Source organism: Eptesicus fuscus, chromosome 9, assembly GCF_027574615.1.
Source record: "Eptesicus fuscus isolate TK198812 chromosome 9, DD_ASM_mEF_20220401, whole genome shotgun sequence".
Classification (NCBI taxonomy): domain Eukaryota; kingdom Metazoa; phylum Chordata; class Mammalia; order Chiroptera; family Vespertilionidae; genus Eptesicus; species Eptesicus fuscus.
Window position 1 is genome coordinate 9,550,953 of NC_072481.1, and position 101,093 is coordinate 9,652,045.

The window sequence follows — 101,093 nt, forward strand, 5'->3', positions numbered from 1 at the left end:
CAACAGGTGAGGAGACCGAGGCACAGAGAAATGAAGGAACTTGCCCGGGCCACAGAGCAGTGAAGTGGGGGAGACAGGTTTGAGCTTAGACAGAGCCTCCACAGCCTGGCTTCTTAACCAGCCACTCCAGTGGTTCTTAGCCCACCTGCGTATTAGAATCACCTGGAAGGTTTATAAAACGAGCAGCGTGAGGACCCCACTATCAGAGACTCTGTCTGGATACAGCATCAGTGACCTCCCCCACATGTACTCCTAAGCATCCCTGCCCCTCCCCCTCCCTAGTAACCCTCTTCTCCATCTAGAATCAGCAACCATGAGAACTCCATGGTCACATGTGGGTGCAAGGGACTCTGGGAAATGCGGTCCTTGTCTGGGCAGCCGCCTCCCAGAGTGGAGTGCACGTTATAGACAAAGGAAGTCTTTGCTGGCCGCCAGCCACTCCAAACCCAGAGGAAAGAGAGAGAAGGCCAGAAAAAAGGTCTCTTTCACGGAGGAGGCATCCCAGGTCCCAGCCTTCAGTTTTCGGCTCAACTTTCATTTCTATTCATTTCATGTTGTCCCCCCTTCAGGGAACTAGAGTCCTAGCTGCGGCCACACAGGCTGGCCCAAGCCCTGCAGGTCCCTCTCTGCCTGCTCCTCGCCCCACTCCCAGGCCCACTCCGGCTGCGGTTCTGGGTCAGCAGGGTTGCCTGGAGAGAGATGAGTGCGCCTGCAGGGGGAGCAGGCAAGGCCCCCCTGAAGGGCCTGGGGGCGGAGGAAGGTGTGTGTGTGGGGGGGGGGGTGTCTGGCTTTCCTGCTGCCCGTTTGTGGCGAGGGAGCAGCTGAGGTGTCCACGTGGGAGTAGGTTGAGGGGGGACCATCACCTGCCAGCCTGGACCCGCCTGGGGCTCAGGAGTGAGAGTCTGCAGGTGGGAAAGGAACCAGGAGCCGACCCCGAAGCATGCGCTCATTTCATGCATTAGACGTTTACTGAGCATGTCCTATGTGCCCAGGCGCCAGCGTGTGCTGGGCTCTGAAGCCCCGGTTTTCTGACGGCCATCCAAGGAGTCTGTTGCACACTTTTTCCTGATAATAAGCATTTTTTTAATCCTTACCCAGGGATATTTTTTCCATTGATCTTTAGAGAGAGAGTGGAAGAGAGGGAGGGAGAGGAAGAGGGAGAGAGAGAGAGAGAGAGGGAGGGAGAGAAAAAGAAAGGGAGAGAGAAGCATCGATGTGAGAGAGAAGCATTGAACCTGCGACCAAGGTATGTGCCCTGGACTGGAAATCAAACCCGAGACCCTTCGGTCCGAGGGCCAATGCTCGAACCACTGAGCCAAACCAGCCAGGGCTAATGATAAACCTTTCTGAAAGTTAAAGTTTCTGATACACTTTTTATGAGAACTCTGCCTACAGCAAAGCCTTGATTGGCCAGCAGGTCTGAGCACTTTCCGCCCTCTGGGAGGAGGGCTGTTCGTCCAGAATGATGTGCCAGTGGCCGCCACTCCCTTACGACCTGAAGCTCAAACGAGCAGTGGGCAGATTTCCACCAGGCCCAGGGGAGGCGAGGGGCGGGGCTCCCATTCCCCGCAGTGAGTCACCCCCGTTCTGGGCCCCGGACCTTGATCTCCCGGTCCCCGGCATTTTCTTGTGATGGTGGCGAGGATAAGGCTGGTTGCTCCCAGGAGGCAGGGACAGGAGTCACCCTTGGAATTCCTAGAAAGGAACGCACACCCGGACACCCAGGCTGGGCACTGTCACTGCGGCACTCGGTAGAGGGTCTGCCGTGACCAGCTGAAAAGAAGCCACCGCTGAGCCTCTCTCTGCAGCAACTCTGTCTCTGAAGAGCCGAAGGCCAACCGGAAAGCGAGTTCCGCAGTTTCTTCTTTGAACCGTTCTTGGGTCTTTAAAGGAGGCTCAGCATCCTGAGAACCTGCATCTCAGAGCTAATTATATTAATCTGGAACAGAAATTACAGCTGCCCCAGGCGGTTCCCAGGGCTCCGGCAAGCAGGGACCTGAGCGGGGCGGGGCTGGGCATCCCTCCGAAATGCGTTTTTATGTGAGTAACACCACCCAAGAAGGTACTGGACAGCTCAGTGATTATAGTTCTGTTTTTATGATTTTTATTTTTTTATCCACTGGACACACTCCTCAAGGGATTTGAGGCCACTTATAAAAAGTCAGCCGGCTGATGATTAAAAATTATAGCAACGTAAAGACACCGAAGCAGGGAAAATCTAGGAAAGATGGGCCGGGGGAAAGGACAGACACCTCTGACCCTGAGGATCAATGTGGTTAAGATCAGAATTAGGGTCTGAGCTTCCCAGCAGCCCCTGCAGAGAAGGGAACCAGAATGAGCCATGGCATCCTCCTTGTCAGAGGGAGGGCAGCCTGCCAGCCGGTTCCTACCACACGTGAGCCTGTGCGGAAGGACACGGAGCGGTCAGCGCCCTCAACGACCTGCAGCAGCGAATTCGATGAGCGGTTTCCCGGGCCCGGCCCTGTGTGCTCATCTGTACAATGTTGACGATGCGCACCTTCCTGGCCTGTTGAGAACTACACCAGTGCCTGGCAGACAGTGAGCCCCGACTAATGTTCATTTCTTCACTTTCTCTCCTTCCCCGTCCGCACAGCACTGGTGCCTCAGTCACTGTCTCCGAGACAGCTCCGGAATACGCACGCCTGTCGGCACACGTACTCCGGCCCTGGGTCCCGCTCAGGGAGAGATGCTGGCGCTCCAGCCGGGATGAGCAGCCGTGGACCCTGACTTGAGGAGGCTCACAGAGGAGCAGAGAAGTGGGACTGGCAAGCAGACAAGGCAACATGGCCTGGTGAGTACAATTATAAAGGAATGATAGTAACTTCAATAGCTTCCATTTTTTAACGACTTAAGCTGAGCTAGGTACTGTTCTCGTCAAGAACAGCGTGGGAAAGGAAACCCACCGACATAGCAAGGAGTCCATGCATACAAAATCCTAAGCAAAGCTCTTAGCAAACTGAATTCCAAAAGGATACCATGTCAGATTATACCATGTCAGATCAAACTAAATAGATTTCCCAGGAATGCAAGTTGCACCCTAGAAAACCAGTTCAATAGATTAATAGGTAAAAAAAACCCAAAACACAACAATTTACATAATCAACTCAATAAATCAGAAAAAAACAGTTGATAAATTTTCTATTTATAACCTTAAAATAAAGCTTAAGCTAAGAATAGAAAGGCACTTCTTTATTCTGACGAAGAACATCTACAATAGTGCCTCTCGGAGGCTGGTTTTCTGACCAGCAGCTTCCGCATTGCCTGGGAACTTGTCTGAAATGAAACGCCTCAGGTCTCACCAGGACCTACTGAATCAGAAACTCGGGGCCAGGAGCAGTCGGGGGCAGCAGCTTTCTGGTTGTTGTTGTTTTTTAAAATATATTTTTATTGATATCAGAGAGGAATGGAGAGGGAGAGAGAGACAGAAACATCAATGATGAGAGAGAATCATCGATCGGCTGCCTTCTGCATGTCTCACACTAGGGAACTGAGCCCATAACCTGGGCATGTGCCCTGACTGGGAATTGAACCCTGACTTCCTGGTTCATAGGTCAACACTCAACCACTGAGCCACGCCGGCTGGGCACTTCCTGCTTTTTAATAAGCCCGCCAGGTGACCCTGGTGCTGCTGGACTTGGAGACCCACTGATCTACAAGAAACTGGCATCACACTTCCTACGTAATGATGGAATGGTGAAACTACCCTCCTAGGATCAGAACAAGACCGGGTGCCCACTGCCGTCACTTCTGTTGAACAGCAAGTTCGTTGAACAGAAAGCTCATGCAGTGCAGGGAGGCAAGAAAAGGAAGTAAAAGTTTTTAAAAAATAAATTTTATATAATATATATATATATTTATATTTTTAGAGAGAGTGAGAAGGGTAGAAACATCGATGTGAGAGAGAAACATCAATCAGGTGCCCGACCCTGGGGATCAAACCTGCAACCTGGGTATGTGCCCTGACCGGGAATCAAACCCACCACCTTTTGGTGCACGGGAGGATGTTCCAACCAACTGAGCCACGGCCATGGTAGAAAGAAAAGTTTTAAGGATTGGAAAGGAATGATGCTATATGTAGAAAATCCAAAAGAATATCTAATCTATAAAAATTAATAAGGTGGTTTAGCACGGCAACTGCTGTAAAACCAATATACAAAAATCAATTGCATTCCTATATTTATGGAGTATAGTATGCAACTGTCCTGGAAACATTCGAGAAGATCTAATGGAGAGAGAGAGACCATGTTCCTAGATGGAAAGTTCAATATTGAGATGTCAGTTCTCCTATGAATTAATGCAAACCCAATTAGAATGGCTGTAACGTGTGTGTGTGTGTGTGTGTGTGTGTGTGTGTGTGTGTAGAACTAGTAAGTGGATTTTAAAATTTATATAGAAGTGTTAAGAGCCAAAAGTCACTGAGTCCCTCTTCAAGACGAAACGTGAGCTGCGTTGCTCTACCAGGTATTAAGACTTATTATAAAGCTGTAGCAGCAAAGACAATGGAGAACTTAAGCAGAGAGAGACGAATAGACCAATTTCATAGACCGGAGGGACCGACATTTTTTTAATGAATAGAAGGAGTTGTTTATAAACCCTATATACTGGTCTGTCACTGCTATACTGGTCTGTCACTGTTATACTGGTCTGTCACTGCTATACTGGTCTGTCACTGTTATACTGGTCTGTCACTGTTATACTGGTCTGTCACTGCTATACTGGGCTGTCACTGTTATACTGGTCTGTCACTGCTATACTGATCTGTCACCGCTATACTGGTCTGTCACTGCTATACTGGTCTGTCACCGCTATACTGGTCTGTCACTGTTATACTGGTCTGTCACTGCTATACTGGGCTGTCACTGTTATACTGGTCTGTCACTGCTATACTGGTCTGTCACTGTTATACTGGTCTGTCACCGCTATACTGGTCTGTCACTGTTATACTGGTCTGTCACTGCTATACTGGTCTGTCACTGCTATACTGGGCTGTCACTGTTATACTGGTCTGTCACTGCTATACTGGTCTGTCACCGCTATACTGGTCTGTCACTGTTATACTGGTCTGTCACCGCTATACTGGTCTGTCACTGTTATACTGGTCTGTCACTGCTATACTGGTCTGTCACTGCTATACTGGTCTGTCACTGTTATACTGGTCTGTCACTGCTATACTGGTCTGTCACTGCTATACTGGGCTGTCACTGTTATACTGGTCTGTCACAGTTATACTGGGCTGTCACTGCTATACTGGTCTGTCACCGTTATACTGGTCTGTCACCGTTATACTGGGCTGTCACTGATATACTGGTCTGTCACTGCTATACTGGTCTATCACTGTTATACTGGTCTGTCACTGCTATACTGGTCTGTCACTGTTATACTGGTCTGTCACTGCTATACTGGTCTGTCACTGTTATACTGGGCTGTCACCGTTTACACATAGTATATGTTTTATTTTCTCCCAGTGGCTTATCTTTTTTTCTTTCTGAATCTGTCTTTTAACAAAGAGAAGTCTTTAATTTTTTTGTTTTGTTAATCCTCACTCGAGGATATTTTTCCATTGGCTTTTAGAGAGTGGAAGGGAGGGGAGAGACAGACAGAGAGAAACTTCAATGTGAGAGAGACACATGGATTGGTCGCCTCCCGCCCAGCCCCAGGTCGGGGATCGACCCTGCAACTGAAGTACGTGCCCTTGACCAGAACCGAACATATGACCCTCCAGTCCGCAGGCTGGCGTTCTGTCCACTGAGCCAAACCTGCTAGGGCAGACGTTGTTAATTTCTATATAGCTCAGTTTATCATTCTTTTTCTTTATCATTTGGTTTTTTGTGGGCCAGTACCCAGGATACATAAACAACCCCCACTGTGCAAGAGGCGATCCTGGCCTCCAGCGGGCGAAGAGCAGAGGCTGTGCTGACCTCGGGAGGGCTGCTGGGGCGGCCACCGGGGCCAGCTCTCCGGAGCCCGGGAGCTCAGGGAAGAGCAGGGGGCCCACACGGTGACCAGACCGCGATGCCACGCCAAGCTGCCTCTCTCCGGAAGAGTCCCTGAGTGCCTGGGGGCGGAGGGCAGCTGTGGCAATAAAGCCTTGCTACCTCCTGGTGGAGGTGGAGGTGTGGGCGTGGAGGCAGAGGAAGGAAGGGTCGCTGGGGTAGAGGTCTTAACCCAGTCTCCCAGGCGGCTCCATGGTCAGTGAACTCATCAAACTACATGCAAATGTTTCATGTGCCTTTTTCAGGGGGAATGTGGCCTCGGCTGCCTTCTGCTCCTTGAAGGCTGGGGACGCCCCTCCCGTCCTATGACAGATGCTGCCAGTGTCCCCCATTGCCTCCCTCCTCAGTTCCGGGGACCCTGTCCTGGCACCAGCACCTGCACTTTGCCCAAGGTTTCTCTCCCTCCGGAGCCTGCGACCAAAGTGCTAGGGAACATGTCCCCAGGAGCAGCCCTCAGCAATGACAGTGGCGGGGGGGTGTAAATGCCCAGCTCCCCTGCTCCTGGGCTCGGCTCGCTCTGGGGTGCAGCCCACCCCACTCTCCAGGGCTCCCCAGTGGGTTCCGCTCATCACCACGCTGGTTACGGTGGTTCCCAGCTCACTCTCACACCCTCCCTGGCTTCCCGCCTTCCCTGCCCCCCAAATAAACTATGTCCACTCAGACTCTTGTCTCCGAGTCTCCCCAAACTAAAACCCCAGGAGACGGAGAATGCATGTGGAGAGTGAGGAGAGACTTGTTTTGATTCTGCACCACCTGCCCGGGACCTTAGGCCAGTGGCAGCTCCCTCCCGAGCCTCAGTTTCCCCATCCACAGGGAACGGAACACCAAGGGCACCTCTATTGCTCCCTTTAAGTGCTCAAAAGGGCGACGCCATAGGCGTTAAGAGCACCTCCTGTGAGCTGCGTGTTCTGTGACAGCTAATTTTATGTGTCCGCGTGGCCAGGCCGTGGCACTCAGATATGTGGTCAAACAGCAGCCTGAAGGTGGCGGGGAAGGTGCTTCTTAGACGAGGCTCACATTTAACTCGGTGGACCGCACAGTGTGGGTGGGCCTCGTCCAACCAGTTGAGGGGCTAAGAGCAACGACTGGACGTCCTCCAAGGCAGAGGGGATTCTTGCAGCAGGCGGCCTTCAGACTTAGGGCTGCAACATCCACGCTTCCGGGGTCTTCAGCCTGCCTGCCCCCACCCCCGCCTCCACATCATGTGAGCCAATTCCTTGAAACCTCTCTCCCAGGATCTAGACATTGGAACACATAGGGATATATTCTTAGAGAGAGAGTGGACTCCTGTGGCTTCTGTTTCTTTGATCTTCGTGTCGTGTTCCTTGAAGACGATGACACGTCTGTCTTCTGTGTCCCTAATACCTGGCACCATGCCTGGCACAGAGGGGCGCTCAGCAGATGTCCGTCGAGTGAATCTGAATCAGAAGCCTGGAGAGTCTGGGGTCTTTTATTCTCCACTCCCCATTCGGCTGGTAAAGCCTTGTGGTTAAGGCTTTGCAATCAGCTCGATCCAGATCTTCTTTCACTACCAGCTGTGTGGTCTTATTCTAGTCATTCAACCTCTCTGAGCCTCCCTTTCCTGGCCTACAGAATGAGATTAACCCTCCCTTCCCCGTGGGGTTGATAAGAGGGTCCGGTGAGATGGTGCGTGCCAGCAGCTGAGCCCGGAACCCTGCCCAGAGCTCAGGGTCCTGTAGTCACTGTTATTGGCTGGGAACACAGACAACAGAACCCTAATATTCCTTGCACAAAGGCCCTGAAGGAATCACTAAGTTGGGAGACCAACCTTGAAGTCAGAACATCCCAGCAAAATCAAGATCTGGTTCCTTGTGACCTGGGGAGAGAGTCTGGCACCCAGCAAGGGCTCAGCCAGCTGCTCGGAGGGCTGGTGCAGAAACACAATGTTGTGGCCATTTGGCGCCCGATCAATGAAAACTAGGAGGAGAGCACTACAACGTGAGGATGTGTGACAGCCCCACGCCTCGTCACCCTGCATCCTCGTCATCTGAGGGCTCTGGGCCTTATGGGGCCAAGAGGCACGTTCATGCAAACCCACAGGGCCCGGGAGCGGCGGCCGAAGACGCCGGGCCACCGCCCGTGAGGAGGGGCACAGCAAGGCCCGCAGCGCCGGGAGGGGCCGGCACGCTCTGCCAAGACCTCTGTAAGTCCATCCAGCAAACTAATCCGGGAAGAGTCCTCCCCCCAGCCTGGCGGGCAGAGTGCGGGCGTCAGGGTTATTTTAAACCAGGCCTAGGTTCAAGTCTGCGTGGCAATGTTGTTTTAACAGAGCTCCAGTTCCAACTTCAAGTTGCTGTCGGAGAGAGGTAACCACAGTCAACCAGAAAAAGCAAAGTCCCGAATTTGCCTGCCAGGCCCCACACCCCGGCTCTGGCCCTTTCCCTCCCTAACATCCCTCCTGACCAAAATGGCCCTAAGGTAACATCAGCAGCAGAATGGCCAACATCGGGACCATGAATTCATCTCATTAGGAACTAAATAAACACAAAATACCGCGATCAAAGTGGTAGAAACGAAAACTCGTTGCTGGGAAGGCCAGGGTGACGTGAGCAGGAAACCTCTGGGAAGCAGTTTCAAATATTAGAAATTCTACCTTGAGGAAAATAATCAAGGAAGTAATTCTGTTCAGGCAAATGTTTATTTGGGATAAGAGAGAGGGAGAGGGAAAAGGAGAAGGAGAGGGAGAGGGAGAGGGAGAGAAAAGAGACTGACTTATGCTTACTTAAAATGTGAAAACATGTGGGAACGGGCCAGTCTGGACAATCTCAACACACTCCCAACTTTCTACTTGATGTTATGGAGAGGCTGGGAGGGTCTTGATGTTATGGAGAGGCCGGGAGGGTCTTTGTATTGGAGGGTGATGGTTTTAAGTTATACCTCTGAAAAAATGAGAAGTCGAGCAGGGTAAGAGCCGTTTTTCCATAAAGCCAACAGACTATATAATTCCCTTGTTACATTCACTGTTTATTACCTGTCTCTTTCTCCTACAGTGGTCAGCAAACTGTGGCTCATGAGCCACATGTGGTTCGTGAGCCGCGGTTTGCCGCTCTGTTGACTAATGAGTTTGCCGACCACTGGGATAGGGGCTTAATCACAAGGAACAACAACAGCCTGTAATTATTAGAATCGAGAATCTAGGTCAGTGGTCGGCAAACTCATTAGTCAACAGAGCCGCAGTTTGCCGACCACTGGCCTAGAAAAAGGAACTCCATGAAGGCAGGATGTTGGTCTGTTTGGGTCACTTTGTGCCCACCGTGCTTAGAACAGTGCCTGGCACACAGTAGGCCTGCGATAGATTTGTGCTGAATTAACAAACATGCTTTGGCTTATTCTCTTTGTGGTATTCACAGCCAGTTTAACCTTCAGCTTGCTGAAGAGAAAAAGGGAAGGAAGGAAAAAGAAAACTACCCCCAAGGAACCTCAGCCTGGGGGCAGAGCCCAGGCTTCCTGCTGACTTGCTGTGTGACTGTGGGCGCGTCACACACCCTCTCTGTGCCTCGTTTCCCGTCCACAGAATGTGGACTGGACTTGGTGTGCTCTGAGGGCCCCTAACTCTGACAATTGGCGGTTCCCTCCTCCAGCCTCCATTAGAAGCTCAAACTAGTCCTAATCATATGACCAGCTACAAAAAGGTGGTTTATTAAAACCTACTGTGTGCAAGCAGTTCTGTGGATGATTCGGGGTCCCAGGTCTGGCCGTGGCATCTGCTGGCACAGAAAATGGAATTTGAGCCTGGAGAAGGCGGTTTTGGATCCTGGATCCCACGTTATGGGCTGTGGGGTCTAGGGAGTATCATTTAGCTTCTCTGAGCCTCAGAGGCCTCGTCTATAACGTGGGCATCATGATGGGACCCACCTCGTGGGGATGCTGCATGAAGCAGGATTGGAACTCAGGCCTGCCTAACCCCACAGCCTCCGGATCCCCAGGTGTGATGCCTCCTTTGGGTGCTCCTGCTGGGACTGCCCATCCACCCCCTCTCCCACCACTGGCCCAGGTGCAAGCTCAGCTCTGTGGCCGAGTGAGTGTCCCATTGGCAGATGTGACCCACCTGCAATGTCTAGTCTGACAGCCAGAGGCCCCGGCAAAAGGCAGGCATCCTGCAATGTGCAGGGAACGCTGGCTTCCCGCTCTGCCACACGCTAGCCTCTATTTTCCCTTCTGTAAAATGGGTAGGGAGTCACAATCAGCTCCTATACACCTTGTACTGCAGTAAGAAGTAGATGTTATAGCCCTAGCCAGTTTGGCGCCTTGGATAGAGTGTCACCCTGCGGACTGAAGGATCCCGGGTTCGATTTTGGTCAAGGGCACGTACCTTGGTTGCAGGCTCGATCCCCGGCCACCAATCAATGTGTCTCTCTCACATCGATGTTTCTCTCTCTCTCTGTCTCTCCCCCTCCCTTCCACTCTCTCTAAAAATCAATGGGAAAAATATCCTCAGGTGAGGATTAACAACAACAACAAAAAGTAGACGTTATCCTATATAATAAAGAGCTAATATGCTAATTAGACCAAACAGCCGAACGACCTTCCAGACATCCTTCCTGACAAAGCCAGTGCTGGAGGCAAGCCAGCTCGGGTCCCGGGTTCCTTCAGGCGGCACGAGGAAAGCTAGCCAGGTCCTGGGTGCCTGTGGGTGGCCGGAAGGAAGCAGCCCAGGTCCCAGGTGCCTTCAGGTGGCCCGAGGAAAGCCAGCCGGGTCCTGGGTGCCTCCTGGCGGCCAGAGGAGGGAAGCAGCCTGGGTCCCAGGTGCTGGAGGGAATCCGGCTCCGGCAGCTGGGAGAAGGAAGGCCTACTCTTGCACGAATTTTCGTGCATTGGGCCTCTAGTAAAATCAGAAAAGCTCATGCCACTTGGGCAGGCAGCTCATACGTCTCATACTCTGGAGCAGGGTGTTTGGTTCAAACGCTGACTCCGCCGCTGGCCGCTTATCCTGTCTTGAGCTGCTTCTTCTGTAAAGTGGGAATAAGAGCGCACTGACGCTGAGAGCTGCCGCCAGAATGAGATGAGGGAATAACAGCACCTACCGCACAGCTGTCTCCGGGAGCTGCTCCACGTCAAGTGCAGGGCAAGGCACCCAGCACACGGACAGCACCCATGTGGGTGACCCAGCCGGGGGAGACCTGCCCACGCCAGGCTGGTCTGTGCACGTGTAGCCCGGGCTGTGACCTGTTGCCTAAAATCTTGAAACCTCCCCCTGTCCTAGCCTTAGCCGCTCTGAGAGCCCAGGTGGGCGTAGTTAGGCAAGATTGGCTGCACCCAGGTGTTCAGGGCTCCAGGCCTGTGACCCCACCTCCAGGCGTCCTGAGCCCTCTGCCCTTCCTGGGAAACTGATGGAGCCGGCCTGCCACTGACTCTGGCATCAACACCCAAGGGGTCAAGGGGCAGATCCAGGGCAGAGGAGGGGCTGAGAGTGCCAGCCTCGGACCTGAGTGGGGAGGGGCTAACCCACCGAGCACAAACCGCAGGTGCTGACTCATGGCCTCCGCTGGGCAGTACAAAGGAACCAGCCAGGGGCTTCCTGCAGCAGCAAGGACCAGCTGGCCGGACGATGGCCCAGGGGACAGTGATCCACGTGGCCCCGGAGCAGCCCACCTATGCCGTGTGTGTGCTGGGCACCGAGGCTCAGCTGGATGTCTGCGGGTGAGCAGGGGACATCCTGGGGGCGGGGAGCCGGTCCAGTGCTGCTGGATGAACAGGTTCTGCTGACACAGGCTGTGCGGTTGGCTCGGGCTCCAGCCTCTGTAGCTGTTGCCGGGGCAGAAGCTGGAAAGGGAAGACTTGAGTGGCTCTGGGAGGTGCCCAGACTCAGGGCAGTGGGGTCTTGGCCACGTACAAGTGGGAGTTCCCTGGGGGCCTCACCACACATCAAGTATGATCACTGAGGCAATAGAAGCTCAGAGAGGGTTTGTGATTTGCCTAAGATCACACAGCAAGTGTGCCCCGGAAGCAAGGCTAGACCCTGGACTTCATGACCCAGACCTGGTTCATGGTTGCAGCCAAGCCTCTCTCCGTGGGTGCCTGACAGCATGGGTGTGATGAGACAGGCTCGGCCGTGGGAGAGGCTGAGGTGAGAAACCTGGCCCTGCTGTTGGCTAGCTGGGTGGGTTTGGGCCTCTGAGCCTCAGTTTCCTTGTCTGTGAAATGGGAGTAATACCCACTTTATAGGGCGGTTAAAGATATTAAATGTGAAAAACCATGAAAATGTTAAGTTCTTAGCACAGTGTGGGGCATATCCCTGTAGTTGCTCATTCCTTCACCCATTCATTCAACAAACACCAATTGAGTACCTCCTATGTGCTAAGCCCTGGGTCAAGATCTAGTTAAACCAACTGGTCCAGGAACACTCTGGGAGGGTGTGCGTCGCATGGTCGGCGTCGTCGTTGTTGTTAGTAATAATACTGGCAGCCCTGGTTTCCTCCATCCCAGGCTGGGCATCAGTGGTCCTAGAATGGCCCCTGCAGGAATTTCTGGGGAATTTCTTTGGAAGTGTCACTGGCCTGGACGTGGGCAGCGGGAGAACAGCGGTAACTGCTAAGGTGGCTTCCCAGGAGGGGAGGCGGGAGACCGAGACAGGGAGGGAGGGGGGAGGAAAGGAAGAGAGCCTCATCTGAGGGCTCCTCCTTCAGGGAGACAGGGAGCCTGCCCCTCGGCTCCCTGACGGTCTCCCAGACGGTCTCCCAGACTCACGGCTGACATTCACATCACACTTCCCACACAAAGCTCGTTCCATAGCCTATGAGGTAGGCAGTGCTGTTATTCCCACTTTACAGAAGGAGAAACTGAGGCTCTGAGAGCCACACAGCTAGTCGGTGAGGATTCAAACGCAGGCAGCCTGGGTCCCGGACCTTCCTCTCTCCACTTCGGTCCCTGGACCAGCCTTCCCATCACTTCTAACCTGCCCTGCACAGCAGGCCCCAGCCAGCGCCTTCGTCCCATCTGCACAGCCACCACCCGCACTGCGGCTGAATTCTCTTCTTAAAACACAGCTGGGTCGGCACCCCTCCTCAGCAGCACGCACCCTTGACCCCCTCCCCGCACAGCGCATGCCTCCATACCCTTGCTCAAGCCATGCCCTCTGCCACTGGGCTCAGACCCCCGGGGGTAGAAAGAGGTGGGGACAGACCACACGGGTGTGGGTGCCTATGCCAGAGCTGCTGTCAACTCTGCTAGTGGTTTTCATTGGCTGTTGGGAAAGTGCTTCCCCTGGAACAGGAAGTACATGGATGATAGGTAAACAAAATTCCTGGAAACCTGTGGAGGCGCTTTCTGTGATGTGTGTGGCTGGGGTCAGGGCTGATTCATGACCCCAGGGACTGGGTGCCAGCCCTTCCATCGGGATTTCTAATCCTCACAGAAGCCTGCAAGGTCAACGCTATCATCGTGCCCATTTTAGAGATGAGTAATCTGAGGCTTCAACAGGTAAAAAACATCTACCCAGGGTTACGCAAACTAAAGGTGGCATAGCCAGGAGATTTGAACCCAGTCCTGTCTGATCCTAAACCCACCTGCCTCTCCAGCACACATGCCTCTGAGCGCTGCGGGGTTGGCCTTGCTGGACACAGCTTCCACGGGGCTTGGGAAAGGCCCAGAATGGGTGCGGGTCCAGGAGGCCCAACCACGGTGGGTGTTCTGAAGCTGCCAGCGATGAGCTTCTCCTCTTCCTCAATAGGAGACCACGCAGTGTGACAGTGAGGAGCATGAGCAAACCTGTTAGTGTCTCAGAGCCTCTGTTTACCCATCTGTAAAATGGGAGAATCAACACCCACCTTGCTGGGTTGTGGCGAGAGTCAAATTATAAAATGCAGGCCAGGTGTCCAGCAGAGAGGTCCCCCTTTGCTAAAAGAGTGCGTGAGCCCCCACATGTGTGAGTGTCGCTGTGTAAGGAAATGCTGGGTGCAGGAGCTGGAGAAATGATGTCACTCGTGTGGGCTCAGTTCTCAGTGCCGCCTCTCCTGAGGCTCCTGGACGTTACAGGAAGTCAGCTCCGAGTTGTCTTGTATTAACACGCGTGGGTGCCCCCTACACAGAGACACAGTGGAACCCCCATGCTTGAGACTCCCCTGTTGTTTGGTTGCCTGCCACCTTCCCGGAAGCCAGCCGCCCCATCCCCTGAGAGGACAGGGATTGACGAAGGGAGACTGAGAGGACCTCTGGGCGGAAGTGCGGAGAGGGAGGGTGTTCGGTTTCCTATTGCTGCTGTGAGAAGTTACCACAGATCTAGTTGCTCAAAATGCTGTCTCTCAATAAAACGGGAAACACACACACACACACACACACACACACACACACACACACACACACATATACATACACACACACACACACACAAAAACACACACACACACACACACACACAAAAAACACACACACACACACAAAAAACACAACAACAAAATGTATTATCTTACAGTTTGGGAGACCAGAAGTTGAAAAATGGGTCTCACAGGGCTAAAATTCACGGCGCTAGAGTCAGCGTGTTGGCAGGACTGTCTGCCTTTGTGGAGAGAATCCACTCCTTGCCTTCTGCAGCTTCTGGAAGTCACCTGCATTCCTCGGCTCATGGCCCCTTCCAACAATTACATCACCCTGGCCTCTGCTTCCATCACCCATTTTCTCTCACTCTACCCCGCCCACCCCCTCTTCTAAAGACGCTTGTGGTTACACTGGTCCCACCCAAATAATCCAGCATAATCTCCCCATCTCAAGATCCTTAACCACATTTGCAAGTCCTCTTTTCCGTGAGAGGTAACATCTGCATAGGTTTTGGGGATTGATATGTAGTCATCTTCGGGGCTCTGTGATTCTCCCTGCAGAGAGAAAATCTCATTTGGGGGAAGAAATCCCTCCTGATTTGGAGTGATGGGGAAAGGATTCGATGGTGCAGGTCCCACTGAGATGGGTCTTTGGGCTGGGTTGGATTAGTGACTCCTTAGATTGTGATGAAAGAACACGCTCCCTATACTATATGTTACCTGTCCTTTAATATTTGTTAAAATTTGTTTTAAAAAAATATACTTTATTGATTTTTTTACAGAGAGGAAGGGAAAGGAACAGAGAGTCAGAAACATTAATGAGGGAGAAACATAGATCAGCTGTCTCCCTCTCGCCCCCGACCGGGGACGTGCCCGCAACCAAGGCACACGCCCTTGACCGGAATCGAACCTGGGACCCCTCAGTCTGCAGGCTGATGCTCTATCCACTGAGCCAAACAGTCCAGGGCTGTTAACATTTGTTTTATGGTGAATTATGTGGTTATATATTTTTTCAGTGATCCATGTGTGCTTTGCTTGGGGAAAAAAATCTATATTCACTAGTTGTGGGTACAGAATTCGATATATGTCTCCTAAATCAAGATTGTTACTTGTGTTCCTTTTTTGTCTGCTTAATCTATTGTTATTTGAGAAAGAGGAGTTGAAATCTTCAACTATGATCGTGAATTTGTCCACTTCTCCCTGTATGTCTATCAAGTTTTACTTTGTATATCTATTGAGCTATGTTATTAGGTACATACAAGTTTAGAATATCTTCTAGGTGAGTTGAACCTCATTCTTTGGTTGAGATCTTCTCTATTGCTAACAGTGCATTGTTCGTCTGGTATTAATATGCCCACCCCAGCTCTCTTTCGGTTAGTATTGGATTAATGTACTTCATCTTTTCTGGGTCCTTATATTTTAGGGGTATCTCTTACAAATAGTATATAGCTATTGTTTCTTTATCTAACCCCAAACTCTCTTTTAACCATTAACATTAATTCATTTACATTTATTTTGAATATTTATATGTATGGATATGTTTTTTAATATTTTTATTAATTTTCAGAGAGAGGAAGGGAGAGGGAGAGATAGAAGCATCAATGCTGAGAGAGAATCATTGATCAGCTGCTTCCTGCATGCCCACTGATAGGGACTGAGCCTATATGTGCCCTGACCAGGAATCGAATCATGACCTCCTGGTTCATGGGTCAACACTCAACCACTGAGCTACACCAGCCAGGATGGACAGGTTTTTACCATTATTTTTATTTGTCTGTGTTTTTTTTCTATGTTATCTTTTGCTCTTTTATTGCCTTTTTTAGTGGAATTTTCCTGTTCTTTCTTACTATTGTATTTTCTGCATGTGTAGAATTTTATGAACTCCATTCCTACTATTTAAATTTAATCATAAAATTTTAACTATAAAATCTAGAATTATACACTGTTAATTCCACAATTTTGATATTTTTAAAAAATGTTTTTATTGACTTTAGAGAGAGAAAGACCTCCCACACAAACCCCGACCAGGGATCAAACGCACAACCTGGGTATGTGCCCTGACCAGGAATTGAACTAGTGACCTCCTTTCGGTGCATGAGACGATGATCAACCAACTGAACCGCACCAGCCAGGGCTACCATTTTGATATTTGAAGACCTTTTTTAAACAGACAAAATGTATATTTACCATTTTATTTGCTCACCGTTCTCTCTTGCCTGTCAGACCATGCTTCTGGCCTCCGATAGCCTCTTCTTGAAGTATGTCTTTAGAAATTGGTTTGGTGGAAGTGCGCTGGTTTTACAGTGTCAGCGCTTCTTCACCTGAAGATGTCTTTGTTAAAATATAACTTGGTCATGAACACAGTTCTAAGCTAATAGTTATTTCTTTGATATGTACTTTGAAGATATTATTCAATGGTCTGCTGGGCTTCGTTGTTGCTATGGGGAAGCTTGCTCTCCGTCTGACTGTTATTCCTTCATAGGCGATCTGGCTTCTCTTTCTGGATTCCTTTAAGATCTTCTCTTTGTCTTTGGTGTTCTTCAGTGTAACTACTGAGTTGTGTGTGTGTGTGTGTGTGTGTGTGTGTGTGTGCAGAGAAGGGAGTCCTTGGAGATTTTCCTGACTTCTCATGATCGCAGCAATGTTTTAAAAAATGGTATTTTAGCCAGATCCAGTTGTTTTTCAAAAAGGAAGGCCCTTCAGAGTACTGGCCTGCCATAATTCTAGAAGCAGAAGTCTGTCTGTTTCTTTGTTTGGGCACAACCCTGTGTGTGTTTGTGGAGAGCAAGCCTCCGGAATGCACGTTGCTCTATGCACACATCCGTGTGTGTGTCTTTGCACATCTCCTTGCAATTTTCCTAGTTCCGGGGTAAGCCCTCTGGACCAGGGGACTTGTTTTGTTTCTCACGACCTCCTGACAACCTCCCGTGGTCAGGGTCAGGCTGGCTGCTCTCTGGTGTGGACACTTTGGGAAAAGGAAGACAGCTGCGGAGAGCTGTGGTGGGCCAGACTCACCGTGCCTCTCTGTCCTCCCTGTCTCTGCCTCTCAGCTCTGCCCCCACGGGCTGCACCTTCTTCGGCATCAACGCCTCCCCCGGGGTGGTGGTGGATGTTGCCCACAGCCCTCCAGCCAAGAAGAACCCCACAGGTTCCTCCAAGTGGCCCCTGGACCCCGGGCTGGAGGTGAGCCTGAGGATGAGGGCTGCCAGCAGCAGCATGGGTGATGAGAAGGTGAGTGCGGCAGCTGTGGGGTGGGCTGTGTGGGAGGAGGCCAGCAGGTCAGCTACCCACCGTCTGCCCTGCATCGACCCAGAGCCCAGCCCGGGAGGGCTTCCATCTCTGAAAAAGCTCATGATGGCTCAGGCCAGCCACGGCGTCCTCACAGACAATATAGGGACGCCAGGGGGTTATTGATAGGCCAGGGTTTTGATGAAATTCACTTATTCAGCAAACGTTTCATAATCACCTCCTATATGCCAAGCACTGCCAGGCCCTGGAGATACAGAAATAAACAAGACATGGGGGGCTGCAGCCTTCACGGAGCTTACAACCTATGGGTGAGGGTATCAGATACTATATAGGGGAGCAATTACAGGTGGTGGTGAGCGCTATGAAGCCCGCAGCCAGGCAGCAGAAAACTCTGGTCCACGCCAGCGTATTTAGTTTCTTGTGGCTGCTGTACCACACACTGTTGGCTTAGAACAACAGAACTATATTCTCTCGCCAAGCCGGAGGACAGACATGGGAAATCCAGGTGTGGGCCAGGCCACGCTCCCTCTGGAGGACCTCAGGGAGAATCGTTGCTCTGCCTCTTCCGGTGGCTGGTGGCTGTTGGCATTCCTAGTCTAGGGCCTCATCACTCCAATCTCAGCCTCTGTGCCATACTCCTCCTCAGTCTGTCAAACCCGCCTATTTCTCTCTCATCACTGCATTTAAGGCCTCCCCCAGTCATCCAGGATGATCTCATCCCAAGGTCCTTAATTACGTCTGCAAAGATCTTTTCTCCAAATAAACTCACACTTAACCGGTTCCAGGGATTAGGATGTGGACCTATCTTTTGGGGCGCCACCATTTACCACTGCACCCTCATTGGCTGCAGATGGGCTCAACAAGACCCTCTGGGGTTCCCACGGAGGGCTGGGCCAAGAGCCATTTGTTCTCCCAGCAGGACAGGCCTGGCAGGCTCCCCACTGGGGCAGAGAGTTGCTCTGCTGTAGGAGCACAGAGCTTGGGTATCAAAGCAAGTTGGGGAGGGTGCAATCAGGGAAAACTTCCTGGAGGAAGTGGCAAGCTGCAGAAAGCCAGTATTAAAGGGTTTCCATCAGGGACATCACTTTGTGAAGGCAACAGGAAGCCAAGGAAAACATGTCATCCAGGGAGTAGCAAGGCTGCATTTGTGTGCCTGATCAGGCACACAGCAAGGGGCAGCTCGTGTTTGTTGAATGGCTAAGGGAAGTCATGAGTGGTTTCCTGCTGTCCTATAGGTTCGGATTTCATACTACGGACCCCAGACCAACCCAGTCCACGCCCTGCTCTACCTCACCGGGGTGGGTAAGTGACCAGGCCCCCTCCCGCTCCCACACAGCCTTTCTCCAGGAGCTTACTCAGACGGAGCAGAGAAAAGGCGCAGCTTCCAGCCAGCCACGTAGCTGGTGGTTCATAAAGTTCCCTCCTCAGTCCGGGAGCCACAGAATGTACAACTGGGGAGAGAGGGCGTGGCAGGGAGCTTCAACTTCTTAATATTTCGTTTCTCGACTTAGGAGATGGTGCACAGATTTTCAATATATGAGTCTCTTATTTTTTTGACACTTTAACTGCTTATTTTTTTTTAATGTAGATGATGACATTGTCTTATGCAGTAATGTACACCAGTGTTCCCGAAATTCCATTATTGGCATCCCATTATTTTTGCCATATCAGTGATCTACCTAGACTCCTATTTATTTAATATTCTTCTTTAAATAAAGTATATTTCTAAATCTTGAACAGCAACATAATGACATTATTATTATTTAAATGTGCATTAAATGTATGGACTGTATCTGAAACCTTCAGGTTTCATTTCATTAATCAATGTCATTCATTATTACACATTTATTTCATGGATAGACATTTTAATAATAATGAGGATAATGATAATAATAAAGCACCAATGCTATAAACTAGGCACTGTGTTAAGACTTTACATTTAAAACTTACAACAATCCAATGAAATTGTTACTATTGTTACTATTATCCTATTTTACCCTCTACCCTTACCTGCCCTCTCCTCTCACTTGGTGCATTTCAGAAATCTCCTTGAGCGCGGACATCACCCGCACCGGCAAAGTGAAGCCCACCAAAGCCAGGAAGAGCCAGGTACCTCAACCTTGACTGACAGGCAAAATGCTCCCTGCAAAGCCACTGGATTCTCCTCTGGCGCCCCCTGGTGGTGATGGGATGGCTGGCGGTCTGCCTCACATAATCCCGTGTTCGCTGGAAGACACAATTTAGGAAGAACCAGAAAAAGAAGGGCATGTAAAACACCATTATCACTTTGGTTTACATATTTTCCACCTCTTCTACAAAACTAGGCTTTTCACCGGCCGTGACTTCAGAGAATGCGTTGCCCTACAAACTGGAAACCAGAGTCACTCAATTAATGCGCCTGCAGAGAGGAAACTCTGCAGGCGGGTCTCAACTCTGGCACAAAAGGCCCCCGCCCCAGGCTGTAATGCCTGGTCAGGGAGAGTCCCATGATGCTGCCCACGTGGGGTGAATGACAGAGAAAGGAAGAAACGGCAGGGGCAGGGGTGGGAAGGAGCCGGGTGGGGCAAGGAATGTATGTTACAGAAAGAGAGGGGTGGTGCCTGTAGGTGAGGGGAGTCTTAAGTGGGGTGCATGGATAGACCCCAGGGACCGCCCTGATGCTGTGTTCACATCAAGAGGAAATGACCCGTCAAAGGCTTAAGATCCCTTTGTTGGTTCCGTCCAAAGTGGGGGAAGAATCCCACCTCCGAGGGTGGAATCCATCTTCCGTCCCACCCCACACGCAGTCATTCCCGGAGGGCGAACGCTCTCCCACCAACAAAAGACATCATGGCTACCAGCCCCTGCCCCGAGGGGCTGCCTAATGCGCTTTAATCTTCCTCAGACGGCCACTGGCTGCCCAGAATAGTGCCCATACTTGGGTGAGTGAGTCATTAAAAGTTGGCATAAGAGTAACTATTTAGATTAGAATCTTGGCACAGATACTTAGCTCAGTTTGGTATGCCAGTCCAACCGCTTTCAAAGGCTGTGAAAACCAGTTGTACTGTCCTAAAGTGGCTGGATCGCATTTTTTGGTGAACTTGGTCCTGACTTTCGGGGCAAAAATCCACCCTTGGGGACCAAAGAATGACCGAATGTGGGAGCAAGAGATGTGAACTGTGCGAGGCCCTGGGATGCTGGGAACGGGTGGCCCTGCTCCCCCGGGAGGTGCAGGGACACACACAGGCTCTAAGTGCGCCCCGTCTCTGCTGGGTGTCCACAGAGGACCTGGACCTGGGGCCCCCGCGGGCAAGGCGCCATCCTGCTGGTGAACTGTGACCGAGACGACCCCCAAGCCTCCGCCGTGGACTGCGCCGACGACAAGGTGCTTGACAGAGCAGGTAAGACCCCCCAAGAGCCATGGGAACAGAGCTTCGTCACTGCATGAAGCCCGTCGTCCCGAGCCTTGTACCCGCCCTCAGAAACCGGGGCTATTGGAGGCGTGTCCTTGTTGGGGTGTCCGCGGTATTAGGAGAAGGAATGGACAAGGGTCCTGAGAGGGCAAGTGACCTGCCCAAGGCCACACAGCAGCCAGAGAAGAACTAGGAGCAACACTGCACTGAGCCCCAACGCCTCCTCCAGGCCCCAGTTTCCATGCCCCCCACATGCTACCCAACCCAAAGTTCTGCTTTCGGGTCAAAACTGGGGCCCGAAACAATTCAAAAGGAAAGCCTGGCTACTTCCCCAAACCCAGGTCCGAGCAGCCCCGGGGCCCTGCGCGTGCGGGTCCCGGCTCTGACAACTCAGAATTGTTCATTCGTTCGCTCCTTTTACACAGGCTGAGAAGTATATGCTGTCTTCCTCCCCACTTTACAGATGGGGAAACCGAGGCCTGGGGAAGTTAAGCAATTTCCTCAAGGTCACACAGCTAGTAAGTCGCAGGCTCAGGATTTGAACCTGGGCATCCCGACACCAGGCCTGGTTTAGGGGCACAAGGATGGTGAGGGGGCCGGATCTCCGCCGGCACACCTCTGAGGTGTGGCAGGCGGAAGGCACACTGCCCACCTTCCCTGGAGAAGGGGCTGAGGGGGTGAGGCTGGCCAGTGAGGGGAGCGGCTGTGGCCTTCCCGGGGAATTAGTAGGATAGCATGGCAACAGATGCATGCAGGTGGCCTGGCCTGATGCCGGGGGACAGCCTGTGCCCGGTGCCTGGCACACAGGCAGCCGGTAGTGGGCACTCCCCGGCCCTGGGCACTGTTATAGCCCATTATGCAGATGACCTCACCCTTCCCTCTGGTGGGCACTACTCCAAGCCCTGTTTACCGATGAGGAAACAGGTGCCGAGGGCTGAAATAACTTCCCCTAAGCCCCCCCAGACCCAGGGTTCAAACCCCGCCCACCCAGTGCCCTTGGCCCGTGCCTATTGTCCAGCCCAGCTCTCCCCACGCCTTTGTCGGCCATGATTCCGGGTGGTTCACAGACTTCGTTTCCCGCTCAGGCCCAGGGGACAACCCTTTCCACGTATTCATCCCAGTAGCCAGCCCCTGCCCCAGGCTAGTCATTGTTCTAGGTGCTTCCAGGTTTTCTCGGTTCTGGAGGCCGGGTTCAGAGCCTGAGCAAGATACTGATACATAAGGTGGCGGCTTTGCTGGGCTGAAGCTCATCCTAGCGGGAGAAGCCCATCAGCCTGAGTAGCGTTCATTCCACAATGGAAAGCAGCATTTGACCCCTGGAAAGGGCATAGAGGAAAGGAAGCCAGGTGGCATGGGAAAGGGCCGTCCGCTGGTGGGAGGGCAGGGCTCCGGGGCCTGCGTCTCAGGCCACACCTTCTCGCCCCAGACATGCAGGACATGTCCCTGGTGACGCTGAGCACGCGGACGCCCCGCGACTTCTTCTCCCAGCACCAGCTGGTGCTCCACGTGGCCAAGTCCGAGATGGACAAAGTCCGGGTGTTCCAAGCCAGCCGTGAGTTGGCCCGGCCGTCACTTCCACGCTCCCTTCCTGCCCCCGCCGCGGGCACAGCCCCTCCCACCCGCTTTGGCAAACATTCCTGAGCACCTACTACGGGCCAGGGTCCAGGACCCGAGGGCAGGGTCAGGAGCAAGACAGACAGCGGCTCTGCCCACCCCTCCTAGAAGGGGCACGGACAGAATGCAGACAGACTGACAGGTGATGTCTGAGCTGGGAGCTCTGAGAAGGAAAGAACCCTCCCAAGGACTGTTGCCATCTGTCACCATTCTCTCTCTCTCTCTCTCTCTCTCTCTCTCTCTCTCTCTCTCTCTCTCTCTCTCTCTCTCTCTCTCACACACACACACACACACACACACACACACACGACTCTTGTTTAAGATTCTTGCATCCACACGGACTGCATGTGTTAGATCTCCAACATCTGACAGTAACTTCTCAGCAGCTCACGAGCACCTGCTGCTATGTGAGCGCCAGGCGCGGTTCTAGGCACAGGGCAGAGAGCAAAGACCACAGCGAAGTCCCTGCCCTGGTGCCGCTTCCATCTCAGAGGGCTGGGAGAGATGAGGAGGAAAATAATTAAGTAAATGGTGCCTCAGATGGCGTTAAATGCGATAGGGAAGAATGGAACAGGGAAAGGGACGCGGGCGAGAATGGAGTCAGGGAGTTGGGGGAGAGGAAGGTCAGGGAAGGTGTCCTCCCCCTCCCATTGGGTGTCACTTGAGCAGAAGGAGGTATGGGAACAGCCGCATACACACCCTGGGGAAGGACAGCCCGGGCAGAGGGAACTGTGAGTGCAAAGGTCCTGAGGCAGGACAGTGCCCGGGGGCTGAGGGATGCCGGGGCGTCGCAGTGTGCAAGGGGTAGGTGGTAGGTGAGGGTGGAGGAGAAAGGACAGAGGGGCAGCCGGATCAGGTAGGCATGGGGTGACGTTGGCTTCTTGCCTGCGGGAGCTGAGCGGTGCTGAGAGCTTTGTGCAGGAGATGACTTGATTTTACTCACATTCTAGACCAACGTGACTTGACTGACATTGGTTTGGCGACAAACCAACTCCTTGCCTCTGCCGAGGCATCACCTCCTTCGGGTAGCCTTCCCTGGTCCTCTGGGCGTCCCTCCATCACCTCCTTCAGGTAGCCTTCCCTGGTCCTCTGGGTGTCCCTGCCATCTGTGATGCTGACTGTCTTTGCTTCTCCCTACTCACCCAGCGACTGTGCCCTCCCTGGGGACCAGGACAGGGACCATCTCCTTGGTCTCCCCAGGTGTCAGCGTAGAGCAGGTGCTCAGGAATGAATGAATGAATGAATGAATGAATGAACAAATGAACAATGAATGAACCACAATGTATATGTTGGAAGTGGCTCAGGCACTCCCGTCACTCCATTCTTGGACCCCAGGCTGGGGTGGGGGTTATGTCCCAGTTGGGGCTTTGGTCCCTTTCTCTTAAGGGGAGGCTTCGGCCAGATTTAGCTGTGAGGGCCCTCAGGGCGACATAGACCTAAACCTCCCCTGTTCTCTCCTAAGGGGGCAAACAGCCCTCGGGGTACCGGGTGATCCTGGGGCCCCAGCAGCCCTCACACACCCTGGAGCTCCCGGGCGGCCAGCACAGCACAGACTTCTACGTGGAGGGCCTCACTTTCCCAGACGCCAGCTTCCCCGGCCTCATCTTCCTCACCATCTCCCTGCTGGACACGGCCAACCCGGTAGGCCAGCGTGGAGGCAGAGAGGGGCCTGGGCTCAGGCAGTGGCCCAGCAGGGCAGGGGGTCGGTGGGGACCCTGGCTTCTGTGACAACCCCTCCCCATCCCTCTCCCTGCAGGAGCTCCCCAAGGCCCTGGTGTTCCAAGATAGTGTGGCCTTCCGTGTGGCCCCCTGGATCATGACCCCCAACACTCAGCCCCCGAAGGAGGTGTATGTGTGCAGGTAAGGGGCTCTGGGGTGCTGGGGGCGGGGCATAGATGCACCAGGGGGAGCCAGGGACCAGGAGCCCGGGGTTCTGGCTACAGGCCCCCCATGCGCTGGCTGTGTGAATGGGGGGAAGCGTAACCCCCACTGCACTGGCTGAGGGTCGGGGCCTGTCTGGACCCGCTCAGAGGCAGGCAGTTCCTGCAGCTGTCTGTGCGGAGGCTGCCCTGCCCACAGGCAGGCTGAGGGCTGCCTTTAGCTCCCGGGGCCTGGGGAGTCCGCTGGACCTGCAGGATGAGGCCCTCAGCCGTGAGTTGCTCAGATGTGGCCCTTGGACCTTCTGCCCCAGAACCTGCTGGGACTCAATTAAAATGCTCCTTCCAGCCAACCTCGGAACGGTTGGGTCTTGTACCCGGGGGTGGGCCGCCGGCATTTAGCAAGCTGCTCCGGGAAGCCTCGCTGTCCAGTCCGCAGCCTAGGGGCCCCTTTTGAGTATGCTGGGGTGTCGGGGCCCCTCCCTTCTCCTCTTCTGATTGCTTCAAGGGAGGACGGGGTGAGAGTGTAACCTGGTAATCAGGACACAGGCTGGAAGTCAGGGAGGCCTGGGTTCAAATCCCAGCGCCGTCCCTAGACAGCATGACCTTGAGCATTGACCTCCCCGCTCGGTGGAAGAGGATACACATTCGTTTCTTTCACGGACTGTCACAGGGGTTTAATGCGATGATATTTGCTAAGAGCAGAGAGACGGGACAAGCCAGGTGTCTCTTCAGGCTGCAGCATCTCCTGAGCACCCACTGTGCGCCTCCCCAATTCCGGCCAGGCCTGAGCTCTTGCTCCAGCCGAGGGGCCCTGCAGGGGTGCAGCTTGCCCCCTCAGATCTGGGTTCGGAACACTAAGGCCTTTCGTCTCTGCTCTTTCTAGGACATTTGATAACGAGGACTTTGTGAAGTCATTGACCGCTCTGGCCAAGAAAGCCAGGTGCAAGCTGACTGTGTGCCCCTTGGAGGAGAGCATGGAGGACCAGTGGATGCAGGTTCGTGGCCCTGTGGGGTGAGCAGAATGGGGGGCATAGGATGAGTGACCCTTAGGTCAAGGGTCACTGGGGGACCCAGGCTCCAGGGGGCTCAGCCTAGAGCCTTGCTGGCCACCCTTCCTCAGATGGGCAGGGAGCTGGAGCCTCTGAGGGTCCTGGCATAGGGGACGCGGGCAACTGATTTGCCTGACCTTGACTGGGCTGCTGCATGCCCATCAAAGTCACCAGGATGAAGGCCACCTTCTAGTGTAAACACTCTCAGACAACCTCCGGACATGCTTCAAAGATTCTGGGCTCAGCCACCAGACCGGGCCACCCCTGCTCCAGCACCTTCCATGGCTCCCATCCTCCCCTCCTCAGCCTGCCTCCAGGGCCCTCCCACTCTGGCTGCCCCCTGCCCCCGGTGCCAGTCTGCCACCACACAGGCGACACGGCGGCACCATTCTATTTCCATTGCCCATCACGCCCTGAGCTCCCTGAGGGCAGAGACCGCGTCTCTTTCACCTCAGCACCCCAGCTGAGGGCTGTTGGGCAGTGCCCGTGGGCTGTTGGTGGGCTGAACCGAACTTCTTTTCTGTGCCCTTGCTTTGCCCCGAGGCTCTGCCGGTCCAAGCCTATAACCTGTCCCCTCCCTCCCCCCACACACACACCTCTGCCTATGCTGTTCCTTCTCTCCAACCACCCTCCCCATTCTCATCCCCTACGTCCACATCATGCCTGCCCACTCCCAGCCTGAGAGCTCCCCCTCCACAAATGTGCCCAATCCCCCGTGGGAATTCATTCCTCTTTCCACTACCCCCCAACCTCCCAACACCCTCTCTTCCCCTCGCGTCATTCCCTCTGTGTTAAATCAGGGTGAACCACGTGGAACGGCTGATAGGCCTCCATTCTTGACCTACAGGAATGGCAGTTTCATATGGGTCAGCTTATGTGACTTCTGCCCAATATCGCATCTGTCTGCTAGAACACAGGCAGGATTTGCACCGATTCACTTCTGGTCCTTCCCCTAACCTCTCCCCCTTTGGGAGAAGGCCATTCCTACGCCTGCCCTCCAGGCTCGGCTCAGCAATGCTCCCCCGTGACCTGTCCCACCCTCGCAGCCCTTCCTCCGTGTTCCCACAGACCCCTCCCTTCCTTCCCATCACCTCCTAACCGGGGGTGGTAAGTCCCCAGCCCCCTGGATCTCACCTCCAGGACAGTGCCTGAGGCTCGCTCAGGATGGGTCCCCAGGACCCAGCGGGGCACCCCCAAGGAGTGGCGTGAAGGACACTCAGAATTTCACAACGCGTTTGTGCAAACCCAGGACGATAAGCTCTGCTTTCTCAGAGCCCCTCCCCTGGGGTCCAGCATCCTGCAGGAACTTGTCCTTGGCCGCCACGGGGAGAAAGTGTGGAGGGTTCTCCCCGCCCCTCCCCGCGCCGCGTGCTAATTCCCAGGCAGCGTCTGACCAGCCTCCCTCCCGCTCGCTGTGCCCAGGATGAAATTGAGATCGGCTACATCCAAGCCCCGCACAAAGTGATGCCTGTCGTCTTCGACTCTCCGAGGAACAGAGGCCTGAAGGAGTTCCCGGTCAAGTGCCTGCTGGTAGGTGCAGGTGGGGCACCGGCGGCTGAGACCCCTGCCTTGTCGCCTCCTTCTTCATTGCCTGTTTCCCCACACCCCTTCTCCGGCTGAGCGTCCAGCTCCCCCAGGTGCGATTCCTGCCCAAGCAGCGATCATGCAGGTGCACCGTGTCATCTATATATATAAAAGCCTAAGCGACCGTCTGACCATTCGACCATCCGACCGGTAGCTATGATGCGCAATGACCACCAGGGGGCAGACACTCAATGTAGGCGCTGCCGAGCAACAGCAACTTTGCAAAGTGCCCTCTCGTACTGTGGGACCCCTTGGGGGATGTCGGACTGCCGGTTTCGGCCTGATCCCCACAGGCCAAGGGACTCCACCTGCCGGAGGGACCCTGCTCACTCCACAGACGCCCTTTAAGCCCTGGTGCCGCCCACAGATGCCTCCTGTGGCAGGTCGGGGAGGGACCACAGGAGGTTGGCTCCAGGGTGTGTCCGGCTCATCTTGCCCAGTCCCACCCAGCCAGCCACCTTCTAATTAAATTTACTTTCAATGTGCACGAATCCGTGCACCGGGTCTCTAGTTTTGTTATAACCGCAGTGGGATCTGGCTCTTTCTTTCCCAAAGCCCTTTCCAGCCATGAGCTCACCTCGTCCTCAGGATAATCCTGCTGAGGACGAAGTTCAGGCGTGTGCATCCTTGTTCCACAGAAGATGCTCTTGCTGCAAGGTGGGGTGGGGCCGGCCAGGGCCTTCCCCAGAAGCCAGCTGGAGGCTCTGTCTTGTGGTTGGGGTCTGGCCTGCGAGGGGCTCCCCTGGGATAGGGGGCAGGTTCAAGATCAGAGTGGTCATTTCCCAGGTGTGACTTTATCAGCCAAAGACTTTACATGTGTTTGTGGGGTCGGGTGGGGGTGACATATTGTTAAATCCTATGCTTGGCCAGCCTGGCAGGACTGTGCAAACTCAGCTTAGAGTGAGAACAGTTACACTTGCTGCGCATGCACTGACTCATTTCATTCGTCTGACACATTTCACGCCGATGCTATCCTAGGCCCATTCTATAGATGAAGAAACTGAGACTCAGAGAGGTAAAGCAGCTTTCCAAAGGTCACACAGAAAGAGAAGGGAGAAGTTGGAATTCACACCAGGCCCGGCTGCCTCCGTGAGCACTCTTAACCACCCGCCTCTGTGCTTTCCCGGGAGGATCCCAGGCCTGCACTCCGCCCCCACAGCCCCTTGACTCCAGAGGCCCGGGGAAAATGGAGGCAGAGTGTGGGGTGCAAGGGTTGCTATGATGAATGGCTTTCCAAGGAGCACTCTGCACCCCAAGGGAAGGGGAGGTGGCCCTGCCCACACAGGAGGCTTTGAAAGGAAAGCTAACTTTAACTCAGTCCCTATCCACGTCTCGCTTGCTCTCCTGCGCCGAGCGGTGCGGTGCAGAGATGTCAAGTTCACGGTGCCTCACTGCTCCGGAACCAGGTTGACCCTGCGTGAGGCCCAGCCAGCTGCCGCTGAGACCCGGGCCCTGCTCCTGGTTTCAGTCCTGCTCTGGTCAGTGGCCCCCTCTCCCACTTTGATATCCCAAGTGTGACAAAGGTCAGAGTCTGTGACTTCACAAGCCAGACCTCCAGAGTCCTGCCAGCCAGACAGACCCCTCAGCACAGGCGATGGCCTCTTAGCTAAGCTCGTCTGCGAGATTCCAACTCAGATCACTCAGGAACAGACTTGGAATGGCATTGAAACGCATCGACAGGCCGCTCACTGAGGGTCACTTTCCCTGTCGCTCGCCTGGCCTCCTTCCTGTTCTTCAAATTGGCTCAACTTGTTCTCACCTCGAGTGGCCTTTGCATATGCCGTTCCCTCTGCCTGCAGTGCTCTTCCCGGGTTGTGTGTCTGGCTGCTTCCGAACCTCTGGGTCTCTGCTTCAGTGCCTCCTCTGGGAAGCCGTCCTGACTGCTGTGAGGGAGAGGGCAACGGTGACCTTGGGCTTTGACCTCTGTGAGAGGCAGGCACCATCCCCCGAGATGGGGAGAACAGTGGGAGGAACAGGGGACCTGAAGCAGCCACACACCACTCTGAGCTTAGCATCTCCTCTGCAGAGTGAAGAGAAAAGGGACATGTTGTGGATATCATGCCCTAGTTCCATGGTCGGCAAACCGCGGCTCACGAGCCACATGCGGCTCTTTGGCCCCTTGAGTGCGGCTCTTCCACAAAATACCATGGCCTGGGCGAGTCTATTTTGAAGAAGTGGCATTAGAAGAAGTTTAAGTTTAAAAAATTGGGCTCTCAAAAGACATTTCAATCGTTGTACTGTTGATATTTGGCTCCGTTGACTAATGAGTTTGCCGACTGTTGTGGAGCAAAGGCGAGCAAACAACCACTGGAGCCCAGACCAAATTTAAATTTAGGGAGCCTTTATTAGCCGGCTGGCCGACCGGGCGACTAACCGGGTGACTGCTCTGCCATTCTCCGTGCAGGGAGCCTGGAGAGCAGCAGCGACCCTTTGTGTAGGACCGCCTTTAAGCCCATTAACCACATCCGGTTTTTGCAGAACAAGTAACCCAAGACAAAACAGTTTTCCCAAGCAACGTCAGAGTCATGCCATTGACGACCATGTTATTCACAGGGTCATCCTGTTCTTCAGAAAGCTGACAGTGTTCTGTGAAAGAAGGCCTACGTGCTGGGAAGGTGCCATGAGACCCTATCTCAAGGCCTGGCCTGGTGTCAGCACTGACAACTCTATCTGGGGCATCGTCCACGGCCTCTCTGGAGTGCTCAAAAATTCCCACTCTCCAACACTGACCACTGTCCTAGTTAATAAACTGGGCTTCCCAGGCAGCTGGCAGGCACTCGGGACCCAACTAATGCCCGTGCCTTTGCTTGCCCACCCGACCCAGGGAGCCTTCGACGTTCCACGGTGATAATGGTCCCTGCGATGGACCAGCCGCTGACGGTTACCGAAGTCCTCCCGGTGACCAAGCCAATCTGGAAACTCAGACCCCCCCCCCCTCCACCCAGGGGCTACGTGCTCTGACTCTTGGCATGTGCTTCTCCCCGCTCAGGGTCCAGATTTTGGCTACGTGACTCGAGGCCCCCAAACAGGGGGCGTTACCGATCTCGACTCCTTTGGGAACCTGGAGGTGAGCCCCCCAGTCACCGTTGGGAAGAAGAAATACCCGCTGGGCAGGATTCTCATTGGGGACAGCAGTTACCCCAGGTAAGGAGGGAAGGGCAGCCACGGGGGGCCAGGACGCAGGGATGCCGTGCGAAAGAAGAGGCCAGACGGAAAGCCTTTCCTACTTGCTCCCAACCCCAACGGGCTCCACAAACGTCCGGGCGTATGAAAGGAATCACAGTACAGGGCCAGGATGGGGCTTAGGATCCCAACAGACCCAAGGTCACCTCCCTGCACCGCCCCGTACACTCTGTAGGCCAGTGACTACTCACTGCGCACCTACTGGGTGCCCGGCGCTACGCGAGGAGGCAGGAAGGAATGCAGCCATGAGCGTGACAGACAAGTCCCTGCCACTAAGGTAGTGGGGGAGACGCAGAAAAGTAAACAAATAAAAAGATTTCAAATAGCGAAGGGAATAAAAAAGAGAGGGCAGAGGAGGTGGGACTTGTTAGTCGGGCGGCCAGGGAGGGTTCCTCTGGGGAGGAGGCTATTGAACGGAGTCCTGATCACAAGAAGGACGTGACTGTGCAAAGATCTGGGGAAGAGGGTCTCTGGCAGACGAAAGAGCATGTGCAAAGGCCCTGAGGCAGGGAAGTGCTTAGCGTCGTTAAGAAAGCCAGCGTGGCTGACACAGATTGAGCAAGAGGAAGAGCAAAGGGCTAGATCACAAAGGACCTTGGAGGCCAGAGCAAGGAGAAAGCGGGAACTTAGAAAGACACAGACACATCTCCAAGACCACACAGCTAACAAGAGATCACCAACTCGGGGGGGGGGGGGGGCATGGGGGCGATGGGGGGGATGGGAGAGACTGGGAGGATCAGCCCCAAACCTCATGTTTATTCATACCAGCATCTAGGCTGGGTCAACAGGCAGTGCTTTCTGAGGCTAAGCTCTGGTCCTATTTACCTTACTGACTCCCTGCCTCAGTTTCCCCAATTAAACTGGCATGAAAATTCTTCAATTCCTCAAACGTTAGAGGATATAATAAAAGCAGCCCAGGCTCCTGAATCCCTTTCCTGATTCCTTGGCCAAGCCCCCAGGCCCGCGGAGACCTCCCTGCTGACCCCTCCCCGCCCCCCTAATGCTCCTTTCATCCCGTGTGGGCAGCGCCAAGAGCCAGGAGATGCACCAGGCCCTGCAGGACTTCCTCGCTGCTCAGCAGGTGCAGGCCCCCGTGAAACTCTACTCCGACTGGCTGTACGTGGGCCACGTGGACGAGTTCCTGAGCTTCGTTCCCGCGCACAAGGTGCAGTCTGGTGGCTGCCAGAGGCCACATGCTCCTCCCTGAGCCCCAAGCACAGCTCTGCACTCTGCCTCCCCCCTCGCCCCCCACAGGAGGGGGCATGGAGGAGGCGGCCAGCTGGGTCCAAGCCACACTCCCTGAACCCTCCGCAGAGCCCTCCTCCTTGGGAGCCCCCTGGGCAAGGCTGACCTCTGACCCCAGTGTTTCTGCCTCCAGGGCTTCCGGCTGCTCCTGGCCAGCCCCAGGTCCTGCTACAGACTGTTCCAGGAGCAGCTGAAGGAGGGCCATGGGGAGGCTCTGCTGTTCGAGGGGGTCAAGAGTAAGTGGGCCATGCCTTGTTCTTCCACGTGGGCACCTTCCTCTGCCTTCACAGCGCCCTCCTATTGCCAGGTGGAATCATTCAGGCACTGGCCAGCTTCTGAGCACCTGCTGCGTGCCAAGCACTGTGCTAAGCGCTGGGGCTGCTGTGTGAGCAGGGCCTCGGGGTTCACAGTCCAGGGGAAGTGAGGCAAGAAAACAACTACAAAGAAAGGGAAGAAAGAAAGAAAGAAAGAAAGAAAGAGAGAGAGAGAGAGAGAGAGAGAGAGAGAGAGAGAGAGAGAGGAAAGGAAGGAAGGAAGGAAGGAAGGAAGGAAGGAAGGAAGGAAGGAAGGAAGGAAGGAAAAAGGAAGGAAGGAAGGAAAGAAGGAAGGAAGGAAGGAAGGAAGAGGGAGGGAGGAAGGAAGAAAGGAAGGAAGAAAGGAAGAGGGAGGGAGGGAGGGAGGGAGGGAGGAAGGAAGGAAGGAAGGAAGGAAGGAAAAAAGGAAGGAAGGAAGGAAGGAAGGAAGGAAACAAGTACAGCAAAGGGCCTTTGGGGGGTGTCTGGAAGGAGCTCCAGGCTTCCTGAAGGAGGCAAAGACCAAGCAAAAGCATGAGGGCTGCGCAGGAGTTGGCCAGGCGTTTGGGCGGTGGGATGAGAGGAAGAGAGATGTTCCAGACAGAGGGAACAGTGAGTGCAAAGGCTCAGAGGCAGGAGGACGCAACGTGTGTTGGAAGAGCTGAAAAACTAGTCTGGCCAGAGCACGGAATGAATTCTTTTTTTTTTTTTCGTAAAATCCACAGACACAGGCCAGGGTCAGAGGTTGAGAAGTCTCGTGGCTGAGAGTTTTCACCTAATATCTGTAGTGTGCCATGTGGCTTTGGGCAATGGCCTGACCTCTGTTTGCCCCTCGGTGAACAAGATCCCTTTGGAGAGAAGAGCCTTTGAAGGAGTGAGAGCAGCACTTTTCATGGGAACTTACCCCGATGAAGCATGTTCTTACAGGCATGTGCCTCCCGGAGGCTCACCACGAGCCTGTGTTAGGAATTGTTGCTGCTCCATTGCATGGGTGGGAAAACTGAGTCCCCACTGCTTACTAGGAAGAGGGCAGTGGGCCTCTGATTCATCTGCATTTTTTCCCTTTTTCTTCATGACAGAAAAGAAGCAGCAGAAAATAAAGGACATTCTGTCAAACAAGAAATTGAGAGAACATAACTCGTATGTGGAGGTACCAGCCTGGGTGCCGGGAGATGCTGCAGACCAGGCAGAGCTGACACCCCCCCCCCCCAACCCCCTTCCCTGAGATCAGAGCTGACACCCCCACCCCAGCCCCCTTCCCTGAGACCAGAGCTGACACCCCCACCCCAGCCCCCTTCCCTGAGATCAGAGCTGACACCCCCACCCCAGCCCCCTTCCCTGAGATCAGAGCTGACACCCCCACCCCAGTCCCCTTCCCACAAGGCAGACCTCCTGGGCTGCGTGCTGGCTCAGGGGCGACGGGCCCTGGGATGTGGGCTGTAGGAAGATGGAGAGCTCGGCAGGCACACACACAAGGGGATGCACGGAAGAGAGAAAGTCAGGGAGACAGGTGCTCTGCTCAGAAACAGGGGGACACGGGCAGGAGCGAGGCCAGGCGCTGCAGTGACAGTGACTGGAAAACAGGGACAGTGGGGGAAAGAGGGAAGAAAAGGAGGCGTCAGTGACCCTGCCCCTGTCCCCCCGGCCATGCCCACCACCCTCCCCTCCCCCCTCTCCCCCAGAGCTGCATCGACTGGAACCGGGAGGTGCTGAAGCGGGAGCTGGGCCTGCGGGAGCGGGACATCGTGGACATCCCGCAGCTCTTCAAGCTCCGCATAGACTTCACGGGGACCCCCAAGGCCGAGGCCCTTTTCCCAAACATGGTGAGGAAGTGGCCTTCGGGCAGCCCGCCTTTGCCAGTGGCCTTGAGTGAGACAGGCAGCTGGGCTCTGAATGCGTCCCACGGGGCTCGCTGTCTCCTCATGCCGGGGGTTTTCATGGCCCATCGGCTTCCAGCACCCCGTGGGCATCTGCGCGGCACCCTGGGTGTCAGAGACGATCGTCACCCCCACTGACAGAGGAGGCACAGGGAGGGGGGTCTCCGGCACAAGAACACACAGCTGGAGAGAGGTGGGACTCAGCCAGGGTCCACTGCAGAGCCCACGCTCTAACCATTAGGCTGCACTGCCGATGGGGGTGAAGGGGGGATGGGGTAGGAGTGGGCTGGGGGACACACGCAGCAAACAAAATGCTCCCCGGTTGAGTTAAGCGAAATAAAGGCGGGGCGCCGGGAAGGCCTCTCTGAGGAGGTGGCATTGGCAGTGCCGGGCCGGCACTCACCTGTCTGACGGGTGGACTTGAGGGGTCCCACCTTTTTGTGAGAACTTTTAACTGTGACCCAAGCCCCATCTTACGTGGCTGGCTGTGTTTTTACCACTCCTCTGCCCTGTTACTCTGTCTCTTCGAAGTAACTTCACCCACTTCTATTGGGGCCCCTCAACCACCCCCTCCTGCGGGAACTGGAGTTACAGTTGAGAAAGAAGCACAGTGGTCTTCAAACTGGGTTCCCCAGGACTCTAGGGTTCCTCGGCCGTGCCTCAAATCCAGTGATTAAGATTTCTTCTGTTTCATGCACTGAAGTTCTGCAAAAGGTTTTGTTTAGAATCCAGGCAGGAGGGGGCACCTCCTCTCACCCCCGGAAGAGAATCCCTTGGCCCCAAGCATTGGTTTCTCTCCCTTGGGCCCAGCCAGGTTTCCCAGCTCCGGAGAGAAGGCTGATGCCGCCTGCGGGGGATGAGGGTCTCAGATGCTGTGTGCGGGCTGACTCTGGGCCCCTGCAGGGACGCTCCCACAGCCCGAGTGGGAGGTGGGCGCGGGCGGGGACAGGCAGAGAAATTGAGAGTGTGGGCACTCGGTGTGGGCTGTGTCTGAGCGCTGACAATGAGATGCCTCTTCAGCGATTCCTGAGCCCTGGAGACTGACTCTGCACCTACTGTGTGCCAGCACACGTGTCCTTATCTAACTGTCATAGCAATGGAGACAGTGTAGGGCTCATTTTGCTGATGAGGCTCAGAGTGGGGAAGAGACTTGCCTGAGGTCACACAGCTACTGAGTAGTAGAGCTGAGATCCAAACCCACATTGGCCTGGAGCCAAAATCCCAGTCTTTCCATCTCACTAGGCCACCTCCCAGTTTAATGGAGGAAACAGCCATTTGCATAAGTGATAATAGACAGAACGTGCTACAAAAGAGGTCGTCACATCCATCCTTTCAACAGATACTTATTAAGGGCCTACTGTGTGCCAGGCACTGTGCTTGGAGCTATGGGAACGTCCATGAGGAGTTTGGGGATCTGCAGGCGCCTTCCCACAGGGGGTGGCATTTGAGCTGAGCTCAGTTGAGAAACAGAGCTGGCCAGAAGGTGGGTGGGGAAGAAGCCTGGGTCCCAGAGTTTGACACGCTTGGGTGGAAGCCCTAGACTAGCCGGTGGTCTTAGGTAGCCCACTATACCGTGTGGGCCTCGGTTTCCTCATCTGTGAAGTGGGGCTGTTATTTCTGAAGGTCAGAAGGAGGGGGCGCTGGGATAGTGACGCAGGCTGCACGCCCCCGCGCCTGACCCGGGACCTCCCCGCTCTGCAGGTGAACATGCTGGTGCTGGGCAAGCACCTGGGCATCCCCAAGCCCTTCGGGCCCGTCGTCAACGGCCGCTGCTGCCTGGAGGAGAAGGTGCGGTCCCTGCTGGAGCCGCTGGGCCTCCACTGCACCTTCATCGACGACTTCACCCCGTACCACCTTCAGCACGGGGAGGTGCACTGCGGGACCAACGTGCGCCGGCAGCCCTTCGCCTTCAAGTGGTGGCACATGGTGCCCTGAGCCTGGCCCCCTGGCGTCCTCTCCCTTGGGGAGCTCCTGGCCAGAGGCTCTGGTCCCCTGCAGTGTGGCCTAGCAAGAGTTCTTGGGGACACGTTGGCTCCCCAGGGGTGGCCCCCTCCGGGCAGTGGCTTGCTTCTGTCCCCTGTGTCCCCTCTGAAGACCCCAAGATGGTCCTGGCATTGCAAACTCAGTTCTGCTGTGCGAAGCTGCAATAAAGGTTTATGATAATCACTTCGTACATGAAGTCAAGCGACCCTTCATTCACTCTCACCCGTTGTCGCGGTTGAACCGAACATGGCAAACTTGAGGGCCAGTGCGCCTGCCTGCTGCTGTGCTTTGGGGTGAAAAGGCAGCCGAGGGGTGATGCAAGAGCCCAGAGGGGACCTACGGGGTTGGCTGTGTGTCAGTGTGCCCAGCGGTTAGCGAATCCGCCTTGTCCTCCCTCGATCGTTTCAGTCCGCCGGCTTGAAAGCCCCGTGAAGCAGGGGTTCTTGCTGCTGCTTCGCCACGGACCACCTAGCGGGGGGTGGTGCATAGTAGGAGCCGTGGGTTATTGTGGAATGGATTCATTAGTCGCTTTTCTGCGTCCTTTTTGCATATTTTCTTCTATGGCCCTGACATGGGGACATAGATTCCGCAATAATAAAAATAATAAAAGCGTAGCATGCTAATTAGACCAGACGTCCTTCCAGACGATCTTCCGGATGAAGCTGGGGCTGCAAGGGAAGCCCAGTTCCCAGGTGCCTGCCGGCGGCCAGAGTGAAGAAAGACCTTCTCTTGCACAAATTTCATGCATCAGGACTCTATTAGGAAATAAAACATGATAACCTGAGATCTTTAATATTGAGGCCAGGTATTGGCTCATAGAGCTGGGTGGTCAGACACCCAGAGGTACCGCTGTCCCGTGGCTCGTGGAGAACACGGGTAGATAAGATGGGCGGGCGGAGCCTCTGCCCTCGCGCTAGGGAGAAAGGGACCATACACCTGGGGAAACGTGCCTCCTGCCTCGTGCCTCCTGCCTCGTGCCTCCTGCCTCGTGCCTCGTGCCTCGTGCCTCCTGCCTCGTGCCTCCTGCCTCCTGCCTCCTGCCTCCTGCCTCCTGCCTCGTGCCTCCTGCCTCCTGCCTCCTGCCTCCTGCCTCGTGCCTCCTGCCTCCTGCCTCCTGCCTCCTGCCTCCTGCCTCCTGCCTCGTGCCTCCTGCCTCGTGCCTCGTGCCTCGTGCCTCGTGCCTCGTGCCTCGTGCCTCGTGCCTCCTGCCTCCTGCCTCCTGCCTCCTGCCTCGTGCCTCGTGCCTCGTGCCTCGTGCCTCCTGCCTCCTGCCTCCTGCCTCGTGCCTCGTGCCTCGTGCCTCGTGCCTCGTGCCTCGTGCCTCGTGCCTCGTGCCTCGTGCCTCATGCCTCGTGCCTCGCTGGAGAGAGGCAGCTGCTCACCGCCCACAGTGCTGGGCACAATGCGTCAGCGTTTCTTAACGAAGCAAAAAAAAAGTGCCTGTAAAGAGGATGTTGGTGTGAGGCCATCCCCAAACCTGACTGATAGGGCTGCCAGGAGCCGACGGCCTCCCGAGGCCGCAAAGAACAGAGAGAGGAGCTGGTGGCCAAAGCAGCCCTCGCACCCAGATCAATGCAGTGAGCACCCCAGCCATTCATGGGAGGGGGCGGGCATCTGTCAAGGAGCCAGGGAAGCCGGGTGGAGAAAGCACCAGGTGTAAGTCCTTCCACCCCACAGAGCACGGGCCATCCTGTGCCGGTGCCTCAGCACGCACTTGCCTGCTGCCCTCGCCCTCCCCCAGGGGCCACAGTTAGCTTCCTGCAGCTGCGGTAACAAATGACCACAAACTGGGTGGCTGAGAACAACAGAGATTCATTCTCTCGTGGTTCTGGAGGCCAGAGGTCCGAATTCTGCCTCACCGGTCTGAAATGGAGGCGTCAGCAGGGCCGGTCCCCTCCGAGGGCTCCAGGGGAGTAGGTTCCTCGGCTCTTCCTCCCTCTGGTGGCTGCCAGCTGGCCTTGGCTGGTGGCCGCATCCCTCCAATCTCTGCCTGTGTGGTCACGGCGCGTTCTCCTCTGAGGGCGTCCAGTCTCCTCTGAGGGGGTTCCTCTCTCCTAAGGAGACTTGCGATGGCATTCAGGGCCCACCCAGGTGATTCAGGATAAGGTCCCCATCGCAAAGACTCGGTCACACCTGCAGGTTCAGTCACACCTGCAAAGGCTCTTGCCAGATGAGACCCGCAGGTTCCAGGGATTGGGACCTGGTAGCTTTGGGGCCTAGTATTCAATCTGCTGCAGGTCAGGAACCAGCCCCGGCCAGCTGGGCAGGCAGAAAGGACAGAGGGAAGCCAGTGCCCCCTTTCCACAGCCCCACGCCTATTCCTCCACTAAACCCTAATGGGAAAGACTTCCCTTCGTAAACCCAAGTTGGGAGGTTTACTTTTGCGTGGGTCTGGACTTTTGAACGGAGATTGTTTGGCGACTGTCTTATCCCTGATTCTGAGAGGAAGACTGACTCGCAGGAGGTTTGGGGTGGGGAGGGGGCTCTCAGGAGCCACACCTGGGAATACTATACAGCCATTAAAAAGGAGGAGGATTTTTACACACTGATATGAAGACCTGCTGTGTGAACTGGACTGTGAAGCGAACAAAGCCAGGTAAGGAATACTGTGTAGCATAGCCTGCCATTTATGTAAGATAAGAAGGGAGGATATACACACATGTTTGCAGTTAGGGACCCAAACTCGGCCCCTTGAGCTAAGGCAGGAGGACGAGGGAAGATACAGAGACAGGAGAAAACCCCCAACCTCCACATAACCCAGGGGCAGACCCGGGGGGCGGGGGGGGGGGAGCCAGGCATCAGCCTCCCTGCCCAGACCCACCCCCAGCAGCCTGGCAGAAGGGTGCCCCTTCCCTCTGCCCCCTTCCTCTGAGATGGGGGAGGGACTGGCTCTCAAGGGTCACACACACATTTATCTGGGAAGACAGAGAAGAAACGGATGCCACAGGCTCTGCCCCCGAGGAAGGGAACTGAGCGGGTGAGAGACCGGAGGAGGGAGACTTGGTAGCGGCCCCTTTTGAACTTGGAACCAGGTGAACATGGAACTTTTCAAGAGTCGCCACAGCCCTCATGCACGCGTGAATGAACACGGTTTGAAGTGAGCTGGTGCGCCCGGGGCTGGAGCAGGAGTGCCCGCTGCTCTGCTCAGTGGGCTCAGCGGAGATGAGGCGCAGCTGGTGAACGCGGTTCCACACGGGCTCCTCTGTTCATCCTCCCAACACTTGCCCGGCCCTGCAGGGCCCTGGCGACCCCGAGGGGACAAGGAGCGCCCCCTCATGGCCTGGGGTGGGACATGGCCCCCCGGGCCACACCCCAGACCTGCCAGGTCCCGGATCGGCGACGACTTGAACCAGCCTCCCTGGGCATTTTTTGCAACCACTAGAGCAGGGGTCCTCAAACTTTTTAAACAGGGGGCCAGTTCACTGTCCCTCAGACCGTTGGAGGGCCGGACTATAGTTTTTAAAAAAACTATGAACAAATTCCTATGCACACTGCACATATCTTATTTTGAAGTAAAAAAACAAAACGGCAAAAACACCCGCACGTGGCCCGCAGGCCGTAGTTTGAGGACGCCTGCACTAGAGCGTCCAGAACCACTGACCCAGCGCTTTGCAGGCCTCACCTCGTCGATTTCCAGGAAACACACCCCTAGAGCTGAGGCCCCAGAGCCTGGCGCGGCTACCACTCGCGGCCACCCCGACCAGCGCCCCAGCACCCCTGCAGATACTTGCTCCCGACAGCTTCCCGCTGAGTCGGTCCCCCAGCGCTGGGGCCAGGTTGGCCAGTCCCACCCGGAGTCCCTCCTGCTCCCAGCTGAAGGCCGGAGACCTGAGCAGCCGGCCCCACGCGGGCCTCGTGTCTGCAGGCACAAGCTGCCCAATAAGTTGTGATGCGTGGCTCTGGCCCCACCTGCTCCTCTGCAGCCTCAATGGAGAACAGCAGTCCCACCTGGGCAGCTGCTGACGCCTCCTTAACAGGGGCGGCCTGGAGAGGCCCCAGCCTATAAGAGGGGAGGGCAGCGGCGCGCCTGGGGTCAGCTGCGGTTGTTGTGTTGGTGAGGGCGCTGAGCGTACAGGGCCGTGCCATGTCCTCCCGGAGCATCGTCCACCTGTCCCTGGACAAGCCTGCCCGTGCGGTTTGTGTGGTGGGCGAGGAGATCACCTTGGATCTCACTGGGTGAGGAGCTGGGGCTCTGCCAGGCTGCTGGGGGTGGGTCTGGGCAGGGAGGCTGGTGCCTGGCTCCCCCCTGGGTCTGCCCCTGGGTTATGTGGAGGTTGGGGTTTTCTCCTGCCTCTGTATCTTCCCTCGTCCTCCTGCCTTAGCTCATAGGGTCGAGTTTGGGTCCCTAAGGGCTAAGCCCAGATGCCGCAGGGTGCTGACCCAGATCCTATATCTGCCCCTTGTGGGCTGTGGCGCCTTAGAAGCGGGTGCCCCTTCCCTCTGTCCCTTTCCTCTGAGATGGGGGAGGGGCTGGCTCTCAAGCTCCCTTGTAAACTGGAACCTCACGGGGGAAGAGGCCAGGTCTTCCCCGGGGTCATAGTCCGACCCTCCGAGTCCCAGGCCACGTCTTCTCTGCTACAGGGGTCCCTTGTGGCTCCTTCCTCCCTGGGAGTTGGGGTTTATAAAGAAGACGTCGCTTTGGTCATTTCCAGGGCATTGGTGAGAGGGTGGGGTCTGAGCAGGAGCTTGTGGGAGAGAGGACTCGGGGGTCCTTAGAGGAAGGCTGAAGTTGTTCTAGGACCCCCACCCACCCGCTGCCGAGCGTAAATTAGGGTGCCTCAGCCCTCTAAGGGGAGAGGGGCTGGGGTCCAGGCTGAGAAGGTGGGGCTGTTGGGCCCTAAAGTCTGTCTCTTGGGCAAACCAGGTGTGCCCCGCCCAAGTGCACGTTCTTCACCATCAACGGCTCCCCGAGGGTCTTGGTGAACATCCCCAAAATCGTCCCGTTGACAACCGACAAGGAGGGGGCCACCATCCAGTTGCTTCCGTGTGAATTTATGGACGTGCTGGTGAAGATGACGGCCCCGAGCCCTGACATCGGGGAGGACAAGGTAGGCCGGGGAGCGAGGCAGGGGTCGGGGGAGGGGGCAGCTAATACCACCGGGGTCTCCCTGCTGACAGCTGGCGTTTCCCGAGTCTGTGGAAAGTTGGGTGCCAAGTGTTTTGCATGCCTGATCTCCTTTAAGTCTCACAACAAACCTGTGAGCTGGGCACCCCACGACCCCATCGTACAGATAAAGAGGCCGAGGCACTGAGAGGACGTGCCCTGCCTAAGCCGGAAACCAGCAGAACCGGGATTCAAGCTCAGACGTGCCTGCTTCCGTGCGTGCTTCTGACCACGACGCTGGGCCGGCTTCCAAACCGGCGGCTTTGAAAAACCTGCCTTAAAAGGTGTCGGCAGCAGAGCGCCAATGCGCTTTTGGCTGAGGCTGGTCCTCTGGAGGCGGAGGTTCTAATGAAAACTAAGTGCGAATGCAATGCCCTGTGTTAGGCATCGTTGCCCCATTTTACAGTCGAGGAAACTGAGGCACAGAGTGGCCTATCTGAATTTAAATGGCATAACTAGAGCAGGCGGCAGGGGGTGGGGTGGGGGGGCCTGATCCTGGATTCGAGCCAAGTCTGTGCCCTCTCTCCTGGGCAAGTGTCTCTCTCACGGAGCACCTGTGGCAGGTGGGTTGGGGTCCACCTGGTAGGACAGGCCGTGAGGTTCATCTGGGTGAGGCTCTGGTGGTGGTTTCTGGAGGGAGCAGGTCCCTCTGCAGAGTCATTAGAAGCGCCAGGGACGCTAACACTCAACACCTGAGCCACAGCCCCACCAATTAAGCCAACCTCGGGGTAGCTCACCGCTCTCCAGGTGACGCCACTGAGATGCTGAGGGTGAGAGTCACGTGAGGCACGATCAAGGCTCGGGCTGCCTACCAGCAGAGCTGCTGGAGTGGCCGGTGGGTGGTTCATACCCATGTGACACTGTGCCCTGGGCAGGCGATTCCCTGGGGGCAGGTGGTACACGTAGACAGCATTCGAGTCTCCCAGGTGAGAGCAGAGGCTGTGATGTGTCCCCGCTGAGCCCAGGTGACCTGGGAAGCATTCTCTGCCCAGGGCTCGGCCTCCAGCCTGGTCAGGAATGGCGTCTGGAGTGAGATGCTTGACCGTGGCGGACACGAGCTTCTGCTAAGGAGGTCACAGGCATGTAGGTGTGGCCTGAGCTAATGTCTGGTTCTCAGGTTCGTGATGAAGGCCTTGTGGTCAAGGCCAGTGGCTGAAAGGTAGGCAGAGCCGGCTTGGGACGCAGGAAAGACTTGAGTTCCAACTCCAGTCTCCGTCCCAGGTATCCCATGTCCTTTTGAGTGAGTGGCTTAACCTACAGGAGGCCCCACTGCCCGCCTCATGGGGTGACAGGTGAACCCCCGGAGGGAGGTATAGTGAGGAGGAGGATGTCGTTTAAAGCGTGACCTCCAGAGCCAGTGGCCTGGATCTTCAGTCCTGTGTGACCCCTTCCTGGGTGAATGTCAAGGGCAAGTCCCTTGGTCCCTCTGCCCTGGGCGTGGAGCCCACCTGGAGGGGTGGTGAGGAGGCCTGGGCGTGGGAGTCCTGGGAGTGGTCACAGCATGTTGAACCGGTTGCTCTTCACCTACTGAGTTCCAACATAGTAGGCCTGTCCCGGCTCACAGCCAGACGTCAGATGTGAGACCGAGGTCAAGGGGCTGGGCTGGGGGGCGTGGCCCAGGCCCTGCTCCTGCCTTCAATCTCCCGTGGGTTCCGGATGCTGTCTCCACAGGTTTCGGTGGCGTACTATCTGCCCGACGAGAAGGTCCCCGTGGCCACCGCTGAGCTCTTCCTCACTGGCCTCGGTGAGTGGGGTTCCCACCCCTGGAGAGGAGGGGTGGGCGTGGCGGAAGCCAGGGAAGGGGCTGTCGCGGGAACGAGAGGCCTTCCACGGGCCCTCGAAGGGTTCGCACGACATGCGCACGTGCACTCCCTCCTCAGAGCTCAGCCACTTCTCTCCGCCTCCCTCACTGTGACCTACGTCTCAGGACGGACGCGGTCTGTCCAGGTGTTCCCGTGACTGGTGCCAACATGCACCGCCTCTGGGACAATGGATGAAGTGTCTGGTTCAAAGTTAACTGGATCACACCAGACCCTTTCCCCGCTGCTCATACCTAAGAACATTCCTTCCTAATTCTTCCTGGTGTAGGCTGCCACTACCTCTCCCCTCTTCTGGATCGGTCCAGCACAAGCTATAATGGCTATTCTCTTAAAGATAAGCTGTACCACTTATTCTCTTAAATCTGATTCTGTAGGGTGTCCCCCCCCCCAAAAAAAAATATATATGTATATACTTTGAGTAATTATAAAGGCAATGTTTATTAAAAATACATTTCATTTTCAAAATTGAGCTATCAGCTAGTAAAGTGTATATATATTTGGGGGGACACCCTCTATATATCTTCAAATTCACTCCCCACCTCTCTGCTCCTTTGGAGCCATCTCTGCATCCTCAACTTCTCCCTCCCGAACCTGTTCAATGTAGAACCCCCCCTTTTTTCTCTCTCTCCTTTCTCTCCTCCCCCTCTCTCCTTTCTCTCCTTTCTCTCCTTTCTCTCCTTTCTCTCCTTTCTCTCCTTTCTCTCCTTTCTCTCCTTTCTCTCCTTTCTCTCCTTTCTCTCCTTTCTCTCCTTTCTCTCCTTTCTCTCCTTTCTCTCCTTTCTCTCCTTTCTCTCCTTTCTCTCCTTTCTCTCCTTTCTCTCCTTTCTCTCCTTTCTCTCCTTTCTCTCCTTTCTCTCCTTTCTCTCCTTTCTCTCCTTTCTCTCCTTTCTCTCCTTTCTCTCCTTTCTCTCCTTTCTCTCCTTTCTCTCCTTCTCCCCCTCTCCCCCTCTCCCCCTATAGAGGATCCTAACAACTTCTCCACTGAGGCCAGTGGCAGACTCGATCTTCCTCTCCCTTGCCCTCCGTCAATGTTGAATACAACCTGTTATCTCTGGATGTTCCCTTTGAAACACTCCAGGGACCCTGCCCTCAGTTTCCCCACTACTAGCTGGCTGGTCCTTCTCCGATGCTTTGCTGGATCCCTCCTGGAGCCCTGCAGTACCTTGGGGCTTGGGCAGCTCATCACGTGGCTCTACAGTCAGATGACTCCCCAAACTCCAGTCGGGCGTCTCCCATAAACTTGGCTTGGCTATCTGCTGACCCAACACAACGTCTTGAGTGTCTAACCAACACCGTAAATGTGATCGATCCCAAACTGGACAGATCTCTCTACCCCAAGCACCTATTTTTAATTCCCTTCCTCATCACTGTAGATGGTAGTCGATCCTTCGAGCCAATCTGACCAAGCACCTTGGTGCCACCCTCATTCTCCTTGTGGCCTGTGTTGATCTGCAAATCTTGGGCTAAACCTTAAGTTTAGCTGGAATCCACTCTTGCCTGTGTCCCTGCGCAGGCCCCCAGTGGGGTTCCCTGCTCCGTCCCTGCCCTTCGACATGTCCAGTTTTAGCTCAGCCCCCCAAGCAGCTCACCTGTGGCAGGATATCAGCTACTGTCTCCCGGGATCCGAGCCTCCCACTGCTTCCACGGCCTTGGATGAAAGCCAATGTCTCCCTCCCCCTCCTCCCCACCCCCGGCCCATTACCGTTACCCACAGAACCCACAGGACCTCTAACCTGTGCCCTATTTCTCTTCCTCTTGCTCACTCTGCCCTGGGCACGTGGGTGTCTTTGACCCTTGAACTTGCCACCGTGCACTTCCTGTTTGATTTGCTTTTCCTCCCGATGTTAACACGGATCGCTTTCTGGCCTCCTTCGGGTCTCTGGTCGCATTTCCGCTTGGAAGATTCCTCTGATCGTTGAAAACGGACAACCCGCTCCATTGCCTTCCTCCTCCCCATGGCGCTTTTGCCATCGGACATGTATGTGCTTTGCTATGTCTCCTCCCCCTGCCGCTTGTGTGTGCGCACGCCTTTACACTTGGAGGAGGAGAAAGGGCCCGTCTTGCATGCAGCTGTTCCCCTGGGACTAGAAAGGTCCCTGCTCCGTGGCCGGCATCGGGGCCTAAGCATCTGCCGGGTGCAAGGTGCACAGTGGCCGCCGAGGCCCGTTTCCGCGGCGCTGACATCCCGGTTGAGAAACAGCATGTCGGATGCCAAAAGCTGCGACTGGAAAAGCCGTACGGTGGTCACTTGTGTGGTGGGGAGGGGAGAAAGGGACACGTAGATGGTAGGAAGGGTGACGCCTGGGCGGAGCCTGGTCCGTCGGCTCTAAAGGGGCTTGTGGTGGCCGGCTATTGAGCCATTCCTATGTCTTAGAGCTCCAGAACCTTCCAGAAGGCTGGGGAGGCGAGCCTTCCGGGTAGGGGTCCCCTGGGGAGCGGCCACCAGGCGCGCAGTGGCATCGTGACCGCAGTGGACTTGTTTTGAGCTCCCAAGAGGCTGGGGGAGACACGGAGACAGGGCCTCTCCAGGCTTCTTCACACGAAGCCGGCTGTCTGGGAGGAACTTCCTCTGCTAAGCCGAGCGCGCCTGAAAGGCTGGAGGCCCTGCTGCCGGCCTTGGGCAGCCCCGGGGGATTAGCCACGGCCTCGAGGCTCCGCCCAGCGGTCCAGGGGCTGACCCATCCCTCCTGTTGCAGAGGTCTCCCTGGACGTGGACATCTACCGCAGAGGGCAAGTGGAGATGCCGAGTGACAAATGGGCTAAGGTGAGGCAGCGGGTGGCAGGGGGCGGGGCGGGGGGGGGGGTGCAGACCGGGGCCCCGGAGGCAGATCCTGCAACAGCCTTCCCATGTGGCCTTCCTCACGTCCGTGAAAGTGCTGCAGCATAGATCGGAGCTGATGACGTCCGTTTCTAGCTTTTCCAAAAAGGAGAACGCCTGGCAAACCTGGGTTGACATCCACGCCGGGTGGTGGGGTCGCTGCCCCCGTCAGATGGGCCGCGTCTCCTCCACTGGTTCTCGGTCCCCACTTCCCCGGGCCCTCGGCAGAAAGCTGGTGGCCCTTCCCCAGACAGCGTTCCCTCCTGCTCCACGTACCTCAGGCTGGAAGACACTAGAGCTGGCAGATGCTGACCTAGAGGTCCCAGCCCCCTGAAGAAAACCTTGGCTCTGTCCCCGCTGGGGAGGAAGGAGGTTTATTAGTACCCGGCATCTTCCTGAACCCCACGTTCCTGTCGTCTTTGCAGAAAAACTGGATCTGGGGCCCCAGTGGTTGGGGAGCCATCCTGCTCGTGAACTGCACCCCGGATGGCAAGGTCCAGGACGTAGACAAGACCAAGGTGTTTTTGTCCGAGGGTAAGGAAGGACTGGCCCTGGCTGGGACGCCGCCACCTTCCCTCCTGGGGCTCCGCCTTGCCCCGGCTTCACAGCCCCGCCCCTCGGCACACCAGACTCCAGGCCCATGTCCCCGATCGGGCCAGTCAAGTCTCTGACCAATCGCTTGGAGCTTGTAAGTAGGAAGGGCGAGGCCCCACGGCCCCACAGGGAGAGCAGGGGATCGGGTGTCCTACAACAGTTACTTCCTGGCTATGCACTTGAGCATGTTGACGTCCCTGGCCTTGTTTTGCCATCTGTAAAATGGGCATGACACCATTGCCTTGCAAGGTGGACGAGAAGACTAAAGGAAGGCACCAAGGGACATGTGAGACTCTTCTAAAAACCCTCTGAGTCCGGGGCAGGAGCGCTGACGGTCTCGGGCAAAAGCAGTCTTGGTCTGGTCCTGAGGTGGGGTTGGGACCTGGGTTCCAGGTCTTCGCTGTAGAACGGATGGTCCTGGTTCACACCAAGGCTGGAGGGAACCCCTCGCTGAACTGGCCACGCCGGGCCTTGTTCTAGGTGCTTGTGGACTGCCCTGTGGGGTCAATGCCACCCTCCCTCAAAGTGGGCCCACAGATCGCAAGCTTCCTATGACCTCTCAGGGAGCGAAACGTAATGCAGGCCTGGGCAGCCTGGGCCAGCACAGGGGTCAGAGGTCCCCGGCGCTCCAATACACAAGCCCCCGTCCCCGGAGTGCTGGCCTCCAGACGCCCCGAACCTTGGCCTTGTCTCTTGCCCAGAAATAAAGACTCTGTCCCAGATGGAGCTGAGCGTTCAGGGGCCCAGCTGCGTGTTAAAGAACTACCGGCTGGTTCTCTACACCTCCGAGGAAGAGGCCAAGAAGGGCAGAGTCTACCGGCCCCAAGGTGAGCGCTCTGCACCAGCTCTGCCTCCTCTCTCACCTCCAGGTGAGCTGTGGCTACAACTCCTCCGCCCACCCCCCTGCTGTCCCCGCCATGGGGCCAGACCTGTATGCCTAGGATTGTCTGGCTGCCACAGCCACCGAGCTCTGTCTACACCAGTAGGTGAGGCCTTGCACCCTCAGGGCCTCCTTCCCCAGTGTGGGTGCCTGTCCTGCAGGATTTTCGCATCTGGAGGGGGCGACCTGCACAATAGCTGGAACGATAGTGATTGCCTATGCAGATAGGGAATGGCTTCTCCCCGTTTCTCCCGCCAGAAGAACGGGCTCCATTGCTGACATTTCTGAACCAGGACCCCACTAGACTAGGTTTCCAGAATGCAGAGGCCAGGAAGCCGGGTGCAGCGATGCTAGCATGTCCATCTCGGGCACCACGTCACACATTGCCACCTTCAGCCCTTATCAACCTGGCAGGCAGGTGGCCTGCCCCTGTCCTAGAAAGCGGAGCCATGTTTAGCTTCAGCCAGGCCTTTGTTGAACTTGTGGTTTATAATGGACCAGCCTGCCCCAGCTGGTTTGGCTCAGTGGATAGAGCGTCAGCCTGCGGACTGAAAGGTCCTGGGTTCGATTCCGGTCAAGGGCACATGCCCAGGTTGCAGGTTTGATCCCCAGTAGGGGGGCGTGCAGGAGGCAGCTGATCAGTGATTTCTCTCTCATCATTGATGTTTCAATCTCTCCCTCTCTCCTTTCCTCTCTGAAATCAATTTAAAAATATATATTTTTAAAAATAAAAATATAACGGACCAGCTTGTGTCCAGCGTGGGAGCAGGGCCAGCTTGTGAGGCGAGGGCCGGAAGGGCCTTCCAGGTAAGATGACCCTGTCGTGCCTGGGTCGTAAGGCTTCTCGCCACTTCTTCTCCCTCCTTATCCAGATAATGGGTATGATAATCATAGCACCTGTCTCTCTTGGGGGTGAGGAGGCCAATGATCCAGCGAGCCTTCCCCACAGTTCCTGGCACATAGTAAGTCCACAATGAAAGCTTAGCTTTGTTTTAAAACCAGCAATTAAAACCAGCAACGAGGTCAGAGAGACGGTCAAGTGCAGACCAACTGAGAGGGCTGGTAAGGGGCTTGTAGCAGGTGAACTTGGGACCCCTCGCCCCCCAACTACATAGCGAAGCATCTTGGGGTGGAGCAGCTCTGGGAGCCCAGGGCCCTGGAGTGGTTGAAGGTGCTGGGTCTGCGGCCAGAACTCTAGAGGTGGCCAGCCATGATCCAGTCTGTGGAGCTGGGAACCCACCGTGCACCAGTCACACTGGAACCCCTGCAGTGAATCGAAAGGGCTGTGCCTCTGGGCTGGCGAGCTGTGGGGGTCCTGGTGGGAGGCTCTCCTTGTACAGTCTGACCCCTCAAGGCCAGCGGAGAAGCCTCTGGAAGACTAGAAGCAGGAGGCCCCAGGGGCATGCGCAGCTGGCCCAGCTTCTGCACGGCCAGCGGCAGCAGCAGGGAGCTATGAGGGAGGAGCCGGGAGCCTGGGCCAGCAGGTGAGGTGACAGCTGGTCGGTCCATCCTCTCCCTCCTAGCCGACAACTCGGGCGCCTTCGACTTGGTGCTGGGGCCTGGCTGGCACACCTACAACTTCGCCCCCCTGGAGGGCCCCCTGAAGGAGACCTTCTACGTGGAAGCCACGGAGTTCCCGTCTGCCAACTTCTCCGGCCTGATTTCCTACTCGGTCTGCCTGGTGGAAAAGTCTGAAAACGCGGTCAGTCCCCGAGGAGGCCACCCCCTTTGCAGCAGGGACTGTGTGGGGAGGGGCAGTCTCCGCTGGGAGGAGAGGGGAGAAGGCGTGGTGGGTGGAGCTGGCCTCTTTGGAGGAGAGAGCGCAGGTGAGCGCCTGCAGGTGGCTGCACTGAGCAGCTGGAGGCCGGGGGAGGGAGGTGTGGATCCCGGTCACCAATGGGACCGTGTCTTCCATTGCAGCCAATTCCAGAGACCCTGGCGTACAAGGACACGGTCGTGTTCAGGGTGGCTCCTTGCATCTTCATCCCGAGCACCCAGATGCCTCTAGAGATCTACCTGTGCAGGTGAGAGCCCCTCGGGCTGCCTGTGCCAGGCCGCTTCCTCCCCAGCGCCCCCTTTCATCGTCTGCGGGCGGTTGCCTAGAGGACTAGACTTCTCCCCGGGAAAGGGAAGTCCTTCCCCTTGAGCTGCCTGGTCCCCGAGATGGTCCTCAATGCGGGTCTGAGCACTGACAGCGCGTGGGACGGAGCCTCCCAGGTGTTAGGGAAGGCTGACAAGGAAACGGTGTGACTTCAGGGAGCACTAAGTGCCCTACCGCAAGGTAAGAGGAAGGAATGGCAAGGACGAGGGTGTGTTCTGGGGACAGCGAGGAGGCCTGCAGGGCCGGAAGAAGGCAGGCGACAGGAGGACGGAGGACAGACGGAGGAGGAGGACAGGGTCAAGGCCAGCAGGGCCGCGCGGCCCCTGTGCATCAGGGCATGGCCTTGGGGCTGGAACAGACCCCAAGTACAATGGTTTCCAGTCCGCCAGTGCTGCGGGCCTTTCCAGGTTCACACCTGGAGAAGCACTCATGGTGACTGGGCTGGTTTCGGGGGCTCCCGTTGTGGGGAAGCAGGAATACAGAACCAGGTCTCCCAGGGTTGGAGGTTTGCCAGGCAAATCAGCCGAGGCGGGCGGTGGGCAAGGGTATAATTGTGGCACGTCCTAGACTCAGAGCGGGGAGGAAGGAAGGTGAAGGGACAGAGGGATGGGAATGAGAGCAGTCCAGGGCCAGAGGTCCCCAGGAGGTCAAGCCTCTGGCCCAGCGACTGGACGGGGCGAGCCGGGAAGATGGCGTGGATGGGACTGGACATTAGATCAAGGTCTCGGGCTAGAAGGCTGAGGTAGGGTCGTAATGAGACCTGTCAAGTCAAGGACCCAAAGAGGCCACGAAGGCATGGCGGCAGCAACACGCGGCAAGGAGGCCCACTGCCTCCGCCAGGCCCGCGGGGCGTAAAGGGAAAATAGCTCTTCGAGGGGGCTGCTGGGGAGCAGGGTCCTCGGAGGAGCGGCAGGTTTCAGAAGGAGAACAGAAAAGACAGGAGCTCAGGAGTGTTGCTGATAACACATGCACAGACTCCAGCTCTCCCACCTTTGTCGTTTGTACCTGAAGACACATTGTTCAGCCCTGGCCAGTGAGCTCAGTGGTTAGAGTGTCATGGGTTCTATTCCTGGCCCCAGATGTAGAACCAGGTCACCAACCAATCAGTGTGCCTCTCTCACATCAATGTTTCTGTCTCTCTCTCTGTCTCTCTCTCTCTCTCTCTCCCTCCTTCCTTCCCTCCCTACCTCTCTCCCTTTCACTTTTCTCTAAAAAAGCAATGGAAAAAAAATCCTCACGTGAGGATTAACCAAAGAAAACAAAAAAGACATGTTGTTCACTCACAGGAGGCATCTGCTGAAACCCTGGTCTTCTGGGAGCCCCATAGTGGTGGTATTCAGGCACGGCTTGATCCAGCTTAGCCACAGATGGCTGTGACACTGGGGCTACCCGTCCTTACCCAGCACACATCCTCAAGGCCGCCCTAGACCTCGTCAGGCTGATAAGCTCCCTGCAGCCTTGTAGACCCTGATGTTATTTATGGAACAACAACACAGAATGGGAATGCTAGTTTTATATGTAGAACCAGGCTAGAATCCCAGTGTTGATACTTCCCGATAGTGATAGTGTGACCTTGCTGGCATTCAACTCGTGAGGATCTGTTTATAAAATGGGTAATCTTCTCAATCTCAAACGTCATGGTTTACCTCCAACAAGGAACCAACGTACATTGTGGACCGGAGGACTGTGCGAAGATCCTAGGATTTCAGGCCCACCCCCTGCTCCCCGTACAAACATGACAACCTCATTGGCCATCTCGAGGGGACACTTCACTTCTTGACTTCTCAGGAAATGCAGCCCCCTGGGGCGAAGGAGTCAGCCCTCTGGGTAGACTCGGGCAGGAGGGCCTGGGGCGGCTCCCCAGCTGCCTGGGACAGGGCGGAAGGTACCGTGGATGTGTCTGCAGGATAAGGACAGAGCCTAGGCCACCAGAGCGGGAACAGATGCTAACAGTTCTGGACCAGACCCCGCCATGAGCTGGGCCCTGTGATGCTGGGCAAGACGTGCTCTGAGCTACCAGCCTGTGTCCCTAAGGTTGGGGGACACTCTGCATATCTCTCGGGCAGGGACATAATCTCTCCTGACCGCAAGGAGGTGCCCCTTCCCTGGGACAGCAAGGCGATGCCCCCGGGGTAGCCCCAAGGCCTTCCCAGCGCCTGCTTCTCTCCCCCCGCAGAGAGCTGCAGGTGCATGGCTTTGTGAGCACGGTGACCGAGCTCAGCGAGAGGAGTAACAGCCAGGTGGCGTCTGTCTACGAGGACCCCAACCGCCTGGGCAGGTGGCTCCAGGTAACGCCCCACCTGAGGAGACCTGTCGGTGGGGGAAGGGCCGGGGAGATTGGACTGGAGCTCACACAACGGGCATCTCAGGCTTCCGGTCAACCTTCCCAGCGAAGCTCAGCCTAACTGGAGGCGCCTTTGTTCTTAGGGCTTCAGTGGAGGGAGGCTCAGGTGACGTGACTTGCCCACGTCGTAGCCCGAAAGCACGGAGCTTAGAGTCTGCCTTCCTCCTCTTTCAGAGTGCACGTGGTCAGGACCACGGAACACCCTCGGCAGCTGAAGGGTCCAGTGCCCTCAGCTACAGGTCGGCAGAGCTGGCTCATTGCTCCGGGGTCCAGCCGATCTGAGAGCAGGGCGTGCCCTGCTGCTCCATCCTCCACAAATAGCTGAGGGATTGTCGCGTGCTGGGCACCGTTCTAAGTGTGAGAGAGAAACTAGAAGGGCCCACCCTGCCCCGGCTCTAGCAAAGACACTGAACTCAAGTGCGGTAAATGCAAGAAATGAGGTATCATGAGTTACTAGACCAAACTAGGTGGTCAGGAAAACCTTCAAACTCGGGAAACCCGGAGCTGGCCATGCAGATTGGGTTGGGGGGAAGGTTAGAAGCAAGAGCCCTCTGAGCAGAGGACAGCTGCCTGCAGGTCGTAATGTGGGCCGCGCTATGAAAAGGGGCTGGGCGGGCCAGGTCAGAGTGCAGAGGTCACAGGCAGGTAAGTGCTGGGTCGTACGTCAGGGACCTCTTCAGCCGAGGGTAGGAAGAGAAACGAATCCAGAGCAAGGTGGGATGACATTGGAGGGCACGCATCAGGATGTGAATGTTCTGGTCAAGTGTGAAAAGAGCCCTCCAGCTGAGAAAGAGAGCAGGTCTTGGGGAGGGGCCAGAATGGAAGAGAAGCTTCGGGGAGAGGTCACGGTGGCTTCCCCATATGGCCTCGGGGATGCGTCCACGCTGAATGGATTTTAGAAATAAAGCCGAGGCTTGTTCCTAGATTGGGTGCAGACGGTGAGACTAGGTGACTCCCATCTTAAACTTGATGGATGCAAGAATGGGTCAGGAAAAACCCCAAGCAGGGGCTCTTGCTGAGCTGAGTTTTTTTCCCCCAATATATTTTTATTGATTTCAGAGAGGAAGAGATAGAAACATCAATGAGAGAGAATCATTGATCAGCTGCCTCTTCACACTGGGGATCGAGCTGGCATGTGCCTTGACCAGAATCAAACCCAGGACCTCCTGGTTCAGAGGGCAAGGCTCAACCACTGAGCCATCCAGCCGGGCCTGAGCTGAGTTTTGAGGGCTGAGCAGGAGTTGGCAGGAAGAAGGGGTTCTTAATTGCCCCCCGCCCCCCGAGATGGCCCGGTACAGGGAGCACTGTGCCAGGCGAGCCGGTCTCAGGCCGGAAAGCAGCTGATGGGCGAGAAGCTATCACACTTGTTTTCCTGTCCCTCCAGGACGAGATGGCCTTCTGCTACACCCAGGCGCCCCACAAGACGATCTCCTTGGTCTTGGACACCCCCCGGGTCTCCAACCTCGAAGATTTCCCCATGAAATACTCACTGGTGTGGGGCTCGGTTTGGCTGATCTAAACTTGGTCCAACCTCTCGGGCCTGCTGCCTGCCCAGAAACGATGGGGTGCCAGGGGAGAGGGCCCAGGTGGCCTCTGGGGGCAGGGGGTGTGGGGGTCTACCCGGGAGACTGGATTAGGGGTAAGACTGCGGCTTAAAGCCCACCCCTGCTAACACCCCTGCCCCGGCTGGGTCTCCTTCCAGAGCCCAGGGATTGGCTACGTGACCCAGCTCACCGAGGACGGTAAGGTGATCACTATGGATTCCATTGGGAACCTGATGGTGTCCCCACCCGTCAAGGCCAAAGGGAGAGATTATCCTCTAGGCAGGATCCTCATTGGCGGCAGCTTTTACCCCAGGTGAGGGAAGAGGTCAGGTGGTGGCTAGAAGCCTTCAAACTAGAGGAAGGGACCCTGGTTGCTCACCTGGCTCTGACCCCCACGTGACTCGGGTCACCTGCCCAGGCCCGTTCCTTCTCCTCTCTCGTGAGGATTTTGAGTCTGCCAATCACATCGGAGACTAAAAGGAGGAAAAGCAGACAAAGGACTCATTCTTTGAGTGGGGGTCCCGGGTTCAAATTGCAGCCTGCTGAGCTCGGCTGGCCTACTGACCCCACAGGATGCCCCGCCACAAGATGGGCCTCCAGGTGGCCGTCCTCCAAGCTAGACTTCCGGGTGGCCACTCCTCTAAAGCCAGGAAACACTGCGTCCCAGGGTCTAGTCTTTATTCTAGACCAGGGATCCTCAAACTATGGCCCGCGGGCCACATGCCACCCGCCGAGGACATTTATCCGGCCCGCCGGGTGTTTTTGCCGCCCGGTAGGAAGAGAAACGAATGGGTCCTCCCTCCACCTTCTCTCAGCTTAGCAGCCGACTCATCCCGGGCCCGTAGTGCGCATGTGTGGAATGTGCACCGCACTCTCCGACTCCCCTCCAACGGTCTGAGGGACAGTGAACTGGCCCCCTGTTTAAAAAGTTTGAGGACCCCTAGACTCTCTTGGCTCCGTCCCGAGTTGGGCCAGAGTGAGGGATTCTTAATCACCACCCCTTCCCCTACGGGCCAGTCGCTCCGGCCCCAGGGTGAGAACAGCCGTTCGCCTGAAGGTAGCCTGGCGCTCGGCGGCGAGCATTGGCGGCCCACGCGGGCCATGGGGGCTCAGAGGCTGTGCCTTCCTCCTCCTCTTAGCAAGGAGCGCCGGGACATGAGACAGCACCTCCGGGACTTCCTCTACGCCCAGCAAGTCCAGGCCCCGGTGGAGCTCTACACAGACTGGCTGATGGTCGGCCACGCGGACGAGTTCATGTGCTTCATCCCCACACAGGTCAAGGGTGAGAGCGACAAGGTCTGTGCTGGGGACTGCACGGGGCGGGGGGGGGAGGGTCTTTTGGAGACCCATGGAAACTTTTGGAGGGGACGCTAGCATCTGACCCTCGTTCTGTCTCTCTGTCTCTCAGGGCTTCCGGCTGCTCCTGGCCAGCCCCCACTCCTGCTACCAGCTCTTCCAGGAGAAACAGAAGGAGGGCTACGGAGACATGGCCCTGTTTGAGGAAGTGCGGGAGGACCAGCTCCTCTCTAACGGTGAGGCGACCCCCGGCCATGGCGTGGAGGCTGGCCCTTCTCCCCCAGACGTCCGTCCTTTCGGCTCAGTCACTTTACTTTGTCTTTCCTGGCAGAGAAGTCCCCAGGAAGCTTGAAAGCATCGCGTGGGCTGTGTTGGAGCATCCTACTCCAGGGCAGGGCTATTCTGGCGGGTGGTACAGGGACGGCACAGCCAGATCCGGAAGTTCTGGGATGGCTGAGGCTGCTAGGATGCATGTGGAGGGGACTCGGTCAGCAGGCGGCTGGCTCAGGGTGGGATGGGGGTGGGAGGAGATGGATCAGATGCTGACTGTGTAGTCTCTGGAACTATTCGGGGAATGTTAGGTTAAGTACCTGGGCACTGGGACTTCAGGGGTCTCCTGGCCAACCCTAAGGAAGACGTAAGCAGCCCAGCAGGGATGGTGTGGCTGGGCCGCGGCAGGCCTGTTCTAAACCTGTGAGGGTCCGGGGTGGGGTGCTGGGAGTTCTCTAGACCAGCGGTTGCCATCCGGTGGTCCGACCACTGGTGGCCCACGCAGTCCGAAAGGTTGGCGACCGCTGCTCTAGACCAGTGGTCGGCAAACTCATTAGTCAACAGAGCCAAATATCAACAGTACAACGATGGAAATTTATTTTGAGAGCCAAATCTTTAAACTTAAACTATATAGGTAGGTACATTGTTATTAACTTAATTAGGGTACTCCTAAGCTGGCCTTGGCTAAAAACTCAAGGGGCCAAAGAGCCGCATGTGGCTCGCGAGCCGCAGTTTGCCGACCACTGCTCGAGACCCTTGCGGTGCCACGTAAGGTCTGAGGGCCCCCTGGGTGCTTGTTAGAAATTCAGAATTTCGGCCCCGCTCTCCACCTCCTCAACTTTGGGGAGGGGCCCAAGAATCTCGCCATCCTAGAAGGTGACACTTGCAGAGCATGAGCCACATATCACCCACCCCATGCTCAACTCTGGTACCCCAACTGAAGTTCCTGAAGATGAGGCAACAGACTAACTTGGTCAAGGGTCAAGGTCCCAGGTAGAAGGTAGCCCGGTTGTACAGGTCACAGAAGGCACGGAGGTGCCCAGGCACGAGGTGTGTGGGGCTGAAGTCACCTGCTGACCTGTTTTAGGCTGCCTCCCCATCCTACCACGGACAGAGTGGCTGGTGGCAGTAAAAGTCCTGCCTGGGTTTTCATGGACCCAGGTGTGACCTTTGACCCAGGTGGGTCCCTGGAGACTAGCCAGGCCACCCACACTAGTCACTGGCCCAGGAATGCACCTTCTCGGCCATGCCCAGGGCTGGAGTCTCCCCAGCCCTGCACAGCGTTGCCTGCTCCCTGGCCTACAGGCCCGCCCGCCTTCTCCTTCCTCCAGGGAGGGAGGTCACTACCATCAATCAACTTCTGGATGATGACACCCTGAGGAAGCAGAACGACTACGTGGAGGTAGGAGCCGGGAGCCAAGGATGTGAGGGAGGGACCTCCTCCAGAAAGTGGGGGAGGCACTGGCGAATCTAGACAGGCTCCTAACTGAGCAACTACTATAGCCCAAGCATCATGCAAGACACGTTTCTGTAATCCTCGAAATCGCCCTGCGAAGTCAAACCCATCTTGTTTGTGACAGGCTCAGTGTAAGGTCATGGGCCTAGGCCGATGAGCTGGGTACTGGGTTTGAACCCACGGGACTGCCAAGTTCATGCTTCACCCACTGTTACTCCGTGTCTGACCAAAAAACGGTGCTGTAGCTCAGCACTTCCCTAAGAGGCTGAGTACCAGAGGCTTAGGGACGGACCAGGACCTTCTCAATGCTCAGGCCCCTCGGCTCGCTGTTCAGAATCACCCAGCACCTCAGATCTCTGAAAATGAGGACCGTGGGCTGTGAGAAGCATGGGGCAGGGGGGTGTCCCCAGGAGAGATTACCTAGCTTCTGGAAGAAGGGCAGAGTTGCCCGGGGTCACATGGTCAGCACAAAACTGCTTTGCCCACTGGGACTGTATGGCTCCTGGCAAAGGCGTGTTCAGAGCCACAGTGCACTGGTGACCTTTGCCAAAAAGGAAGGGAAGGCCTCCTGGCACAGCAGGGTGGGTACCGGCCGGGTATGAGGTCAGAACAGCCCTTGACAGTGTCCTGGGTATGGTGGTCACGAGCCCTGTGTCAGACCAGGGAGATGCTCAGGTGTTGGGCAGGGAGCGCCCCTGGTGGGGACCACTGCTCCCGTCCTTCCTAAGGCCCCTCAGCTTCCTGCCCTTGCCCAGGTCCCCTGCCCTGGCCAGGCCTGAGGGCCAAAGGGGACCGTGCCACAGAATCAGGACGACTCACTGCCGCGGGGCTGACTGGCGAGATCCTGGCCTCCAAGATCGGGCCTTGATGCCCCCACACGGCAGGCAGGCAGCGAGTGATGGAAAGGTGGGAGCCACTCCAGGCCACTCCCTCCACTCGGTGAGCTCACTCCCCACCCGGCCCGCCCGCCCGCAGAAGTGCATTAACCTGAACCGAGCCGTCCTGAAGCGGGAGCTGGGCCTGCTGGAGAGGGACATCATTGACATCCCGCAGCTCTTCTGCTTGGAGCAGCTGAGCAACGTGCCCTCCACGGAGCAGACCGAGAAACGCTACGCCAGGCCCTACTTCCCCAACCTGGTGAGGCCCGGGGTGGGCTGCCTGCCCCCTGGGTGGGGGTGGGGGTGGGGGCTGTTCAGCCAACTGCCTGGTCCCCTGACATACATGGTGCTGAGAGAAGGTGGAGGGAGGACCCACCCCCCTCCGTCCCCCATGGGAGCAGTGAGTGGGGCCCAGGCTGGCTGGGTGACTTGCTAAACAGTGAGTGACCATGGGCTTGGCTCTGGGCTCAACCCCAGCCTTAGGGTAGTCACTATGCAGCCACCTTCCCAGGATGCTGTGCTATCACCAGACTCGAAGGGGCCAGGCAGCTGCTGGCTGAGACGTGGTTGGGGGTGCGGGCAAGCTCCCGGGACAGGGTCTTCCTGCCAACATAGCCTGTGACTCCCAGGAGCACTGCTCCTATGTAGACTGGGAGTTGAAGTTGGGGTTAGCGTGTACATGAGTCCCCTGCGGGGCCAAGCCTAGGCCACCTCTGGCCTATACCGGGCCTTTCTCACACAACAGCCACCCACCACGTGGGCGCTTGGCATGCTTCCTGAGATGTCTGGGCTCATTAATTCTTTCAGCACGTGCAGGCCTCTCTCTGGGGCTCAGGGACACACAGGGACCTGTTAATGTGACAAGATCCATGTGGCCCCCTGGGCATGACACAGGAGCCATCATAGGCCTTGGGAGTAGGTGCGGGCCGGGGGAGTTGCTCTAAGGCAGTGGTCGGCAAACTGCGGCTCGCGAGCCACATGCGGCTCTTTGGCCCCTTGAGTTTTTAGCCAAGGCCAGCTTAGGAGTACCCTAATTAAGTTAATAATAATGTACCTACCTATATAGTTTAAGTTTAAAAAATTTGGCTCTCAAAAGAAATGTCAATCATTGTACTTGCCTTGCCTCGCAAGGGTCTAGAGCAGGTCGGGGTGATTTGGACAAATATATTGATATTTGGCTCTGTTGACTAATGAGTTTGCCGACCACGGCTCTAAGGGGAAGATGCTAGAGCTGAGATGCAACAAATGGACATTCCAGTAGAGGGAGGCAAGATTGTGATGTGGACAGGACTGAAGGCCAGATTAGGGACGGGACCCAGGGATGTTGGCAAAGCCAGACTTTGGCCAAGCAGGGTTTTGGTTTTGCTACTTAGAATCATACAGGGGTGGGGCCATTGGAGGCTCAGGCAGAAGTGAGCTGGACCTGCCAAGATTGACTGGCGATGTCTGCATGCACGCAGGCCTGGAGAAGGGCCGGGTATGTGCTTGCTATTGCTGGTCTCGTCAGCCCACGGCAGCCGGGTGTTCCCTTGCATTGAACCCAGTGGCACCTTCTTCCATGGCGCCAGCCCGCCCAGGCCTTGCCCATCCTCTCTCTGACAGCTGCAGCTGATTGTGATGGGCAAGAACCTGGGGATCCCCAAGCCTTTTGGGCCCCAGATCAAGGGCATCTGCTGCCTGGAAGAGAGGATCTGCCAGTTGCTGGAGCCCCTGGGCTTCAAATGCACCTTCATCAAAGACTTTGCCTGCTACATGACTGAGGTCGGAGACTTCTGCGCCTGCGCCAACATCCGCCGCGTGCCCTTTGCCTACAAGTGGTGGAAGATAGTGCCTTAGACCCAGCCTAGCGCTGCCAGCCCTGCCTGTCCCTCTATGCTGGGGGTGGGGCTGGAGATGAGGAGCCCCCTTATCCTGCTCCCCCCCACCCCTCAGAATCCAGAGGGGTGGCCAAGGCTGCCTCAGCTGCTCCCCTTTGGGTAGAGATGGAAACTGTCTTCAGCTGAGGAGTTACTAGCTACGCATTAAAGCTCTGGTTCTGAATGCATCCTGGCCATGGCTGCCTTGTTCTGGGGAAGGGTTAACAGCTCAGGATGGAGCTGAGCAGCTGGGACACCTGGCGTCAGGCTGCCCCACTTGCCTGGGCAAGCACGTGGCTGTGTGGACCCCAAGTCTGTAGTGGGAAGTGGTAGGAATCAGATGGTTTGAATTCTCGAGTGAAAGCATGAGACCAGCCAGGTTTGGGAGTTTCAGCTTGATGGGCCAGTCCAGGCTGGGGGAGGGAGAGCTGGGGAGGCCCAGCCCAGGAGGGCGGTACCTGCCTCAGGAGCAGCAGCTTCGCCACCAAGTGGCTCTGGTCTCCTTGGGGTAGCCTGAGGGACAAGGTACAGCAAGGGCCACCCTGGTCAACTCCCACTGCGCCCGTGTCCAGGAGAGGAAGCGTCTGTTCCCGTCTGCCGCCTGTGTTAATGGCACAGATGCTATTAAAGCAAATGGTTCTGAGAACTTACATCCATGGCTGTTCCCACCCTGCTCCTACCCTGGCTGATGGGAAGCTGCAAGCAGTCTAGGCACTTGGAATGGGGGCAGCACCTCCTGGAAAGGACGAGTCTGATCACAGAACAGCCAGGATCGTAGGCTCCGTGCACTCTGAGACTGACGGTGGTGGTTGCAGGGGTCTGGTGGATGGTGCGGGGTGGCTCAGCCGCGTAGGCCTGGAGGAGCAGCCTGGCAGAATAGGAACCACGTGGGGCCTCTGCACACACACCTGGCCTCCTGGTGCCCCCTGGTGGGCAGCTTGCCACACTGCAAGCAAGGGGCCAATGCTGGGCGAAGGGGCACAGTTGTGACCAGGCTCCCTTTTGAAGCGTTGGTGGAAGGGTGAGAAGTGACTAGGCATTTCGGGCACACAAAACACCAATGTTCTGGTACTTTCCGCGCCTGTCATCCTCACAGCCCCAACGCAGTAGACACAAAAACTCCACTTCTGAGTCTGGGCAAGTGAGGTGCTGAGCCTCCCCAAGGGACAGAGCTGGGAGTGCCACCCCCCTCCAACCCCCCTGTGGTCTAAGCCCAGAAGCTGGAAGGGCCCGCTGCCCTGGGCTTGCCCCCTTCCCGGGAGCCTCGGCTTGGGCAGCTGACGGGAGGTGCGTGTGCAGGGAAAACAGAGGTGATCTCGCTCTTACCTTTGTTCTACTGAAAAGTAAGCGCAAAAGCCAAAACAGAGTAAACAATGATGCCGTTTATTTAAAATGTTTACTCCAAGAAATATATATAAAAAAAATAAGACAATTACAGCACTGAACCAGGCACCTTCGACCAAATCACCCTCCTCAGGCTCCCCACACGCTAAGCCTCTTCTTCCGAGTTCTCCCTCCTGGGCTGGAAGACATGGCAACGCCCCAGGGCCAGCGCCAAGCCGCGTCCCTTCCTCCTGGAGCGCAGGGCCGCCCTCCTCCTGCTCTACAGGGGTCCCCCATCGGGAAGTTCATCTTAAACTCGGCCAAAAGGAGTGATTGTGGGAGAGCAGAGGGCAGCCTTCACTCGGAAGGTAGTCCCTTCCCTGCTCAGTCCCTGCAAGGGCTCCAGAATGGGCCGGCGGCGGCCTCGGCTCAGTCCGCGGGACGGTGGAAGCCCTGCGTGGCCAAGGGCGGCTCCCGCAGCTCAGACCCAGGCTCCGCTCCCGCACTCGGTGCCTACAGGGCCCGAGGGGAGCTGTGCGGGTCTGAGGAACACGGGCACCGAACCCGCTCCAAGAGAGACTTGTCAGGGAAACGGGTTCCACACGAGGAAGCTTGAGTTAGAGATGGTGGTTTCGGGGTGATTTGGACAAATCGGGTTAGTTTAGCAGAAGCTTCTCCCCGGGACTGGCTGAACCCAGGACAGGGGAGATGAGCAGGAAGTGAGACGGAGTCTGGGCCCCAGGCCGGCTCCTCCCGCCGGGCCAGACGGACACAGGCCCCGGGAGGGCAGGCGCCACGGCGAGGAGCGGAGGACGAGCAGGGGAAAAGCAACAACCGGGTCATTTTTGGCATTTTAACATCAAGACAATGACAAGTGGTAACAACAGCAAAACAAAATTAAAGACCATATTGAACTTTCCCATCCACCCGAGTCTCACGCCGAAGTTCTACCCCATCTCCCCCAGAAGCACCACTGAACTAAAAAGTCTATTTAAAGCACCCAAACCAGTCCAGACCCTCTCGGAGCCAAGAGCCCCAGGCAGCGCCGTCGCCTCTCTTGGGTCCCAGTGAGGGGAGGGTTCCGGGAAAGGCACCTCGTAGCTCACGCAGAGCAGCCACCGCGGACGAGCTGGGCACAGGGCGCCTGGCGGGAGGCAGCTGGCGGTCTTAGCGTCTGCGCTGACACGCGGGGACGGGACTTCTGCACAATCCCATCTATTTGGTTCCACAGCCAAGCCGACGTGACTAGGGCTGGGTTAGCAGAACTGGAACCCGAGTCTCAGGCACAGCCCGGGCTGTGGCAGCTGAATCCAGCGGCGGGGCAGGGGCGGGGTGTGATAAAAACAAGCACAAAGGCGCTAAAGGCTGGTACACAGGGCGGGTCCTTTGCAAGGACTCCGAATGCACTTTTCTCAGCTGGCAGATCAATCTCTAATGGCGAGCGCTGCGAGGCGGCCCTGGCCCCTCAGAGGAACCTTAAAGCTGGTTCTTGAACCAGATACAATGTCCCCACGGCGGACCCCCCCGGAGCCGCATGGTTCCATGGTCACCTGATTTGTCACTTGGACTTCATGTACAGATAAAGTAGATATAAATGGCTAAACACATACCCCAGAGCCCCCACCAGGGGGGAAACGGCAGGTTCTATTAATGTTGCAGCCAAGAGGCGGGGCTTACAAGCAGCCGCGGGGAGGACACGAACCCAGGCGGCCGGAGCCGCTCTGGAAGCGGGAAGGAAGTGACCCGATGCTTCCTAAGCACGCGGGTCTGGTTTCGGATGGAGATGGACCACCAGGGACCCTCTTTGCCAACAATGCTGCCCGTGAGGGACATTGTTTTCTGAGCAAATGGCGATCCTCCCCCAGGTGGCACCCACTCCGATCACAATGCTAATTACAATGGAAAGGAGAGAGTTTTGAGAAGTATATTTGAGGGGGTGGGGGAGAGAAAAACTTAAAAAAAAAACCTGGTTGCTCAAAGTTTCTGCCTCTTGTAGGAATGGTAAGTCAACTATGAGCAAATATTTTAATCAAACGTGGAGAAAAAAAAAACACTTTGGAAAGCATACAGAAAAGGTAGTTGATGTTGAATCACTTCTAAACGGAACCTCAGGGAGACTAACAAAAATGCACCTCCGGTCAACTTCTCGTTTGAATTCCTCGTCCGACTTCCGTTCCAGTGCACGTGGGAGTGACAGCTGCCACGAGGGGGCGCGGGCCCCGGGGCGGTCAGAGGGTGCGCGGGTTATACTCTGGCAGCTTCCTGATCTTCTCTTTCTCTGTCTCGCTCTCGTCTCTCGCTATCACCAGGGAGTGCGAGTAGCCCATGGCAACCTGGGGGGACAAATCAGTGTTGGGTGTGCCGGGGCACTTTGGCACACAGGTGTGTCACTGAGTCTGGAGCAGACAGACACACGGACAACAGGACACTAGCCAGCTGGAAGGGTAAAGGTGGGATAACGGATCAATGAAGGAAAGTGGAGTTAGCGATGCAAGGTGCCTAGAAGTGCTTTAAAACCCTTTACTCAAGGTCACTAGTCTCAGTGCGGCCTGTCACCAACACCGTGCCAACCAGGCTGCCCGAGGAGACGAGAGGGAGACCCCCTGAGCAGGAACTGGCGGGGACACTCGGATCACGCTCCCAGTTCTGCCCGCCTCTCTGGACCACAGCCCTGTGTGAGGTGCACCCACCATCTGTGTCTCGGCAAACAGAGAGAAGGGGCCTCACCCCACCACCAGCCCCATGCCAAGGGGGTGCAGTCTTGGGGACAGCCACAGGCGGCTATGAGAGATGGACTCCCCCAGGAGCAAATCCACTTGGTGGTCGGTGGAGGGGAGTGTCCCTCAGGAGAACAGCCCTGGGGCCTGGCTGCCGTGCCTGTGTCTGCGGATGGCTGTCACCATCAGAGGACGCTGCACAAGCGCACGCAGAGATCACCAAGGGGAATAGGGAGATGTGAGCTTGCACATCCCTCTGCTACCAGCACCTCCTGCTCCCACAGGCGACGGGGCGCGCTCACCTGCTCCGTGAAAATGCCGTCCAGCGTCTTCACCTCCTGCGCGGCGGTGGAAGACTTGGGCTTGTGGTCCCCGTAGCCCTGGCGAGGAAGCAGAGGAGACGCTCACAGAACCGTGTCACTATGGCAAGGCCCGAAACGGGAACGAAGGCAGCCACCAACCGGGGCCAGAGCGGGCGGGCTCTCTGTGACCGAACCCCGCTGCTCCGACGGGGCCAGGCCGAGGCAGCAGAATGTACCCGCAAACGCTGCCGCCAACACGGACTGGTTCTTGAAGATGGACCCTAAACGGTCACCTCTGGAGATGTGTGTGGCAACAGGTGCCTTTCGGGGCGCCTCACTGGTGAGACATACCAGCATGAGCCCCGGGAGAAACGGCACTGCAGCCCTTCGGGGCTACCAGGTCACAGGGACCGCCGGCCACCGACCTGCCCACCCTGCGGGCTGAGACCAAATCGCCGGTATTATTAGGAATGACACCACGGTCCCTACCGGGGACCAAAGGGACTGGTCAAGGACTACTGGGGTGGGGGTGGGGGATCTACTGGGGATCGAGCCTGCAACCCGGGCCTGTGCCCTGACCAGAATGGAACCGTGACCTCCTGGTTCATAGGTCGATGCTCATCCACTGAGCCACAGTGGCTGGGCTCCCCTCTAGTTTTAAATTGACATTCAGAGTCTATTTCTGAGGCCCCCTCTCTAAGAACAGGACATCAAAACTAGGCCAGGTCTTAGTTCAAGGCTCCACATGGGGCCCCTCAGAAGCCGCCCACTGAACGTGGGTGCACAGCGCCCGGCAGGAGGCACGTAGCTCAGTAGTCCTGGAAGTGGCGCAGCCTTCTTCCCTGACCCCATCAGCTCCATCACCCCCATCACCCCATCAGCTCCATCACCCATCAGCTCCATCACCCATCACCCCCGCCTGCGACAGGAGACTGCAGGTAAGAGAGGCAGACAGCGTTCCCGGCAGGAAATACAAGAGCCACGCTGAGGATCAAACCACAAGCAGAACAGGCGACCGTGAGGACAAGCCACAGCCAAGCTGTTCTTCTTGACGAGGAAATGAGAAGTTAGGGACTCACGGGGCATCAGAAGCTGGGGAAGGCCAAGAATGTGGGAGAAAGTGAGAGCCATCGGTTCTAATCACTCAAGCAACTGAGATAAAAAGGGGAGCACACCACAGTTGGAGAGAGGAGTCCAAGGGCAGGCGGCCTGTGGAGGATCCCCTCGGCCTCCTCAGGGCCCCACCCCAGCGCCACACTCTGAGGCCCCGGAGTCGGCCCTGGCAGGCTGTCCTCACAAACTCCCAGTGCCCACAGGGACCGATGACCCCTGCAAAGAGCTTCCCGGGAGCCCCCAGGACCCTTGGAAGGCAAACATCTGAACTCCCCAAACCCAAAGGTCCCTCCGTCCTGGGGTCCTGCCCCCCAATCTCTTCCAAGCAGGACCAGGTCTAACAGCTCCACTTCCCAAGGACCCCTGGGCTCAAAACTTAGGTTTTCACCAATTCATCAAAACAAATCAAAAGAGCCCTAGCCGGTGTCGCTCAGTGGATAGAGCACCGGCCTGCAGACTAAAGGATACCAGGTTCAATTCCGGTCAAGGGCACATGCCTGGGTTGCAGGCTTGATCCTCAATGGGGGTGTTCAGGAGGCAGCCAGTTAATGATTCTCTCTCATCATTGATGTTTCTCTCTCTCTCTCCCTCTACCTTCCTCTCTGAAATCAATAAAAATAAGTTTAAAAAAAAAAAAGGGGAGCACAGACTTCCAGCTCTTCAGAAAAAAGGAGAGAACAATGTCCCGATGACCTACGAGGCTGCCCGATGGCGCACTGCTCTGTGAACCCGCGGGGCTGCGTGTCGAGTTAAAAGGACTCCGAGCGTCTAGGGGAGAGGAGAGTGGATGCTCGCTCACCCCGCTTTAAAGGACGCTGTTTGATCCTCCAGACAGACCCCTCCAGAGAGAAGGGCAGCCATCGCCTTTGCTGTCACCCTCGGACCACACCAAGGTGCACAAAACACGGGAAACGAGGGCTGGTGCTTCCCCGCCCCCGTGACGGCCCAGCCGACGTGGACAGAAAGGGCTTTCCCGAGCACGGCTGACCCTCGAACAGCTCGGGAGCGGGGGACTAGGGACTAATGCACCCCGAAGTTGAAAACCCATGTGTAACTACAGTCGGCCCGCTGCACACACGGATTCCCAGCTGTGGGGGTGACCCTGGGACACAGGTTTGCGCTGTGCGTGTCACCTGACCTGCAGTCGACTGAAAACATCTGTGTTGTCCAGGGTCAGCTGTACCCGATGGCACAGAACCGTCTTTGAAGACAGATGTACTCAAAGACCAGACTGTTACAGCCTTGATGCAGCAAGGAAAAGACATTTCTCCGTTCCACGTGTTTTAGGCATCAGTGTCAGCGAGCCGGACTGGGCTCCACCTCCCGCCGGAGGGGCCAGCTTACCAGTTCCCCGAAGGTCGGTGACGGGCCCCAGCTGATGGTGCTCTCGTCCGCAGCCACGATGATGCTGCTCTTCCTGCAACAGGCAGAGGCGGTCACCTCCGCGGCCGGCAGCCGAGCTGTGCCCGACCCAGCCACGGCGGTGCGTCCTGCTCAAGACGGGTGCCACCTACTCGCTTTAAAATCAGTGTGTCCCCCTGAAACTCCACCATGCACTCACGTCCTAGGAACTCGGCACAGGGAGGGCGAGCCGGTGGGCGCGGGCCGCCGCTGCCCACGAGAAGCAAGGGGAAACCCCCTGCAGAGCCGCACACAGGGCCCGACCTCCCGCCTCACCACCGCCCCGGGGTCTGGGCTCTCAGGGGCGGGCGTGGGTAGTCACTAAGTGAACACACTGGGGAAAGGAAGTGGGAGCTCTTTCCCAACGGCTGGACCTATAGTCACCTGGGCGGAGCCAAAGGTTCCAACAGATGACACCCTCCCCCGCCGGCTGCTGATTATCAGACTCCCCACCAGGACTGCTGGACAGCTCAACGGGCTCCTCCAAATAAGGTGAAAATCACGGGCCTAAATTTTTCTAGCCAGTGTATCAGAGCAATGGAAACCCCACCGTTTCCAACTAAATATAACTTTGAATCTGCAATATTGGTGAGCAGCGCACACCAAGCCTCCAAATGACAGCGAATCGAGTCCCCCTTCTCGGACCTGCCACCCTGGACAAGCACAGCCCCTCCCCTCCATCGATCCCTGACGGACAGCAGACCCTCCAGGGAAGAGGCATCTCTGGGGTGCAACACCCCCAGGAGAGGGACAGTCCTGCTCACCCCCAGACACGGCCACGTACCCACAAGCCAGGCTCCGGATTCTCCAGCCACAGAGGTCCTGCACGGTCTTCGGGTACATGGTGGATTCCCGCGAAGTGTTGGTGGCCCCCCAGAAAAACAGGCCACCTGGAGAGGCAAAGACGACCCTCTGAGAATTCTTACGTCATTAACACCAAGGACAGGGGCACAGGGCGCGCGCCACGAGGACAGAGGAGTTGTATCAGGAAGAACACCAGGATGAAGCCGGTGAGATCGAGACGCCCGGCCCGAACAGGCCCAGACTCTGCTCCCTCGGAGCTCTGCCAGGGAGGGAAGCCCACGGACGCCTGGCCCCTCCCTCCCCAGGCCCGGACGGGCGACACTCACCCACTTCGCTGACGGCGAAGGAGCAGGTGTAGCCGGCGTAGATCTGGGACGCCCCGCGCCCGGGGAAGTCGAACAGCTTCACCAGGCGGGGCACCATCTCGTCCTTCTGCTCCGCGTGGCCCAGCCGGCCGTAGCCGCCGAAGCCCCAGGAGAAGACGCGCTTCTGGGAGTCGAGGACCAGCTGCGGAGAGAGAGCGCGGGGTGGGGACAGGCCTGCCGACGGGGTGACTGTGCAATGACTGACGGCAAAGGAAGCGCACCCCGGAAGAGACTCCGACCCTCCCCCGCCTCCCGGGGGGGGGGGGCAGGTGGCAGGAGCAGCAGTGCCAGGGCTATGCTGGCTGCTCGGCCAGGGACGCTGTTTTCCGTTCTTCATTATTGTTGTTTGGTTGGCTTTTTAAAAATGTATTTTTATTGATTTCATAGAGGAAGGAAGAGGGAGAGAGAAATACCAATGACGTAAGAGAATCATTGATCCTGCAACACCCCCTACTAGGGATGGAGCCCACAAACGGGGCATGCGCCCAGACTAGGAAATCGAACCGTGACCTCCTGGTTCCTAGGCTGACGTTCAGCCACTGAACCAAGCTGGCTGGGCAGTTCTTCCCCTTCCCTGCTGAGATGAGGGTTCATCTCCAGAGCAGGCTGACGCATCCACTTCCTGACAATACGAACTGGACCCCAGAGGGAACCGAGGGGGCCCGACTCCCCACCTGGGCGCACAGGTGACCCACGTCTTTTCTTCCCAGTATCTCTGATGTTTAAAGTTTGGATCATGTGAAGTACGACCTAGTAGAACAATCTGACGAAAGAGGCCTAAACAAGATCTGGCTTTACATCCCGACTAGACTGCTTTTAGACCTCAAGCGACTGCAGTCTCCTAATCCAACTCCCGGAGCACCCGGCAGGGAAGACTCCAGGTGAGGAGCTGAGCCCAAGGCCACCCCGCCAGTCAGCCGCCACCAGGAGACCAGCTGAGTCTCTGGACTCCCAGCCCCTCGCTCTTTCTTTTCTTTTTTTAAAAAAATACATTTTTATTGATTTCAGAGAGGAAGGGGGAGAGCGAGAGAGAGACAGAGCGAGAAACATCAGTGATGAGAGAGAATCATTGACTGGCTGCCTCCTGCACGCCCCCTAGTGGGGATCGAGCCCACAACCAGGCATGTGCCCTTAGCTGGAATCAAACCAGGAACCCTCAGTCCGCAGGCCAACGCTCTATCCACTGAGCCAACCCAGCTAGGGCCACCCCTCGCTCTTTCAACAGAGAAAAAAACGATGTGCAACTTACAGGCATTCACAGCAAAACGGCTGCAAGGAGGCAACTAAGACGAGGAGGTATTTACGAAGTGGACTGCCATTTATCTACAGTGACCTTAAGGCAGTGGTCGGCAAACTCATTCGTCAACAGAGCCAAATATCAACAGTACAACGATTGAAATTTCTTTTGAGAGCCAAATTTTTTAAACTTAAACTTCTAACGCCACTTCTTCAAAATAGACTCGCCCAGGCCGTGGTCTTTTGTGGAAGAGCCACACTCAAGGGGCCAAAGAGCCGCATGTGGCTCGCGAGCCGCAGTTTGCCGACCACTGTGTTAGACAGAAGCAAAGCAGGAAAACACTGTATGATCCCAACCCCAAATGGCTGCTCAGCCTCGTCTACGGAAGCAGGAAGGAAGCTGCAGAGCAGGTGCCAGACACTGGGCACGTGCACCCGCTTCACAGAGGGGACGCTCAGGACTCACCGTGTGGTTGGCGCCACACGCCACATCTCGTACAACCACGTTGGGGACTGGCAGGATCTGCCCGTCTTTCGTCTTCTCAATGAAGATGGCCACTCGCCGGGGCACCAGCTCGCAGTCGTACTCTATCCGCTGCGCACGGGCGATGAACTTCCCGTCCGAGTTGTGTCCTGCAGCGAGCAGAGCCAGCGGTCAGTGGCAGCCGTGGCACAGGGCTCGGTCCCCACAGCAGGGGGCTGAGCACCTGCCCCCACCTGGCCGGCTGGGGGCTAGCAGGACACCTTTGCCAACTAAGGCAGCCATCTCCAATCTGAGGCACAGCTGGTGAGTGGCATGAAATCAATTTTGTGGGTTGAAATCAGTTAATCAATTACTTTTTTAAATGAATAAACACCAATCAGGACATTATTCTTTGTATTTGCATTTCTACAGATTCGGTTGCAAATGCAGAATGTACTTCATACTGTGGGCTGCAAGTGACGAAGTTGGAAGGTACAGGTCCAAAGGAATGGGCTGTACCCCACTTGGGGGCCTCAAGGAACCCCTGGACAAGGCCAAGGATGGACAGAAAAGTTCAACACACAGCCCCAGACTTGCATTTTTATGCATTATTATAACCTAAATGTATCACTATGGTTGGGGAAAATAGTAAGCTGGCACGTTCTCGCCTTTGCCTTGCCTGACCCAGTAAATGTGTTCTGAGAAGTGTGTGTGCTGGTGATCCGCCTCTCCAAGGTCACACCTATGTCCCAATTCCAGAAGAGATCTCTCTGGATTTAGACAATGAGACTGAAAACAGGTTTGCAAGCTGGCAAGTAAATAACTGACTCTATAGCTATAAATCGAGTCAATTTCTCAATCCCTTTAAATGAGTATAAACTGCGCAGGTGAGATTCTGTATGACGTGCTGGCACGCAGTCAGTGAGTGTTAGCCACTTGTATCACCAGCATCACTCGCTTCTCCTTGAAGGAAAATCCCACCGCCGACAGGCCGCTTGTCTGCAGATACGGGGCAGCCATGGGCAGCAGGGGAGCCACACACGTTCCCGGAAGTAGACAGAAACGCACTTCTGGTGTTTTGCTCGGGACTGGGGACAGCCGGAGGGCCTGTGGCTATGGAAACGGATCCTCCAGCCGTCTCCGGCAACTCCCCGGCAACCAGCCCTGAAAGTGCATAAGGGGCTGTTCTTTCTTATTCCTTTCTGACTGGAGTTATATTTAGTTTCACAAAGTCACTGTTCCCTGAAGTCTAAGGCCAGCGCGATGCTCCTCCTTCTATTTATATAGCCTCCCATCTGCCTGCTTTTCATGACGTGGAGCCCAGCAACCCAGATCCGGGGGCGAGGATCTGAAGTGGCATGCAGCAAGGCGCCAGCAGAGGGCGCCCACGCCTCACCTCCCACTCGGAAGGGGCTGGGGTGGTGGGAAGGCGCCAGGAAGGGAAAAACACTTTGGTGTCAGATGGGAAAAGAAAATGGAGACCTGGTAAAATCACGCGCAGAGACATTTGCCGCTTATTGAGAACTGCTGAGAGCTGCTTTCCGAGTTTTTCTTTTCCACTCAATGAACTTTAAGTAGGTATGTTTTTGGAGAGTACATTCTGTTTGGGGATGAGAACGGGAAGGGATGCAGCCGCTTCTGCTGTGGCTTTTTTTAGCATGTGGTTCCCAGGTATGCACTGGAAATGATCGCCCAGGCCAGGGTTTCCAGAACAACCTTAACCTTGGTAAGGCCTGCGTTTCCAATAAAAGCAAATCTCTAAAAATATGAAACTGATCAGAGGTCCTTTGATCCCCCTTTCCACTGTGAAACCCTTCTGTATATAAATGAACTCCCAAATCAGAAAAAAGAATCTTTTGTCAGACCAGAGCCCTGGCTTTTTCTTTAAGGCAAGTCACTAACACTCAGCACCCCTGTGAGTCACGCAAGCCCCACCCACTAAACATGAGACCCACTTAGTGGACCAAAGCTATTATCTGCGATCAATTACGCACATTTCTAGCACGTGTGCAGCCCCGCAGACTTCAGCTCTAAAGACACAGTAAGATTACAGAGCTTTCAAAAAAATAACACTTCCATACCCAGCTGACCGTATTCAGGGCACCCAAAGGAATAGAGGTTTCCCTTGCAATCCATTATCATGCTGAATTCGGCCCCACAGGCCATTTTGGTAATTGGCTGGCCATTGTACATTATCTGAAAAGAAAAGACAGCAGACTTTCAGACATTTTTTTTTTTTAAGATTGATTAAAAAGTCTCTATCTCTGGTTGGTGCTGAAACAGTTACAAGAGATTTATTTTAAAAATATATATATATTTTATTGATTTTTTTACAGAGAAGAAGGGAGAGGGAGAGTTAGAAACATCGATGAGAGAGAAACATCAATCAGCTGCCTCTTGCACACCCCCCACCGGGGATGTGCCCGCAACCAAGGCACATACCCTTGACCGGAATCAAACCTGGGACCCTTGAGTCCGCAGGCCGATGCTCCATCCACTGAGCCAAACCGGTCAGGGCCAGTTACAAGAGATTTAATGGGCTCAACAATTCTGAAGGCAAAAGCTTAGAATATATATGTATACGTAAAGAAACACTCTCATGACCCCCACCTTCCACCAGAGTCAGGTTCAAAGACAGGTCAGTTGTGTCCCAGGTCTTTAACCCTCAAAACACCCAGCACTGTGGCTCCCACATCCTGGCGCCCAGTGACCGGGGAATTCCGCTGACCAGCGGGCACGGGGGCACAAGCAAGCGGGAACTCACTAACACTGAACCCTCAACTCTCCCAGGGACACTCTGAACAGGACAGCCCCAACTTCTCAAAGAAAGCTTTTGGAAGTGTTATTGCCAACCAGTAAAATGAACTATCTGACGCTCTGCTCTCCTCTCCAGAGATACCTGACCAATGGTCTTAACTGAAGGTGTGAACAAGAAAAGAAACACTGGTTCAAAATTAGAAGTTAGAAGACAGTGAAGGCCCTGAGTAACTGAACATGGGGTTTGGGAACAAATTAAGGAAGCACTTAGGAAACCTGCTATTTCCTGCGCCCTGCTGGGCCTGGGAGAGCCCGAGGAGGAGCGGAGGCAGGCACAGCGCCGAGGGGTCAGCGATGGAGTCGGGATGGGGTGGGAATCGGGGCCCTGCCCGCCCCCCCTGTTTCTCTAGAAACCCTCACACCTGCTGCAGGGCACGTGGCTGACAAAATGGGGTCCCTTCAAAAATCCTTCAAACCACAGGCTAAGACCAAGAGACCCAAGTCCATCCTTAAACACACTCATCAGACACCCATTAGCATCCCGCTGCCTTGTATTAAGTTCCGTTTTTAGGTATAAATCCCACACCTCCACTAACTCCTATTTGTGTTCTAAGCATCTGGTCGGAGACTACTGGCAGATAAACGCATCACACACGTAAGATTTCTTCCTTTCTTTGGGATAGAACGAGCTTAAAACGAGGCCTCTAACAAACTACTTCATTCCCAAAGAAAATGCTTTCAGGGCATTCTTAACTGTGGACATACATCACACCCGTTTTAAAGACGACAGCGTGTGATTCCACTCAGAGCGCCCAGACTCTGTCCCAGGGATCAAGAGAAACCCACGCTCTAGACCAGTGGTCGGCAAACTCATTAGTCAACAGAGCCAAATATCAACAGTACAACGATTGAAATTTCTTTTGAGAGCCAGATTTTTTAAACTTAAACTTCTTCTAACGCCACTTCTTCAAAATAGACTCGCCCAGGCCGTGGTCTTTTGTGGAAGAGCCATACTCAAGGGGCCAAAGAGCTGCATGTGGCTCGAGAGCCGCAGTTTGCCGACCACGGCTCTAGACAGTGAGCACAGGAGGGCGAGGGGGCGCGCACCTGTGCGGGGCTCGGGACCCACCCTGGACAGTGAGCTCAGGAGGGCGAGGGGGCGCGCACCTGTGCGGGGCTTGGGACCCACCCTGGACAGTGAGCTCAGGGGGGCTCGGGGGCGTGTACCTGTGCGGGGCTCGGGACCCACCCTGGACAGTCAGCTCAGGAGGGCGAGGGGGCGCGTACCTGTGCGGGGCTCGGGACCGCGTCCGTCTGGTTGCCCAGGCCCAGCTGCCCCATCTTGTTCTCTCCAAAGGCGAACACGGAGCCCGTCTCTGGAAGGAAAGGACACCACAGGAGGGAAATCAGCTGCGGGTTCGGAACTGGGTTTGGAATCAAAGGCTCCCAGACGACAAAAGCAGCGCCTTGCCGGAAAGAACGCAGTTGATGGTCTTATTCCAAAAGGTGGTGGCGCGGACGCTCAGAGCAAAGCCATGTATTTCACAGCCTGCCTCCTGGCGACCGCCCGGCCTGTGGGTGAGGCTCTCCACGCCTTCCCCTCAGGAAGCGCCCACCAGGCTCTCTGGGGCGTCTTTCTGATGGTGACCAAGGTCGCCATGGCAACGCTACCCCAGCGCCCAGAGGACCCCTTGGCCTCTTGCCACAGCACCAAGGAACCAGCCCCGCTTACCGGTCAAGGCCAGGGTGTGGTTCCGCCCGCAGGCCGCCGACACGATGGCTTCGTGGCTGAGACCCTCGATGAGCCTGGGGGCTTCCACCCTCTTGGTGTCGCCGTGTCCCAGCTGCCCCTTCTCGTTTCGGCCTGCAGATGGAGAGCAGGATGGAGAGGCAGGAGAGGGCAGCGGGCAGCTTCCGGGGCAATCTGGCTCCCAGACGTGCCCCCCCTCCAGTGCGACAGCCAAGGGGGTGAAAGGAAGCGCCGGCTTCCCAGTCCAGGGCCGGCTTCCGAGGCCTGGCCGGCGGCACTGGGTCCCCAGGGACGGCTCCGCGGCAGCCACGAGGGCCTCCGTCAATGTCTCTGACCCTCTTTCTGGGGCGGCAGCAGGCCCGCCCTGAGCACCTCCCTGGGGCCTGATGTCATGCCCAGCGAAGGAGCTCAAGGAACCTCGCTTCTCACGGTCCCCACCAGGTCCCCGCCAGACAATTCCCTCACCCCGTGCCACACGGCGACCATTCCGACACCTGCCGCAGTTTAATGACCTCGGTGCTCTGGGCAGCTACCGCGGCCCATCTGGTTTCTGCCCGTCACCTCTCTTCCTTTATCTGCCCTATAAACGAGGCTCCCGAACAGTGCCAGCCCACCCCCCACGGCCCACCCTGCACAGGACGCCCAGCCGCGGGAACCCCAGCGATGAACCCGCTCTGAGCACAGCCCTGCCTCCGGAGCTGCGCTGGCTGTGGGGTCAGGCGGAGGGAGGTCAGCAGGCGACCCTGGTGCCTCGTCCCTGCAATGCCCAGGCCGCTGGCAAAGCCCTTCAGCTCCAAAGCAGACGTGGCGAGTTGTGTGGGCCCCGAGGAGTCTGGACACCCCTAAACCTCCCCGTTTTCAACAGAGGCTACAATCGCTGCAAAACAAAACCACCCAACAGGCCAACAGCAGGTCCCTGGAGGAGAAAAACCACACTCGATACTCAACAATTTGGGAGATCTGGGGAGGTTTTACAGGGCCAAAAGGTCAGGGCATTTCGGGGAAGGTGGTTCACACCCCTCGGAGCAATGAACTTGACCTTTGGGTCGTGGGAAGTGAGAGCAGGGCCACAAGACAAGCACCCACCCTGGAGAGGGCTTGAGGAGGAGTTACCGAGAAAACCATTGTCTGGACATGAACCTGATTTCAGCTACAGCGTGCAGCGCAGGGGATGAGGGCAGGAGGAGACACCAGCTTCCAATGGGGCCACCCAAGTTCACTGTGAAAGGCACTTTAACACTGAACAAGTGCTGGTGGGGTTTGCTCGTGACATGGGACATGTCTCCGCCCCAGGGCCAGGTCAGACGGACAGTCTACAGAGTCATCCCCTCCCCACGGGGCTGGCGGAGGGGACGTTTTTAGAAGCACCACAGAAGTGAGATCCAGTGGAGATCGGGAATGAGATGTACAGTGGGCCTGACAGACTGCTGTGCTCGGGGCTGGAACACGAGGGGGCGGGACACACCTCTGTGCCAGCCGTGAGAAAGCGAAAATCAAGGCAATGTCAGCATGGCGTCAAGAGACTGAGAGGATAAATTTGGGCCAGACACACTTGTTAGCTTTTTTCCACTGAATGACAAAATTAGCAGAGTGCAGGGAGAACAGATGTTAATATATTTGAACTTTGGTTCAGCAGCTCATGAAATTGCAAAAAATGGTTCAAACAGACCCAAATAAAGATGCAGTCACATGGACTAAAAGCTGGCCGAAGGGCCGCAAGCAAAGGGCAGGGAGCCGTGGCAGTACACGGGCAGAGGCAGAGTCCCAGCCACCAGAGGGGCGGGCGGGGGGGGGGGGGGGGGGGGCAAGCTGAGCCTCGGCAACACCTGGATCATGGCCTAGAGGGGAGATGGCCGCAATGCATGCAGCCCCCTGCAGGGGACGCTGAAATGGGGCAGAGCCCCGAGAAGTGGGAAACGCACCCCCCCTCGTCCCCCCAAACACCCAGGCAAGGGAACCCAGCAGCAGGGGAGGCCAATCAACTTGGAAAAGGGAGTCTCTGGGGAAGCACAGTAAGACACAGACGCAATACGCAATGAGCTGCCCCACCTGCAGGCCCGTGTGACCCCGGGAAGAGGAACAGGCTGCAGAGGACGCAGGGCTGATGTCACCATGTGGCCGCTAGAAAAGCCGGTGGCATTTAAAGTGTGAGAACAGAGGTCTTACGTCACCGCTGCAAAGCGAGAGGGGGGACCGTGTGCTGGGGGGGGGGGGGGGGACCGCAGGCCCGAAATAGAAATTCAGTTCTAGGCACCTTGGTGTCACAAAGTCCCAGAGTCAATGAGAATGTTCAGGAAAAGGTTGCCTAAAAAGGAGGATTCGAAGAATTAGGGGGCTGTGTAAAGATTAAAAAAAAAGAAACGCAGAGAAGTGGAGGGAGGTGATGCATCACAGGGTGCAGACAAGACTGGTCGGGAACCAGGAAGGGGAAACGGGGCTGAAGCCAGCGGAGCTGTGCCTCAGAGGCGGCCCGCGGGGGACCGGCTGCATGAGTCACCCAGCACTCAGCCCGGCGTACTTACCCCAGCTCCACAGCTTCCCTTCTGTGGTGATGAGGAGGCTGTGGGCAGCGCACGACCCCGAAACCACCGTCCGCACCCGGACCCCCGACAGGCACCCATATCTGTGGGGCCCCCACAAATTCTGACCCAGATTGCGGTAGGCAGCTGCAAAGAGAAGAATGCAAACCTGACGCCTGCAGTGACGAGCCGGTGAAGAGCACCCCCCAAAAGGTCACTGGCCACCCGGGGTCCACTCTCTCATGGTACAGCTGCAGGGTCCTGGGGTGCCGCCTGAGACCTCAGCACCTCCAGCACACACACACACACCCGCCCCCCGAGCTGGTGCGGGCCTAGTCGGTGGCCACGTGGACCCTGACGTTCCACCTCCATGTGTGGCCGTGACCCATGGAAACTACTACTTCACCAAGTAGCCAAAAGCTGGGTGCTCACTCCCTGCTCCCCCGTGGGGGTTGGGGGGGATTGGTAACCCAGGAAAGCTGGCAGTGGACCTGGGGTCTCCCTTGCCCCCCTCACTGCCAGAGGGCTCTTCCCTTCCCCATCAGCTGTCTGCAGACAGGAGGCGCTTTCTGGATCGACTCTGGGCCTCCCCGGCTCCACCTGCCCTCCCTGCAAGTCTATTGGGCCCTTTGCAGGGGCCCTAGCTGACACCTCTGCCCACACCAACCAACTTCCCCCCCATTCGTTTGCTCCTTTCCCAGGGGTCCCCTTGTGTTGGCCAGGTCATGACCCCTGGCGTTTGCTCATGTATTCACTTCCCCAGAGAACCCCTTGCTGCCCCCTGCTTGTTCTTCAAACCTCAGGTCAAGCACCCCCTCCTGGGAAGCCCTCCCCGCCACCCCCTTCAACCCGTCACTCCCTGGACACCAGCGCCCGGGGCGTCCTGTCACAGCACTTGCCCTACTGAACCCGGGCACCTCCCGCTCGGCACTGGCCACCGGGCCTCACCAGCGCCAGGCACACGGTGAGCACCCAGCAACGCTAGCGGGCGTGTGGGAGGAAGAAGAAATAGCTGCCTCCTCCAGAGTCCCGCCCTCGCCCTGTTAGCGGATGGGGCACTATTGTTTGCTGAATAGTTTCAATTTGGGACTCTCGAGGCCAGAAACGTGACCGCGTCTCTAGGCCTCTGGTAACTGTGACGAAATGCCAGCCCCTGCCAAATCCACTGTCAGGCTGATCCAGACATGGGGACTGACTGAGAGGCTCATTTCTCCACCCAATTCCTGGCTCCCGGGAATAGTGTCAGGGAGATGGTTCAGCGTCAGGCCCCATCCTGCAGGCGCCCCACCAGCAGAGGGCGCCGCCCGTGTCCTCTCGTTTGGTGACAAGGGGCCAGTCAGGCAATGGAGGGCAGTCTGGATCCAGGCCAAGTCACAATGTCACACAGTGACAGCCCTGAGCTTCACCTGAAGTCACCCCTCGACTACTAAAAGGTGGAAAACAAACAGCAACTTCCCGGGAAAGGGCTAACCCCCGACGACGGCCTTCACAGGTTACAGTAAAATGCTTCAACCATTTGTGCGCCATAAGCCTACAGAGCAAGCGGCGGACCTCTTAAAATTAAATTCAAAATACTGTGGCAGCTGACTGGTTAAGAGAAACCCAAGGTCGCCAGGCTAGTGTGGCTCGGTGATTGAGCGTCGACCTATGACCCAGGAGGTCAAGGTTTGATTCTCAGGGCGTGCAGGAGGCAGCCAATCAATGATTCTCATCATTGATGTTTTTCTCTCTCTCTCTCCCTTTCCCTTCCTCTCTGAAGTCAATAAAAATATAAACTAAACTAAACAAAGAACCCAAGGCCTATTTATCAAGAAGGCAAAACCAATGGTAGCACGGTACCAAACCAAGCTAGGGTGACGTGTGTCATCTCTGTGAAGAACATGGCAGCGGGGCCCCTGGAGGTGAAGTGCCACAGGGCCTGGCTGGGCAGAGGAACCCTGGCCGCCGTGGCCCACGCCACCCTGGAATGGCCGGCAGCAGTGCTGGCCCTTTGGCCAGGCTGGCGGGCAGGAGCGCCCGGGCCCGGTCCTCAGCAGAGCGGGAGCATGAATCACTCGTTTCACAAGATCCTCGGCTCTGTGTGTCCAAGGGCTCTCCGGTCCGTGCTGGGGGAAGGCCGCTTCAAGGACGGCCGGACACGGGGAACAGTGGGGTGAGGGGGATCCCCTCCCCTTTCTGTCTGCTGGCAAGGTCGGGGAGGGCCGAGAGAGATTCAAAAATACTTTTAAATGTTTTTAAAATAGTATAAAACTTCATTCAAAGGGAGAAAAACCAAGAAAGCAAAACTGAGAATGAGAGAAGACAAAACGGCTCTTCAATGAGCCCAACGAGGGCCAAATTCCTTCACCTAGCGTGGGGGCGGTTCCTAACCCGCAAGGCGGCTTCCCTGCCTCCGGAGCCCCCCCACACCCGCAGGAGACAACCAGGCTCTGCCACCCACGTCCCACCGCAACTTACTTCCCCTCCGTGGGCCCGCGTGTTATCACCGCGAGTGGGCCGCCACGTGAAGAGCAGCTTTGAGAAAAGAGGCCACCCAGGCCCGAGGCTGGCAGACTTAGGTCGTCACACACCAGGAGGGATTGTCTGGTGACACCAACAGCGGGCGTGGGGGGAAGGGGGGGGGGGGGAGACGGGACGGGACAGGGGACGGACACGGGCCCTAAATGTGGGCACTTCCCACAGCAGGAGAAAATGGCTGGGACCCACTTCTAATTCAGCTGGACCCCGAGCAAGCCCGGAGATCCCTGTGTTTTCATGAAATGAGACAATTTCCAGGTCTGAGGCACCAGGGAGTGTCAGGGTGCAAATATTTGCTCAGTGGGTCTTTGGGAACTCTCCAAATGACACCAAGAAGCCATAAACTGTGGCACGGTGCCAGCCTCCCTTTGCCACGACGGGCCAGTACTCTCCCGAGGAAAGACACCGATTTTCTAAAAGCATCTGGGGGCTGAAGTTCCTTCTCGGACGTGTCTGTCTCCCTACTCCGGACTGGTACTCACACAACATTTGGCAGCTTGCAAAGCGACGTGGACTCTTCTGAAATATCTAAGTTTGACATGTGACAGATGTCTAAGACATCTTGACATCCCACAGGGCCACAGCTTTTACATTTTATTCAAAATAAGTGACATGAGAAGGAAGATGGGGGAAAAGTGTCCATGTTTATTTGAGGCTGCCATTTACATTTTTCTGTTGAACCTTAAAGGGAATTGGTTTTTTAAAAGGAGAATTGTGAGGTGAGAGACACGCACATGACTAGGGTTCAAATCCAGCTCCATCCCTAGAATGTCTGTGTGGCCTCAGGAAAGTTACTTGGCCTCTCTGAGCAATCTTGTAAATGAAGAGAATACCTACCTGGCGGATGGTCACCAAACTCCATCGAACACCTAGCACATAGGAAGCACGTGAGAAAGAGTAGCTTCGTATATTGTTAGAACTGTTTCTCATACCTTGCTGCTTAGGCACTTCTTTTCGACCAATCAAGTCCCAGTTGGTTGCCCCAAAAATCAAAAGCTGCCCTTTGCACTTAGACCCTTCAATTTTCTGCAGAGACACAGAGGAAAAAAGAATTAGCTTGCAATGCTGCTTCCAGCTTTCTTAGTCCGCCCAACAGCAGCAGGAAACAAAACTAATACAGTATCAACACTTTCGCCCGGCGATCGAGGCCCGAGGTGGCGCCACCTTGTCGGCCCACTTCAGTGCGCTAATCCCAACGCTGCCCCAGTTGTGCATGGGCCCATTTTTATCCTCTGATTTCTCTTTAAAATGTTTTTTGCAAAACAAATGACATCCCTCCCTTCCACTCTGCAAGAGGCCCGTGTCACCAAGGGAATCTGAACCAGCTGTCCTTGGGGCAAAGTCTACATTTTCTCACAAGGATGACATTCCGCACATGGACTTCAGCCTTGGGAGCCCGCGTCATCTCTGCGCGGTAATGTGGCCAGTGATCCCCATCCTTCCTCCGCGCTGCCCGCTGTGCCAGGAGCATCTCCTGGGCAAGGCGATGTGCTCAGCTTCTCCACCTGGTGGGGCTGGCGGGTCCCGCCCCGGTGCCCTAGCGGGGCTCATCCTCACTGCTGGCCCATTAGCCGGGATCAGTGGAGTGGAACAAGGGACCACGCAGGGCCGGGCCGTAGGCCGGAAGGCTGTGAGCCAGTCCTCACCCTCAAAGCACAGTCATTAGAAGGAGGTGCCACCTTTGAAGCCACTGCCCAATTCTGGGTGGCACTCAATATATTTCCAGCACTTTGCTGTACTTCTGAAGGCCCAAATACACTTTTTAAAATAGACTGCCGTCAAAGATTCACTTCTGAACTACCCACTGGGTCCCGCCAGGCAAAGGAAGCAGTGACCTTGCATCCCATCCCCCACCCCCTCCCCGGGACAGAAGGATCAGTTTCCTTGTGTCTATAGAATTGTTCTTGGGAGCTTCAAGAAGAAAGGGCCAATCCGCTCTGGACCCGGTCATTCTAACCTCTATGCCGTGACTGCCCCGGTGGGACGTTTTGGCAACATGGTGCGTCATTTGTAAAGACGAACGTGTCTTCGCCATCAGTGACCGTCTCTTAGGACCTCCGTGTGACCCCACAGCGCAGGTCCCGGCACACGCGCCCGCTTGGCCATGTTTCCCTGGCTGGAAGCTGGTCCACCTACAGGACAGCCCTGGCAGCGAGCATGCGAAGGGGGAACAGACAGCCAGGGATGGAGACCAACTTGGCTGCACTTAAATAATTTAGAGAACGGCCTTAATCGGAGGGCAGTCCATCCCTGCAGAACCCAGACTCAAATTACTTGAACGGGAGCCTAGTTTCCCCTGGTTATCTCTCCCCTTCTTTGTTGAACTGGCGGGCCCGGCTGGAACATTCTACAGGTCTACGCAGATGAATGGCAGCCAGTGGGGTCTGTCAGGTTCCCCGTGGAAGGAGCAGCCCTGGGCCTCGGCCATGTCAGACTTGCTCTCCAGTATTCCTCAGGTCGGCGTGGAGGGCGGCAGACACCGGAAGGAACTAAGGCACCATGGGATGAGCTGCCAGGCCAGAGAACGGGCTGGTGGGAAAGGGGCTGTGGAATGAGGGCAGCTCAGGCCTGGCAGGTCCCCTCCGCCCCCCTTCCTCCCTCCCCCGGCAGGAGCAGGGTCTCCTCTGTGACCCGGAGATGCCAGCATCTGCATCAGAGGTCAAGAGACTGCAGACACTGGTCCCATCAAGCCAGCTAAGCATTTACACAAAAATCCACCCTTTCTGACACAAGGTGGTGCTTCTAAAACTCCTTGGTGCAGAGCCTGCGTTGTGTGGGCTCTTTTCTTATTCGGGTTTTTGTCTCGGGCCTTAATTCCTCACACAACAGATGGAGGGAGTTGTCTCCTTCAGAGCTATTACCTATACAATTGTTTGCTGTAGACTATTACCTTTATTTCCCTATAATTTAATTCTCCCCTCCATCTTCTTTGAAATAAAAAACTAAAATAAGGAGAATTCCTATCACCCCTTAAATCACAGCCCATGTCCCCACTTTGTCAGAGAGCTGCAGGACCCAGCTGGGAGACCCCGAATGCCTGGGGGCTCCGTCCAGAGACCCTCCAGGGGTAGCTGTCAGGGCTGGGGGACCCTCCCAGGTAGAAGCCACCTTCACTGAAGGGCAAGAGATTCTGCGACACTGCATGTGCCTAAAGGTGAGAGGAGACTCTCAACTGGATGAATGAATCTCACTCCACCTTGCTGCCTCCTGACAACCGGGTCACGTGAGCTGGGCAGAGATAAACGACCCCGGCGGGAAAATGCACTGAGCTTCTTCAATCAACAAAATGGGGTTTCTGGTCCAAAGCAAGTTTTGAATTATTGCCCAAGTGCAAGGAGCATGTTTATGAGAGCGAGAGTCAACCTTTAACATATATCCATTTAGAAGGCTGCTGCTCTCTCTCGGTGGAGGGAAGACCGTACAGAGAAATGCCAGCAACAACCGATTCCCTAAAGGGCTTTCCGCTCGGACTTTAAGCTCGGCTTCCAGTTGTATTTATTTGGCCCTTTCAGAGGGGAGATGTCTCAGGGTCCACAAAACCTCAGCATCCCAACACTGTGAAGACCAGGTTTTCTAGGCTGAGCCCAGCCTGCTTGCTTTGTCTACAGGATCATGAAGTTCGTAGGGAATCCAGGCTGCATCAACCCCAGACCATCACAACAAGCTCACATCTGACACAGCGACATAGAAACCCAAGGACCTTGGAGAGACCATTTCCTGAGGCTGAAATAAGGACATTTTATAAAAATGCACATCCTTCACGTAAGGCAGCTCCCCTCAACCACACAAGTATCTGGGGTTCCTCTTTCACAAGCCCAAAGTCTGCAGCTTTGCGTTAACTGACGGCAACACAATTTCAGACCAACTCCTGGCGGCTGCTCTCACACAAACCTCCTTCGAGCGGCCCTGAACGGTGGCGAGGCTGGCAGAATTCTCAGTAAAAGCCTCTTTCTGAGACGAGCTGGGGACTTGTGGGCCTGGGACTGCTTAACAGGCAAAGACCTCGCGTTTTTTCCTTTGCTGCCCAGGAACCTGGGATGCTGGGCAGGAGGTCCACGCAGGATTGGGCAGTGCCGACCCAGACCTGTGGGAGGGCAATGGGGCAGCATGGGCCTCCTGGATGCTAATAAAAACTTTAAAAACTTGGGGTATGCACTTTCCAGGAGGCATAAAAAAGCATTTGTTGACCCTCAGTCTCCTGAGCCTAGGACGGTGTGCTGACCAGTGCAGAGGAAACTGCTTAAGAGACGCTTTGCTTTCTAAGAAGACAGGAGAAGGGATGTACACGTGGACATGGGCATAAGGATGTCTCTCAGGATCCCAAAAGATATAAGTGTTAAACCACCTTCAACAGCAAGGGACAGCCGTCTCCCAGGCAGACTCTTCCGTGCCACTGCCACCAGACAGGCAGCTGGTGGGAGCCTGGAGGCCTTCCCACTCTCTCCCCCTGGCTAGCTCCTGGGCTGAGTCCCTGCGCTGGGTAAGAATCTCACCTCCTCACAACAAAACTCACTGCTCTCATAGGGTGACTGTCAACTCACAGGAGAGAGACTAGAGCAGAGGCAGAGCCCACCTGCTCTCTCTTAAGCTCTCCTACCATCCAGAGACTGAGGGCGAATGTCTGGGGCCTCACACAGAGGATGCGACTGGTCAGAGGAAAACAGCCGTGTTCAGTTTCTTAAGGCTGTGGCCATTTCCCAGGCACGGTCCCACCCCAGATAAGCCATTTTAGGGACCAGACGGCGAGGGCAGTTACCAAGCATCTTCACAGGAACGATGTGCAGGGGTGTGAGGATGATGTCAGAAAACACCTGGGCCCGTGCGGAAACCCAGCTGCATGTGATTCTGGGCTGGGCCCTGACACTCTGTGCCCCAGTTTTCTCCTCTATAAAGCGGATTATTTTTAACCATTTCAGCATTGCCAGCGCTCCTTGGGAGGAAAGCACTCTGGTGCCGTTAACCCTTACACACCCTTAGGGGGAGAGCATGGGCCCTCTCCAGAGGTCAAATTCAAGGACCTACGTGCAAGTTCTTCCTCTCTCAGCATTGCCTGAGAATCTGGGGAGCTCTGACCCTCTCCTAAACATTCATCTCGCACGAAACTTGTAGGTTCCCAGGATCGCAGAACCCAGGCTAAGAGCTCTGGCCCTGCAGGGTTTTGCAGGCACCTCAGCTGAGATGGTCACGGTGATACGATGTTAAGGCCACTCTAAGGAGCAAAGTCAAGCCCACTCAGAGCACGGAGATGCCTCTTGCAGAGTGGAGGGGCGGAGCGCTACAGAGCTCTCACCTAGCACCCGCGCCTCTGGACCCCAAGCGATGAACAAAGCCCCAATACCTCTCAGCGGGGGCTTCCCACCTCCAGGGGGAGGACTCTCCGGAGCATGCGCCCTCGCACCCGCCCCAGCGCCGGCCGCCCCCGTCTCCCCGGCGGCGCGAGAGCCAGTGCAGGGCCGTAAGGGGCATGCGCGGCGGCCACCAGGCCCCGCCCCCCCGGAGAGCCGGAGCCGAGGCGGCGGGAACCTCAAAGCCGAGGCGCAAACCGCCGCTCCCCGCGGCGCGCAGGAGACCCCTTCCCCGCGGCGCCCGGGCTGACCGGCGGCCGCAGGAGGCCGGGGGCAGCCGGGGGCACAGGGCGTCGGGCCCCGCGCGCGCATCCCCTACTCCGGTCCGAGACAACTTGCAAAAGTCTCCCTTCCCGGGGCGGGAGGGGGAGGGGAGGAGGAGGCGGTCGGCTCGAGCGGCGCCGGGGGCGGGGCCATGACCCCCTCGCGCGGGCGGGCGCGGGCTGCAGACGCCCCTCCCCCGCCGGGGGGCCCGGGGCGCGCGCCCCCAGGACCAACCGCCGCGCGGACGGGCAGCGCGGGGTTGGAGAGGCCACCGACCGCGCCCGCCTCTGGCCCGCACCCACCCCGCGCCCTTTTGTTGTGCGGCGGCGGCGGCGGCGACGATGATGATTCAGCCCGTGGCCTGCGCCGGCCCCGCCGCCCCGGCCGGAACGCGCGTGGCGCGCTGCGGGCCTCACCCCCCCCCCGCCCTCCGACCCCGCACTCACGACGCGCTCCTTGGTGTGCTCGGGCTCGGTGATGACCACCGCCGCGCCGCCCGCCTTGGTGGCCGCCGGCCGCGCCGCGCGCTTGCCCCCGCCAGGTGCCCCGTCGAGCTCCAGGCCATCCTCGTCGCCGCTGCTGCCGCCGCCGCTGCTGCTGCTGCAGCGCTCGGGCCGCTCGCGCTTCCTGCCGGCCGGGCCGCCGCGCTTCCTGGGCCCGGCGCGGGCCGTGCCGTTGCCCGAGCTGGGCTCCTCCCAGGCCGCCGCCGCCTTCTTCCTGGGCATGGTCGCGCTGGAGAGACACGGGCAGCGGCGCACAATGGACGGGTTATAAACTGCGCGGGGGGAGGGGAACGCCGCGGAGCCACCGGCCTCCACTTCCTCCCCTGCCCTCCCCAAAGTGGCGGCCGCGGGGTGGGCGGAGAGGGGGTGAGCCGGGAGGAAATCGCGCCCCTCCCGGGCCCGGCGCGCCTCCTCCGGGGAATCCCACACGGGAGCCAGGGTCCCCGACTGCCATCCGGCGAGAGAAAGAAAAAGAAAAAAAAATGGAGACCCCGACCCATCCTCAAGTTAGGCTTGTCTACATCGCAGCACAATTGCAGCCTGGTTCCCAAAAAAGTAAAGGGAGAGGAGCAGAAGCCTCCGGCCCCTACGTTCCAATTAGAGGCGGCGTCAGGGCACTTGGAAGAGCCTTCCCGGCACCTCCGGTGGGGAAAGGGCTCCCCCCGCCCCGGCCACCCCACCTGCTGCTTTTGTCTCCGTGCCCCCCGCCCCAAGCCCGCGCAATTAAAGGCACTTCTCGCCGCCGCCGCCCCCGCCCGAGTCCCCCATTCCGCCCCAGCCTGGGGGTTCCGACCTCAGGCTCTAATTTTCCGAATCCCTCTGGGTGGTCTGCCCCCGACGAGGGAAGGGGGGCGACTAAAGGAGGCCCCCAGCCCCAAACACCTGCTCGCACAGACACGAAAAATAAAAACTTTAATGGTGCCCAACTCTCCCGGTCCTTCCCCGAAGGTGTGACTGAGCCGATGCCTCCGATCCCGGCTACAAAGTGCCCTGCTCCGCGGCTACTTTCCCTGGGCGTCCCTGCGCTTTGGCCCTGTCTGCCTTTTTTTTTTTTTTTTTATTGATTTTGAACAATGGGATCTCTGTCTGTCTCGGATTAAACCACGTGGATCCGCCTTCCTTCCCCTTTTTATTCATTCAGTCCCCCACCCCCCCTTCTTCAGTTTTTTTTTTTTTTTTTTACCTTTTCTCCTCTAAAAAAAAAACAAAAACAAAAAACTTTCCCAGATCCCGCAAACTGATCTTTGTTGATTTTGATTTTCAGCCCCTACCTGGTTGGAGTGATGAGAACCCGGAGAGAAAAAGGAAGAGGAGCAACTAAGAGACGAACCCGAGGGCTTTCCCCCCGCCCCCCTCCTCCTCCCCCACCCCCGCCCAGACGAGGGCTCCAGCCCACTCACCAGATAGACTTAAAATGTAAATACAGGCTTCCAGAACAAACGCTACACACAAAACAGAAACACTTGTGCGGCCCGGGGTGGCCAGCGAGCGCACGGCGGGGCGGGCGGCGCGGGGGCCCGGCGCGCGCGCGCCCCCTGCCGGCCGGCGGACCCCGCGGCGGCCCGGCCCGCGCCCGCACTCGCGGGACAGCTGGGCCCACCCGAACCTGCGCGGGGCGCCGCACCGCCGGACTTCCCTCCCCGGCCCCGCGCGTCTCACAGGCCGCGCAGCACGCCCAGGGCCGGCTACGCAGAGCGTCCTGAGCGCCAGAGGTTCCGGCGGGGCTTTAGGAGAATGTTCGTCTCTTTCTCCCCGGCATGTCTAGACAGGTCACCTGAGGACACTCGCTGGAAAATACTTTGCTCACGCCTCCGCCAGCGAGGGACGTGCCCTAATTGAGTGATTGGAATGAAGCACGAATGCAATTTGAATAATTTCCCCCTGTACAGAAAGAAGCTGTATTTTTTTCCCCCCTGCCTATGGATGTGTCCCCAGGATGCGGTAGGATGCTGTTACATGGTAGGGTTACATAAAGGTTTGCTAATTAATTAGTAGTTAACTTGGAGGCCAAGGATGCACTGAAAGCTGGTTTTGATGGAAATTTTTCATCTTTTGACAAATATTTAGTGAGCACCTGGTACATGCAAGACGCACAGTACTGGGTGCTGGGGATACAAGATTTCTGCCCTGCAGGAATGCAAGGTCTAACAGAAACACTTATGTCAATATACGGTGTGGTAAGGGTTGGGTTCAGGACAGGCTACCCCAAAATGTGGCACCTTGGCATATTAAATATATATTTTTAAAAAATACATTTTATTGATTTTTACAGAGAGGAAGGGAGAGGGATAGAGAGTTAGAAACATCCATCAGCTGCCTCCTGCACACCTCCCACTGGGGATGTGCCTGCAACCAAGGTACATGCCCTTGACTGGAATTGAACCTGGGACCCTTCAGTCCGCAGACCGGCGCTCTATCCACTGAGCCAAACCAGTTAGGGCTTGAATATATTTTTTAAAGTATATTTGTATTGATTTCAGAGAGGAAGGGAGAGAGAGAAACATCAGTGATGAGAGAGAATCATTGATTGGCTGCCTCCTGCACACCTCCTACTGGGGATCAAGCCCTCAACCCCGGCATGTGCCCTGACAGGGAATCCAATTGTGACCTCCTGGTTCATAGGTCCACGCTCAACCACTGAGCCACACGGGCTGGCATATTGAATATTTTAAGCTGAAGGCGTTTTGAGAAAATGGCGAGAGCAGGAAGGTCACTCTGACCCTCGCCCCCACCCTCCAATCTTCTCTGAAATAAGCCATAAGTCCTCAGGGGAGAGGTGCCCTGTGGGTACCGGAGGAAAGGAGCATCCTTATTGGTGATCTAGGAAAGGAGCATCCTTATCTGTGATCTAGGGCCATCTGGAAGAATCCAGTCAACAGGCCTGGATAAGTTTCTCTCATCTAGACACTTGCCTCCTACTCCTCAACCTACCGTAGTCCCGCGGCTGTCCACTCTTCAGCAGAACAACACAGAAGCTGTTCTTTGGGTCCCCATTTCCTTATATTTCACACAGCACTTACATTAAAATAGACGTGTGTCCTTTTCTCCTCTTTCTCTGTCTTTGCCAGTGTCATTTCCAGTCCCAGCTGGAGACTCTGGGAGGGTTAAGGACAGCTTTTTCCTCCCCCACACAAGCGCTGCAAAGTGACACCTTCGTTGGACCATCACAGCAAGGGAATTCATTCACCCTATGCTGGGTCAGGGACGGCATCCCGGTGGGAAGTTCAGCTGACTTTCAGGATGGATAGGACTCACCAGCCCTGGCCGCCTGGCTCCGTTGATGGAAGCGTCGTCCTGTACACCAAAAAGTTGCGGTTTGATCCCCACTTCGGGCCCTTACTGGAGGCAACTGATTGATGTTTCTTTCTCTCTCTCCCTCTCCCTCTCCCTTCTTCTCTCTCCTTAAAAACAACAACAACACACACACACACGCACACACACACACACACACACACACACACACACACACAACCCACCAGCTGAACAGGGATGGGAAGATTATTCCAGGGCGGCTGGAGGGAGCAGTACACACAGACACAGAGTCTAGGGATCTTGGGAGACATGCCCCTTGGCAGGGAAAGCGTCCTTTGGGGCTGAGTGAGATGAGCCACGAGGCTAGACCTGAAGAAGCAGGCCAGGGCTAACTCATGGAGAGCCTAGTGAGCCACATTAAGGATTGATTTTTTTTTTTTTTTTTTTTGCCAGAGGATCCTGGTGCCTCCTGGGAGGGGTCTGTGTTATGATCTCAGGATCAATCACATGGTCTCCTACCAAAGATTTTTACCTGCTTCCTTTTTTCCTTGGCTATTCTGTACGAGGAAGTTCCTTCTTCAGGCAACATCCTGAGGATGCATCGAGTTCTAGGATGTTAGCAGTTCATTCATTGCTTAATCATCATAGCAAGAAGCAAGACTGAGAGGCAAAATAATGTCTAAAGAAAGACAGACAAACCTCGAGGTGCAAATCTAAGGGACTGTACTTGATGAGAGTCGAAAGTCTGTGTCCGGGGCGCCAAGAGCACTTACGTAAAAGAACTCTGGACATGAGATGTTCAGAAAGGTCGAGACAGGGAGTCGAAGCACCCTTTGAAAGCCTCTTCTTAATAGCAGTAAAAGAGATTTCGGAGATTAAACCTCGATGCTTTGATATAAAACACAAATAGAACCGACCGGAGAGGAATTTCGCCTAAATATGCCATCAAGGCCCCTTCAGGAAATGGCACGCCGCTGCTTGTCAGCCGCAGTAGTTGGTTGAGTGTTTATTCTCCGAACACCCTGTGTGGCCAATTAGGTTCAGTACTGACAGTACCTTTAAGCTTTTAGCCAGCGAGTCTTTCATTCTTCCTTTCTTTTTTTTTTTTCTCCTTTCCCATTAGGAACCTCTTCGCCAGAGCAAAAGACACACGCGTCAGAGACGCTGATGCAATGAGACGCCAATATCGGATTGCATCATCTGATCCTGGGCGTGGCGCTCCGAAAACTGGTTTTTCTGGAGGTTGTGCGGCAGTAGGAGAGCGCTTTGGGGCTAACACCCGAGAACTGGCCCTACTCGTCGGATGCCTACCCCAGGCCTCGGTTCCACAGCACCGTTCTCGGGACAGCCCAGCGGCCTGCCCGGCTGAGACGGGTGCCGCAGACACTCATCAGTTAGGCCTGTCACGCGGCCGCTTACGTAACAAATGTTACCTGGGGAGGCGCACCTCCCAGGCAAGCTGGAAGTCACACTTCCTCCTCCCAAATGTGCTCTGGGAGCAACTCCTTAATCGAGCAACCTCTGGGGCACAGACCCGTTTGGTGCAAAACCGGACGAGGAGGAGGGAAGGAAGGAGGGGAGACTTCTCGGGCACCTCCGAGGTGGCTGGCTCGGTATCATAAGCAGGTCCCATGCCGAACTGTGGAAATGTGGGTTCCAGCTGCCAGCCGGCCATCACGGGACCCCGCAGCAGGCTACTTGGCTTTTTCTGGTGTTCAAAGTCATGCATCTAGGTAGATTAGGCTGCGTTTAAGGTCCCTCCCAGGAATGGAATGCTATTCAACTTGGTCAAAGGAAGCTCCACCTCCTGCTGGAAGATGAATTTTCTGGTCCAGTGTCTGTAAAAGAGTGATCACTTCTCCTGGGAATGATGCTACTGACCAAAGGGAAATGGGTCCTCATGGTCTGTGTTGGTACAACTGGGTAGGATGAGGCAACTTCGATCTTCACCGTCCAGCGTGGCTCTGGACACCCCGGAAATGTGGCCAGTGCCACTCGAGATGTTCACTGGGAGTGTACTGACACCGAATTTCAAAATCTCAGCACAGTAAAAAAGGACGGGAATGATCTCACGCATAACTTATTATCTGGATCACATGTCAAAATAATATTTGACTTATGAGTGAATGTAGTATTAAAATGAATGTCAGCTGTTTCTTTTTACTCTGTTCAGTGTGGCTACCACAAAATTTGAAAGGACATATTTCAAATTTTGTGGTTATTTCTATCAGACAGCACTACTTTTTTTTTAAAAAAAAATGTTTTTATTGATTTTAGAGAGAGAAAGGGAGAGGGAGAGAGAGATAGAAACATCAATGGTGAGAGAATTATCGATCGGCCGCCCCCTACCAGGGATCAAGCCCTCAACCCTGGCGTGTGCCCTGACCGGAAATTGAACCATGATCTCCCGGTTCATGGGCAGATGCTCAACCACTGAGCCATACCACCTGGGCCGGACAGCACTACTTTTGAAGGCATAGCTGGAAAACCAGTCATTTGCCCTCAACCCAATACTTTCTGTCTCTGTTCTCTAGTTTCCCCATCTGTTAAAGGGCAAAATAGAGTTTGGGCTAAATTTCTCTTGGGGTTACTTCTGGATTGACTATTCCTTCAATGAAGAACTGAAGCCCAGAGAAGCCCTGAGACCACTCAAGGCCACACAGCTGCCTGGTAGGAAAGCCAGGAAGGATAGTACCGGCCGGTTCAGGAAACTCTCGTTGTGGTCCAAGCAACATCATTTGGGTGGTTGTTAGAAACAGAATCTCAGGCTGGCCCAGATGGACTAACCCCGAAGCTGCATTTTTATCAAGATCGCCAAGTGTGAGAAGTGCCACTCTGAAGCCATGCCCCTTTTCTCAAGGAAAGTGTCATTGTCTGCGCCCTGGGGAAGCTCTTCATAGCCTGGTTCCAGGGTGAGGAGGCATAGGATGCCAGACACCAGGACTCACGTGCTGGCTAACGAAGAGTAAGATTTAGGAACGTTCTTGTTTGATTGTCTTTACCTGCCTGCTAATAATATTAATTACAATAGCTGTACTCGATCTTTGGGCTTGTTCTTATATAGCCCAACTATTAACAATTGCTAAGCTAAAGGTATAGAAGATAACTTTTGTATTAATAATAATAATACTCTTTTAAAAATATATATGTATTTTATTGATTTCAGAGAGAGGAAGGGAGAGGGAGATAGAAACATCAATGATGAGAGAGAATCATTGATTGGCTACCTCCTGCACGCCCCACACTGGGGATTGAGCTCGCAACCGAGGCATGTACCCTTTACCAGAATTGAACCCAGGACCTTTTAGTCCGCAGGCCGACACTCAGTCCACTGAGCCAAACCGGGTAGGGCAATAATAATAATACTCTTTATGGTTTCTCCTTTGAAATTTAGAAGGAATATTATTACAGAAGAAAAAGGGATGAGTGTGTTTTTGAGAGAAGTTAAAAGGAAGTAGTTTATCCTAATAAGTTGGTTATTTCTGAGTGTGTAAAAAAAGACAACCTAAGAAGGACAAAGGACATTGTAGAAGGTTGGTGGAAAAGGAATCTTGGGAAATAAATAGAAAAAAGGATTTAAGAAAGTTCAACAAATATTTCCTGAGCCTCTACTCTGCCCAGTGCCTGCAGCCAATGCACCGCTTCCCTTCCTGGGAGCTTGAGGGGCTTGTACTTGTTTGCAGCCCCGGCCACCTGCACCCTAAGAAACTAGCAGCCCTGTCACAGCCCCGCCCCGCCCCCTCCCCTCCTTTCCCCTCCCAGCCCTGCTGGTCCCTTTATTCCTACTTGAACACTAGAGAGTCCAGGAGAAACTTGACATGGAAACAGGCACGCCTTGGGAGTGGAATCTAATTTTTCAGACCCAGAAAATCAGCATCGAAATCGATTTCATCAACGTCGGCGTGTTAGTGTGTAACCACCAGTCCCTCCAATTCTGCACGGGTGTTTGCATTCGTGTTGTGTCCCTGGCCTATGACAGAACCACGGTTTGTAGAATTGGCCTCTAATCGATCGCTCTCCGGTCATTTTTTAAAGACGATCCCTCCTCCGAGCTTGCACAGAAAAGCCATATACTGCTGCGATTCCATTTTTCTCTGGCCGTCGGCAGTGTGGCTCTATGGGTTTGAGACTAGAGAAGGAGACAGAAGGACAAACGAGTTGTAGGCCTTACAGCTGTCCGCCCAGCATTGATTATGTAACAGAGCCCGGAGGCCAGGTGATGGTTCTGCGCAGGGTTAAGAATCAGAGCTCGAATGGACGAGAGGAAAAGGCTGTGGGCTCGGCTGTCGAAGTGGGTCATTTGTCTGGAAGGTTAATGACAGGACAAGAAGGAGGGTGGGCTGTTTAACGTTATCAGAGGAAACCCTTGCATTTCAGGCCACAGATCACGTCTTGCAAAACTCTGACCCCCCTTTGGACAACGAACAAACCAAGCCAATGTGAGCCCCCACGGGGCCTCTTCTCCGAATAGGCTTCCATGCGGTTAGGCTTAGGCTGTGGACCACCCTCCTGGACCTCGGGCCCCCTCACTGCAAAATGACGGGGATGGGCCTGTGCTTCATGGACGTGCCCCTCGGACACCCGCCCTGGACATGGCCTGTGGCTGTGCTTTGTGAACGGATGTTATGCACGTGCCCTTGGGCATGCTCAGTGCATGCACACCATAGACAGCCACCATGGCTGTGCACTGTGGCATTAGACACATGCTGCATGAATGTGCTCCGTGACATGCACTGTGGGGGTGCTCCGTGGACAGGCACCATGGCCATGTCCCCTGGTATGTTCTGTAGTCACACTCCAGCCATACACTATGTCATGCTTGGAGGTCATGCTTCATGGGCCTGCCCCATGGACGTGCACCTGGAAGGAGGTTTGGCTGCTACACAGATGAACATTTAAAAAGTTTTCAATGGCTACATATTTATTTCAGTGCACGTTAGAAATGCATGTATGTTTGTATAAGTAGCAATCAAATCCATGCTTTTAATAATGAATGATAGCCCTAGCCAGTTTGGCTCAGTGAATAGGGTGTCGGGCCACAGACTGAAAGGTCCTGGGTTCGAGTCTAGTCAAGGGCATGTACCTCGGTTGCAGGCTCGATCCCCAGCTCTGGTCAGGACATGTGTGGGCGGTGGGGATGAGGGGGTACCAATCAGTGTGTCTCTCTCACATTGATGTTTCTCTCTCTCTCTGCCTCTCTTCCATTCCTTCTAAAAATGTTCAATGGAAAAATATACTCGGGTGAGGATTAACAACAACAAAATAATAATGATAAAAGAATGATAAAGAATTTCCTTTTTGAAACGATTCATTTCAGTTTACAATAGTTGCTTATTTAAAGATACTCAATCAGGTGTTTGCAGATCTTGCGAAAACGAGGAAGGTGATTCTCAAACAACCTTGGTGGAGAGACCAGGGTGTGCTGCTCTCTGTCACCTCGGCCAGCCCTGATGTTCTTTGGTCTATGATGGACCACGTACTCTGACAATCTAGAAAAATCTACTGAGGAGTCAGGTAAGTGCATAAGAAAGCAAGCCTGTTGAAAACAGTGCACGCTGCAGGACTGGACCCGATCCAAGAAACCTTCGTGGCTTTGAATATGTGACCAGGTTTGCAACCTGTCATCAGACACCAGCGTGCTGATGGGCCGTCGGGAGCAGGAGGCTGGCCGCAGAGGAGGCTGGGCCGTGCGGGTGGGAACCTGACCGCTGCCTGTCCTGTCCTCTGGGTATGTGTGAAATCTAGTCCTTTCTGGGAGCATTAGGTTGCTCTGGAAAGTACCATTTTCTACCTGGAATCCAGCCCCCTCCTTTGAGGAATGAGAACAGTAAGACTCAGAGGAGGTGTCTCCGAGTCGAGCCAAATGGAGGAGGACCATGTGCTGACGCCCCGCCCCCCCCCCCCCCCCACGCTGCCAGGAGCCACCCTGACAACGTAGCCACTCGTTACTTTCGTCTTCTGGGTAGTTTCCATCATAATTATCACACACACAGTTTTCAAAAGAGTGCGTTTATTACCAATTTTATTGAACTGCCTGCGTCTTGGGCTGGTTCCCCTTCCTTGCCTGGGGGGAAGGAAGGAATTTGCCTGGACACAGCCTTCTCCCACACCATCATTACTAACAGGGTGCGAGGGACCTCTGGGCAACCAGTCTGACAGGGAGAGGGTTCCCGGTGACTCACAGGGCAGCGGGAAGCACCGGTGGCTCCAGGAACCCACGCAGGGCCCTGCCGAGGAGGCTGACAGGAGTAGACTGGAGTGAGGGGCAGTATGGGAGGGAGGAGGAGCGCACAGACTCCGGAACTGGCCCGCCTGGGTTCAAGTCCCAGCTCTGCCCCTTGCTGTGTGGTCTTGGACAAGTTACACAGCTTCTCTGAGCCTCACTTCCCACCTCTAAGTAGCAATGGCAACAGAATCTACCATGGAGCCTCATTCTGTGGCCTATGTGAGCTAGGCTCAGAATGGCGCCTAGCATGTATGTAGTACATGCCATTGGGCGGCTATCATCCTAGACCTTAGGAGGACAGCCCATGGAACCACAGACCCGGCCAGAGCCACAGCTCCGACCAGACTCACACCAGGACCTTGGCCCAGTTACTGCACTTCTCTGGACCTCAGTGATCTCACGTGTAAAATCAGGGCATGATGGAGCTCACCTCACAGTGTTACCGGAAGGGGGACCTGGCCCTGGCAGGTTGGCCTAGAGCCGCCAGCAGTGTGTGGGTTCTTGACTTCGTGCAGGAAAAATGTCACAATGTGAACCCAGGTGACGAAGAGGGAACATTTATCAAAGCTGGGACAGCGAAACAAGAAAGGCCTTAGCATAGAGGAAGCAACAGGAGAGCCGAGGCTGGGCTGCCCTAGCTCTCGGGGAGTCAGAGAAAAGGGGCCTTGGGAACAGGTTCAGGGGTTAGCCTGGGACGAGCTGCCGCTGCCCACTGCTCCCCTGGTTGCACGCCTCGTGGGGTCCTTTAGGGTTTCGGAGGTGCATGCCTGTGGGGGAAGGGGAGAGGGAAGAAGAAGGGGAAGGGGAATGGCGGGGGCTGCTCCTCAGAGGGAGGCATGAGCTGGGTCCTTTGTCTGGAGGTTTTTATCTCTTTCTTACAGGCAGGAATCTTAGGGGAGTTCTCAGGAGAGGGTCTCAGCAGAATATTGATCAGTTTTCTGGGTGGGCTCCTCCAGGGTTGTGGTCTCCCTGATTGGTCAGTGCCAGGGCAGGGGGTCGTTAGTCATTGCAGCTGGTCCTGGTGTCAGCCACCTGGTTTTGCTGCTTTTTCTGGGCCTGGAGCTGAAATACAACTGAGGCCTAGATGTTATTTCTAAGGCTGTGACCTTCTGCATCTGCTGTAAATGGCTCTGTCAGTGTGTCCAGCTATGTGTTTCCGTTTCCCTATCCCACTTGTCCTGGCTTACTGGCCTGTCTCAGTAGGAGTCTTATGAGGAGTCATGAACTTGAACCCAGAGCCTCAGGGGGCACAGAAGGAGCCCCTGAGAAAGAAGAACTTGCATTAGTTAAGACTCTTGCCCTTGTATTGTTGGAATCTTGTTGGGAGTACTCAGGACAGAGCGAACCGGTGAATGTCTCCGATCACATGGATGGGGAGGGGGTGACAGGTGAGTAGGTGAAAAAGACCCAGGGTGAGGAGCCAGGATTAAGCTCATGGTCTGTGAGTCTCTGGATGACCCTGGGCAGGGTTCCCCCCCCCCCCGCTGCTTCTGGGGCCTCAACTGCACCAAAGGTACAAAGAGGAGTGGAATCTCATCAGGGGTCATCTCGTGAGAGGTTTCCTTGGAGGTGCTGGGCCTCAGCTCCCCGCCCCCACTTCAACCAAAGCATATTAAAAAAAGAATAATAGCAAACATCTGCTGGGTGCCGACCACGGGCCAGGTCCTTGACATCCATGCGCGTCGACCAGCACTTTGTGCCTTTTTCCTGAATTGTATTCCTTGGTAAGGATGTGCCATCGCTTCTTCGACCATTCCCCCAATTCAAGGACATCATGGCCCTTTCCAGTGTGTGGCCAGGACAAACAGAGCCGCTACGGACATTTGTGCACAGGTTTTTGTGCGGACATGTTTTTGTGTCTCTTGGACAAACGCCCAGGTGTGTAATTGCTGCGTCATAAGGTAAGCGTATGTTTAGTTTCTTAAGAGAAACTACCAAACTGTTCTCCCGAGTGGCGGTCCCGCTCGACACCCCCGCCGGGGGGGTGAGGTCAGTTTCTCCACATCCTCACCAGCATCTGTGTGTCCCTGTCCTGGCCTGGAGCGGTTCCAACAGGGATGCAGCGAGTCTCCTCGGGTCTTGATCTGCGCTGCCCAGTGATGTTGAAGTCTTCATGTGCTTATTCGCCACCTGTAATTCCTCTCATTCCTCATCAGTCAAGTCTCGTCATGTCTTTGGCCCATTTTCCAACTGGATTTTTTTTTTTATTGTTGGGTTGTGAGAGTTCTTTATGTAGTTTCGATAGGAGTCCTTTGTAAGATCTGTGGTTTACAAATATTTTCTCCCAAGCTGTAGCTTGTCTTTTCATTCTCTCTCTCTCTTTTTTTTTTTCAATATATTTTATTGATTTTTTACAGAGAGGAAGGGAGAGGGATAGAGAGCTAGAAACATCGATGAGAGAGAAACATCGACCAGCTGCCTCCTGCACACCCCCTACTGGGGATGTGTCTTTTCATTCTCTTAATGGACTTTTCATAGAGCAAAATTTTCTAATTTCAATGAAGTCCAATTTATCAATTATTTTCCCTTTTATGGATTCTGCTTTGGCCTCCTAAGACCTAGCCTTAGATTCCAAAGACATTCTATCATGTTCTTCCAAAAGTTTTAGAGTTTTACTTAAAAAAAAAATATTTTATTTTATTTTAGAGGAAGGGAAGAAGGGGGAGAAAAAGAGAGAGAGAGAGAGAGAGAGAGAGAGAGAGAGAGAGAGAGAGAGAGGAACATCGGTTGTAGTTCCACTTATTTTATGCCTTCATTGGTTGCTTCTTGTATATGCCCTAACCCCCTTGGGATTAAACCCACAACCTTGATGTAGGGCAGTGGTCGGCAAACTGTGGCTCGCAAGCCACATGCGGTTCTTTGGCCCCTTGAGGTTTTAGCAAAGGCCAGCTTAGAAGTACCCTAATTAAGTTAATAACAATGTACCTTCCTATATAGTTTAAGTTTAAGAAATTTGGCTCTCAAAAGAAATTTCCATCGTTGTCCTGTTGATATTTGGCCCTGTAGACCAATGAGTTTGCCGACCACTGGTGTAGGGGACAATGCTCTAACCATCTGAGTTTTCCTTTTTCAGTGTGAGATCCATTCCGAGTTAATTTTTATATGAGGGGTGAGGTTCCGGTCAAGGTTGTTTTCTGGCCTATGGGTATCCAGTGGCCCCAACACCCCTGTTTGAAAAGACCGTCCTAACTCTGTCGGGCATGGACTTGTAATATCCCTGGCCAGGGACACCGTCCTGCAGGGAGGCAGCAACTTGGAAGAGGGGGTGGAATCAAGAGGAAGAACTGGCTAGGACTTGGAAGGGTGCTTTACAACGCCACAATGTGAATATTGCCTTCACGCCCGGCTGGTGTGGCTCAGTGGTTGATCGTCGACCCATGCACCAAGAGGTCACCAGTTTGATTCCTAGTTGGGGCACATGCCTGGGTTGCAGGCTCAATCCCTGGTGGTGGGCATGCAGGAGACAGCCAATTGATGTTTCTATTTCTCTCTCTCTAAAAAGTCAATTAGAAAAACACACATATTTAAATATTGCCTTCACCCTGGCTCTTTGATGCTGGGAGAGAATTTTAGTCTCTCAGACACCAACCCCTCTCCCGCCCCTGCCCCCCCCCCCCCCCCCATTCATGGGAAAGAAATTGCAGAGAACAGCTTCCACACCCCCAAACACATGTAGATGTACCAGGATTAATCTTATGTCAGTAACCTCGCAGAGTCCTCCATTAGGGATATCTCTCTCCATTCTCGGCCATCCTGTCCACTGCAATGAGGCCTGATGGCCGCTTGTCAAAAATCTCTTGTTTTAGACCAGAAAAGGCAGCTGAAAATAACACTTGGGGAAGGTCTCTGCTCACACCATTATGATGCTTTAAGGTTTGCCAAGCACCTGTGTCTTCTCTCTTGGGCCTCACAATTGCCTGGTGAGGGCATGGGTCACACAGGTTAGCATGCCCATTTTATAGCAGGGGAAACTGAGGCTCAGAAGGTCAAGTGGCTCACCTTTTCGCTTTTCTGCATCCCTCCGCTAGGCGAAAGCGCCCAAGATGATAAAGCAGAGTTTTGATAATGGTCCTAGCACTTCTCTCTTCGGAACCAAAAGACGACAAACGACAGGAAGGAGGTTGTGACCAATGGCCCAAGAATCTCAGAAGAAAGAGAGGCACCGAGAGAGACCAAATTCAGCTTTCCGTGGACCCCTGACAGGCAAGGAAGGAATTGTTGTTAGCATCCTGCTTCCCCGCGAGGAAACTGACAGAGGTGGGATTCTGTGACGGTTCATTCGAAGTGTCAACTTGACGGGGCTAAATAAAGGCTGCCTGGCTACCCGGCAAAACATTGCTTCTGAGTGTATTTGTGAACATGTTTCCGGGAAGAGATTGGCATTTGAGTCGATAGACGGAGTAGAGAGATCTGCCTTCACCCGTGTGCGTGGGCAGCATCCAAACCCTTGAGGCCCGAATAGAACAAAAGGGCGGAGGGAGGGTGACCGGCTCTCTCTGCCGGAGCTGGGAGGTCATCTCCTCCCACCCGTGCTCATCGGTCGTGGGCACTCCTGGTTCTCAGGCCTTGGGGTTTGGACTGGAACGGTACCACCCTCCTTCCTGGGCCCTCAGCTTGCAGTCGGCAGCTCAGGGACTTCTCAGCCTCCATCACCGTGAGGGCCAATCCCTCCCAACGAGCCTCTTGCTCTACAGCTCAATGTCCGATGGGCTCTGTTTTTCTGGGGTACCCTGACTCACACACTCGGCACTCTTTTCTGTCTCTGGATTTGGGCTCTAAGGACCTCGCCTAAGTGGGGGTGATGATGTTTCTGGAAAGTCTTTTTAACTATGAGAACAATACGGAGGCCCACGGAAGGAAAAGGAGCAAGATACAAGGAAGGGGAAGAAGGACCGTCCAGGGAGTGACCCCACTTTCCGGGAGCCCTCACGGTGAGCTGTACGTTTCACGGCAGGACTCCGGCGAGCTGGAGCTGATGAAAACCGTGAACTTGGGGCGCTGGCTGGGTCGCTCAGTTGGTTAGAACATCGTCCGGATACGCCAAGGTTGGCCGTTTGACCTCTGGTCAGGGCACATACAAGAAGCCACCAATGAATGCGTAAGTGGGTAGAATGGCAAATCGATGTTTCTCTCTTTCAAATCAATAAATAAAACATTTAAAAAATACTTTTAGCCCTGGCCGGTTTGGCTCGGTGGATAGAGCATCGGCCTGCGGACTCAAGGGTCCCAGGTTCGATTCCGGTTAAGGGCATGTACCTTGGTTGCTGGCATATCCTCAGTGGGAGGTGTGCAAGAGGCAGCTGATCGATGTTTCTCTCTCTATCCCTCTCCCTTCCTCTCTGTAAAAAAATCAATAAAATATATTAAAAAATACTTAAAAAAAAACCATGAACTCGGGGTGGCCAGGACCCAGACTCTTACTGGATCTAACTGAACAGACGGACAAACAATGACAACCAGGTCCAGGCCTAGGGACCCACAGAGTCCTCTCCAGAACGCTGCTTCCCCAGGCTTCGGCCTCACCACGCACCCTTGTCCGCCGCCGCCACGGTAAGGTCTTCCTTTACGTTTTAGAACCTTAACACACCCAGCGCCCTTTTGGCTGTTTTTGTTTTGGTGTGTGACCTTCAGGTGCAGATTGGGGAGCAGTTACTAAACCTCCCTGAGCTGCCCCCTGGCACTGGGTCTGAGCCCTTGGAAAACAATTGAGTTCCTGCCCAAGGCGGATTGTATGCTAAACACAGGCCTTTTGGGCCAGAAAGAAAGTTAGCAAACAAAGTGTGCTGTTTTGAGAAATCATCATAACTAGAGCTGCCATTTCTTGCACTTTTTCTAGGGACAGTTGGGTACTTAAGACACATTATTTTATTCCTTCCCGGGATTTGGCATTATTTCCAGCAGAGGGAAGGTCAGAGAATAGCTTCAGCTTACACAGTGGGCATGTGTAATGATTTATTATTATTATAATTATTAATTATTGAAAGGGGCAGCAATAGAATTTGGGGAACCAGCTAGTATTATAAGAAATAATTGTCAGCCCTGACCAGTTTGGCTCAGTGGATAGAGCATCGGCCTGCGGACTGAAGGGTCCCGGGTTCGATTCCGGTCAAGGGCATGTACCTTGGTTGTGGGCACATCTCCAGTCGGGGGTATGCAGGAGGCAGCTGATCGATGTTTCTCTCTCATCGATGTTTCTAACTCTCTATCGCTCTCCCTTCCTCTCTGTAAAAAATCAATAAAAAGAAATATTAGTCATACTCTGTTAACCGTGTCTGTTTTATTCTGATTAAAGAAGGCACTTGCTCCCCTGGCCGGAGCTCACCTGGAGATGCAGCGCTTCCTCCCCAGCTGGAGCTGCCTGTTCTCATGCAAAGGTGAACAGCTTTGTGCAGAAACCAGAGTCGCCAGCCCTTTGAAGGCCCCCAGCCCTTTGCACACCTGCAGGCCTTGCAGACTCCAGCCCGCTCAACCTGTGACCTGCCCACTGGCACTCCCTCTGGCCATCTCCCCGGAGCCCCAGCCCTTGTACATCACTAGCCCTTTGAAGACCCCGAGTCCTTCTGCATGTCTGTAAACTGCCCTTTGCCTACTTTTCCTTCGTGCTTTTGCCATCTAAGCGGCTGGCTTATGGGGGGTGCAGAGAAGATTTCTGTGGCTGACCCGCTGCTCTCCCATGCTGCTGGCTCTTCTGGAATAAACGCTCATATACGAGTCAACCCTGACTCTGCTTATTTGGCTCTAGTAGTGACACGCAGCATGGACCCATTGTTTATCCAGTTACATCATTATTATTATTATTATTATTATTATTATTATTATTATTATTATTGCAGTTAGCAGGTATAGAGCACTCACTAGGTGCTGGCAAAACTTTGCTTCCTGAATATACATAGTTTTATAGAATTCTCGTGATAATTCTATCAGGTGGGTGCTATTTTCATCATCGGGCCCGTCATACAGCTGATGAGAATGAGAAACAGACCGTGTCTCTCAAAGCAACCCAGCTGGTCCGTGGGGAGCTAGGCTTGACCCAGGCCTCCTCAGCACAGGGGTCACCTCCTGTAGCTCACCCTGCCCCCGACCTGCTTCCTGGTTCCAAAGCCCTCCTCTTCGCAGCCACCCCGCACGTGGATAAAACCAACAACTTCTCCATGTGCAGACTTGGGGTCTGGGGTTTGAAATGATCCCCTCTGACCCCAGGCAGGGGCTGGGACGGGGCGCTTTGGGATTCATCCTCTGTGCCCGCAGACCATCCAACCCGTTTAAAGGGCACACGCCTGGCCGTTCTACCAGGGCCTGGCCTGCTCCCCTGCCCCGGGCTGAGCTGTTCTCTGTGGCAAAGTCTGAGACGTTGTGTGTTCTCACTCCTTCACGGGGATTTGCAGGTTTGGGACACTCTCGGCTCAGGTTGGGAGGGGAAACCAGGCGCACAGGTGAATTTGAAGTCTGCTCTCTCATTAAGAGAAGTTCCAGCTCTTTTTTGGAAACAGCTTTTTCTGACCTCCCAGGCCCTCGGGCTAACCCCTTTGTTCTCCTGTCCCCATTTTAAAGGGCTCTTCCACTCCCTCTTCCTCCTCTTTGTTCAGACTCTTTTCAGTGAGGTGTAATTTGCATAAAGGGAAACACCCATTTCCACGTG

The 101,093-nt window shown here is 55.4% G+C and overlaps 3 protein-coding genes across 6 annotated transcripts; 2 read left to right on the plus strand and 1 right to left on the minus strand.

Moving 5' to 3' along the window:
- Positions 1–11,547: 11,547 nt before the first annotated feature.
- Positions 11,548–35,826, plus strand: PADI4 (peptidyl arginine deiminase 4). Its single transcript, XM_008148162.3, has 16 exons — positions 11,548–11,675; positions 17,338–17,518; positions 18,772–18,838; positions 19,578–19,645; positions 20,799–20,916; positions 22,355–22,480; positions 24,005–24,183; positions 24,299–24,402; positions 25,306–25,417; positions 26,894–27,001; positions 30,045–30,199; positions 31,265–31,403; positions 31,617–31,719; positions 32,856–32,926; positions 33,459–33,599; positions 35,355–35,826. Exons 1-16 carry the CDS (start codon positions 11,584–11,586, stop codon positions 35,586–35,588), a joined length of 1,998 nt encoding a protein of 665 aa, XP_008146384.2. The 5' UTR covers positions 11,548–11,583; the 3' UTR covers positions 35,589–35,826.
- Positions 35,827–39,705: 3,879 nt separating this feature from the next.
- PADI6 (peptidyl arginine deiminase 6) lies at positions 39,706–58,577 on the plus strand. Its single transcript, XM_054721193.1, has 16 exons — positions 39,706–39,812; positions 40,501–40,684; positions 42,412–42,484; positions 45,257–45,324; positions 45,804–45,912; positions 46,674–46,799; positions 48,376–48,554; positions 48,773–48,876; positions 51,130–51,241; positions 52,682–52,789; positions 53,000–53,154; positions 53,981–54,137; positions 54,250–54,373; positions 55,739–55,809; positions 56,839–57,000; positions 58,344–58,577. The coding sequence occupies exons 1-16, from the start codon at positions 39,721–39,723 to the stop codon at positions 58,575–58,577; spliced, it is 2,058 nt and encodes a 685-aa protein (XP_054577168.1). The 5' UTR covers positions 39,706–39,720.
- Positions 58,578–59,959: 1,382 nt separating this feature from the next.
- Positions 59,960–85,470, minus strand: RCC2 (regulator of chromosome condensation 2). Of its 4 annotated transcripts, none has more exons than XM_054720871.1 (13): positions 85,377–85,470; positions 83,920–84,205; positions 78,797–78,890; positions 75,351–75,494; positions 72,811–72,942; positions 72,366–72,454; positions 70,403–70,517; positions 68,325–68,491; positions 66,584–66,764; positions 66,238–66,343; positions 65,397–65,469; positions 62,940–63,017; positions 59,960–62,253 (listed from the first exon to the last, which is right to left on the minus strand). In XM_054720871.1, the coding sequence occupies exons 2-13, from the start codon at positions 84,196–84,198 to the stop codon at positions 62,149–62,151; spliced, it is 1,563 nt and encodes a 520-aa protein (XP_054576846.1). In that variant the 5' UTR covers positions 84,199–84,205; positions 85,377–85,470; the 3' UTR covers positions 59,960–62,148. The 4 variants fall into 4 exon arrangements, with proteins under 4 accessions (XP_054576846.1, XP_054576847.1, XP_054576848.1 ...); XM_054720872.1 differs by lacking the exon at positions 85,377–85,470 and adding an exon at positions 85,248–85,306; XM_054720873.1 differs by lacking the exon at positions 85,377–85,470 and adding an exon at positions 84,859–85,003.
- Positions 85,471–101,093: the final 15,623 nt, after the last annotated feature.

What these genes read in the sequence shown, in the direction of transcription:
- PADI4 (XM_008148162.3), top strand. Translation starts at nt 11,584, where the DNA reads ATGGCCCAGGGGACAGTGATCCACGTGGCCCCGGAGCAGCCCACCTAT. An exon ending in AAGGAGGTGTATGTGTGCAG is followed by an intron (nt 24,403 to 25,305) that starts GTAAGGGGCTCT and finishes TGCTCTTTCTAG; the next exon opens with GACATTTGATAACGAGGACT. An exon ending in TCCCGGTCAAGTGCCTGCTG is followed by an intron (nt 27,002 to 30,044) that starts GTAGGTGCAGGT and finishes CTCCCCGCTCAG; the next exon opens with GGTCCAGATTTTGGCTACGT.
- PADI6 (XM_054721193.1), top strand. Translation starts at nt 39,721, where the DNA reads ATGTCCTCCCGGAGCATCGTCCACCTGTCCCTGGACAAGCCTGCCCGT. An exon ending in ATCACCTTGGATCTCACTGG is followed by an intron (nt 39,813 to 40,500) that starts GTGAGGAGCTGG and finishes TGGGCAAACCAG; the next exon opens with GTGTGCCCCGCCCAAGTGCA. An exon ending in GGCCCTACTTCCCCAACCTG is followed by an intron (nt 57,001 to 58,343) that starts GTGAGGCCCGGG and finishes TCTCTCTGACAG; the next exon opens with CTGCAGCTGATTGTGATGGG.
- RCC2 (XM_054720871.1), bottom strand. Translation starts at nt 84,198, where the DNA reads ATGCCCAGGAAGAAGGCGGCGGCGGCCTGGGAGGAGCCCAGCTCGGGC. An exon ending in CCACACCCTGGCCTTGACCG is followed by an intron (nt 72,455 to 72,810) that starts GTAAGCGGGGCT and finishes CTTTCCTTCCAG; the next exon opens with AGACGGGCTCCGTGTTCGCC. An exon ending in CGGTCCCGAGCCCCGCACAG is followed by an intron (nt 70,518 to 72,365) that starts GTACGCGCCCCC and finishes TTTTCTTTTCAG; the next exon opens with ATAATGTACAATGGCCAGCC.